Source organism: Harpegnathos saltator, unplaced genomic scaffold, assembly GCF_003227715.2.
Source record: "Harpegnathos saltator strain DR-91 unplaced genomic scaffold, Hsal_v8.6 scaffold93, whole genome shotgun sequence".
Classification (NCBI taxonomy): domain Eukaryota; kingdom Metazoa; phylum Arthropoda; class Insecta; order Hymenoptera; family Formicidae; genus Harpegnathos; species Harpegnathos saltator.
Window position 1 is genome coordinate 6,728 of NW_020230721.1, and position 144,179 is coordinate 150,906.

A 144,179-nucleotide genomic window follows, 5' to 3' on the forward strand; every position below is an offset into this window, starting at 1 on the left:
TCATAATGAAGTAACACAACCGATGCGTCCATTAAAAAGTTCCTCCGCGACTCCGCGAGGCATCGCGAGGAAAATTGAATAAAACGCGCCCGGACGCGGCCCGGGAGAAACGTATCGTGCTCGATCAACGTTGCGTCGCGAGCGCGCGACTTAACGACGAGGAAACAACGGGGGAAACTCAATTTAATGTAATTAAACGTAATTTGCCAGTAACATCTCTCGCGGTGGTCCTCGCGGTGTTATATCGCTTATGCCGCCGCGCATAAATTATATATCGCCAGGCCGCGCGCGTTGCGTTGCGCAGTCGTATAAAATAGCCAAGTGACGTTTAGCCACAATCGGCTATTGTTACCAATTTATTAACAACGGCAAACCTCACGCGCTATTGACGTTGGCGCATGTGCCGCGCCAATGGCCGCGACAATGGCGCGCGCGCGCCGGTCGGTGGCCGCACGAAAAGAAAGAGTGGTCGTTAATAGTAGCCAATTATCAAATGTCAATGATAACGGGGAATATCTCGTAGCTAAAGTGCAACGCCTGGCGGAATTATGCATCGTGCCGCACGTATAAATATGGGGTAACGCGTTCGCGATCGCGTTACCCCTGAGAATCGCGCGACCTCCGCGCGACCTCCGCGCGCTTTGCAAGCGTCGATCGAAGTTCGTCATTTCCGTCACCCGGCCGCTCGATCTCGCGCATTAAATAGTGCTTACAGCGTGACTGTATCAGCCGCGCGTTTATAACCGCTGCATTGTCGCGCTAATCACGGCCGCAGCCATGCCGGTTAATACAAATGAAACAACAGCGGCAGGTTTCTGCGCGCGATATCCGGAGGATTGAAACGAGGTGCGAAGGTGAAGCGAGGGCCGCGCGTGGGTTTTGCAGTTGGCGCGACTTTTGCGTCTTTTGCAAAAAAAACAAAAGAAGGGACTCCGCCGCGGAAATCAGGGCCAAGTGAGACGGACGACGTTGAGAGTGGAAGCGGATCCCGCAACGTCGGGCTCGATGGTGCACGAGCTATTTCTAAGTAAATTACAAGGTTGATCCTTCGTTCGGCGCGAGGAGAAATGTGCGAGTTGGTCGAGTCGAGACACGGCAGCTGATGGAAAAAAAGGTCCGTGCGTAGATCGCAATGGAACGGGGGGGAGGCCAAATAGGGCGCTTCCTCTCGGCGATAACTCCGACCGGTCGAAGTGTCGCGCTCTCGCGTTGTCACGCGAAGTCTATAAATTCGCAGCGAACGAGGCGTATTCGTTCTCGTTGCAGGCCGAGTATTTATTCAGAAAGAATCCCGAGGGAAGAATGTTCGAGCCGGATTACACGGAAACAATGAGCATGCTTCTGGATACCATCAGCCGGCAGCGGAACCATGTCCTGCCGGTGAAAGGACCGGACGTCGACGTGGCGCAATTCACCAGGAGGAGCCAGGACGAATTATCCGCCGCGGGAGAGACGGAAAAAAGCGAGGATGAGCGCAGAGAGACGAGTGCGATCTCGACTGCCGAACAGCCCTTCGAATACAACTGGACTGACGGCTCGGAGAAAGGGGAATTGGATTTCGCCGGGCGAGTAACCGAAGAATTCAGAAACGGAGTTTAATCGATGCGCGTCGCGAGTTAGTTTTCGTTTTTAACCCTCGTCACGCCCGGGATACAGTGCAAGCGGAGGAACGAGAGCGAGTGTTTCGGCGGACGTCCTGCGAAATTTTAAACACGCGAACCTTTATCGTGAAAATTCATCGAAAACTCCGCTATTCCTTTACTCCGCCGAATTAGTGTAACACACGCGTGTTAAACTAACCTTTATAAATCCATCACTGAGAGACTACGATTATTCCTAAAATAACGGACACTCGTTATAAATCTTCTTTGATATTCGATATCGCGTCTTCATACGCGATAACTTTGCCAACTTAACTGTAATGACGTTTTTTATAAGCGAGCACTATTTTTTTAACCCAATAAATCCGATGTCCATCCAGACGTGACATCGTCTTTAGACACGTGCAATGCGGACTAAATATAAGTCGACGTGCTTAAATATACCGACTTTTACTGCATATATTTTTCCTTTTAATTATAAATCACGTAATGGAGTGTTCAAGGGGCAGCATAAACATCGCAATTTCTCATCGATTTCTCGCGCTTGCGACGACAGACGGTATCGTTGAATTTCTTATTTTGACCTGAAACGTTCGTCCGATATGCAACACGTCCGATATGCGTCTCGCGAGCTAAACGATCGACGAGGCGACGCCGACGTCCACGATGAACGCACCCTTCCGGGCGTAAAATGAGATTTTAATAGCCGCGCGAAGCATACCTCGTTCGCAATTGCACATTTGTGGAGACGCGTTTGTCAAACACGTTCCAGCTCGATAAACTTCAACCACCCTTCCGATTCCCTCCTGTCCCCGACACACCGCAGCGAAGTCGCAAAGCGAAAATACGCGAAGAAAGCTTAATTAAGATGAAATCGTCCCTTGCGAGCGCCTATAAATCGTGCACATGCGAATCCCCGAGAGTGCTCAGTTGCAGAGCAAGTTTATAATCCTTGACCAGCAGGTGGGTATCGTGACTACGAAGGACTCCGCAACTTTAGTCGTTCTAAAAGTTGCTGTAAATATCAAGAACGCAACATGGGACGCTAAATTGATCGCCTTATGGAAATTAGATGGCGTAGCGCGGAAGGCTGCTGAGGTCACTCTGTGCGAGCAGAGAGACCTGCTGATGCGGAAAAGGCTTGATCTGATTACTAGGCCTGCTTTTGCAGAAATCACGTATGAAAATCAGGTTTTCTTTTCTCGGCGGAATTCCAGCAATCGGCATATCGGGATATCGCGTTATCGCTGAATCGCGAGAATATGCTGAGAAATCGCTCCGTCGAAATTGTGATCGGCCATCGACTATGCGGCGCTCCGCGAGGGGCCGGCTGAAATGATATCCCAAGCAGATTCGTCGGACCTGTCTGACAAGTCTGTCGCTGTTTGCTCAATTCCATCAGCAACTCCATCGTGACTCTTTCCAGGTCGCAACACCGGCCTGTCGACTTGCCACGGTTGACCGTTGCATTAACGCCAGCGATCCTAAATCGCACGAGTTCTCGCGCGACGGTACGCTCCAACGGCGCGGCGGCGCGCTGTTACCGCGATAAGAGAGAAAGTCCGAAATAACAGTCGGCCGCTTTGTTAAAAAGCACACCGCGCCGCGCCGCGCCGCGCCGATCGCCAGGCGAGTATCACGAACAATCGCGTGATTCGCTCGTTTAGCGTCGCACTTCGGTTTACGGATTAATCGTCGCGAGATCGTATGCGGCCACGCTGGCTAATTTACGGCTTAATCACGCGGCTGATAGGGGGTCGTCTCACGGCGACGACGAATGATGCATCGTATCCTCCGCCCTTTACGAAGAAGACACTCACACAGCGCAGACGAGTCCGCGCGATCCTCGCCCACCGATCCTGCCTGCGGTTCTCCGTGAGAGAGAGAGAGAGAGAGAGAGAGAGAGAGAGAGAGAGAGAGGGAGAGAGAGCGCGTGTTTAAACTTAGCCTCTCCCAAGGAAGATCGCAAGTTTCCTATCGAGCCGCCGTGTCCTCACGAGGCCAAGGGCAAGGATTCCATCCACATTGTGTTCGTATGTAGCAAGCTCAATACACTTCCAGGACGCTCCCGTGTTACTTTAGCACGACCGACAGACGTTTTCTCGCGGCAACGCACGCTTCACCTTGCGACATTAATACAAAAGCCCCGTGGCGCAAGGACGAGGGATTAATGCAACGTAAGGCTGATCCTTCTTGTCGTTATAATTGCCACCGCGCCCCGGAGTACACTGGAAGCCTCTCTGCGGCGATACCGATCTCATGAATAATTCGGACGCGCGAAATAAAGGGCGGTGGCAGAAGGTAGAAGAGCGAAAAGTGCGCGAGGCCCGGCGAAGAGGAGGACCTAGCCGGAAATCTCGTCGGTTAATTAGCCGACGAGCTGCTTATGGCTCTCGCGCGGCTTATAATTCCTGCGGCCTGATCGATTCGATAGCCAGCAGCCAGCCTACCGGCGGGAATTGGGTCAGCTTGTAGCAACCCGGTTTTAATCGACACAATGCGGCATCCCCGTATGGAAAACAGATCCGAGTCACAAAACGTTTCCCCCGGCTGAACGATCGACAGGCGATGTTCCGCCAGTCGCGCGCCAGCTGCCAATTTCCTCCGGCTGTATCAGCGTGCGGCTGCGGCCGGGCATCAAGTCGCCATGTTCTTTGTGAAACTTCATCGTGACCACTTATCGATTGTGACGATGTATAAATAGTGTGAAAAAGTCTCGGCTTTCGCACCGGAGGCGGCGTAGGCCGCGATCACACGCGAGTTGCGGCACCAGGTCGCCGACAAGAACGCGTCGGCGGAGCTTCGCTTCAACTTTTGAAGGCTTGACGCGCCTCGTGAGCGCGAATTGCAATTTATCGAGACGATAACGCGACCGAGACACAGAGACGTGGACTCGTGGACTGAGCCTCGAGAGAGGCTCTCACGTCGCTCGCTGTGAGCGGCTTTTGCTCTCTCCGTGCGAGCTCAGCCGTGCGAGTGTGCCTCGGCGACAACACTGTCGGTAAGCCGAATGCAAATCAAGCCGTTGTTAAGAAGAAGAGAGAAAAATGAAGAAAGACAAGGCGTTCAACGACACTCGCTCCGCGTGACGTCTTCGACTCGGGGCTGACGCCGCTCGAGGCGACGAATTGGCTCGTCGGTCAGTCCTCCGAAGAGTCTTCAAGGAGACAAGAAGCAACGAATAATTAACGCCTCACGACGTTATACATTCTACGAATCGCGAATTCACGGTTGAAATACCACGGCCGGTGTCTGCCGTTCGTTCGTCTCGGCGGGGATATCGCGGTAACCGAGAAGTCGATCGCCAAAGAACGGTGTCGGCGCGTACACGCGCAGCAGCAGCAGCAGCAGCAGCAGCAGCACCAGCAGCAGCACGGAAACACCCCGCGGGCGGTATATCTGTATCTCCAAACACCTGTTAGCAGTCTCGCTCTCGCGTGTGGGCGGCTCACCACATCGCCTTTAAAGCGGCGTCGCGAGTAGTCCGAATTCCTGCGCCGCCGGTTCGAGGTCGAAGGAGCGAGCGAATGAGAAAGAGACGGATACACGCACAGAGAGATAGAGAGACAGATAGATAGAGAGAGAGCGAGAGAGCGAGAGCGAGAGAGAGAGAGAGAGAGAGAGAGAGAGAGAGAGAGAGAGAGAGAGAGGAGAAACCGCGGCGGCCTTGATCACCGCTACCTGACACCGGGGAAAACGTACACTTGTCTTCCGCGAGACTTCGTCCAGGTGCGCGGGCCGCCCCCGCGCTCGCGCGCGCGTCCGACCTTGATTGTAAAAGTAAGAATGAAGCTTCGTGCGCTCTCTTACCGGTGTGGCCCTGCAGCGAGTAATTGGCCTCCTCGCTCGGCACAACGGTCTCCTCGAGGATGCTCTCCGACGCCGGCTTGACGATTCCCATCTCGTCGGCTGCGCGCCGGTCCCGGCTGCTGCTGACGGTCGTCGGCGACGGGGGATGCGTTTATGCGGCTGCGACACGGTCACCACCAGTCAGGTTCGCCGAGCTCTTCCCACGACGATTATCTCGTCTCGATTGTGCCGCGTTGTCTGGCGCTGCCGGAATGCTCGGCGCCGTTTCATCCACCTATTGCGTCTGCGTTCGCGCCTGCGTTCATCCCCCTCGCCGCTCGCCGCCCTTCATGACCGCGTCGTGCAAAACCTTTCTCTCTCTCTCTCTTTCTCTCTCGCTCTCCCTCTCTCCCTCCCACTCTCCTCTCTCTCTCTCTCTCTCTCTCTCTCTCTCTCTCTCTCTTTCTCTCGCTCTCTCGCTCTCTCTCTCTCTCTCTCTCCCTTCACCTTCTCGCCGCACGCTTCTCACCCTCGCAAAGTCGTCACACAGGAGCAAGGCTATTCCTCTAGGCCAGGGTGAGAGCAGTAGGCAGGAGAGAGAGATTGTGGCGTGTGGGGTAGCGGTAGTGACGGCGGTGGTGGCCTCTTTATGGCGTGGTGGGACGGCAGGGGTTGCCACCACCGCCACAGCTAGCTAGCTGTTGCTCGCGACGGCTGCTACGTATGTACGTACCAACCGGTGCTCCTGTGCCTGTGCCGCTACAAAGCGGGGTGCGGCGAGCGTACGGTACAGGGGCAATGTCGACCTACTCGGTCTCGGTGAAGGTCTCCGTTGGTTACTCGTGCCAGATAATGCTTCCCTCTCGCGCCTCGCTCTCATTGCGCCCTTCGGCCCCCATCCCCGCTGCCAGTCAGGTTCTCTCGCACTCACTCTCTCTCTCTCTCTCTTCTCCTATTCCCTTTGTTCCTCCTCAATCCTCTTCCTGCAAACGCTTCGTTCTGCCCGTCGAAACTTGTTCGCGGCCTACGTTTGGCTTCGGTTCGTCAATTCGTTGCTCATCCGGCGACTCTCTGTCTCTCTCCGTCAGTGTTGCTCTGTTCGCGCGATGGAGCAGCCAGAAGAGCGGCGAGAGCTCTTCCTTCTCGAACAGAATTTCCTTCTTGTGCGAGACGCTTATACGCTACCGCTCGCACCCAAAATCGTTCCGGACGGCAAGACGGGAGAAAAGCGGGCGCGCAAATATCTTGACAACGCTTTCGACTCGCGCACGGCTCTTCGAGGCAGCCCGCAGGCTCGTCGCAGCTCCATTTGCCGCCCTTGACATTTTTCTCACGAAGCGCGCGCAGTTAGCCGCGCGTGCATTAATCATCGCTGCAAGTGCGCTGCTCTACGCACGAATGTCCGCTCAAAATCGGGAATATTCGCGGCCGAACATTCGCAACACGTGCCTGCCCTTGAAGCCTCCGACGGTCAGCGCGCGCGAGGGTGCGACAAGCGATCGATCGTTCAATCACACCCTTCGCCGTGCGCTCCCGCCGGAGAGATCTTTGAATCCCGGCCCTTCGCTGATCCGCGTCACGCTGTCTTAAGCAGTCCGACGGAAAACCTTAACCTAACCTCCCCCCTCCCCCGCCCCGCCGCCAACTCTCATTGCCAAGGCAGTCCGGACTGGCCGGGTTGTTTGCGAGTGTGCGACACCTGCGTCATCGGGTGCCTCTTCCGCTTTATTGAGTGCGCCGCCTGATCGAGGCTAAAAGCTCGCCCTTCCGAAGGGAGACCTCGCTATAGGTCTCGTTATGCGACACGGACGGACAAACGGAGTCACGGATGTCTCAAGTTGCGCGGGCACGAGCTTTATCGTGCGCTTTTCGCGAGAGCGAATATGGCGGCTCTCATCCGGATTGAGGATTACAGAGGAAGATCGGAGCCCTCAGCAGCCACGCGCCATTACCTCTCAACGCGGATTAAATATTCGCACGGGCGCATTTCTCGCGCATCGACGTTAAATTACGCTGCTGTTGTGTGCATACGAAACAATGCGAATACAATAATGCGAATAAAATAACATTCGTTACACACGAGCGACGCCAGCGGCGGAAAGAAAACAATTTGTCAATTTTAATTGATTCGCCGCACGCGCGTGCACGCGCAAACGCGCAATAATACGTAAATAATCTGCTCCGTTCCGGCCGCATGACCCACAGCAAAACGACAAATTTAACCTGTCGAGTCATATTAATGCAAAAATTAATTTCCGCACGATAGCAAAGGCAATGATAATTATCTAATAAATATTAAACTGACGGGCGCGTGCGTCAATAAATATAGTACTGATTGTGGTATAACGGGAGTTGCCCCCCCCCCTCCCCCTCCCCGTACGCTCTCGGAAAATAACGCACGCGGAACCGCGTTCTCGAATTTCGCCGGCAAATTAGCGGTGAGTCGCGATCGACTCGCCGCGCCGGATGAAAACTCGCTGATTTGTCATCCCGATGAAGGATCAGGCCCTTTGTTTATTTGTCATTTAGCCGATTGCTTTCGCATCCACGCTCGCGCGCGTACAATCCCTCTTGAAATTCTTCCGCCAAGTATCGCGGCCAAGACTGGCGTGTCGAGCTGGCTGATCCCACAGTTGCGAGACACGCAACGCGCACGTTGCTCGCCGCGGAACTTGTTGCACACGACGCCGCGTCGCAAAGTACCGTTCGCGCTGTCGTCTTTTCGCACGGGGTCCCGCTAGCCTCGCGCAGATCTCTCATCGATTCACCTCTCTCGATTAATCCCGCTCGGCGAATAGGCACACACGTGGATCCGAGAGACTTGCTGGCAAGAGCGGAAACCTTCACGCGCGAACCTTCCCCGCCGAGCATCTTTAGCGGAACAGCCGCTAAAAGTCGGCGAGCGACGTCGCGATAGCGTCGCTCTATTCTTCAGGGAGCTACGCACAGCGAGATGTATCACACATTGCGCGGATAATTTTGTCTTCAATCTCGTTACCGCCGTTAATTAGTTCATTAATTTCAAGAGATACCGCGGTGAAAAGCTGCGGACACATTTTACGAAAATCCGCGATAATGCGCTTTATCTGTCGGACAAAGGGACATTGAAGATATAACACTTAAAGGGAACTGCGCGATTCGAATCGTCCACATTACTGCGCGAAGATCCGCTAAATTATACTCGAAACTTGCGGCTGCAATCGTGCGCGCTGTACAACGATGCGCTTGGCCAATCTTGTTGTCACGGTTGACCTATGAAAATGGCCCGAACTATGACACGCTTGAGATATGAGAGTGCGTCGCGCAATCGAGACAGGTTCTGTCGTCCATTTCGGCGAAGGTGGAAAGACACGCCGCAGGTAAAAAAGCTGCACACCTGGCATGGCGACCTGCGTTTTTCTATCGACTAGTTTCTTCCGAGTGCGTCGGCGCATTGGAAAAACGCAACAGCACAGTGAGAAAAATGTCTGAAATTAACAATCGGATATTTTTCTTCAATCACATGACACATCTCCGTGAGGAAGCTCGCCGAGTTTGGAGCGTGCATGCTTCGTTTCCATTTTTCTACACGCTGAATCGACAATAATAATTCCGAGAATTGAAATTGGTCCAGAAACGAATCGGGATAATTTCGTTCTCGCGTGAGAGATCGCGCCTCCTTCCTGTATCGATCTCCTCGGCATGAATACCGAAGTGTATCTCAGTCGACATTAATCGATTCAGTGTGATCTCCCGACGCGCGTGCGATAACAACAATGCACCAAAGTCCATAGCAAAGGTCGTAGGTCACGTCATGTGAATTATCTCTTTCCTCGTTCGGCCGACTTCAGATCTATAGCAGTCGCTCGCTCAAGCCCAGGGCCTGTGTACACCTCTTGTCACGCCAGTCACAATATCGATTTAACTTGTTGCATACGTAAACAGAGACAATCCGATGTCGCGCATGGCCGCCTCTAATGCAGTGAACGTTAAATTAGCAGGCAGCACGTTATCGAAATTGAAATTGCCGGGGTATCGGCCGGGGCTCGCGCGCCGTCGTTTACCCGCGGGGAGAAAATACAATAAAATGCGAAAATGCCACGTGCATGGTGGTGTAATTGCGTTTCGATGTAGCACGGAATAAGAAACAATTACGCACGTTCGAATTACGCCGGCGATCTCCATTTCGACGTCAGGGCAGGAGGGGGAGGGGGGAAGGCATAAATACACGCGCTCCGCGCAAACGATATTGCGCGCGAGAGCTGTACGAAGGTTGCAGCTAATTGTCGCATTACTGCACCTAAACGTCCAATTGTCGCAGCGATCTGTCTCGGCCTATTTGCCGGCGCGGAGTGTGTCTTGACTCACCTGGCTGTGTAATTGGATTGCGGATAATTAAATGCGACGAAGCATAAAGCGCCCGTCCCGATTGAATACTGCAGACTTGACGCTCGTTCCTTTCCGCTACAAAGCGTGAGAACACCTTTCCCGCGTGCCCCCTGCCGGACGGAGTGCAATGGCACATTATTGTCCCGCGATTGCGCTTTCTCAGATATTAAATCTCTTCTATCTGCGCACTTTCTTGCCGAAGCGAGCGAGACATCGCTCGCTCGTGGATACGGATAATCCCCCGCGAAACGCGCAGCTGCGATACATATTGAGAGACGTTCTCCTTCGTGCTCTATTTAATTATCGCAAAAGTGTCGAACGTGGGAGCATACGGCGCGCCGGTGTGTTTTTAATCGGATCACGGTCAAAGTGAAAGCACATTCGTTGGTGGTCTCTCTCTAGTCTAGGCGGTCTGCTCTGATTGCTGTGACAACGAAATTCAGAAGCTCGCGGCGGGACGGCGACCGTCCGGCGACGTTCGTAAATCTTGTTTTATTCCTTTCCCCTTTTCATCCTCATTTCATGCTCCCGGGAGAAATAGCGGACGCGCGCGTCAAGCTTCCGAACGATCAGAGGGAGTTGAATGAAACACAAGGAGTACAAAACTTTACACAAACTTTTATTATGACCGATATTTTACAACATGCGCCAGCACAGCTACGCGATTAGTTGGTGTTATGCGTGTGTGTGTGTGTGTGCATGTGTGTGTGTGTGTGTGTGTGTGTGTGCATGTGTGTGTGTGTGTGTAGTGTGTACGCATATGGAGGGTGCGATTGTGTGTGTGTTTACATCGTCGCTTAAAACATATACTATAATATATCCTCGTAGCATCTTAAATAGAGATGTAAGTTAGTAGGTGGTCATAGATTAAGTGAAATGAGATTTCAGCAGACGTACGTGGAATTTCCCTCCCGCCGCGTGTGGAGTCCCCTCTCAGCAGTGCGGGCAGCGAATCATACCGAAAACGTCGCACTTGGCGCACTTTAGGGCGACGAATTCCACCGTAAACTCGTTGCGGTGCACGGACCTTTTGCTGCCGTGACAGACGGGACACAAGAGCCGCTGGAATCCGCCGCAGTAGGTACAAACAACGCACGCATCCTTGCACTGAAACGTAAGCGTTTCGCAATGGTGAATTATTTAACTGCGTGTCGCAGAGCGAGGATCAGAGTGAGATGATTAAGCCGCCTCGGGCGTGTGCCACGGACGAAAATCTCCGTGGGACTTTCTCAACGTAGCGTCCGCGAAGCGCGTGAGAGAGAGAGAGAGAGAGAGAGAGAGAGAGAGGAGAGGAGGAGAGAGGAGAGAGAGAGAGAGAGAGAGAGCGTCGAGTCGTAATAAAAGCGAGGACCAGCCGCCGATCTACGTCTAACGACGTTGCGTCATTGCCGTATTCCGCTATTGCGTAAAACTTTTCGAAGCGAATTAAATAAATTCCGCGCGCGCGCGCACGACGACGACGACGACGATGTTCGCGAACGGGCCCGCCGCGCCGTTCAGCCTTATTCGGCGTTACGAAACTATAGTTTTCACTTTCACTTTTACTTGCTACTAACCGCGAGTCTGGTCTACCTGAAATGTAAATCGATTTTGTAGTCGCACGTAACGAGTTACGGGCGGAGGGTAGCTGCTGCTCTCTCTCTCTCTCTCTCTCTCTCTCTCTCTCTCTCTCTCTCTCTCTCTCTCTCTCTCTCTCTCTCTCTCTCTCTCTCTCTCTCTCTCTCTCTCTCTCTTTCTCTTTCTTTCTCCTTCTCTCTCTCTCGTGCCGACTATTTAGGCTCGTTTATTCCGATGTAACGCGAGAGACACGTTGTGCGCATTTGACCGACGTATGCGGAAATAAAAAGAGAAAATCGCGCAAGTCGCGCGCCCAAGTCGACGATGTAACGTACCGCTTCGACTCTTTCACTCGCTCGCTTGACTACGTGAATCCGGAGGTTCGGCAAAAAGTCGAAGGCCGACTCGAAATTCACGCTGTTGATGCACGTCTCGCGATTCAATCGTCGCAGGTGTTGATCACACGAGCATTTCGTATTCCCACGTTTTATCCAACGCAAGGAACGTTGAACGTTTGTGCAAAATATGCGCCGGTGGAATCGCACCGGGGAATGTTGACGTGATCTCAGGGAGCCTGTGTGTATGTGTGTGTGTGTGTGTGTGTGTGTGTAACAGCACCGTTAGCACACGACAAAAGCGACAATACATGGATGTAAACGACCTTTAGTTGCAGCAAGGTAAACCTGAACTGCGCGACACCGAATTTATGATCGCGATGGTGAAGAAGGCGGCGGTTAAAGCGAGAGAGAGAGAAAGAGAGAGAGAGAGAGAGAGAGAGAGAGAGAGAGAAAGAGAGACAGAGAGGGGGAGGTATGTATTTCCAGATAAAAGTGAAAGGACCGTACAACCTTGCGTTCACAACTACTTATATTGTGCGCACAAGCACGTTTTATCACACAGCCCGCCGTTCTATCTACCTTAGATAGTCGATTCCGCGCGAAACAAACGGGTCGCGAGCATGTAGCGCGATTATACGAATTATTCAATTCTTAATAATAGCCGCGGTAGTCTGAAACATCTTGATAATACACTTGCTGGATACGAGTAAACGTGTTAAATCCTGAACTCGAATATTATCGATTTATTCTCTCTTTTTTTTTTCCTTTCCGCGTTTCAAGAGAACCGGCTGCTCTTATTGGTCGCTCGTTAAAAGGTCGCTCGGAAATAAATTAATAACAATGAGCTTGGATATTGGAGTTTTAATTTGCCCGAAATTGGATTTCGCTGCAAGGCGCCTCCTATACAATTACGTAAGAATATTTTTTAATTAATTCGAATCTCACTGGAAAGAAACATCGCGAATAATCAGATTTCGATAATCCCGTCCAGTTTCAATATTAGGAAGTGGAGATTCTACACGATTCCTCTCGTCTCACTTGAGATACAAGTTTCTCAAGATGAATAAAAAATACGGACGGAAGTTATACGTGCGACTTTTCGACTTTGAGAGCGGCCTAAGTGATTATACCGACGTTTACGAAATCTTACGCGAATTTATGAGCTGATGCGTTACGACTTGCGATTATTAATACGTTCGCTACCAACATCACACATATGACGCGAACTCTTATTAGAGGTCAAGTGTCCAATTTAACAACAATATAAATGTTTAAAAGGCAAAAGGTAGAGACCTGCTTGAAACGTTTTCAGGACGTGTCTCTAAGACGTGCCTCAGATATTTGTACCGTGTTTCAGAGTGTTCGACGCTTTGACTATTAAAAATATAAATACAATTGTGACTATAGCGATTTTCAATTGAGGCGCGATAGCAAACGTATCAAGATAGCTATACCTTATCTGCACTATCGAAAAAGTTTAGTCCTATAAGGAGGAAAAGACGCAGACCTGTGTACGATATATAAACTACGCCTCCTTATAAGAGGTTTGAAGACAAGGCGTGAAGGACAGCTATATTCCCCTTCCATTGTCCACACAGGCATGTCTCTATCCTCGTCTAGCTTTCCCCGACAGGATTCAAACTAGACAAAGATCGCACGCCTGTGGCACTGATTATCCTTTCCAGATGAAGTCTTTGTGACTTCTGTGCGCACACATCTAGGGAAAAAATTCTCATGCTCTATCGGTTACCGGCGTAAGCTTTGATTGAAATTGCCTCTACTACGCACAAACGCTTAATGAAATGACGTCCCGATGCGATAATCCTCGTAACACCGCAAATCAGATAGATCCTCTCCCAACTTGTCTCTCTTTCAAACAATTTCTGACTTTTGAGCACTGTTGCTGCATCTTCATCGCTCAAGTTTTCTCACTTGTAATATTACGAGCTTTATAAATTACAAACTTTAGACGCTTACATCTCTATTGATATTTTTATGCATTGTCCGCACGTTAGTTTTTAATATAATATATCGATATTGGAAATAAAAATTGCGCCACCTTTGAGGAACACGTGCAAACATGCCTGCTTTCGTTGCAAATGTTTCAGCCCGCCAATGAGCTTTTTCTAATTACATCACCGTTTCAAAACTCATTACATGATGCAACTACCTAAAAAGTAATGACCGACCGTGGTTTTTGCGTGCGTTAACGGATCGCCCGACGGAATGAATTCTCGGCGCGCCAGTCGTATAACGTCGATGGGCAAACTGCGGCAATAAATTATTAATTACTTGCCGCTACGAAAATGGTACGTCCGTGTTAAGCATGACAGCTCGCGGGGCAAGGAGGATATTGGGGATACGCCACGATCTACGACGGTAAAATGAACTCACCTGGTAAGGTTCCAGTATACGGCGTAGCTCTCCCGACTCGTTAAGCCGCTCGACTGTGTCGACACCCTGTAACGAGTAAGAAAAAAAAAAATTGTGAAACGCAGGCATTTAATAGTACGACATTTAAACCGTTCGAGTTGTTCTCGACGCTTTCTTTCCGCCTCGCTCATTTCATCTATCAGCGCCCGCCCGACATCGGGCACACGCCATAAACGGAACTTCTCCGGTATGTCAGGCGCGTTAAAAAGTCGCAACGTGCTTATTTCTATCGGATAGAAAAAAATCGCGCGACACAACGATGTAACATTCTCGGTCTGTCGTGTCGTGGAATGCGGCTGTACGAAAGAATCTTATCTTGTTTCCTTCTTCTTCTTTGCGAATACACACGCACGCACACACGCACGCACGCGCGCACCGAGAGACTGGGCGCATCCGCCCGCGTAATGGCCGCGTCATGCATTTTCATGTCACCGTTAATGAGGCTCTTAATGAAGCACGCGATATCTCGTTTGTAGCTTTGACGCGTCTCTAATTTATTCAAGAGGGAAATGCGGCTCTTTCGTGCTCTTGAGCGGCTCAAAAGTGGCGTTTAGAGATGATTTAATTGCGCCATGACGTGTTCGATCGCAGAACGTCTCAAAGTCGAAGAGACGCGACTCGCGGGTTTCGTGAACGAGAGGGCTGCAAAACAACAGTCAACCCAAACAGTCGCTCGCTCGCTCGCTCGCTCGCTCGCCGAGACGCGCGCGCGTCAACTTTATACGTGATGTGACGTGATCCAAGTTTTGCTCCGCGATTGTAGTTTCGACCGGTGTACTCCTTTCACCACGCAATTTGTTAAGCTGTCAAACGCGCGACGATGCGCGAGAGCGAAAACAAGGTCGAGCAGGCCGGACGGGAGCCGGCGCGTCGGCAAGCGGCGAGGACACCTCGTCGATTTTCGGCAGCGGCCGGCTATTTTGTAGAAAATAATTGTATGACGCGGTGAGATAGGAATGCAGTTCGGGTAGGTTTGCGTGTGTACACTTGTGTGCTAGACACCAGCGACCGTAAGGCGCTGGTGTAACGCAGGCAATCTCACCTCGCGTTCTCTCCGGCGGCCTTGGATCAAATAGCTTGACATTTCACTTACGCATATATCTACTCTCCCGACTATCGGTCGCTGGAAGTAACTCTCGAGAAACGGATAACGCGACGGAGACGAGAAAATCAAATAGCAGCATGGCCGACTCCTTGAGAAAAAAAAAGTATACCGTTCGATGTACCATGCGCCTTTTTTATTGGGAAGGCTGACATTAGGTCGAGTCCAAGAAAAGAAAAAGAAGCACCCGAAGAAAGTTAATATCAAGGCTGCCCATGAGAAACATGCATATTTGTTAAAAGGGACGGAAGCGGGAGTCTCTAATTTGAAGTATTACCCGGAAACTACTGTAATCGAGCTGTCCTTTCTTGGGTTTTCCGTTGGATAAATCCGTTTCATTTTACGCTTCGTAAAAACTTTTTTCCACATGATAGACACCGCGCACATCTCGTAGCGGGGAATCGCACTGCCTGATTAATTTTTTCATCGCACATGTGTGCGATATTTACGATGCGAGTTTATCACAGTATACCGCTGAAATCGCTCGGAGAGCGTGTAAACACAATCAAAGCACATCATTACGAAGATCTTTACTGCGCTGTGGTAAAAACACGACACTTTACGAAGTATAAATCTCGTATGCGTCGAGTGACGGACGCGTGAGCTTCTATTACTTTTGTTCCAAATATTTCGTCCAATATACTTTCTTCACGCGCTGAATATAAATAATCCGCGTATAATATGTTTATATATATTCGGTATTGTCTGCGACTTAATGTCCGCCACTTGCTTCCACACGTTCCGACGACAATAGCGCAGGGGATGCAACGTGAGGAAAGCCGCGAAAGCCGACACTCTACTCTCGAGAATTGCATGCTGAAACAAAACACTTGGCTATCTTCGCCATCGTATTCCGTCACCGTACGTGAGAATACCGTCCACGAGATATGACAGAGATATTTCTTACGACAGAAATAGAAAATTTCTCATTCGATCGTGTTATTATCGACAGCTGTCGCGCTTCAAATGCTCGATCCAGTTAAATGCGAAAGCAATTTTTCTGTATGATGCAACGAGCAGCATCACACACCCAAGTGAGATATGTGTGCCGTTCTCTTTGATCGACTCGTCCGTTTGCGCCGTGTCACATATGCACGTCTGACACAATCCGACCCCTCAAAATTTCGTCCGTACTTTTATTCGCTCCTCGCTCGTCGTCCATCGACGCTTATCTTTGACATTTCGTGTCATCCATCTTCCCCGACTTTCTCGATGTCGAATATCCTCGATTACGTAACTCTCATGTCATCGGCCTCGTGCAAATTCTCCGCAAGGCGTAAGAGGATGAATTCGAGAGGAGCTGCTGGAGCGCACGTATGTGCTCCGTCACATCTCTCGCTAGAAATTATTACTATCCGCGAAGGAGGGAGATCGATATCGGCGCCAAGAACGAGACAACTTGGCTGACGAGTGTCAAGCGCAGACGTTCGCGGGACGTTTTCAACAGCAGCTGCTCACGTTTTATTATCTAACGTCTCGCATTATAAAGTGTGTGTGTCGACTACTATTGGAACGACGGAATATTCGCCGGGATCTATTCTTGGCCGATATCTTTCTCTTTCTCTCATTCGCCGCGACGTTTAGAAAAACATACCCCTATGTGCTGACCGTCGACGAAAAGCTGCGGTAATGTCACGACTTCCGAGTCGGTGCGATCCCTGAGTTCGGTCTGCAACTCCGTGTCGCGGAATAAGTCCGCTTCCTCATACTTGACCATGTTTGTCCATAGCATTTGCTTCATCTTCATGCAATTGGTAAAGGTCTCCCTAACGATGCCCAACGACGTCGTGTAAAGCACCACTCTACCCTTCTCCCTTTCTACGTAAACCTGAAACAGGACGTGATACGGTCAGCAAGGATCGTAACGAGTTCCGGGTAATCTCGTTCTGTCGAATGAAGCATAAATCCCGCCGCCTGGGACTTACGACGGCGTAATAACGGGACAATCATTTTTATATTCATTTTTATGTCCATGGCGTTTACGATCGTGTTGTCATCGATAAATTAACAGAGTTTCGAAATCGGACGTGATTTTTTTTTTCTTTTTATCGGACGATCGATTCTCGGATAAACACCGGGACGACAATTTCAGCGCGCGCGCGCGCACGAGTCCTCTTTATGGTTCAACGATTCAATCACAGGCCACGCGAACTCCGATTCTTGCTCACCAATGCGTGCATTCTCACCGGCTGTTCCCTTAATACAATCAATTTCATTGGCTCGTACATAAACGCCGAACTATATGCAGAGGATATCGCGTATGCCCGACAGGGGAAGCCGCAATTGCATTAATTTGCTGGCGAATATTCATTACAGGAACATGTAAATTCTCATTACGCTGCACATCTGCGCAATTAAATCTTTGCCGTGTGCAATATTATACGTTAGAATTATTCTCCCGCGCTCGGTCTACATTCTCATTATCCGTCCAGGATAATGCGGCGGCAGGACCGGCAATCAATTCTTCGTCGGAAGCGCTCTTCGGCGCTTTTGCATTATATGGAATATTCACAGTACTCGTCACATTTCGATCATCTCAATGAAAAAAAAAAGAAAAAAAGAAAAAAAAATTATTTCATGGAGGATTGACAGATTCCTGTCTGGCATCGCCTGGTCAACTAATGAGAAACCAGTCGTATTCGAAAGTGTTGTTAAAAATGTACTCCATCTCGCGATAAAACGTTACACGCGAGCGCTCGCGACAATCGCTTCTTCAGCAATCACAATTCGTAATTAACGAGAGATAATTTCCCGTTCGTAATCGTCACGGTACGTCCAAGTGCGTTTCGCCAGATCCTTTGCCTCTCGCGGCATCTAATATATTTTCCGGCTATAGCGCGCGGAGAGTGCGGCAATAAATCTGCAGGCAAGATGGACAAGGAGGAAGAAGAATTTATTATATTAAATTAGCTCTCTCACACACACCGAGCAAAGGTGATCAAATAATTCAATGTGCATGAAGTTCGTTCATAGCGCCATTCGTAACAACTTTTCGCGTATAAAACACTTTGCACGACTGCGGGCCGTTATTTAGAAATGCATGATTTGTAAAGGCGCATAAATATCTCAATGCGGTATACGGCTGAAACATATATCGCGATTATAAATTTCTCTCTTTATAACTGTAACCAATACGGATCTGTCAAACAAATTACACTACGCAAAAACCATCGTTCCTTTATTAACGTCATCGCCCTCGTAAAACTCCAGACTACTATTTACTGCGCCTGAAGCGTAACGCGTGTTGTTCCCTGAACGCTCGTTAAAACTCTTCTGTGGAGAAGAATTTTTAACTCCAAAATACATGGAAGATTTCGTGAAACTCTTCAGAAATTCGAAATGTCGAAAACGACATCACGATATCCCGCAAGAGCGACGTTGGAATTATATGTCTCTTCTTTTCCACAAAATTGTGAATGTATTTCTTATCGAAGCGTTGAAGCCTCTTTATATCGAAGCGTTGAAACCTCTTTTCCGCGATGTTGATTGGCCGTCTCGAAGTCGCGTTGCGGCCGGTTTCGTGTAATTTGCGGCTGTTATCGCGTGGAATGATAGCTAATAGTTTTTGTATCAGGGGATCTCTTTTAAAAAAGGTGCGTGAAACCTCGATCTCGAATATATCGAAGCGGGTGAAGAGAGAGAGAGAGAGAGAGAGAGAAGGAGAGACGGAGAGATAGGGAGAGATAGGGAGAGCCAGGGATAGACAGGGAGAGACAGGGAGAGACAGGGAGAGACAGCGAGAGACAGGGATAGACAGGGAGAGACTGGGAGAGACAGGGAGAGACAAGGAGAGACAGGGAGAGACAGAGAGAGACAGAGAGAGACAGGAAGAGACAGGAAGAGACAGGAAGAGACAGGAAGAGACAGGGAGAGACAGGGAGAGAGAGAGAGAGAGCGAGAGAAAGAGAGAGAGAGAGAGAGAGAGAGAGAGAGAGAGAGAGAGAGAGAGAGAGAGAGAGAGGGAGGGTAAGAGTTAAAGAGAAAGAAAGAGTGAGGGAAAGTGATAGAGTGATGGAGAAAGGGAGGAAGGTAGAGGGGGGAGAGGGGGAAGAAGTGAGGAGGAGGGAAAGAGGAGTCAGTCTATATACAGAAGCGTCTTGAATTCATCTTCAAATGCTTTTTAGCCAATAGAACGATGCATATAACATCTGAAGGTGAACTTGAGATGGTCTGGAATAGAAATGTTAAACGTCGAAATTCATTGGTTATACGGTTACGCGTTACTATGCAGAAAATATGTCATGAAATTTCAAACTGTATGCGCCTAATACATCGCATGTTGGAGGTGGATATTATTAAACTTATATTACACTATAGGGATTATTTTTATGACTTATAATATTTATTCTAAACTTTAATATGAATAAGCTAAAATGGCGCGCGCTTGTAGTGTTCTAGTAGTATTAAAAATATTTATAGAAGTAGCAAATTACAACAAGACAATACAATATCGCGTAATAAAAAAAAAGCAAAACTATATGTAATATTTTACGCGAAATACGTGGTCGTATTTCTGGTCCAAGAGATGACGAGAAGTTTGTTGCAATTTTCGCAACGTGTGTCTGCTCCGTGTTTCGCTCACGGACCAACAAAATTGAAGTCGACGGTATGACGATTCCGCGTTCAACAATCACGTTCGATGGGCATTATGGATCACCACGTGCTCACTCTGCCGCGACGCGACTGCTAATGAATATACTCGAGCGGGGAAACCGGACCCGTTGTACCAGGTGCATGATCCGCACGATAAAAGCACACTATCATTGTGGCGGTATGTACGGTAAGATCTCGGCTAATCGCTTCTAACCATTATCTTTTTGCTAACCCACTTGCTCGTACCGATACCCGTTACCCTACGCAAATGACACGTATAGCGATTGCCCTCGATCATAATTACATGCCATTCTGGAATGGGCAGAGCCGCCTGCCGACACGGCTGCGCAAGCGAACCGGATGACCTAACGAAGTGCCAAGCATCGCGTCATAAACTATAAACTGGCGGCGAGTGAATTTTTCTGTCCACGCGTGTATTATGCGTTCCGCCAGTCCCTCTCGACTCTCGCCTCCCATTAATCGGGGACCTCATCGTTGCCGGGGAATGTCTGTTTGGCAAACTATTAATTCCGCATGATGATATTATTATCGCGCGGGGAAATTGCGCCTTCGCTGGTATCGCGATTCATTGTGCCAATAATTACGTCGTTGAGTAAAATGAGCTACATCGAGCGCTAAGCGCGACACGTGCAAGTCTTGAGCGCAGCTCTCAAGAATCCTTAATGCGAGTTGTTTGAAAAATGAAGGCGGGAATCGCGGCGACACCTCGACTCTCGACGTGTCCTGCCCGGCGACGGCTATTAATTTCGCTGCGCTGGGTTTTGCGGTATGCGTGAAAAAATTTGACAAGGTCGTCCATTTCCATGCTCGCCCGACGTCGAGCGGTCGAGAAGTAGGTCTACGTTATTTGTTTCTTCCACGGCCGTGTGTATCGCGCGGCGCGTATGAGACTTCGACGATTATTGTGGTCGATTTCGTCCGGTAATCCAGAGTTTCACTCCGGTAATAATAAACTTGTTACGGAGACGAGATTAATTGCGTCGACTGTGACAAGTGAGTTATCCGTCCGATGAACGCGAGCGTCGCAGGAGGAGTGCATGGACCTCTCAGGTATGATCGTCGAGAGAGAGAGAGAGAGGGGAGGGGCAAGAGGGAGAGACGCTTGCAAGAAAATAATTTATCCGTCACGCTGTTTCTTATGATGGAACGTGCGTGAAAAGCGGGCGCGGGTCATACGACGTGAATAATTTTTTGTGCGTCGCGACGATTCTACACAATGTTACCCTCCGTGGATCTTACGATCCAATAGGGATCTCCTCCGGCAACGGCGAGACAATAAAGGATACGTTATACAAGCGTGTTTGAAAACCCCGTCGCGTAGAATATCGAAACGCATGTGCGATGAAACGTGTATGAAGATCGAATTGATCACGAGAAAGAATCGTCACGAGAGCGCAATGAAATTTCAGCGGAATGCCTTTCTTATCCGGGTCTTCGCACGACGTTTTTCCCTCTGCGATTGCGACCTCCACGTTGCGACCCTCTTGATTCGACGTACGCTCGCGAGGGCGCTTGCTCTCGCCGATCGAGAACAAACTTGACGGATCTTCCCGGCGATTTAGTAACGTCAGTTTTGTTTCGCCAGGTTAACAAGTCGTCCGAATGCCCGTGACGAATGACCACGCGCTTTCAAGTTTCAATTTGGCCGCGGCAGCAATTCGCGAACTGTGTATCGGAGCCGCCGGTGATAATCGCATGACTAATGAAACGTACAACTTAGCGCTCGTAATAATCACACATATAGCCGGCGCATGAAGTTTAATGGGGTTTCAGTTTCGCGGCGCTATAACGTAGCGTCGCTCGCCTACTGCGTGCTCAAATAGCTAATTTCACAAGCGCTTAATGAAAGCTGCACCTGGCCGTATGTGTTACATGCGAAACGACGGCGCGCTTTGAATCGGCGATTAATTGAGGTGGAATGACTTTGGCTGTGTAACACGCAGACAAATCGAGGCAGCTCGAAGACGATTTCTCCGTAACTGGGATAATGTTACGAGAGATCGGGTCGCCCACTGACCGGAATTTAGTTGAGTGTTGAGATTTCTTGCGATAAACGCAGGCCGCCGCGAGGAATCAACTCCCCCCGACTGCGTCGTTGATACCTGCAAACTTGCGCGTCGCGCGCTCTGGGAGGTGTTTATCGGATATCGGCTGAGTAGTCGAACGAGCATAAAATTCAATTAACGCACTTGCCAGCGGCACGTCGAAGCTGCACGAAGCTGCACGTGCTGCTGAGACGATGCGAAACGTCCGTTTCCCCGCGCGACGGCGCACCTCGCTCGCGTGATTGCCGTGGAAATTTTCCAAGGACAAGATCATCTCTTTCTCTCTCTCTCTCTCTCTCTCTCTCTTCCACACTCTCTTTCTCTCCTCTTCTCGATCGAAACGGTCCGATTCAAGCATCGTATCGATGTATTCGCTCGACTGCACGGCGAGCGACAATGGCCGAATGACGACGGTGAGTGGCGACTAACGACCGCGGCGTAATCGCCGGTAGCGGTCCGATACGATTCGGTCTCTGAAAAGAGTGGGAGCCGCGCGCGCGTCCGTCGTACTCCGTTATTTCTTGAATAATAGTCTCGTGCATCATGCGACTTTCACGACGCACGAGAGCTCGCGCGCGCGCGCGGAGGAGCTCCGATCGGGCCGAGCCGAGCCGAGCGGCGGAGGAGCGGAGGAGAAACCGGAAAGAGCCACACTCGCGCGAGGAAGCGCGCGACGATCGGCCTCGGGTTTTCACACGCGGCGTCAATCCCGCGTGATTGCACAAGACGTCCGGTCCGCGCTTCGACGGAGGCGCATTGCGATCATCGCCGGTTAGAACAGCGTATTGACTCGCGCAAATGCGCAAAAAGGTGAAAGCGCGCGCGAGGCGTATGCACCTGTAACTACTGTAACGAGCGATCGATCTTGCGCGTATGCGATCGACGAGAGACAAATACTTTCACGCGCGCGTTAGCATACGCGGAGTAAACGTATACGTAAACGTGGATCTCCGGCCGGACGCTTCGTTGGACGTCTCCCTAGCGTTTGCTTCGTACGATTGCACAACGGGGAAGATATTGCTGTAAAAATCGCCGAGCGAAATTTCGCACATCTTGGCGAAGATGGTCCGTGGCGAGATGTGAGCGAGATCGCAACAGATTTGCTTAAACATATTATGCACCGTCTCGCGTTATTTACCATGTCCGCTGTAATTTGTATCGGTATTGTTCAGCTTTGCAGAAAATATCGCGCGAGGAGGAGTAGAAGCCGGAGGTAATTTTCGCCTGCAACATTTTCTCCGTGCGGATAATAAAAGTCACGCAGCTCACGCTCGAGTCGGCTCGAGGTATGCCTGACGATGCACCTGACCGATGCGCAGCGAGGAAAGAGACACGGAGAGTCGGTAGGTTCGCATAGGTATGACGCCGGCACGATTTAACCCGTTTCCCGCTTCGCGTCGCATGACACAATCGCCGAAGAAAGAATGGTTTCTCCAGCGTACACACACACACACACACACACACACACACACACGTGTGTCCCATCTGCGTCGCTGCGTGCATGGGATGATGTCAGGCAAGATCTAACCTTTGTCGGGCTAACCGATGCAAATGCGCCGCCGTGTCCGATGAATGCACACGCCGTCGACGCGCGCGGAGCGTCCTCCCGGCGGGCGTGATGTAATTCCCGCGTGCGTTTCTCGCGCGCGCTCGCCGAAGTCGCCGAAGCTCTCGCGCGAAAGTACCGTCGTCGAGTACTACGCTCACGCGATCATTAAGCCGACTTAATCGCGGCCGCGAATCGCGGCTCGCGAAAGGCGCGCACGAGGTGTGTGTGTTTCCTGACTGATCCACTCCGGAAAGGCTACCGCCGCGCGCCGCGCAAATCATGAGAAGAGAGCCGCTGTATGACTCGCTCTATTCTCGCTCCTTATCTCGTCATTTGAAATTACAAGCGCGCGGCAATTATGCAGATAGAAAGTGAACGCGCGCGCGCGCGCGCGCGTTCGAGACAATCGCATGTAGCGAGCAGCAGTCCCGGCCCCGCAAACGTTTTATCTCGCGTGAATGCAAAATGCTGCTCGCCCAGCGCTGCTGTGAGAATCCGAATTGTTTTTCTGCCTCGGCTCACTAAAAGTATGCCTTTCCTTTTCGACGTGCAGCTTGTTACGCTCTTGTATCCTTTCGCACGGTAAATACTATATCCTCCTCCATCCACGCCCTTCGCGCGCGAGACTTTGACTTGCCCTGCCGCGCCAACTGCAAAGCTGCAATTTCGAAAGGGAGTCGCGGCGCAGAGAGTTGCGAAACTGATAGCTGCTTCATGAGCACGCGAGACCGAGAAAGTTTAAATATAAACCGGCGGTCGCATCGCCGAGCGATGCATTTACCGATATTGATCGTTTGACTCGAAACCGTCCAAATGTAGCACAGAGTTGTCGATGTGGGCGATTCCTTTGCATCCCCCTGATCGACAATCGCAAACGCGCGAGTATGCCGGAGCGCGACGAGCGCCGCGTCGACTTGACAGCAGTTTGATTTACCTGAAATTGAAACTAAAAGCTTTCATCGTTGATTATGCAGCCGATATAGCACCGCTCGCGCAATCTCCGCGCTAATTTCCGCATCGATTTCCCATTCGTATCGCTCGCTTAATTTCATTATCGGATGTATCGCTGATTGATAACTTGTAATTTAATCTCCGTCTCTTCTTATTGAAGCCCCGCTAGTGAAATTTCCCGCGAGCGATTACAGAAACGAGCTTGAATGGACGTCAAATTGCGATATCGCTGTCGCTCGATGCGGCGAAACGGAATATTCATTTCCAAGACCGCTTCGAGTAGCCTGAGAGAGTAGCGGTGTCGATCGCAAGATCGGTTTACGCCGAGATATCACTCGTAATCGGCGGTGCACGAACGACATCCGCTTCCCATTTCCCGATCAACTGTTACGGAGACGGCACACCTCGCATCGTGACGTAGTCGACGATGGGAAATCTGCTTGCCGCTCGTCTCTCCGATATAATAGACCGCGCGTTACGCGCATCGAAAGGCGATAATCATTTCGTAAACGTCGCAGACGCGCGCGCGCGCGCGTCCGCCGGAACGAGGTGTGAATCCGAAGAAGAAAGTGCACTTTCATAAGTACGCTCAATTATTTATGCGTGATTGCAACCGCGCGTTCGCCGCAGAAATGTCAACGATCTCGTGATTAGAAAGGAGCGTTGTATTACAGCGCCGACATTCTCGCCGCGGCGTGGCGATATCGTCGCGTTGTTGTCGCATGCGCGTTACGGTAATCCGAGGCAAAATTCTCCCGCCGACTTTTCCCTTTCTTTTTCTCATTTCGCTCTTTGGACGCCGCAAAGAAATTGAGCGCTGCAAAGAAGCGCTCTCGGTTGCACAAAACGGGGGATACACGACACGCCATGCCGCTTTTCTCCTAAGGTTGGCCAATTATATCGCAACCGGCAAAAGTTACGCACGGATTGCGCTTGCGCGCGAGACTTTTAATTAATTAATTAAATGTGGAACCTGCATTCACGGCTCGAAAGTTGCGGTTTAGCCAGCCGGCTGATAGCAAAACGGATCGCCGCCGCCGCCGCCGCGGCTCGCGCATTCCGCGCAAGGTTGAAAGTGCGGGATTAGAAATTTCCCGATGGCGAGCCGGAGAAACGCGGGCGCGTTCCCCCGCCAAATGCGCGGCTCCGTCTCCCTCTTCTTCGTCGCGATATTAATTCGCGACCGACGCCGACGCCGGTCGATGTCGCGGGATGTCACGTCCATCTCTCCTGCAACGCCATACGCGCGACGGCGCGGCGCGGCGCAACGCGGCGCGTCGCGCCAAATTCCCGTTACAACTTTTGGAATATTACGGTTTCCGTTATAGATCTGACAAACCGGTTTCGAGAGACGGAGACTCCCGAAATTTTGGGTTACCCGGATTACATACACGTACGCGCGCGCATATATGTGTCTGTGTTTTTCCAAATTCGTCACTCGATAACGGTACGGCGAGCAAAAATTTTTTAACACATCGACTTTGCGCGAGTAACGTTTGATGATGACGACGATGACGACGACGACGACGACGACGACGACGACGACGACGAGAAGAGCCTCGTTAAGAAACTCTCGGATGAAAACGGCCAAGTGGCTCTCGGAGTCAGATGGTCGATGGAATTAAAATCGCGGCACCGCGTCTCTCTCTCTCTTTCCCGCATCGCTCTCGGGATGGGAATGGCAGTCTCGCTCGGAAACTGCGCCAAACACAGCCTGCCACCGCTCGCTCGTTTTCGCCGGATATAGTTACCGGATTATAGTGGATTGCGATTACCGCTGCGGTAGGACGCGTGCGATTTGCTCACGAACGTAACAGTATCTCTTAATGAGCGTATCGCGCGCGTCTCAGCGACCGAGTTCACTCGTCGCTCTCCTCGCCAGAATTTCCCGTTTCCGACGCGGAATTATTAACCGTGACATACGCGCGCATCCGAGATACACGCTCGACAGCCACGAGACAGCAGCCCGCGCCTGTTTGCCGTCGCCGGCTACAAACTCGCCGCTCGTGCGGCGCACTATATATCGATGCCCCGTCGTCAATTTTAAATCATTCTACACGTTAACTCCTAAACGGAATTACTGCGCGTCCAACCGCACACACACACACACACACACACACACACACACACGCGCGCGCGAGCTGCGTGTGTTTACTTAATAATTCACTCGTAAACTCAATATCCGGATTATACGTCGCTCGCACGGAATAGTTTTTACGCGGCGATATCACGTGTCCTATTATTAGTTAATTAGAAAACAAGCTGCTTACTAAAGGACAAGCTCGCGCGCGCCGTGGCTTCAAATTTCTCGATAAAGGTGCCGTGGCGAGCTTTTGAGAGCGTAGAAAGCGCGAACGCGCACGTGGGAGGTGAGGATGACAGATATAAAGGGAATACGAGACGACGGACGGGCGAGAGGAAGGACGAGACGCGGAAAGAGGAAGAGGGAGAATCAAAAGAAGAAAAATGGGCGAGAAAAATAGAGAAGGAGACGGGGACAAAGCAAGGCTCGGAAAGAATCCAAGAGAAGGCTAAAACTATTCGTCGCTGCGCCCGCTCCGCGCCTGTCACCGCGGTGGCCTCTTTGACCCGCTTTCTCTCTATTCCCACCCGATTTGTCTCGTGGACGCGTGCCTACCAGCGCGTTTTCTTCAACAGGGAAATTCATGAAGCGGGTCCCGTCATCTGCCACCGCGGCACCGGCTAGATACGCGACTCGGCGGGTACATCTCTCTCTCTCTCTCTCTCTCTCTCTCTCTCTCTCTCTCTCTCTCTCTCTCTCTCTCGAGTACGCGGAATCGCAGGGCAGCCTCGCACAGAGGCGGAAGTGAGGAAGACGCTCGGGGGTCGCAAGTAGGTCGCGGTGTCTTCGGCAGCGATTCGTTAGCTTCGGAAAGCTAACACGATTGCTATTGGCAATTCACAGGCCGTGTACTTACATAAGTCATTTACGCGGCCGGCCGTCAATGACGGCGATACGGCGAAAGTGTATTTACATGAGAGAGAGAGAGAGAGAGAGAGAGAGAGAGAGAGAGAGAGAGAGAGAGAGAAAGAAAGGAAGAGAGCGGGGGAGGGTAGGCAGAGGGGGAGAGAGAAGCCAAACAGCCGGGTCGAAATTTCGAAAGGCTGCTGCTGAATCTGAAAGGACGGTTATTACTGGCTGAAAAGGACGCGACCCGCGGCGCGTTTCATTAGCGGCACCGCGGCCTGTCAATTTAATATTTGATCGACGTGTATCGCGCCATAGAAATCTCTCGATTGGCCACGGGGTTCAAGTGACGCCACGCACGTCGTTATGCCGGGAAAACAGGTAGTGCTCTCGCGCTCTACGTCGTCGATACGATCACGAACAGCGAGCAGACCGCGCTTCTGCCGCGCGGAAAAAAGGACGGGAAGAAAGTCGGCTCGAATGATGAAGGTGACACCAAGTAGGTCGTATTCGTGTCGCGTTTATCATCGGTCATTTCACCTTTCTCGTCCGCCGCGCTCCGGGCACCGGCGTCGAATCGGCTCGCGTGAAGAATCGTGCGTCTCGATCGATCGTTTGCGGAAATTTATAATTGCGAGAAAATTGCGCGTTCCGATGCGCGCGTTGCGCGAAACGCAAATCCCCGCAAGTATGTTCCCTCTCCTCCGATTGGCCGGAACGGGATATGCAAGGAAGCTGAACGTGCACGTTGTGCAACGTCGATTCGGCGTCATCTCGTCCGTGATTCGAGCCAGTCGAATGAGTCCGACGCGGAAAAGAGCGGCGCTCCAGGTGGTTATTAGAAAAAGAAATATATATCAGTAGTTCGGAACAATTCATAATCACTCTTCCGTTTCCATGCATCATCGTTAATTTATCGCATTTACCGTTCCACTTTCATCGGTGAGAAAGCATACACACACACACACACACACACACACACACACACACACACACACATACACACGCGTGTATCTCGAGAAAATCGAGAATCCACACTGCTGCGGTGTGGAACGATTTCAACTGCGCGTCTTGTGCGCTATTACATGCAACAAAATGCGCGCATGTAATTATATAACTAGTTACGCGTTTCAACGCGTAAAACGAAAAAAGGTACGAGCAACGCGGAAGTCCCAATTGACTGAGTGAGACTTTTTATTTCACGCTTAAGCCACGCGGCGGTGTGCAGCTTTGATCCGCTCTTGGCGTTCGCGTTCGAGAGATCGCCGCCGTTTTATTGCATTCCGCGTGTAAAGAGAACACTTACAGATTTAATTTGATTAGCGTGCGTCGCGCGGCAGAACGCGGAACAAAGCAGCTCTCGAACTCTCGCAGAAGATTTGTTGAGCATAAAGATTCTTTAATTAAACACGATGTTAAATCAGTCAGAAGCCGGAGTGTTGGTTCAATCCGAGTCGAGTGTGAGCGCGAGTCTCTCTTTCGCTAAGTGGATTATCTCAAAGGTGCAACGTTTTAATTGCAGGCATTTCCGCGCGCGCGTACGTATAATCGCCGGTCGGGAGAACGCGCGAGAAATGCGCGCAATATGTGTTTCCGCGCGCAACTCTGTGTGCATCTCGGCGGATTTACGTACGCCGTAATGAGTGTTAATCATTTATGATGAATGCGGCGCGTTCTGAGGTAAACATGTAGCGATGTTTAATACGTGGGCGGCATATTCAAGCCACTGCACTGCAAGACGGAGAGTAGAAGGCTAGTTGCAAACAGGCTGATCGTGTTCCAGGACGATCGAGAGACGTATACTTAACGATTTTTCCTCATTCGAATCGAGCGTGCTCTTTATCGTGAGGGCTCGCGAGGGCAAGCCGCTTCGATCCGATTCACGAGACGCGTTCTCGATTAACGCGTCAAGCTCGGTGTCGTAGAAGTTTCATCTCGCGGGAAATTACCGCGGCACTTTCAGCCACGTGCTTTGTACGTTGCGCTGTAGTCGAAACGCGCTTTGAACTATATTAATTACGCGAAATTAGACACGTTGTTTCTCCTATTGCTCGTTCCTCTTTAAGAATGCAATGACATCAGGCGTTTCGCGAGCTTATCGAGAGAGCATGATCGAGGCACGAAGATTTTTTTCGAGATTTCAGGAAAGGAAGAATCGCCGCAGCGTACGATAACGAAATAACGCTTAAAGCTCTCCGCGGCTCGGAAGCAATTTTGCATTATATTCCGGCAGTCGCAATTCCCGAGTACTTGCTCCGACCGCAAGAATTTCTTCTATGCACGTATGAATTTCTATTATGTACGTGTTAAGCAACAGGAGAAAATTGTCGCGGAGCGAATATCGTAAACATGGCCATCACGAGACGGAAATTCACACAGTGATTTTGCGAACGCGACGGCCACGCGACGCAAAATATATTTTTGCATAGTGTTTCTCTGGGAATGATCAAACGGCCAGAGCGGACCTTCAACGTATTTCGATGCACGCGCAAATAAACATCAATAATAACAACAAGTCGTAAAACATTTTTGTCGCGAAATACTTTTCCCTCTTTTCAAAAAGACATCGCCACGTCCACGCGAATGTTATAATTTTGTAATCTGACGAAAGCACGGGAAAACGAGCTAGATCGAATTAACGCGGCGGTGAAACGCGCGGTGAAGGGCATTTTGCTCAGAGAAAACAGATTTTCCAGAATTTCTTAGGACCGGCTTTTTAATTCTAGAGAAGCAGAAACTCCTATTCCCTTCAAGCAGGGACGCGCCTTCATTGTCACCCTTCATTGACTGAGCGAAATTTTCTTCCCCGTGCAAATGAACTTACGTCGCTCAAAAGCGCGACCCTGGCCCTTTCCTCTCTCAACACCCGTGTTGAAATGTTCGAACGGTCTCTCGCGACGGAGAAAGACACAAAAATATTGCATATTTGTGCGATACAATGCCGATACAGGCGCGAGATGCACGGAACGTCGAGCGGCCTGCGTGCCTCGGCGAGCAAGGAGCGAGCGAGAAGGGACGAATGTAGGACACGCCGTGCGGTGGTTTTACCCGGAGCGATATTTATGATTTCAGATCGAAACGCTGCGCTGCCCACTTAACTTGTTCTTCCTTTTTCCTCGCGTGAAATCGAGTCTCTCGCACGGTGCGGCCTGCAAAATCACGCGCGACATTTTGATATCGCAGTTTGCGGTCAGCCGACTGCGCGTTTCACGCGTAACCCATTAAAAATGTATCGCAGGCACGCAGTGCGACCGGCGCTCCAGCGAGACGTCGTTCGAGTTTGAAGCCGAGTTCGTACCGCGAAAGCGCAAGTGCGCGAGCACTTTCGGCCACCGCCCGCGAATAACGTGGCTGCGACGCTACGCGGCGAGCAAAGTGTATCAATGGCAAACAGTGGTCGCACAGTGGAGCTCGTTAACCGGCTGAACGATTAAATCTCACGTAATCGTCGCGCTTCTCGGAAAAGTTTCACCGGCGGCGGCGGCGCCGGCAATTAGCGGAGCGTGCGACACGAGCGCGTGTCTCGTTAATATCGTCATCTGCGTCACATCGCGGATGTCGATTTTCAGTCGAGAAACGAAGATAATAATCACGCGTTCGCGGCGGATTGCACGCGAAAAGCGCAGCCGAGGCGTGCCGTAGAAGTAGCTTCAAAGGCAGAGATGCAGCGCGCGCGAGAAAGCGCGCTTACGGCGGGATTACTCCGCGGCTGGCACATTTGCGTGCAGCGGAGGTATCCTCCGGTCTCTGTAATTTCGCGAAATAGGCCGCACACGCGCGGACGGGATGGATAGCGGCGCGGGTACGTGGTAACAAAGGGAGATCCACCGCGAGGACAAAAAAACGAGGCGTGCACACACTCACGAGCGACGATGTCCCTCGGCGCGTTGCATTGCCGTAATATCGTTTTATCGAATTTACCGTTATATCAATCCGTTCCGCATCGACGGTGTACGACCATCTTGTACGCAAGGCGCGCTCGCATAGCAACACCGGAAACTTTGCAAAAAAAGAGACGCGCTTACACACACGCACGCACACAAATCACGTTACACAGCGCGCGGTTGTACCTCGGATCCATACTGGATGAAAGCTCCAGAGCGGATCTCTCTCTCTCTCTCTCTCTCTCTCTCATCGTTAACCGAGACGAATTTCAAGCGATGCACGCGAAATGGCCAGCAGCTGATAAGCTCATGAGCGCCGTAAGCGAGCCAATTATCGCGGCGATTAAGCGCGATATTCGAGCGCGAAGACGATGATAAATATCTGTCAAAGGACTTTGCGATTAGCATTCACGGCGCCGATCACTGCGCCGCGTTGAACAGCCCCGGCTGAACCTGTCGTGCCCATTTGCGTCACTTCCCATTCAACATTTTATGACAAAAGCATGAGACGTGCGAGAGGCTGCCTCAAGCGAGAGCTGGAACTCGTCGTAAAGTCGCAACGCACGAATGAGCTGTCGTGCAGAATAATCAAATAGATCGCTCAGACTCCTTCCTGCGTCGCGACGTATTAGCTTCGCGGGAACCGCGCTGCGCCGCGCTGCGCCGTCGACAAATATCCTCACGAGTGTTCCGTTTGCGTTCGCGTTCGACGAAAGAAACAAGTCCGGTTTGACGTTCGGTCGTGGTCAATATCGATATAGTTACCGATCGACGCCGCGCGCCGTCCGTCCGTCCGTCCGTCCGTGGGTCCGACGGCGATCCAAAGTGGCGATCGATGGAGGTCGACGCGGCTATCTAACTGTAAATCTAACGCTTCACGCCGACCCGCAGACCATGCGAATCAAGTGCATCCAGGCTGCGACGCGCGGATTTGAGTGTTAAATCCAACGGGGACTTGCGCCGAGCGGCTCGATACCGATTCCGGCTCTCTCGTCAATACGCACCTCAGGTACTCGCGGTGCCAGCACCTGATTTGCATAACAAGTCGACCCATCGTTTATCGGGCTCGGCCCTGCCGCTGCCGATTGGTCGATATTTAAAGTGCGCAAGCCGCAAACACGAGCGGAATGTTACACAGCCGGCAAGTGCTACCGAGCGAGGGTATAATTTATTACTTTTTGTCCTCTCCTTGTTATATCGCTCTCTCTCCCCCCCTCCCCCGCCCCCCTCCTCCTTCTCCGCTTTCATTAGTTTATATTTAACAAACGTTGCGATAAGTTTTCATCCGTTATATATATTCCCCATTATCACAGTACAACTTGTTCCCCCATCCAGATGGTGATTCTTTTTAATTTCCTCTTGGAAGAATTTTCGGGGTTCTCAGGCGAAAAAGATTTCCGCGAATTTATCTTGGCATCATTACGAAAAAATTTCGCATTTGATAAGCTTTCAAGTGAGCCAACCGCATCGGAATCTGATGAGGCAAGGAGCCTCATCCGACCCCGGAAGCACCAGAATTTTTTCCGGCTTGTCTCAGCCGCGTATGATTGCGATGGCGAGACGATTACACTGTTGCGATTGGCGAGGGCTGGTCGCTTTTCTTCTCAGCACAGGTACTGATTTTCTAAATTACTCGCAGTAAGTAAAATGACTGAGGATGGCGTGGGTAATAGCAGCTTCTCAGAAGAGAGATGATTCAATGATTATTTCTAGCGGAAATTCTTCATGAATCAACCCAACCAACGCACACACGCGAAGAGTTACGCGGCTCTGTTACACCGTAAACGAACTCGCGCTCTTCGGGTACATAAATCTCGCGCGGGTACATCTCCGCGCATCGCAGGTGCAGTTACTCCTGGTGAGATACGTACCTTGGAGGAGGGCGTTTGCAGGAACGTCGCGATGCCGGCTCGCACTCTGTTCTTCACCCCGCGCACAGTCCCTTTGGCACTTCGTATGGCTTCCTTGTCGTGGATTTTATAGCCGGCGAAGCACTCGTCGTTCTCGGCGACGCCGTGCTCGCCGTTGGAGCTGTTGTTGTTGTTGTTGTTGTTGTTGTTGCCGCGCAGCTCGTTCACGTGGAAATTGTAGTACCTGTCGTCCTCGTACAGGTACTTGTGGCCGGTCGACTGATTCTGATCGCCCTCGCCGTCCGCGCACTCCTGCTCTATCCTCTCTTGCTCGCGCTGCTTCCTCTCCTCGTACGTGCACTCCTTAACGACCGGCGACAACGGCTTGATGTTCTGCTCGACCGCGGGATCGGGACTCCTCACCCGCGGCGTGGACGACGCTTTCGACAGGGACGACGTTCCGGACGGTGACGGCGAGACGCTGGCCGACGACACCGGCGAGCACGGAGCGGAGCCGAGTTCCGTTACCGCGCTGACACGCCGAAGAAAGTCGCTCGATTTCTCGACCTGATGCTCGTCGTCCGCCGATCGGACTCGAACGTCCGATTTCTCGACGACGCCCGTCGCAGCTGCTTCCTCCGCCTCCGCCTCCGCCTCCGCCGTCGCCACCGCCTCCTCCTCGCGATCCTTCGCAGCAGCAGCGAGATCCTTGCTCCTCGACGAGTGCACGCGGTATTCGCTGGCGTCGCCGTTCACCTCGGCGCCGTTCAACGAGTCGCAACTGATGTTGCTCTCGTTGTCGTCGCTGTCGACCTCGGCGCCGCTGCTGGTCAGGCTGCCGGTCCGATTGTGCGTGTTGTTGGTCAAAATCACCGTGCTGGCGTTCTTCTTCTTGGGCAACGGCGGCGGTGTGCCGTCCAGGTCGCTGCAGGTACCGCTGTCCAAAGTGTCGCTGGGCGAGCATTGGCCGCTGGACATAACCATGCCGTTTAACGGGCTCTGGTACGAGTTGTAGTAGAAGCAGGCGTTCGGACGACCGCCGAGGGCGGACGAGTTCAAGGTCTCCGTGGTCTCGCGGTGCACCATGTCTTTGTTGTCGCTCCTCCTGTCGTTGGCCCGCTCGCTGTTCTTGTCGTCGTCGTCGTCGTCGTCGTCGTCGTCGTCGTCGTTATTGTTGTTGTTGTTGTTGTTGTTGTTGTTGTTGTTGTTGTTACTGCGGCTGCTGCTGCTGTTGCGCTGCTCCCGATTGCCGGGTGTCGGCTCGCCACCGAAGACACTGATCCTCACACAGCCCTCACCGGCACCGGCACTCTCACAGTGTCGCTCGTTCACCAGGTTCGTCGCACTCACCACCACCGCACCGTCGCCGCGTCTGCCCGAGCGTTCGCACGCGATCCCGTTTTCGTCCAGGGTCAACCGTACCGTCGATATCACCCTGCCGTTCTTGTCGCCATCCGGGTTGATCTTGATCTTGACTATGTGCGCAGCTTGATGCTGCTGCTGATGGTGATAATGATGCTGCTGCTGCTGCTGCTGCTGCTGCTGTTGCTGCTGCTGCCACCGTTGCTGTCGCGATGACTCGACGACACTGCTCTGCTCCTCGTAGCCGTTCGCCGATCGTACTTCCGGGATTCTTCTCCTGCAGGTTGCCGTGGAATCGGCGGTAGGAGCGCTAACTCCGACGAATACCGTTGCTCCGGGCCCGCCGGCGAGAACCGGCGAGGCGGAAGGGGAAACGGTCCGGATTGACACAGTCTGCCGAGCGGCCTGGCTCGCATCCCGGCCCTGAGTCTTCACTGGTAGCGGCGGAGGCACGGTCATCGTGATGCTCTCGTCCATATGTGCATACGAAATCGCTGCTCTCTGGGCTCACTCGATAGACCTCACCTTGAAGAGGAATTTGGAAAGTCGGAGATTACAATGACCCTCGTCTCTCACGCTTTCCTTTCTCTCTCTCTCTGCCTCTCTCTCTCTCTCTCTCTCTCCCCCTCTTTCTCTCTCTTTCTCTCTCTCTCTCGTCGCGTTGGTCGCATCTGTATGATGAGATGCACTTTGCCCATATGAGATGGGCCAACGGTCGCGATTACCCGCGTTTATTCGCTCACGACGAAAATACGTAGCGATCCGGGGGATGTTAATCGCGCGGGCACAACTACACCCCGCGGGAAGAGCAGGCGCGCATTATTCGTGAGCGATCAGCGCATTAATTCACCGCGGACTGCACGCGCCGAAGAACTGCAATTTGGATCGAAACAACACTCGATCAAAGTCGAGTGCCGTTGGAACGGACCGCTTTTCATCGGCGCGCTCGTAATGTCGATCGGCTCGCGCTTCGCTACGACGCTCAGACGCATCGAGCTAATATTATTCCGTCGATACCGCTAATTGGACTGTTTTTGCCAGCAAAGTTAGTACGCCGCCGTATCTCCTCGCTCCGTCCACCCCGAACCGCCCTGGCCTCGCCCCGAAGCGAACTTTTGCGAATTGTTGTAGTCACACCGTGACGATTCACGCGCTAAGTGACCGTCCGCGGCACATCTTTGGATCTTCTACGAAACGAGGAAGATTATACTGTGCAATTCACGATTGCAAAATTACTCGCGACTCTCAGTGTACAGGACGTGTACGCGAGACACACACTGCGAAATTGGCCGAGTCCAGCGCGATTGCGCTCGAGATTTACCGTACGCAAGGACGATCGAGCTTGACGAATTACGGCGGCGTTCGAATCAGGTCGATCGGCCGAGAGCGTAAGGCCCCGCGGTCCCGCTCGTCGAGAAAACGTTAGCACCTTGCGCACACCTGCGCCCGTGCGAGATCGCGGACTATCTGTCGCGCTCGTGAAGGAGAAAGAGAGAGAGAGAGAGAGAGAGAGAAAAAGAGAGGAGAGAGAGAGAGAGAAAAAAAGAGAGGAGAGAGAGAGAGAGAGAGAGAGAGAGAGAGAGAGAGAGAGGAGAAAGGCCCGCGGCGCGGGACCGATACTCGCATCGAGAGAAAGATGGGACCAACGCGAGATGAAGGAGGAGGAGGAGGAGGAGGAGGAGGAGGAGGAGAAGACGCTCGTCGTTGGGAACCGCGGAACACCACTTACGAACCGCATATGTGTATCAAGAGCGGCGCATAGTAAAACCCGAGTCCACGACTCAGCAGCTGAAGAAGAGGCAGCGACGACGAAGACGACGATGACGACGACGACGACGACGACGACGACGAAGACGATAATCAACAAACGGGCGATCGTACACAGCACGGAACGTCAGTAACAGTACTGAGTGCCCGCTGCTGACACTCACTCATGCAGTTTCACGGCCCGGGTGAGGACTGGAGTCGGGCCCCGGCAGGACCGGGGCACGGCGAAAGGGGGAGTGGGAAATATCGGGCCGTCTACGGGGAAGAACACGCGGAGGTAGTGGGAAGAGAGGGAGAAAGGTAAGTCTGCGGGGGAAGGACGAGAACGGGTTCTCGTCTCTTCGAGCCGGCTACGGCCGTCCCCGACAGGTACCTGCCTGGCCGAGTAGTGGACGTGGCGTCCTCTATTGAGCCACCCAGTATCGACAATCCGGTATCTTATTTAAATGCCTCACTCTTTACCGTTCACCGCCTTTCACGTAGCTGTACGGCGATCTACCTGGCCTGCCCACCTGCCTGCAATGCGCGCGTAGGTGTACTCGTGTCCAGCGTACACGCTCGCGCTCGCGCGCGCGCGCGCGCGCGCGCACGCGTCCACGTCGCTGCGCACCTGCCGAAATTTCACCGGCGTGGTGCGGCACCGCGTGCAATGTCCTCTTCGTCCCTGCTCGTGCGGCATCTCGAGCTACCCGTTGTAATTCGCACACACAGCCGGAGCCCGCGCGAGTGGCCCGCGCAAATGGAAAGCGCAACAACCTCGAGAGCTACCTCGGTATCTGATGTGTACCGAACGTCTCTCCCCGAGGTGATCGCTAACGCTCGAGTTGGAGGACGCTCGTTGAGATGTTGCTCGCTGCGCGCTAATGAAAGACGTCGCGAGTAAGAAATCGCGTAAGCATTATCTGCGACTCGCCGCTCTCGATCATTCCGTCTAATCGATATCGTTTTCTTCTCTCCTCTCTTTCTCTCTCTCTCTCTCTCTCTCACTCTCTCTCTCTCTCTCTCTCTCTCTCTTTTTCTCTCTCGACTTATACGACCAACAATTTAACTGCCTGCTCTTTTATGTCTGATAAACTCGCATACATCGAATACAACTCGATTCTTGTCAACAAGTCTTGTACAAAATTTTCGTCCCCGCGGGATATCGGAAGGAATGCACGCAGGATCCTTTATATTGACCTTGCAACATGTGTGAGAAGCTTAAAGGGGACTAGAACAGGTTCCGTTACACCTCCCAACCGCGTGCACACACATGCACCACCGGTCCTCCATCTGGTTATTCTTGCCGTGAGATTTTTCGCCGTCCGAGGGCAAGACATCTCGCGCGGCTGTGACCTCTGCGCCGCGGAGGCGCTTATCGGTGACCTGTCGGGTCGCGCGGGGGAAGGGAACACTTGCCGCCGTGGTGTCACCAAATAAATAACGACTATATTTGATTGCCTTGTACACTCACGATTGCTAAATAACCTGCCGGCTGGAGAGGAAGCGCCGGCAAACGACCTGACAATTTGCCTAAGAACGATCGTCGGCCATCAGCGACGGCCCGACGCGCACGATAAACTCTTTATAAACTTTTCTGCAGGTGTAATGAAACGTATGTTACATGGTCGTGAAAGTGTTTCAACGCGAAACACACCGATCGCTCGTACTTCATCCGCATTAACGCTCATCGACCTCGAGTGATTGCATGAGACTTTATTGATTCTCTCGGTCCGGCGGTCTTTTTTCTTATTTCCGCCTGTGATTCCCGGTATTATTGCTATAACATCCGTTGTCGCAAGGACGTTTACGATGTCAGCTCTCTCTCTCGGGACAGGAACCACACGTTCATGGGTTCGGATTTTCCCTTCATCGAAACAGGTCCTCTGTATTCCAAAAGGAACTGCGGATCCTGATTCTCCGGCATGCAGAGATACCTGCAACAAATCGCGCGCGGGCGTTCGTTAGAAAGAAAGAAACAAGAGTGTCATCGGAGAATGCGTCGTCCGAAAGGAATTTCGCTCGTTCTCCGCGCGCAAGTAAGAAGCATAAAAAGCTTACGCGGGCCAGCACGGGTGTCGAGTGTCTCGCAGGGAGACACGTCGCAGAAGAAACCCTTGAAATACATCGTGTTTTCTACGTCTAATCGAATTAAACACTCACGCCGCGCGCGAGCGGGACTGTCTTCTCCCGCTGGGCCATCATTAAAACGCGAACGTTCGTGACGGCCGTTAGGCGATGTCTTGAAATTACAAGTCGGCTCTCTCTTTCTTGCTCTCTCTCTCTCTCTCTCTCTCTCTCTCTCTCTCTCTTCTCTCTCTCTTCTCTCTCTCTCTCGCGCTCGGGAGTCCCGTCGAAAATCATGGAGGTGTTGATCGATTGCTATTTCGACAGGCTCTTCTCGGAAATGGAGCGTAGTTGCTTGGCCTCGCGGTACAAGCGGCGCGAGCTGGTCAATTATTTCACGGACGTGATAAACAGTTGTGCAGAAGGTAACACGAAACCCACGCGTCGAGAGCGCAATGCGCGCATTTAATCCTGCGAGTCGCGCGGTTGACAGATGCCGCAGCCGCGGTCGGGAATCGATAATAATCGTTAACGCGACGCTTGTCGTTTTTTTCTACGCGACAGACGCGTCGTGATGCGTTGAACCCTCAAAGGCTACCGTAAGTGAAATTTTATCCCGATTTTTGATCTTATCACACTGACGGTATCAATTTGATAATTATATTCATTCACGCTATCGGTAGTGACAACATTATGGTGAAACATCAATTCTCGCATACGCTTCGCTGTAAACATAAGAAGAAAAGTTTGCTCGGGGTGATACTTGACGGTAGCTTTTAAGGATTTTAAGGAACTGCGATTAAAATGATAGACACGATATCCTTATCCAAATTTCTAGTCGCTGCCCGCGGCGGCGGGATATCGGAGCTCCCCGCCCCCTCCCGCCTATTATGATGTTACCGTTACATCAAACCGTATAGCTAATGCTCTCTATCTATCGGTCTACGTTGTCTCGTCAATGCCGTTGCAGTAACGGTGAAAAATTCCCCGCGTCGCCCAGGCGGTGTGCACGCACCGCCACAAATTCCAGGATAATTTGCATCTCCCGTCTCGCCCGCGTTCCAACACGGAGATACCACCGCGCCTCGTGGCGTCTCGTGGCGCGATACGATCGACGAGGGGAAGGGGTAAGAATGACGGGCGCTTGTTGCTTCCAGCGGAGAACCTGGACAAGCAGGACGTGTGCGAGAGGATCGTCCTCTCGGCTCTGCGGTATCACAATATCACGATGATGGAGAACGGATCGGTCTGCCTGCTCGGCAAGTTCCACAACGTGCTGTACGTGGCGGCGAAGCTCTGCTACGATTGGGAGCTCGCCAACAATGAGATCGTCAGCCGGCTGTTGAACGACATCTTCTACTGCGAGAAGACCTTCGAGCGGCTGATTGTCGGCGCGATCTTCGGCACGCGTGTCACCCACTTCCTGTCGGGCTGGAAATGCGACTTTGACGACCGCGAGGAGAACATCCGGGCGCTGGTGTACTTCTTGGATCACGCGATCGGCGGCCGGCTCGAGTACCGTTGCGAGTCCTCGCCGATCAAGAGACGCTTCATCGACGTGCCGATGGAGTCGTACGGGCAGGTTCTGCCGCTGCGAGTCGTGATACAGCACGGTGCGCCGGACATCCTGTTGATCATGTTGCGCTACGGCGCCTCCATCGAGTCCGACCAGCTGGCACCGTCGCCGATAGAGATGATCCTGACGAAACTGTGCGACTTTGACGAGCAGTCCGACGAGCAGGACAAAGTCGTCTATCCCGAGCACCTGCTCACGTGCCTGAAGCTGCTGCTGCGGACCACGACGGTCACCTACGTGCGGATTCCTCGTCACATCGCCGAGCACAGCGGCATTTACAGCGTGTCCTTGTACGAGCAGTACCCCAAACTGGTCAGTCAGAACTTGATACCGCCGGAACGTAGCGGACTCTGCCCGGCTGAGCTCCGGCATCTGTGCCGTTGCCGGATCCGCGAGTCCCTCCGCGCCAACTGGGCGCTTCCTCACGGAATCAAGAGACTGCAGATCCCGGAGTCGCTGAGGAATTACTTGGACCTCCTGCAGGACTGACAAATATCAAGTCGTCGCCGACAGAGCGTGGGTCTTGCAAATATTTTATCGCACGTCCACAGTGTGCACAGTTATGTCCTAGAATCCCGACGCGATATAGTAGCGCGTTCCCCGCGAAATCCTGCAGACGCGTGTTCCAAAGTTCACGCGTGACCCCGCGAGTCGCGGTGCCGTCGGTAAGTTCGCTAAAGCGGAGCGAAGGAGAAGGCCGAAGGTCTCGGAGGAAAAGTCAAGTTTCCAAAGATCGCTGCGTCTCATCGTCGCGTCTCGCCGGCTTCACGCGTCTTGGGAATTGGAGGAACGCATTGTGAGGGATGCTCGCTCGTCCGCGTTGCGAATACCATAAACGCTCGAGAATGGCGGAAAGTGTGCCGTGAGACGACACGTAAACGCACGCGTTCGGGAAATCGAAGTTGCGGGCCCCGTTAGCGACTTTCATTCATTTCAAGCCGCCGGTAAAAGTCGCCAAGGCGGACTCGTGTCTCTCGCCGGCTACACGCTCCTACGCTCCTGGCTAGATGCGTCATAATTTGTACCTGTAAGCGTCCTCCGAAACGTTGATCTTCCCCGGCTGGCCAGTGGTCTCCGTACGGCTGGTGAGATTTACGGTATTTCCGAACAGACAATAGCGTGGCATACGATGACCGATCACGCCGGTAACGACTTCTCCGCTGTGTATGCCGATTGTAATTTTCTGCGACATAAGCAACATTAGTTTGCAATATAAAGAGAGGGAAATGAATGCTTTGAGAAGAGTCGTAATTTTACACCCTAACCGTCCTGATACTTTTCACACTTCCCGCGCTGTGGACGCAAATTGAAAAGGCCTGCGAGAGCTTTCCTTTCTCGTGTCAATTTCATTTTATCACACAGAGAGAAAAGAAAGTCTCTGATACTTTTTTATTTTAGTCTCTACATCGGGCTGTGCGTGAAATTTATCAGAGATAATCTCTCGTAAAAAGGAATAAGAACGACACAGAAACACGGCTTTCGGCCCCTCGGAAAAAACGCAACGGTCCACCGCTTTGCGTACAAAGCTGGTGAAATACAACTTTCTATAAACTCTCGATAACCTCTTTCGCAGCGTCAGATTCGTCAGAGCTGACTACGCAGACACGCGCGACACTTAAGTCGGCGTTGAATTTAGCATTTTTGCTCGTATCGCTGCACCAGCAGCTTCTTCCCATGGCACGCGAAAATCGCGTGGCACGATATATAGCTGACGAGCGCGCAGCAACAGCTCGCACGTATACGTACCACAGGCTCCCCATCGATCTGCACTTCGTCAGCCGCAAGATCCATCATGTCCAACGCTAGACGAGCGATGCATCGTGCATGACAACGACAGGGTTCCGGCAATCCACTCACCGCCATGTATTTATCGCCGACGGTCTCCACCTAGGCCGAAGCGTCGAGTGTTTTGTATTCGATGCTCCAACATCTTTCTCACGTGCGACATAACGACCCCGCGAGGGAGAGATCCTCCGGGGAATTGCAAAAGTCTCGCCGGTTATTTACCTTATAAACGTTTGGATTCTTTTTCGGGTCGGTCAACACGTCGAACGCCGTGTACAGCTCGTTGAGCATGTTGACGATCTTCATGGCGCCGCTGGAGTCGGTGTTGGCGGCGCAGTACACGCTGAAGCCAACTATCCCGGAGAACAGGAGTGTAACGCAATCGTACTTCCTCGCCGGCACCGGCCTCGAGTGCCTGAGCTCGTTCGCCACCGAAATGGGGAGCACCGAGTAAAGTAACCTGCAGAAGACGGACGATGTTTTATTCAACGTCGCGCGCCGTTGCCGTTGCTGTTGCCGTTGCTGCTTGGCCCGTCTCTCTCTCTTCTTTTTTTTCTCTCTCTCTCTCTCGCGAGCGCGCGCCGGGCTTAATCGGATTAATATTCGCGAGCGGAATTCCCGGCCGAAGTTTCCGCGGCAAGCTGACGCGGACGATTGAGTTTGGATAGTTTCGACGAGGGACTCTCGGCGCTGGAAAAGATTCCGTGTTTCGTTCGGAACTCGAGCGAAAGTCAAGCCCCCCTCCTCCTCCCCTTATCCTCCGCTTCTTTCTTCCGCGCGGAGTCGTGTACCGTCATAAATTCATTTCCGCTCATTTCTAGCGAGTCCGCGCGGAGGAGGAAGGGAATCGCGGATCTCGCGTAATCGTGTTACTGGTAAAACGACGAACAAGACCGCCGCCGCCGCCGCCGAGCTTAATCGGAGGAAATACCGCGGTCGGAGATCCTTACCTGTCAGTTTTCTGCTTCTCGCCGTCGAGCTCGCGATACGTCTGCTGCAGCTTGTCGGTGAGCAGCTCCAAGTTCCGCGTCAGCTTGTAATCCGCCTCAAATTGCTCCGACATCAGGACCAGATCTCGGGTGGCGTCGTGCAAAGGGACGTCGCTCAAGTACAGACCCCGCCTGGAGCCGAAGGAATATAACACACACCGGGTCGACGATATCGCGTCGTGAGATAGAGGCCGCTTGTCACGGCACCTCCGGCCTTTTCTCTTTATCGCGTCTCTTTGTACGACGACGTCGCGTGCGCGAGGTTCTTCGGTCAGCCCGTCCCCTCATCGTCTTAAGCTATTACACCGCTGGAGGCGGGGCGGCAGAAGAACTCGGCAAGTTTACCGAGAGGATTCGAATTGTTGCCGAAAACTAACTCCCCTTCCGGTAACGGAAGAGAGAACAAGTTTAACAAGTCTCGCGCGCGAGCCGACGCGCGAGCGCGACGAAGTTGCGCTCAAGTTCATGCTAACGAGCTACGTGCGCCTCACCGTCCCGTTGTATCTCCTCCGATTAATTGTACGGGGACGCTCGATTAAACAGAGAAGTGACTTGCGTAAGTAAAACTGCGGTGCGCGGTGATTATGCAAATCTCCTCACCTAGTCAGGTCGTCCAGATTCATAACGCTTGGGTAGCATAGAAAGATAACTAAATCGCTTTCAGGTATGTACAGCATTTGACCCTGGAATATTAACATTAATTAGATATTCAAACGAGGCTGAAACAACGGGGGGAGCCTCAATGCGACTGCTGAGCTTTCGCATTCAAGTAGTGCTAACCTTTAAGCGCAAATTTGAATACTCCTCCGCAGCATTCACATGCATGACACCCTTTTTCGTCCGTAGCACGTAAACCGTATTTATGTGAGACAGTATGTTCTCAAACGTCAGCTCCAAATGCGGCCTGACCTACGAAAATTCGGGCAAAATACCGACTGAATCCTTTTCAACTGGGCCGAAATATTTAACTCGATTAAGAACTTCATCACGAGGGATATATCACTACGGGAAGCTAATTGACAGTGTTATGTTATGAACACGCACGGCCAATGTATAATAAATAATGTATAATAAATAATGTGCTGCGGGAAGCGCGTCCCATGTTCGGTTACGATAATTTGCATCCGATACGAATCCACCCATATGCGCACGGATATGTCTGTCGGTCGCGTCGGCAGACGCGCAACTGCGCACTCTGCGCTAATACGATTCCTTTGACTGGAAATAATTCGTCTCATTATGGAAAATTAGCGATCGCCATCAGCGCGGACAATGCTGGGCGCGATGGACGTGCGCAAATATATGCGCTATTCGAGAGCGACGTTGTCCGCAAAAATTCTCCCGTGCATTCTATTCGCGGATTGTTCCGATCCGCGAGCGCGTGTGTTCCCAGTCGTAAATTCGTCACAATTGTACGTCGTATAAACTCAGTATAAAGGAATTGCGACATGAAATTTCCAATAGAGCGCGAAATTGCAGATTTACGGCCGGAGCGGGAAGAGGAAGCGAGGAAAGGAGAGAAGACGGACTCGCGGTAAAAGTATCACGATATTCCGTGCGGGTCAACTTACGGTTATGAGAATGTCGCTTAGCTTGCAGTGACCGCTGGAGACGCGCGGTATGACGCGCGTGATGGTGCATCCGGTCTGGACTATCGTGAGGTCGCGATTGAACATTAGATGAAACGGAAACACCCGACAAAATGTCGTTGGGCTGACCCTTGGCTCTACGACAAAATTCATCAGGCGTTAATTACCTGTCGCACACGTAAGACGTACTACGTAATGCTCGTCGAATATCTCGCGCCTCTTGCGCGCGTTCTCTTGTCGAACACGCCTGTGATCGTATCGGTTCTCTCTATCGGCTACTCACCGACGGACAGCGTTTCCAGCTCAGCGATCATGGGATTCGATACGACTCCCGGGCCCGAAGTGTCAGTTATGAGAAATTGCACATGGTCGCATTCGCTTTTGGTCTTCACTATTTGCATGTCGACGTCCGTGCCGTGCAGTTTCTTCGCGACAGTCTGTTGCGAAAAAAGCGAATGATAGCAAACCCCTCTGTTCTTTCTCTCCTCCTCCTCGAACGAACGAACGAACGAACGAACGAACGAACGAACGAACGAACGAACGAACGAACGAACGAACGAACGAACGAAACAGCCCGATACGCTCAGCGACGAAATCGTCGCTACGCTCTCTTGCGAGACCTACAATTGTAATTTCATCAGGGCGACTACCTTTACGATTCCAATAACGATGTGCTCGAGACCAGGCCGGTCGGAATAATAATGCAAAACAAGCGCGCCATCCTCGGGTCTCTCCGTGCATCTGAAAGACGGCGCCCTCATGCCCGGGTATAGAGTACCCAGATGATCGTGAAGCGCGTCCAAATTCTGCAAGGTGACGCAGTGCTGTACGTATACACGTGTTGCGATTTCAATATCGAAGATGAATTTAAGATGTACGCCGTGCCTCTTCGGTTAATATTAATGCCGCCGCCCGCCCGATCCATACGAATGAGTCCGAATCAGCAGTTTCTTTCAATTGTTGCATGTGTGCGCGGCAGATTGATATTGGCCAAACGGACGGCGAGCAAACAAGTGCAATTAATTTGGAAAAGACCGAGAGAGAGAGAGAGAGAGAGAGAGAGAGAGAGAGAGAGACACGACAGGCAACGTGGAGGAAACGACGTATTAACGACGATATTAACGATGGATTGATGTAACAAGAAAGCCCGCGCGACTCAAGTTAGCGAGTAACACCAGCTGCGAAATTCAACGAGCCATTCGACGGCCGTTAAGGCCGTCCCTAATGCGATTTTAAAGAGCGTGCAATATCGTTTAGCGATTAAGTTGAAGATGCAAATTTAGTCAGTGTTCGAACGTGTCGGAGCATTTTTGATCCGCGAGACGAAATCACAGTAGACGGAGCTCGCCCAAGACTTACCTGCAGAAAATCCCGCGGTGTTGCTCCGAGAACTTGCAGGATCTTATCGTAACCGGAATCTTGGCAAAACTCGAAGAACATTCGACCGAATAGTTCGAGTATTTCATTGGCGGGGATATCTGCAGCACGAAATGTGTCTCTCGTAAATTCTCCTGTCGCGAGCGTGGCGCTCCAACAGTGTTTCGTCGCAAATTGCGAATGCATACGTACTGAGTCGATTGACAGCGGCGGATATCAGATTGTACGTGATCTCGTCGTCGTAGATTTGTCTCACGAGAAACTGCCCTTCCATACTAACCGCCGCATCTTTTCTGAATCGTGACAATGCAGACGTCAAGATGAATAAGTATCAAGGATATATTTGCGCGACTGCGGGCAACTGGACAACGATTCGCAATCGCAAAGAGAGGAAACTACATTGTTATCTTTCAAGTTTCATCTCTCAAAATATGCATAATTATTCTACAGCTCCTCCTTAAAGTTTTACATTTACATGTAAATTTTCAATTAACAGCTGACGCACACTTGAAAGTTCAATGCCTGGGGATTTGATAAGTGTTTTGCGTCTTGTCATCATTTAATTTACGTGTCAAGTGCTCCTAGTGCTTAGTTTCTTTGATATGGATATCAGGAAGCGTCATTTGAAGCTTACCTCAGTGTCTCTCGAGAGTTCCTGAAGTAGCTTTCGCGATGTCACCAAACTTGGAGAAAATTATCTCAGAGTAAATTTTTCCCGGAAAAAAAATTTAAAGAGAGATATATGGAGAAAAAGGCTGTAAGATTCTATTAAAACTAACGGGATGCGCTGTTCTACTTGTTTCTCGAGCGATATCGTCAAATCTCGTATCTTGAATAATATTTCAGTCAAGTGCCACAAGTTACTTCCTAATTGCGTTACGATGTTGCCACGAGAAAGCAGGAGGCATCTCTCTGACGTTGCCTAATATTATTTCGCAACCCAATTTTACCGACCATATCGCTAAACTTTATTTGGGGCAGGCAAATTGACTCTCTTATAGATGCTGTAGATCGGATGATACTCTGTCCGCGCTCGCAAAATAACCTACACGCTGGAGGCAGCAAATATCTCTCGATTATATTTAGCGGGAAGATCAAGAGCATTATTGTCACAACTGTATCAATAATGGTGGAAATTATTACACCGGCGTATTATGTCGGTGTCTCTCTTAAAATAAAACAAGGCAGGAGCAAAAGGAACAACACAAAATATTTGTTCTCCAAACTCCCAGCGTATAATCCACGGTTAAATAATAACATGTGCGAAGCATGCGAGTGGAGGGACCTCTCTGCGGATTCTCGATACGTTAAACGCTCGGAAAGAGGACAAGCGCTCGCGCTCGTGTGTGGCGCAACAATCTCGATGTGCACGTATAGAGATGTAACGCGCGCGCGAATGACTTACAAAGCACGCGTCGTACGCGCGCCGCGGTTCATGGTAAGATTCACGAGACATCATTCGACGTGCAATACATCTTTCGCGACTGACCCGTGTCAACACGTGCTCATTCGACAGTTACCGAACGCCGCGAGGAGACGAGCGCGAGTGTTCGCGCAGGAGCGGGTGCGGAAGAGACAGAGAGAGAGAGAGAGAGAGAGAGAGAGAGAGAGAGAGAGAGAGAGAGAGAGAGAGAGAGAGAGAGAGAGAGAGACAGAGGAAGAGAGAGAGAGAGAGAGACAGAGGAAGAGAGAGAGAGAGACAGAGAGAGAGAGAGAGAGAGAGAGAGAGAGAGAGAGAGAGAAGAAAACGTGCGAGCAAGGCAAGTAGAGAGCGTGTAGGGTAAGAGAGAAAGAGAGAGAGAGAGAGAGAGAGACGGGTCACTTATTTTTACCTACTTTATCGCCTCCCACGTTTCGCTGCCAAAGGTCTTCACGACCAGGAGCTCGAGGGCGTAATTCACAAAACCGTACTGCACATAAGACAGAAAAAGAGCGCGTGTAATTGAACAGGGATGGAACGTAATGGACGGACGGCCGAGCGGACACCACGCCGCTCGCCGTCGACGTCGTGGGTGCTGACAGAATCCCGGGTGCACTCGATGTGATCTCCGCGGATCTCAGAGTCTGCGGGTCACCGTCGAAGCCTTCGTCAGCACCCACGCATCGTCGTGCTCGTCCCGTCGTCGCCGTCGTCGTCTCGTCGTCGTCCCCGTCATCGTCGTCGACTCCTCCGTCCGAACGTACCATACTGCTGCGTGACAATCGGAACTGGACTCGGCTGATCACTCGGCACGCGTCATTCCATTCCGATTGCCGATTAGAGCCGTGTTTACCTCGTGCACACGGGCCGCGTACTGGAAGGCGGCTCACCGTTCGCCGGCACACGATAAGTATCGATTTTCCGGTTGCGGCTGCGCCGCCTAGATACCACCTAGTCGCGCTTCCCTTGCGCGAGCCGCCCTCCAACGAGCTGCACACCCTCGGCTCCCAATCCGCTTTGCTCCGGCCGGCACGGAGCCGGCGACGCTATAACTTCGCGGATGAATACTTATAAGACCTTCGTGAGATTAGCGAACGACAACGACTTCTGTCAGCTCGGCGAGAACTTACTCGCTCGCGATGCGACAGCGACCGCGTTCCCGCGTCTTCATGCGCGAGACTTCTCGTGGCGTCGAGCGCTACGAACGATTTATATATATGTATATACCTCCATGGCCTGGATACTGGCCGACTCGCTCGCTAAAAAGGAAAAAGGAAAAAAAAAAACAGAAAAGAAAAGAGAGAACAGAGCTAAATGTATATAATTGATGCAGCCGCGAGCAATCTGACGACACAATAATGTGCGCTGCGTCTCGAAACATTTGGCTCGAACATTTTTTTTCTTTCATCGCAGCGATTGTCTAACGAGAGGGCTTGATTCTCGCGAATTTTTCAAAAACGAGTTCTCTCGTAGGGACGTCGGTGGTTTTTCGAATCACTTAAAAAAGAAAAAAGAAAGAAATAGTCGAATCATTTTAAACGCCAGTGCCTCAATCTCGAAGTTGCCATGAATGTCGAGCGACGTCATTTGGAAAGTCTCAAACTGCTGCATATAAGGTGTTCTTACGCGCCCTCCATCTTTCCTCTTTAAGGAACGAGCGACTTCTTCGAGCCAATTTCTTTCTCGTCGCGGCACTGCAAGGATCGATGCGTGTTTTATGCACCGTTCTACGATATGATTGTACTTTAGTGATATTATTCCGAATCGTGAATACGCGAACGGCGTATTTAATTCGCTTCATCGTGTTTACAGCGCTACGCACAGCAATTAGACGCGACTGGCTGATTTGGAATAGATCGAATATCGCGCTTGGTTTAAATTTCAATTAATAGCAGAGTAGAGAGAATCAGTTGGATTTTATTCGGAGCATTCGCCAAACACTGCAGGCAAATAATTTTGATGACACGCGGCCGCACTTTTGTTACGCCCTACGCGTGCGCTTCGTCATAACGTAAATACGAGTAAATTCAATTACAACGATATACGTCGCCTTGTGATTCACATTTCCACGATTAAATCTGTTTTAAATGAGACCTGCAAATTCCGTATTATATCACACTGATGGCATTCATTTACGTTATTATGAATAATACGGAAAAATTCATCGCGAAACGGTTGGCAGCGAGAAGAGATTACGAAGCGCTTCGTTAAGCTGGTTAAGATAATGAGCGAGATATATACGACGGCTCTGTGTCATTACGCAAAGTAGTTAGATCGTAATAATCGTGAAGAAATAGTAGATTCACGTAGATCCGCGAGTTAGCATCGAGAGCCCGCATCCTATATCCGCGGTGATATTTTTTAGACGCAGCTTTTGCTACGTCTCTTGGAAATTCTTTGGAGAGATTAAAAAGAAGTAGAGTTTCCAGAATAAAGAGAGTCCCTTTCTCAACTAATCGGGGCTGCAATTTCTCCGATAGCATTACGATTTATTAAATTTTCACCAAATTGCAAATAATGAAAATTTCAGCGCGTCCAACAGGGAGGATTGAAAAAGTTCTCGCTGGAAAATCGTCTCTCTAAAAGAATCGAGCGAGCTCCACGTTAGAACTCTCCAACTTGGTAAATCTTTAAGACGGAAATTTTCCCGAAGAATTATACGCGAGGGTGGTCTCTTCGGCATCAACTATTCAAAGTGACCCCATTTTACGCGCTTTCCGTTGAGCGATGTCATAAAACACATATACAAAGAGGGCATAATGATAATATAAAGGAATCCGGCCATTATTGCATAATGCAATGCCTTCTACGGAAGAAGAAGAAGAAGAAGAAGAAGGAGAAGAAGGAGAAGAAGAAGCAGAAAGGGGAAATGGAAAAGTCTAGTTCGGTTGTGAAAATATCGCGCTGGCAAGACATTACTTTCGCGACACCGATAATTACCTGTCGACGGGCGGAGCGAGAGAAATGGTATCGAACAAGGATCTCGGAAACGTAAACGCCATGGCGCGACTCGCGGTTACACAAAATCGCCTGAAATCTATTATTTTATTATCACTGGTGCAAAGGAGCGAGACACGTTATAGCTATTTCCGTATCTATCGCCGCACTTGCTGGAATGCTTATCGCTACGGCGTACGTGGCATTCCTGAGGGAGTCGCAGCGACCTCGTTCCCATTGTGTAAAACGAAAATGGCCTCGCCTCTCTCTCTCTCTCTCTCTCTCTCTCTCTCTCTCTCTCTCTCTCTCTCTTTCTTCCTCCCCCTCCCTGTATCCCTAGCACCCAATTTTCCAGAAATACGACGAAAATATCGTTCGTCTTCGTTCCTTATTGATCCGCCAGCAATCGTATCATTCTGACACGCGGTCGAATGATATACGAGCCCGATGAAAACGGCGCTGCTAAAAATTTTCACCGGCCAACGCGCGGCCGTCACGATCAAACGCAATCGATGAGAAAAACGCGGGAGAGTGACGTGCAAATTAGCACACAACAGAAATTTGCCATCGGCGCGACTCTGCCGATTTGTCAGGTCCACACCAAAGTTATTCAAGATTTGGTTCCGGCCTCAAAAATGCATGTGCGATCGCGGCGGCCTACAAGGCGGCCAAAGATGCATGGTTCCCAATTTCATGAATTGCGTCGCGTCCGGAGGAGCCAATCTCGTCGGTCGTCAAACGAAAGGCACGGCTATGGACCGTCAGGATTAAATGGTTCGGAGTGATTCACGGACGCCCGGGGAATCCTGCGGATACCGAGAATTGATCGGAAGCCGTTCATTAGGGCTATGAGAATAAAGGGCGGCGTCGCGCCTTGGAAATATGCGAACAACGTCACACGTCAACCTAATTGCGACGAAATTCGAACTTTCATTAATCTCTGATTTTACGCGTAGGTACGCACCGAGCATAATTTGCGTGTGAATGATTATGGACTCGCGTCCGTACATAAATTGTGCCGAACTTCCGCGGACTTCCGCGACAGCAAAGGCGATACCCGATATTTTATCGCTGACTGGTCATTCAGGCGCCTCGTAAATTTATCTACCGCCCTCCTAAACGTATGTTGTACGAATAAATACGACGCATGATAAACGCATATGCAGAGAAAGAGGGAGAGAGGAAGGGGAGTACTTTATATACTCTCGGGTAGCCTATTGAAATAAATGTGCGTCGTTTCATTTCGCCGTCTAGCTTGTAAACGAACATATTAAAAGTTGATGAAAAAAAATGGAGATGTTGAGATTCCTCGGAATAATAACTTGTTACCTTCAATTCGCCCCGCAACAGAGGAACGCTTCAATAATAACATACTACGCGAAAAGATTCATCATCTCGTGCTGCATGCGCGCGTGCTGTACGATAAAAATATATCGTTTGTGTGCTCCAATCCCAGCGGAATAATACTTAATTGGATCATGCGTCTAGTTTTTGCATGGACGGTGTATGATATCCGTCGTTTGCGCGGGATGTTTCAATTTCGTAGATCGTTAGGCGGTGGTTTTACACATACATACACACACACACACACACACGCAAGATTAATTAATCTATCGTTATCAATTTCAGCCATTCTCTTCTCCATATCCGAGAGCAGTTAGTCAATGACTTTCACGTAGATCCTTCAGTCGACCTCGACGATGATAAATAGCAGCCGGGACTTAATTAAAAATACCGTCACGCGCCGAATATCGATGATCGGATCTTCCCTCTGCCGAGGGAGACCGAGAAATGCGTGTACCACAGCCGGAGCACGCGGTAATGGTGGCCATAACGCAGAAATGACTGACGTCACCGGATGCCTTCGGATGACCTGCATTATCGATTTTATATCGCCGACATCCTCTTGGAGGTCGCGGCGGTGGCAGATTCCACTTTATCCCTTGTCGATTTTTATAATGAAACGGCACTTCGAGAAAGGAGCGCGCGCGCTCAGGCATCCCCCATGCGACCATCAATTCCCCTCTTTTCCATGAGCTCGCCAGAGGCCGAAGATTAATGTCGACTTATACAGTTTTTGCGCCCGTGAATCGAAACGATTCACGGGCTGACACACGAAGCATCGCCACACACGAGCTTCACTCCAACTCAAGTGACATCTTCCGACGTACCGAGGAGAGATCGAAGTTGAAAGTACAAGTAAATCGATCGAAGACCGCCTCGAACTTTCGACAAAGTGTGACCCCGTTTCCATCGTTGCGAGGCTAAAATTTCGACAGCGAGAGGGGGAGAGAGAGACAGAGAGAGAGAGAGAGAGAGAGAGAGAGAGAGAGAGAGAGAGAGAGAGAGAGAGAGAAGGAAAGGAAAGGAGAGACTCTGTACGCCCATACGCTCTTCGTACCCACAATGCGACGGTTACCGATGCCAATGCAATGTGGTTGCAGTACTCAACGAGGATCAATGAAATGTCGAGAGACAGAAACAGCTGCTTCCGGATATTTGACGTCGCGTTTGTGTGCGAATTTCATCAGTGCGCTTTGATCGATTCGAGTACGGTTTCAAATGAAATATTATGAGCCACGTGAAATGGCGGAAACGGACAAGTCCGTATTTTCGGCAAATGGACTAGTATGTGAGTGCTACTCGTGATTTATAAAGATCAAATGCCATTCCGCCGCTGTAGACCGGAGTCTACAACCTTTTTTACAACAGGATGCCGTGTAGGTTTTGCCGTTTCTAGAACATCCAGTGGTACACTATTGACCCACCGTTAGTCCTGCAATGATTGCCGTTGCGCTAGGCTGCGGAAGAACCGGTGTGCAGACACGGCCGGGGAGAGTGACAATCGATTTGCCTCGTTGCAAAACTATCATCCGCATTTTTTACGCGGAGCGTCATCGCTGCTGAGTGTGTGGAACGTATTTCTTCGACGCGCGATCGCTAACCGGTTACGACGCGACGGGAATACAAAATATCCTGGCGTTTTCCAGAAAACTGCCCCATGAAATTCTAAACGGGAGGGAAATATATCGGATACTATTATACGCGGCATCTCTTTCGCGAGTTCATCACCCCACTCCCCCCCATCCTTGCGTCCGTCCCCCCCCCCTCCTCCCCTGTCAGCGGGATCGTAACCATTTGCAGTTCACTAGCAGATTGATATTGACAGCGGCTAGATTTTCAGGAAATTGCTCGCATTTTTTAACGCACACGCCGTGTTACGCGCGTACGTATCAATATGTTTCTTTACTCGACGACATTTTTCCCATCACGCCGGGCGGACGGATGGATCACCGCGTGGGTTTCCATGTAAAATAAATTCCGGTGCGTTTGATTAATTCCAGCCGCGGAATTTTTAGATAAAACCGCTGATATTTTGGTTACTAGTATAAATTACATTTTTACCGACATGACAGCAATGTGACTCGGTAATCCCGGCGTCAACGCTCGTAGTTATTGATCACCGGACAGTTATTGATCACACAGGGCTTCATGAGTCTCCCTTTAAAGGTCATTTTTGCGCTCATGTTACCTCCATCTGCCGCGATTGGCCCGCGCATTTCTCTCCTCTCTCTAGCAAACGAAGCAAACATTTGCAGCAAGCGCAATTAATGTGCCTGCAAATCCCTTCGCTGGTCCTTCCTATCCATCGCCTTGAATATGCATCCCGACAGCGAGAGTCGTGGCAGGATAACGCATGGTATCATTGATCGTCGTGTATCACGATCTCGGTTTTGGCGCTTCGCCAGGTATTATCCGGTTGCTTAAACTTCTCCGAAAACACTCAAGTGCAATCAAGTGCTTAGAGCGTTCTGATTCATCGCTACCTGGAATCGTGACGTCTTTTTCACGTGTCGGGTATAACTTACGGAAGTTGTCGGGCAAAAAGAATAAGGCGCCGCGCGAGCGCGTGAAGAAAATGGGATAAATCTTCTTTCTTTCGCAAAAGACAGATACAAAACGAGACAAAAGGTAGCCAGCGCGCTCGTTTAAGTATTGCCAGCTCACGGAAAAAGTACGCGGTGCATTTCGGCTGCTATTTAGAATTCCTGACGTTCGCTGGGAGCAAAAGAACAGTATAGAAACTTTGCGAGCCTCGACCGCGTCAACGTCGTACGCACGCGGGTGTATTTCTGTGTCAAATTAATTTTTACACGCGTATCTTCCTTAAATTTTATATTATTAAGGTATCATCATCTATTACGAATTGTGAGTATCATTTCAATAAGTCACGCTAAAAAACCATAACGATCGAGCACATCAATGAAAAAGATGCAATTACTAAAATAATATTCACGAAATATTAATTTGATTTTTGTACGTAATGTCATCTTTTGTACGATAAATAGGTTTTTTAATGCGACGTGTTTTACCTTCGAGCGAACGGTGACGTATCATTTGCAGAACTGTGTGAGCGTAATATACGTAAGTCGTTTTAAAATTGTATGCAAGAGAAGAAATCTCAATGTCGGCAAAATATCACGAGAGCAAACTCGGCAGGCAGAAACGTAGTATTTACGGTGAATAAACTTACTGTTCATATATCGCGCAGTAAATAAGGAGAGAGACAAAAAAATGGGGAGTAAGGGATGAAGGAGCCGGATGAGGAGAGAAATTACATATTGCGAGAGAGAAATCACGGGAATGTAGTTAAATTTCATAGCTGACGAATGGAGTTAATTCGGCAAATGGGAAATGCCTTCCGCAAATCGCGTTTTCGCGTCCGCGTTTCGACGTGTTGCCAAAAATGCGGCTCTGATCGCTAATGGTTATATGACGTAATTCTATTTCGAATGGCGGAGCGTTGTACGACGTTCCTTTGACCGCACACAGACTAGTTCCCCGTGGACGTTAATGAAATGCTATACTCGTACGTGTAATCTATACGTTAATATTGTGCGCGTGTTTACAGACTCATATAGTAATTTTCATGTCCATTTAATTAATTAGATGTGTAATATGTGAGTGATGTGTGTGCGTGCGCGCGTCTGTGTATCGCTGCACCGGGAATTTGTAGGTTACGCTTGTATTATTGACCAGCGCAGGCGGCGGTATATTTCGCATTATAATTTTGTCTAAATTGGGCTAATCTCTAACTCGACGCAAACCGCAACAACGTGCGTTATCAGGTATCAGGCAACGGTTCAGCAATTGAACCAGCAACAAATGATACAAACAAATAACACAGAGAGAGAGAGAGAGCGAGAGAGAGAGAGAGAGAGAGATGGAGATGCAGACATAACTCCATGCGTTCGCGCGAGCAAAATTGAAACGTGAAATTTGAAACGAAGAACGAATCGTTTCCACCGCGTTAATTCCACCGCGCCCGAAACACCGTTTTCTAAGCGATATTTACAATCTCGTTGCCCGAGCGTTTCGTCACAGCTTGGCAATTATTTTTGCTCGAGGACATGTTTAGAAGCGACACTGTCAAAAGGAGGGAAGCGGAAGCCGTGTTAAATGTCTAGTTTGCTTTTCCAATTTCCCCAAGATGCACTCGCGCACGCCAGCAGCACGACAAAAGCGCTCGCTCGTGTAAGGCTTTTTTATCCCTCTCGTGGTCCACTCTGATATTTTCGCATCCCTCCAGGAGATGATTTTAATCTACAACGCGCATTTTCATCGGGACTCTCGTGGACAATGGTCCAACCGACCGATTTCCTCTTCGACGCACTGCTTCGACGCTCATCCGAGGCACAAAGCAACGTTCCTCATCATAATGGTACATATCGATCGCTCCAAATTGTCGAACGAGTCAAGACGGTTATCCGATTCTGCCATCCGCGGGGCATAGAGACGAGGCAGAAAAGCCCCGGACAAATTCCGTTACCAAACTCGTCCATTCTCTCCTTTATACTTCCTGCTTGTTTCGCCCATAATTTCCAGCAACCCTTTTAGCGCTTTACCGCGGCTTGTGACAGAGGCAACATTTCGGGATCAGTTCAATGGGTCGAAGCAAATTACAAGAGTAAATTACGTTAATGGTCACCAGCTGACGATGTCACTTTGGCTTAACGGGTCAACCGAGTCAACATTTGTAACAGTATGACGTTTTAGCGATTGTGTTGATAGTTGCCGAACATTAATGTCGATAATTGATGTTTAAACAGAACGGGATAGAAAAGACCGGAAAGAAGGGCCGCGGGCCGTAGATAGCGTGTTGACAACAATGTGGCAAGTTTAAGTCATTACGCTCGAGGCTTACGTGGAACAGAGCTGGTATACTTTGCGCATAGCAGCGCAAAAGTATACACCGATAATAGAATCCATGGCAAATGTCCCGAAATTTTTTCTCGGAAGAAATATGCTATTAGCTTGACGGTTATTAGAGTGCCCGTCCAAATGATATTAATAACGTCCTAAAGACATCTCGAAATTCCAAAGACGAATTTACGAAATTATCAGAGAAAATAATCTTTAAGATATCTCGTGTCCCGATTCGAGATTATTACGATTGCTATAAAAAGAAAAAAAATATTTAAAATATAAGCAACGCAAACGCGTTCTTCTGACAAAACATTTAGTCATCATTGTGTGGGAATATTAAAGATCTCGATATTGTAACTTTTTGATGCATAATAATTATCCACGATAAAGTCGTCGTAACTTTCGCGATATAAACGCTGCCTGGCACGAACTCGCAATATCAACTTATCACTCAAGCTCAAGAGGTGAGATAACGTCACCAAGATCTTGACTGTGGAAGAGACTGAAAAGTTACGAAGTCGTAAGATAAAGTAGTTAAAAATTATTTAAATAACGTAAACGTTACAAACAAAACTTGGAGATGTACCTATCGGTCGTATCATCAAGCGTGTTTGCGACGATGATAATAATAAACTCGCTCATGTGTGCGGCAAATGAATTTTCCCCCAATATATTCAATTGAATCAACGCTAACTGCACTCACCTGATTTTCTCTCGCCGTTTTAATCTCACCGAGTAAAAATCACCACTGCCCCGTGTTACAAATCACAAATAACCGAGAATACGAGTCGCCCGGGCAAAGTCGCTCTAGCCGAGCACACTTTTGTGGCGAAATCACAAGTGATTTTCATAATGGGTAATAACAATTTTCTGAAAATCCCCTCGAGCCAAGAGATGGAGTGGAAAAACGGTGATGTACGACGCAAGGCAGGTCAACCAGGTAAAGTAGTCGAACTGCAGGTAGACAGGCAGATTTTCTTCCCTATGAACTGCGACGGAAAGTGTGGTGATTCAAGAGAAAGAGAGAGAGAGAGAGGGAAAGAAAGAGAGAGAGAGAGAGAGAGAGAGAGAGAGAGAGAGAGAGAGAGAGAGAGAGAGAGAGAGGGAGAGAGAGAGAGAGAGAGAGAAAGAGGTTGGAAAACACGCGCAGGCGTCTCCGCTACCCTCCATCGTGGCGCCTCCACCCTCCTCCCTCCTCCCTTATACCGTCGACTCACCCTCAGTTTCCTACCAATCCAGTATGGCGCCACGCGCTCAGGCACGGCAACGTACGTAGCTCGTCTCGTCAAAACGTGCAGCGTTCATTCTTTGTCGTGTCGCGCGAGCCCCGGGCAGTGAATTCGCGCGCGAACTACAGTTTGCCGACGTCGCGCTACCGCGGCGCGAACGTAATGTAAGCGAGGGAAAAAAGCCAGTGCCCGCAGGAAGAAAGAAGAATAGGGACGTCTCTCGACAGTCGAGAACCGAGACCGCCCGCGAAACGTGCTGAGGCAAGAGGAACGATCTTTAACGGGAAACGATCCGCAGCGGGCCACGAGTGTCGGGCGTCCGTGTTAATATGCGACCGCGTGCACCACGTCCGACCCGACGGCGGTGGTAGAGGACGCCGGATAGCGTGCACGTCAGCAACGTCGCGGCGACGAAGAGGCTTCCTCGGTGGCAAGCGATAACCGGACGATCGAGAATGACGGACCCCTCGGCAGTCATCAGCAGCATCGACAACGCCATCAGTAACGCCACAAAGACAATCTCGAAGAAGACGAGGACGACGACGACCATCACCAGCACCAGCACCAGCACCAGCACCAGCACGACGAAGACAGCCACGAAGGCGGCGATATCGACGAATTCTCGAAAGATCACGTGTCCGGCCGTCGTTTAGGACAGCGATGTGAGAGAGTTGCTGCAGAGCAGAGTCACGTTCTCACCAGGACCCATCAAGGATCGCCGAGAGGGTACACAGCCGGGGGAGGAAGCCGTGGTTGCCACCAGCTGATCGCCAATAAACACACCTGGGCGCGCGCGCGCGCGCACGCGATATGTCTCTTGTTAATTAACAACGGCTGCTCTCTCGTCCCTTGTTGACACTCTGGAAGAAGCACTCAACGAACTACAGTACAGCGGCTTGTATAGCAGATCTGCAAGATGGCATGTCCATTCTCCGGTGAACGTTTCAAGTCGACCCACAAAGACGAGAGGAGCAGAGAAGGGGACCACCGCAGGCTCGCGAGGATCAGACAGGATGAGAGAGGCAAGCCGCCGCGGCAATCGTCGATCCAAATAACGTCGTCGCTCCTGGGAGAGGACAACGACGACCTCGAAGACACGCAGACGCTCAATCTCAAGCACCTGAGGGCTGCGGTGATCGTCCTGACTAACCCCTCGGTATCGAATAAGCAGCCATCTCTTTTTCGTTTCTCTCTCTCTCTCTCTCTCTCTCTCTCTCTCTCGCTTCAGATTAGTTTTCTCCACATGTCGTGTGCATAAAACACTCACGTAGCACACAACACGCGCGCGCGCGCGCGCGAGTGCTCTCGCCGCAGCGCGGTTTACCGTCGTCCAAGTACATAGCACGTAAAGCAAGTTCCCGAGACATATATTCGCACATGTATCAGAAAAAGCCCTAAGCCGCGAATGAGCTGCGCGTTGCACGCCGCCTCGTCGTGACAGCACTTTCAAATGGGAGCAGAAAGGCTGCAGCCCCGTCTAGGAGAAGGGAACGCCTTTGACGCTTGAAAAAGCAGCGTCGGGTGGTCTTGTACGGCTTTTCTCTCGATGAGTTGAGAGTCGGATTAGCGCAGGCGGTGACACGCAATTGGTTTAGTTCGGCCGAGGTTTTATTTCACTTTGTCGTCTCCGCGTACGCTCCTCCTTGCGCGAATTTCGCTCCTTACTTTCGCTTCGCCAAAGCCGGTATAACCGCGGATACGAGTGCGACCGAGTTCTGTTTTCAAAGAGGGGCACAATCTCGTGATAAACGAGACGCCGTATTGGGGTCGTTTTGACGGCCAGTATCTACACACACCGTCGGATGGTCGAATGTATATTTATCACGACGACCTGAATGTCGGAGGGATAAATCGGGGGCGAGACATTCGCCTTAATTTGGCCGGCTGCGTTTCCGAGAGCGCCGCCTGAACGGGTGCGGGTCGACAACATTTTTCGCATATTCTTCGCCGCTATTCCCCGCTCAACGTCTACGCCGTCCTACTGCGAAACTGCCCTTCGCGTTTGTCCCCCAATTGCAGTTTATCACACTGTGTCTGTTCTAAATGTCTCCGGAAGGGGATAAATCGGGACGATATTTTCGCCTCGCCTCGCCTCGCCTCGCCTCGCCTCGACCGCGTCCGCGTCCGTGAGAACGAGAAGTAAATACCGCGAGTCGGCTACGTTTGCCGAGCACATTTCGAGCTGTTTCGTCCTGTTTCGAACAATCCGGAGGGAGGAATGACTCACGTCGTTCCGCTGCGGGTGTACGGACGATAACGATTACGCCAATTGCTGCTTAACACGATCCGGCCCGGTCCGCTCCTTTTTCACCTCGGACAGAAATCGCTGTCAAGCTTGCCGTATGTTAAACACGCGCAAACACCGCCACCGTGAGGTCACCGTGAGAGAATCGGGGGCTGTTTTTCATTGGGAACTGGGTCGGAAATATGTAATAAATCCCGAGAAAAGTTTCCTGCGCGCCGTCCCCGTTAGAGAAAGCCCGGAGTTTTCAAGTTCTCTCCTGCCGAGCGCGGAGGGAAACCGCGTTAGCGGCTCACGCGAACGGCCAATGTTTTCAAACCTTGTCCTGGAAGGACTACAGAGCTTCTTGCCAAGGCGCTCCACGTTCAACTTGGCACGGAAGTCTTTACTCGTCTGCTAATCTGAGCTTCTTTCACGGCGCCCACGCAGCCTCGCCGAATTCGCAACGCGATCGAATACACGCGCGACAACAGACGCAACTCGCGTCTCCGTCTCACCGAAATGTAACCCCGGCCCGTGCTCGTCCAATTATCCACGATAATCGCGAATAACAGCTCGTAAATGGGGGGAGCAGGCTGGCATTAACCCGCGTGTTACTCCCTAAAGAGATGAAATAGCCCGGCGATCTACCCATCTCTTCGTCGGAGGACGTGCGTTTATTCCGAATCGCGCGCGTATACATCGCCGAGATAGCGCGTCGTGGCATTTGTGTTTATTGAATTGCGATAATTCGGCGAGTTTTGCATAGCAATCCAATCATGTCGGATTGATTCCCTTCGCGCGATCGTATCTGTAGTCGGCAAATGTCATTGGTATTTCAGAGGGTTAACGCGGCGTTTGATGGCAGATTAGGGAAGGACGAGAACGCGGCACTTAAAGCGATAACGTGTCGAGTGCCAAATCCAAGAGCCGTTAAGCCACGTACAGAGCCCACTATCAGCTTCGAATCCCACGTGTGCGGGACGAAGCGACTGGAAATGAGAAGTTTCTCGCGAGAATAGGCAAAGGCCTGTGAAGGATGCGACGCAAAGGCCGCGCGAATTTGCGCAAACCGAAGGAGTGAAATCGAAGGCACCTCGCGATACTCGATAGTCGGGGCAGGTATTGTTAACGTCGTAGTTTCGCACGAGGGATTTGTCATTTTACGACGGGCTTTCCTCGGCAGGCCTCTGTCGACGGCACGAAACAAACGCGCGGATCGAGCAGTCATGTATGCTTCTTCGAGAAGCTGATGAAGCGGAGAAAGTCGGAAAACGGGCGCAGTTAAATGCACCGTCGACCGTGAGCCTCTGCTCTCGCCGTATCGTTTCGATTGACATCTCTCGCCCTGCAGAACAAAATCGCAGAGAAAACTCTCAGGCGAGCGACAACGAAACGTTTTGAAGCCTCGGGTGTCGGGGATTTAAAGCTACTCTGGATGGATATTAACGACACGAAGGAGTGACTCGACGCGACAAATCAGGCCCGGGGTTTCATTATCGATTGAACTTTCGCGCGAGACTTTCAAGCGAGACAATAGACCGTGAAGGATGCGCCATTTAATTCCGCGCGCTGCGAGATGGAAGACGATTCCGAATAGCGGATCGGCTTCCGATCGGCAAGTGCGTGTCTCGGAGGAGCTTTCCCGAGTACGATATTTCCGGCTCTACTTTCGAGCTCGATTATTCGATTATGCGTAGATTCTGAAGGACTTTCTGAGGAACGGAGACTTTCATTTGTGCGGAAATAAAAATTCTACTCGGCGCCTGCGAGTGGCGGTAAACGCACAATTTGCCACTTGTAGGTTCTCAAGAGCAGCTCTTTCTCGGCAAAGCTGTAGGTTAAGTGGAATCAAAGTCGATTGATATAGGCTTCGGGGGTTCTATGAAATGAGCGGCTCGATGGAATATTCACGACGACAGCAGGACTCAAATTTCGACTCGGATTATGGCGCGAGCGACGAGCGAATACTTTCGCGCTCGTGCCTGTGTGAGATCACTCGCTCGATAATGAGCCCTTCCTTTCGCGCGCTGACGTAACGCCGCAAACTGCAGTCCATTAAGTATGGTTATTCGCGAATTATCACCGCAATAATACAGTTACTGGAGTAGAATCTCAGCGCTCTCGCGGCCGTGCGCGATGCGCCGCGCCGCGCTGAGTAATGTTATGGAAATCGATAAATACGCGCAAAACGGTCCCGAACAAAATTGCGAAATTTCCTGGTACACGCGTATCAACACAGCACGCACACACACACACACACACACACGCGCTTGCGTGTTGGCGTGAAGATAATTCCGCTGCTCCACTTTGCGCGCCAGCTACTATAAACGCTCCCCCATCTCGCTCCGTAACGATAAACAGCCGGAGCTCGGCGTATCGCGGTCTTCCTGAAAAAAACAGAGGAAAAGAGAGGAAAAAAATTCGACGGGCTCCGTGTCTCGAGAGGAAGCGGAAACGAGGATTCGGCAGAGCCTCCCCGGGCTAAAAGGGTCAAGAGCAATTAGTCCGGCAGTCGGACGGAGAACACAAGACTCGGCTCGGCGACTCGTGTGCGCGCACTCGCAAATATTCGCCAATGTTCGTCGCAAACAGTGCGTGGAAGCTGCTCGCAAACTGCTCGCTCCTCCTAAAGCGACGGATGAATAAGTGACCGCGAAGGGCGGATGTAACGAAATGTTAATGCGCCATGGAGAGCATGCTTCTTCTGAAAACGAGATCTCTACGGGAAGTAAGGGCTCTGCAAGCGCCCCGGCGCGAGGCGCAGCTATTAACCCCGGCGAAATGCAGTCCCGCGACGCGCGACGCCTTTCTATCGACTTCCGTTTTAATCTTTCCGAATGAAGAGACGGGGACAGGGAGGGAGGGAGGGAGGGAGGGAGGCACGGAGAGAAAAAAAGGAAGAGGAGAGAGAGAGAGAGAGAGAGAGAGAGAGAGAGCGCGCGAGTACTTTCCGAGGGCAGCCTCGAGATATTCCCTTCGTATAATGAATGTCATCGCTCGCTCGTTCTCGGAGAATACGAGGAGAACCGATACAGCTCGCGACAGCTTTTCACCAATTGAACGCCACGCGAGCATTAAACATTAAAGCCGACATGGCTGCACATCATATCGGCACACGGAGGAATATCAACATCAGCGATAGACAGCCACGTAGTCTCGCGCCCCGTAAAAAGGTGAGCGTATCGAATACAGAGAGACGTCGAAATTGGATTCCGCGAGCACAATAGACGCGGCGCGGTCTGGCGGATCGCAAGTTCCAAATGCGATTAATCTAACGAACGTCGGTGCGTCGTTTCCGCGTGTTTGCCCTCCGGCTATCGCGCCTCCCTGGTGGAGGAGAGAGGGAGAGAGAGAGGGGGAGAGAGAGAGAGAGAGAGAGAGAGAGAGAGAGAGAGAGACAGAGAGGGACGCCCCGACGGCGACCGGGACCGGGACGAAGGAGAAGAGGCCGTGAGAAACAGAGGAAGAAGATGACGACGCTGTGTGTGTGGTATAAAAACGCGCAGCGCAAACTCCACGGACTCCACTCCTCACTCGCTGGGGTATTGAATTTTTTACGGAGGAACCTCGAGAAATTCCTTTGTGCGTCTAAAAGCGCGCCTCGTAAACGAGCATTAAGCGGATTATCCCGCCTAATCCCGAGAGCGCGGGTGTTAAACGAGCCATTTCTTACGGGCGGCTTCTTAAATGCTGTGTCGTGAGAGACGCCCATTCGCGAGAAACTCCGCGAGTAACACGTAACTTACTTACTGTGCCTGACCCAATAATGGTGTACCTCGATCGTCAGCCAGGAGTTAGAAGCACTATGATGCGCCGTGCGTCTTGCGTTAATCGGGGGAGCTTTAATCGCAGTTGATACCGAGCCAAACAACGTTTTGTCCCCCTCTCACGGGAGAGATTTAAAATAATTACGCAATATCGACGAGGACGCGCGGGCGTTAATTATGATTTAATAAACATCGTATCTCCGCGCTCAACGCCGTCCGGAATAGATACATTTCGAATTTGACGACCCGTGTTCTGTTTAATTTCGCTCGATGCCGGGGCCGGGTATTTTCAACGCGCGGTATTCCTACGCCGAGGAGAGATCGCATGTCGTGCGTAATATTAATATTTCGAGCTTCCTGCGAAAAGCGCATTCGATGCTCGGGCGCAAATATTGCGTATAAATTCACGAGGGGTCGTGAATGCAGTTGCCACGATCACCGCGTCGCTATATCGCGGCACTTGAGAACTTGGAGAGCACGGCTGAGAGCCCATGCCGTTCGCTACCTGTCGCACGTCAAGTTGAAATTTCACGTCACACGCGGAAAAGGACGAGGCGCCGAGAAATTTTAATTACACACGCGCAAGCTTGACGTATTAGCCTGGATTATCGGATATTACTTAGACCGGTGGGGGGGAGGCAGGGGGGATGATTGACGCGCGACTCTTCGTGCTCAGCGGCCGGAGCGGCTCGATTTTCGAGAATTATACATACGTATTGCACGCATATCAGCGCGGTCGCGCCGAAGAAAAGCCCGGGAATTATTATTAATTGAAAGAGCGTACTCACGAGATGTAATATTACCCGGGGAATTACTGTCGGTGACATCCGAGAGAATTACCGCGGTATTAGCGCGACGATCCTGCCGCGGCTTATCTCCCGAAAAGAAAGGAACGTAATAACCCGCGACGTTGTAGCAGCCGTAACCCGCCGCTGCGCGGAGATCCGTGGCTCACAGAAACTCAATCACGCGCTCGTTGCGATGCAAAATACACTCTTGAGAGGCGATCGATATATCCGTCGTTTCTAACAGCAGCGCCCACCAACATCGGCGGAGTAATCGTAAAGGCCGTAAATGCACTTCCGTCGGATACCACGCGCTACTCCCCTGGCCACGCTATCGCAATGTTATGGAAATACCGCGCGATCGATTCGGCGCGCATTTGCATAACACGCGTTTTTACGACGCGACGGGCCGACCGCGTGATGGATGATCTTCATTGCGCGACGCTCCTTCAGTGCGAAACGAATGATCTCGCGAATGAACGCGCGATTCTCCCTCTGGGATGAGCCGGATGCTTCCGGTGCGCCATTACGGCAAGAAATATGCCGAGGGTCGATAAATGGTCGCAGATATTCTTCCGCATCGAGTAGCGCCAAGAAGAGGAAACGCGAGCGAAAACGTGAGGATGAATAAAATTCCCAGTGGCGCGCTGAAAATTGCGCTCAAGAAAGATGTTGGCGAAAAATTTAATAAGGCCTCTTTATCCCTATAAATTTCATCTGCCCTCTTTCTCTGTCTCGCCGACTCGGTTCCTCCGGTCTCATTGAGAAACGAGATTTCATTGAATTTGTACTTTTCTCTGGTTCCGTCCATCTTCGCTGTGAAAAGAGTAGACGTTCGCGTTTCCTCCGTGCTAACCCAAGTGCCAGCGTAAACATTTACGTAGCTTGGGTAAGAAGAAGTACGATTTTCAAGTGATTCTGAATTCGCGTTTATCCATATCGCAACGTAAATAGTGCGTTTACGCAAGGGACCGATTCAACTTTTACGACATCGATGTTGCGCGCAACGCGCGCTCCGTGCTGTGTAAATCCCGACGGGCTGACCGTATACATCCATCACTTTCATGTCCAATTATTTCATATTGTTTGCGCGTTAATGCGCGCAGAAATATCGCGCGGAAAATTCGGCACATCGATATAATCCGACACGCCGCTATAAGACTTTGCTTATCAGCGAGATAATTAGATCTACCGAACGAGTAAGTAAATTTCGCTTCGAAATTTCTCTGCTCTTTCACGCAACACGGCTTTCCTTTCGCAAGATGTTCCGCGCGTTGTCTTATCGCGCGATCGCACGCACGTAGCAGAGAGCGATTTGCAAATTCAACACGAGAACTCGCTGTACAAATTCGAGGCTTCAGCTCGACGTCGTGCGAAAAGCAGAGAAATGAGCTGGGTATTACAGTCTCACATTGGAAAGTTACGCGTCACGCGTTTTCTTTGACGCGAAGAAAGATGCGCCAAGAAGCAATAGAAATACCGTAATCTAGTAACGCCTCCCGAACAAGTTGCCCCGGTGAATCGCGAACGAGATAGCGAGTCGGTGAAATAATGCCCGACAAGTTTGGTGCTGTGTGTCTTTTGTAAACTCGAACGGAACACTACGTGTGCGGAATACACCGTGCGAGAAGGAACTCGCGATTTGTTGTTTGTCCGGGTAATTCATTTCAACGGAAATACACGTATACACGCTCGAAACGCCCATCAAGAAGCGCGCTTTCGCCTCTTGTGAGTCATGAGTGTCTTTATGGCGGCATCTTCTTCGGGTATCGGCTCTCGGCCGTGTGCAAGTTCAGCGATGCGTACGAGAATTTCTCCCTTGACGAAAAACGGCCGCTGAAAATAGAGCCCGATACGGTCTCGAGTCTGGGAAGGCGAGAGCTTCGTGAAACTACGCAGTCCTTTCCTCCCCACGAGACGCGACAACACACGTTCAGCGTATCTTTGGTGAACTACACGGCGCTTATTGTCACCGAGATGTCGGTTCTTCATTAAAGCAACATTAAGCTCCTACGTCACGAACGCGCGCGCGCGCGGGCGAGATTAATCTTTTTTTTTCTCTCCTTACGTTTCTATTTCCCCAAGCGTGTGTAGCGTGGTCCCTTTGCGTTCTCCCTTTGCGTAATACATACCCGAGCGCTTTATGAAAATCCAGCTTTCTTTCACCAGCGGTGTTTGCGAAGTAGCCTAAGACAAATGTTCAACGACGTAACAAATATAATGAAGCATCTCTCGATACGCTCGCATTTCGCAAACAGAAGTAATGCGAAAATATTATGCCGCGCGAGTGGGTCGCCGTGTTTACTACTGAACGTTTAGGATTATTGCTGCAAACAGCGGCGTGACGCAGACATTTTGTCTCTCGCAACACGGAGAAATTATTATCATCTCTACAGTGCAACGTGCAGGTGAGGATTGACTGAGGGAAATATACATATAACCAGGTTATACAAGCAATTTGGAGCGGCATGAGCATCCATTGCGCCCCCAAAAGTAATTAAACCACGCCAGTCAACGGCAGGATTGCGTGTCTATTACATGGTTCAACATTTAGCGGCTTTACGATATGGTGGTGGATTATGCGTGCATGATGCACCGCAGCCTTTGCAAGGCCCCCGCTATACGCAAGGACGCGTGTACGAAATGCAAAAGCCGGTCGCATTTGTCGTGCGCCGCGAGATACGCCTGGCGCTCGTAGCTAATCATTGTTAACGTGAGCGACACATCGACAGAGACAAGCTTTATGGTGATGGGCAAAGCGGATCGACACGGAGCTCCGTTCCACTCTGCGAATTGGATGGACGCGATGGAAACTTCGTTACTTAGTTAAATTGACAGAAATCAAGTTTTCCTCCTACTTGCGGAATGGCATCGATGTGCATCCTGACGAAAACGCGGCTACGGGTATGACCGCGTCGAAGCGGCTGCGGACTCAGCGTCGATGGCTTTCGCAGGCAATTGCCTGTAATGCGCACGAAGCGCGGCAATTGTAAAATTCCGCGGAGCACAGAAGCGACTTCAGCTTAAGGGCATCTGTGCGCCCTTGTATATGCGTATATGTGTGTATGTCCTGTATATATATATATATATATATATATATAATCGTTCAAGGATCGTCAAGACTACGCATAAATTGCGATAAAACGTTTGCGCACGACATGGTAATTTATACGACGTGTTAAGGGGTGAAAAAGCGCACGCAGTGCGATTTTATAGCGCCGTAAAATGAATTTCGCCATTTGCTCGATATATTTTCCGCCGCTGGGATGTCGTGTTCTATAAGGATTATATTACATATTAATTCGAGTGCGAGCTGATATGTATATATGTACTTCCACACGACTCCATTGCCGCGTCAGTAATTCGCTTTCTGTCATTTATTTCCTTCCTTTCCAGGACGACGAAGCTTTATGAATATTCGCTCTGTGTGTGTGTGTGTGTGTGTGTGCGCGCGAGAAAAGTACTCAATAAAACAAAAATATCGGCCGATGTGTCCAAAGCAGTTACTCGCGCGCGAGTCTCGTTGCAACGTAACCAACGCAAGTTGCGTTTTGTGAGCCATTTATCAGGTGCAAAAATAAAAGGAAGTTCTCTCGAGCCTATCAAGCCGCTCAAGTATCAACGGCTCTCCTAACAATCGGGCCGACGCACTTACTTTGACTTGTCGAAGCCGGCGCGGAATAATGGACAGCCGACTTTCAATGCGATGAAAACATTTGCCGACGGTGTCGAGCGCAACGCTCGTTCGAGTAAAATACTGTTATCGGAAATCACTCAAATTATCATCACGCTGGTGACACATATAATATCGATCCTAATTTATTCTCCCTCTTTGTAACGCAGCCTCGTGTCGCGATAAAATTATAATGGAGATCTCTCTGTGCGCGAAAAGACGCGCGTGCGCGCGAACGTGTTATTACTTTCATATATAATGGCGAGCTGATAAAGATGGATATTAATTGATGTGATTAAAATTAAGTGCCGAACACCGCGCGATCCGGTATCGTTCGTTCGGAATCCTTTGGCATCTCGCGAGGCCGCATAAATTGACGGCCCTGTCATTTCGTACGAGTGCCCGTATTTCCCACAAGTAGTTCGAGTGACCTTCCTCTGCCATTCTAGAGCGACTTCTATCGATTTTGGCCCCAATTGAAATGCGACTATCAAAGCGCCGCAGGTCGAACAACATTTCTCGTGTTGTCCCGGCTCTTCCCTCCCTTTTCTCGTTATTCTCGTGCGCGCAAAAAATATTCGGAAATAATTTTACGTCAAGGAACGCCCTCACACGGAAGAGAAAAATGTCAGTTCGTGTGACACAGAATGGGGATGAAAACGGACGAAAAATATGGTGACGCGATATTTCCGTTATCGCGAACGAGAATATTCGTCGCGTTAAAACTCGCGGCCGAGATAACTGGGAATAATTGAGCGAATAGAATAGAAATCTCCTGCAGGAACCTTTCCGTTCCCGCAAGCGTATTTCATCTGCTCCACGGACAACAGAAAATCAATCAATTACACGAGCCGAGTTTTTTCTCCGTGGGATACACGCACTTAGACTTAGAAGGAACGTTTTTGAAAGCCACATCTCCTCGTTCCTCAGCATATCGAGATATAATCAGGTCAATCGATGTATGATTGAATTAAAATGTCCATTAAAGTTCCTTTTCCTCCTTTTTTTTTTTTTTTCTTTTAACTTTGCCTCGTCATATCCATTGCTCAAGTAATACTCTATAAAATCTCACATTCTCTATCAAGAGTATAACTGTCGCTAGAAAGTTAGAAAGTAATTTAACTACTTGGGCGCGAAACACTAATTAAACCGCTTTTCCCCGTTTTATTTCTTTTTACACACATAATTTCATTATATCAGTTGGCCCGCGTAACATTATTAGATGAATTAATGATTAAGATGCGGTGAATTCAATGGCGGCTGGAAACAATGCAACGAAAATTGACGACGCGATCGTACCTCGCGCAGTTTATCGCGCGAACGTCAGAGCGCGCCCGCGAGAAACACAATTATCCTAATCCACTGTAAAATTGTTCTTTGCGAACTTAAGCATTTAGCACGAGTTACTCCGACTTCTGATAACGCGCGTGGCAAGAAACGTTAACGCGCAGGCGGTATTAACTCTCCGCTCTGATTTTACGCCCGATCATTTCTGATACACAGTTATACACAGTTATGCTGAATTATTGACAGACGATGGTGTAATTAATTCGTGCAGTCTCGCTGAACTAAACAACGGTTAATGCTTCGCTAATCTCGTGTAGTCTCAATAGATGGTGTTAAAACTTTGCAACAATAGCATTTCAAATTACGCAATTTTCATTCGTGACGTCGAATTAAAATTCCTGTGTCGTCACAAATATTGCACCCATGTGAGTTTCATTTTGCAAATCGAAAAAGTTTCTAGGGGTTCTCCTGGGAGGAAGGACGAGAGAGAGAGAGAGAGAGAGAGAGAGAGGGGGGAGATAATAAATAAATTAATAAATGAGAGCAATTGGGCGAAGCAATGTCCCACGCTCTATTCGCGTGTAAACTATTGATCAGTTCGGTCGTTATCTTCGGTATTCAGCATTATACGGATACAAATGGCTACCTCAGCTGTCAGTCTTCGCGGATAACATCATTTGTCGGACATCGTTGTGACAAATTATTATCTAACAAGAGAATACGCGAATCAACGGGCCTTCCCCACTGCGCGAAAATATCGGGTTGTGCGGGAAAACTATTTACAGACGCGCATATATACATACATACGGCGATATGTAAATTTTTCTTGTTTTTTGATATGCAAACATTCAAGCCGCGGCTGTTGAGAGTGCGTTGTTCCGTTGCCATTTTTTGCGTCGGTTTCTTTTTTATATACAACATAAGAATCACGCTGGATTCAATTCCCGTCCGTGCCAATGGGAAAAAGAGACAGCGAAAAAATACATCTTAACACGGACCATCTCTCGCGTCCCTTGCAATTTATTCTGCCTCACGTCGCGTAATAAAAATACTCAAGTCGCCGCGTCGTTCGATAATTACACGATAAAGTGTTGGAATTTCCAACACGCTCGATATTTCGCGCGGCTACGTGGAAGATATTGAAAAGGCTTCGCGGAAAATGCCGCTTGACAATTTCCTTCTTGTACGCACACAAACCCCGTGAAAGAAACGCATACGTTATACATTAATCGTAACCTAAGATGATTCCGAGCGATAGCCAAGCCGGAGGAGGACAATTCCGCCTCCAATACCGTTAAGCAGTGAAGGTCATGCGTCTAAAATAATGCTCCATATGAGTGCTCCGAGCGCTATTCTGCTGAGAAGAATCGCCTATACGAGCGTACCGAATGGAGCTATAACTCTTCTTGTGAAACGCAGGCCGCAATTTACGGCGGATAGCTAGGCGTCGTATAATAACTATCGAATTGTCACTACACAATTACCATAGCGAATGCGCACGTGCGCGTCGTTAAATCGAACTTTGTGCAACTCGCTTCCGTCATGTTGACGCGTAGCACGCGTGCCCGTATCAATCTTCCAAATGCTTTTTTTCCCCATTTCTCCTCGTTTTTTATAGTCGTGCACATTCCAGTAGAATTACTCGATGAAAGTTCGAAAGTTCGAAAGTTTGCGATACAGCGGTATTGGATCATGCATGTGTGAGACCTTTCGCGTTTACCCACGCATTGGATTATTTTTAAATGCAAACGTTACCTACGAGTGCATATTGATCGACAACTGTTGCATTTTATGAACCATAACTACAATGTATTATTAACTGTCGCATTTTCCGAATCATAGCGGTGATATTTTATTAATTCCATTATTTCATCAGCGTTCCATTGATTTCCATTGCAGAACGAAGTGGTGGCTGTGGCGTTAGAAGCTCTGTTAAGTAAACCTGAAGCACCTCTTCCAATATCGATGCCATTGTGAGTATATTTGTTAAAAAAAAATTCTCTTTCCTCGAGTGAAGAAAACAGAATCGATCTAATAAATCAGCAATGTATGTGACTTTTTGAACAAAAAAATTTAATTTCTCTTATAAGTGATTAATTTAATTTGTATTTAATTAAACACGCATAAACATTACATTACATGTATTACTTTACATTCCAGAGAGAAACTTCTACGTAATGTTGAAGAGGAGGAGAACTATAACTTACTGGAGGACATTTACGAGACACTAAATTACGATTGCGGTAAGATAATACCTTCGACTTTTATAGTTAAATAATAATAGTTGAATAAAAATAGTTTACGACGTGAAAAGCAAAAAGATGCACTCTAAAATTCTTTCAAAATTAAAGTGAATTAAAGTGAAAAGGTATATTTGCACAAAAGAACTCTTGCAATCGGTCAAACAGACTTGTAAGATAGTTCAAAACATATGTTTATTTTGTTCCAATGATCGACAAACGTAACCAACGTTAAATCAACGTGACAGAATTATGAGAAAGGATGGATTAAAAGGTAAGTTGCGTTAATTTCATGGTTATTTATCGTTTGTTGGAGCAAAAGGAGCATGTTTGGACCGCTCCAGATTCGCTCGATCAACTGCAAATGTCATTTTATAGACATACCTTTTTATTTCAACGTACTTTCTCGCTTCTAATGTAATTAATCAAAAGTTCCGCGGCGCCAGGGACCAGGAGCCTTAATACATTTTGTTTGCCTTCGCGATGCAACACAAACTGTGGTGACCGACAGAACGCCTTCTATCATCATGGGAAGAATTTTTTAATTGTGTAATGCATCAGAGGTGTGCGAGGACTCTACCGCGGAGACTAACTCCCCATGCCAATAAAGCGGCAAATTTTAGATAAAAAAGCAGCACGTACGACAAAGTGGCTCCAAGCGGTTTATTGTCGCGCTAAAACGGTTGCCAATAAGCCCCAGAGTGTATGTTGCGGTATTCCTACGAGCGCGTCGTAGCCGTCTATCGCTGTCGCAAGGAAGATCGATGTACATATCGATTTCAAATAAGTTTAACCACGCCTGACGTTTAACACGTCGATCGCGCGTTCTGGACATTAAGACAATCGTGAAATACATCGAACAATCCAATTTCTCGAAGGTTTGTCGAGCCGGCACGTTGTTTGCTTAGGGAAGAACTCGGAGTGCTTCAAAATTCGCTATTTAATTCGCTATTTCAAGAAATAGCGTATTTGCGGGAGGAAAATACGTGAAACTCTACACGGGACTGAGGATACCAATTGTTCGCAGCGATCGCGCTTTTCCACCAAATGGAGGTTAATTTAATATCTACTTTTTTGTCTGTGTCAATAGTAAACTTCATCTTAATGTGATTTCTGTACTTTTGCTTTGTTTGCTTTCTTTGCACTCGACTACACGTCGAGCATTGTTGTCCGTTTTGGTTTTACCACACGGTGTACCCAATAACGTGAAAATCCGTTAATACAGGCTTGACCGACTTTCTAATTGAACGAAATCGTATATCGCGTAGAATAACGCGAATATCAATCGATATTTACCGCGTCTCGGTTGAAATATTTAGTGACCGAGGCGATAACAACGTAATCCATCGATTATCCAACTGGTAAAGCACCTTTTTCACCAGCCCACGCTTTTACTCCCATCGGAAGAATTAATGGATCTCCGGCAGGGGTGAGCAAGGCGCTGGGAGAAATAAGGATTGAGGACGTTAACGTTACAAACGCGCTCCCGAAACTTTTGGCACGACCACTTTGTGCACATTGCTGCAAGTCGCATGGTTGCGGCGAGATAATTAAAACATGGAACCACCCGTGTTATCGTCGCAAACAAAACTCCGGGAACGGGGAGGGGGGGGGGGCGTAGACGAGGTAGACGACACAGCGTGTGTTCTTCGTATCCGAATTATTCTAGCTCCGCTAAACGCGCTCACCCCGAATCCCTGGTTACGCGTTCTCCTCTCCCTAGCAACTGCATAGCGACGCGCAATTCGGCGCCGTATGATAATGTTTCAATTTTGTTTCGCGGTTTAATACGTCCGTCGCGTGAACTTTTGGCCCCGGCTCAGGATGCAACAGCGAGGACAACAACTCCGGCGAAAAGGAATAACGCTGGAGTAGTAACGCCTTCACTTCGTGAAAACGCGCGTAGCACACACGCCAAATAATTAATAACGGCACCCCAAATGGGCCGTTTATCCTTCGCAAGCAGATAAATATGCATAGATATTAGAGGCACGCTGCCACGTATTCTACACTTACCCTCCGTTTCGCGCATCCGTCTTCTTGAACTTTGTAAACTCGCGCGTCTCAAAGTTCCGCGACGCTTATCTGACGTCGGAAATTAGGAACTACCGTATAACGAAATATCTTTATCGATACTTTGATCGCGAGATTTGATACGACTTTAACGAGGATACCGTTGCGCCAGGCGCCACGGTAAACGGCATAAATAGACGGGTGTGTGTGAGGGTTTCCTGGCGTTAACGAAGGAACCTACGGATAGGTAACATACGCTCCGAGAGATTAATGAACTAGATGAGCCCGGTCTCGGAAAATCATGTTTGCGATGTTATACCGTTCGACGTTACACAGGCCGGGCCATGTGTTATGCACGCGAGCTGCAGCTTATTGATTCAATCTCGCGCGCGCGATGGTAGACGCGCTTTACTAACCGTCGATCGCAATTTCGAAAATGAAAACTGGCTTTCTTGCCGACTTTGATACGCGCTTCTGCGTGCGTCTCCTCGTCGTTCCGTGAAAATAATCCTCTATTATAAATGACACGTAAGTTCTCTTTCTCTTTCTGTCTCGCGACTTGGGCGACCGGGACTGTCAATCCATCGCGGGAAAAGTGGAGCGAAAGAGGCGCGAGGCGCAGCTGAATATTTTATCCGTACTACGTAGTGAGGGAGGGAAAAGCTGGCCGCAGGAGAAACGAAAAATTATTCCGCCTTATAACTCATTCTCTGCTTTCCGCGTCGTGAAAGCGCTTCCTGTGACGTTTAGTTCAGACCTCGAACAATAACATAAGCATTATGCCTCGGGCTTATTGTATATATATTGCATTGCAACACAATTTCGCACAGGTATCAAGTGGTACTCAGCGATCAATTTTTATCACCTTCCATCTTCCAAAGTTGCGCATCAACGTTCCTTCTCTAACGATACGTGTTTCGTGTATTTAACTTTCAATTTTCATTCCAGTAACGATCTTACCAATACTGGACGGTGGAAGCGTGCCTCGCAGCGCGCTATCGACCCGTAAATCTTTTTTAACGTAATCTCCGACTTTTCTCGTCGGCAATCGATGCTATTTACGTCTACGTACTACATGCACTACATAATATGACGCTTAATGAGCGTTCAAATTGGACACTCACCATTTCGCCTTGATATCCAGTCATTCACAGCCTTCCCAGCTTTCAGCCTCTGTAGCGTTCAGTCGGCCCACGCCCATCGCTCTTCACTCATTTCATTTTACCATCACCGCTACTCCTTGCTGTACTCGCGGACGGGCGTGAACACCTTCATCCATCTGTGTTAATTCAAAATGTTCAATATTTTATACATCTTAATATTAAAACATTACGCATCATTTCATAGTATCCATAGTACCCCCTGACATTCCAATTGTCAAGATGAGACGCAACACGCTTTTTTCCAAGTAGGAAACTGTATTAGCAGGCACACACTTGACAATTTGAATGAACGACTTCAAATTAACAGCAACGCTCACGTGAAACTGGTGATACTAATTCAGGATGCTAATTGAAACGAGCCAACCACACTTGGCGAGAAGAAGTAAGACTGTTAAAGTCTCGCACGCGGAAAGTTGTTACAGCTGTCACCAGGAACGTTTGTCTGTAACTGAATATTTATACCGGTGGCGCAAGAGATTCTAAGATATTTGCGAGCGATACACGTACGCGCATAAAATACTCTTCTTCTCACGAAAATGTGTTAAAGATAAAGACATACGAGGACCCCGTAATGGAAAATACATCAAGGTGCACACAGGTATGAGGGACTAATTACCGATTAATTGCCTCTCTACGAGTATTATATACCGCATGCGCAACACGCATCCTCCCTCTCTTCGTTTAATAAGCATTAATTTGAAGCAAGAAGAATTAGTCCCATGAGCTTCTCATTTTTTTAGTTTCATCTTTAGTCGGCGTGGGGAAAAGTCTCGATCTTACTCCGAGTAACGAAAGCCTTTATTATCACGCCAGTCCGCTCACACCACACATACACACACCTCTCGACTAACGAACGATCGTATAACTGCGACGAATCAAAGGATCAAGGATAATCGGGAATGCATGTTTGACAGCGTTGTTCGCTGTCAGATGGTTTTGCACGGATCCTTCATCTTCGAGCGCATGTTAACCCAATTTGCGTTCGGCCGTCGAGTACTGTAGTTACAGTGGAGCACGCTTCAGAAACGTCCCATTAATCATCACGGACAATCGATATGCGCATGCAATGTATTCGGATCCGACTTCCTCTCATCGGAACTTGTGAATGGGTCGGCCAGAGACGCCGAAACGAAGACAACACAGTTGTCGTGCGACTAACGCGCCCTTTGTAGCTAATAGCCCGTGCGCTTGCAGAACGCATCGCGAACGGAATTTAACGCTCGCAACTTAGAAATACGGTGCTCAAACGCAATAAAGCCCGGGCGTTACGTAACCGCATCAGAGGGAATGCCGCAGCATGCCCGCAGCGAGCGATTATGTGAGGCGCTTGTTTACTCGCCGTAAAACACGTAACGCACCGTGGTTTCCTGTTAAATATATCGTTTACTTACCTGCTGCGTCAAGACGTTCCTTTGACGACGGCAGCGGCACATGTATTCTCGGTTGAAGTGGTCTCCGTATCCAAGCATGTAATCCCCCTGGAAAAAGGACAAGGGTAGTGTAGCGCGTACTTTCCAAGTTCAAACAAAATCACCCTATCTCTCTTTCTCTCTCCCTCCCTCTCTTTCTTTCTCTCTCTCCCTCTCCCTCATCCTTTCTTCCTCTCAACCCCATCTCTCTCTCTCTCTCTCTCTCTCTCTCTCTCTCTCTCTCTCTCTCTCTCTCCTTCTTTTCCTTCTTTTCCTAGAATATAAAAGGGTGCACCGTAAAGAAATTATCATTCTGGTGGAACCTCCTCCCCCACGTTAACGACAACACCAGCCCTTGAATATCGAAGTTCACTGCTAAAAGCGCAGGCTACGTATTTTAATGCAATTAATGCGTTTCGATACGTTGCGTGTAAACAAGGAGATATTTCGTGGCGTGTACAATTAATAAGAGAAATCACGCTAATGAATCAATTACCAAGCCGTCTACGACTCGTGACGCGTACGCGTAACTCGCAAGCGAATGGAGCGTTAAACACACTCTCTCTCTTTCTCTCCCTCTCTCTCTCTCTCTCTCTCTCTCTCTCTCTCTCTCTCTCTCTCTCTCTCTCTCGTGAATTCGCACTCTATTAGCAACAACGAGCGATGACTGCATAAATCGCGTTGATCGCTAACAAATACGTATCGTCATTTATCACGAAAGCGAAAAACACGTATTTTTGCCGGTAAGGACCCGCGACAAGAGACAAATCGCGAGTACACAAGCCGCACATTATTTTCTTCCTCGTGACTCACAATTCGCTCCACGTCTGTCCCACTCGCTCGCGGCCGCTTCGCATTCGTATACACGGCAGGAAGTGGTTGTTGGCGCAGTTGGCGGAGCATAGAAGGGACTTTCCGTTTCAATGTAATGCAATCTCGGCAGAGACTCCGAGATCTCCGCCGTCATCACCGAAGACGTACAGGGCCGCGTATAGAGCCATTTGCAAGATTGACTTACGATCCGCCCGGCAACTTGCGCCCGGCGTCTTACGACATTAAACGACGAAATTCGCCCGTCGTCGGATCTCACGACGTCGCGGAAACATATGATAAAAAGGAGGATTCGCGTACGGGAGAGCACAACATGGAGCCGTCGTATATCCTGGCGTGTATCGCGGTGACCCAGATAGCCAGCGACCGAAATTTTCTTTCGTCCGCGGATAATCACGGTGCAAACATCAAGGACATATATCAGGACTAAGCAGAATCCACTTCCGAGCGCGTCATTTTATATCGCTGACCGCGCGCAAATATTCGCGACGTTCCATCGCGTGATCCAACACACTTGGCGGATAATTACCGCTCGCGATGTTTCATACGCTTAATACGCGATACACGACAGCGAGATTTTCGCGTATGTTTACGGCAAAGCTCGATTAATATCGTCAGGACTTATCTGGATCTATCCGGATCTATCTCGTCGCTGGAGTGTCGATTAAAGAGAGCATCATGCGAAAACCCATCGGTTTTGCTGTAGGCCGCTGCGATGCGGCGCGATGTATCACTCCGTCGCGCAATGAAACGCTATTATAATTGTAATGTTAATACAGCGACATTCGACGTGAAATAATATGGGAGCAATAGAGCGGCCCTTGCTCACCGCTTCTATTTTCGGATTTGCAAGGGAGCCAACCGCCCGCGCCGACCGGCCTCGATGGAGCTGAAACGCGGCGTGTATTATCGACCCCACGAGATTGCAATTCTCCAACGCGTTGATTTAGTATTCAATGTCGTGTTAAGCATTCATAGGTACTTTCAGTGCGATTCCAGGGCGGATGAACCCTTTGCAGCCCCGCGAAGACGGGAGGGAAAAGTTCAAGTAGATGTGCCTCGAGCTGCTATTAGCTCAAAGTAAATACCAAGCTTCTCCCTCAGCGAAAAGATTAAAGCTCGTAACGTGAAACTTGTAAAAATATTCTTGTATTTCTACGTGACGTTTCGTCGGTTTTGATACAGAGTCACGTCCCGTCCTCGGGATATAGATGTGAACGTGTCAATGGGAAAAGCGAAGGGTATAACGTATAGCCACGCGCGTGTGCTTTATACACACATACAGGAAAAAATATAAGATGATGCGTGAAACAAATATCATGCGTCGAAATATTGAAATATTGAAATTGAATATGCGAAATATTCAAATACACGGCGCACAGCGCATTTGCATCCTACTGACGGATGCGTCCTCTGAATTACTATACCAAATTTGCACGTGATTAATTCCCGCTCCTCTCGTAAAGGAGCTACAAAACGACACGACGCAGGCGTATCGTATCGTTCACGTCCTATCGTGCTCGTTGTTTACAGAGCTTAATCCCGCGAATGCTGTCGAGAGAAAAATGAACGATCACCGCGTGACTCGGCGTAATTCCCGCGCGCGACGAATTAATGTTTGCGGAACTTTTGCAGACGTCGACGTGAACGCGTTTCTCGATCACCTCGGCCAAGAGCTGATCTCCACCGCTTGCGTGGGTCTCTTAGAACGGGCCTTTCGTTGCCTTGGGAACGATCTGACCGCCTTCCTGACCACACTCGACGGCGTAAACGACGTTGTCCAGCATCAGTCCGGATCGGAGTCCGCCGAGGCCGAGTTCGTGTGTATCGCCACGCCGGAAGCATTGGAACTACACTTCACTACCGACCACCCTTCCATAGCTTATCTGCTGGTTGGCAGTCTCAAGGGCATCGCCAGGCAGTTTTATAACGACAAAGCCGATGTGTATATACTGCCGGATCCCTACAATACTAAATTTTTTAGGTAAATCGTCACAACGGGCAGGTGGGAAACGCGTACGACTCTTGCCCTTTCTCTCTCTCTCTCTCTCTCTCTGTCTCTTGAGCAACGGGCGGTGATTTCATTTTTTGCGCTATCTTAGCGTGTCATCCAGCATTTTCCTCCGTGTACACTGCTTTTGCCGATTGTCGGCGGATTTTAATTTCCGTATCTGTCTGATTTTGTGAAATGCTCGGCACTGAGAAGCGGCGCCATCCGAGCGCAGAGGATGAAAAGGAATAGGGAGATTTTCTAGGACGATTATCTATACGTCGAGCAAGGAATACGAAAAATTGTTATCAAATGTCACGCGCGAGCGAATCTTCCATGGCGACGGGCATAGCACGTTACCTCATTTTGGAGTGACACAATTTTGGTTCGTCGACAGTCGGCAGTTGTTCGCAAATCGAAAAGAGGGGGCGAAAAAGAGAGAAAAAGAGAGGGAGAGAGGGAGAGGGAGAGAGAGAGAGAGAGAGAGAGAGAGAGAGAGAAAAAGAGAAAGAGAGAGTGAGTGAGTGAGATTGGGGAAGAGGGAAGGTAGGAAGGAGGCGGGGAAAATATAAAATCAAAACAGTGAAAATGTTGGAAATAAGATTTCTAGAGATACACGGTGAAAATTGGTGACACAACATTAACCGTGCAACACAGTTATGATCTTTTCGATATCCGCTGAAATTTGTCGACCCAATCGCGTGATTGAATTTTTCGCATCGACGAGCAGAAACGTTAGTTGCAAAAATAAATGCATCCAATTCCGCCTAGATAAATACATCGCGATGAGAACTTCGGTAAACGCGAGCGGCTCTTGCGACCTCGCAAATGTCATTCCTTACTCAGTTAATTTACACGCATTCGATCGTACATGTCGTTCGTTATTCGCTCAAACAGATCTTGTTTGCGCAAAATTTACGCTACATTTCGATCGTTACGAAACGATATATATATATATCATATATTCGCTCGCCTCGGCCTTTCATGTGTGCACGAAATGCGAGCTGAAAAATACCGGGCCGTCGCGCTGTCGTCTACGTTACACGTTTGCACGTCTCTCCACGGCTACGACGTTTCGCGTTTGCCCGTGTTGGCGCGAATCGCGTGTACCGAAATAATGTCGCGTGAGTATAATATAATTCATATGTGTGGCTAGGGGAGGGGGAGGGGGCAAAGGCAGCACGTGAGAATACAAACCTTTCGTTTGAACAAATATTGATTCCCCGGCAGTGGCAAATATTTGATGATAGGTGCGGCAGACCGCAGCGAGTCGCGTTAATTCTAAAAGGACGAGGCCGGATGCGCGAACATGTGAATGACGTGAAAAATACCGCATTACCGCACATATCACACTTACATTTCCTAGTCTAATTAAACGTTGCACGGGACACGTACCGGTTCCATACTTCCACTTGCGCGGCACGACGTCCCGCGGTGCGAGTCGTCGCTGTAATTCTCGAGCCAAATTTTTAACTTCGCGTCAACGAGGGTAACGTTAACCGTACGTAATGTACCGTCCGCACATTTGCATGACAAATGCGCAAACGGAACATACATACATATGTACATACGTAGAGACGTCTCCGACACACACACACACACACACACACACGTGCGCGCGTGCTTATCGATGTCCACCGAGGGGGGCGGCGGGCGGCGGGCCTCCCTTATGCTATTGCTCGTTGAATATTTCGCCTGTAGTACGTAGGACGAATGACAAGCGCAAGCGATTGCTCGAATGTCGCAGATACCGTATTACTCCGGAGCGCTACAGCGAGCAGCCGCATACCGACGTAGACGACGATTTCGACGTGGTGTCGCCCACTTTCCGTCCACTCTCCACCGAAGCAACGGACCTCCGTATGGGGGTAGCGAGCTTCTGCAAGGCATTCCCGTGGCACTTTGTCGTCGATCGTCAGCTGGAGCTCGTGCAGCTGGGCGTCGGTTTCATGAAGATTTTCGGACACCATCTAAATCGGCTCGGCAGAGAGATATCGACGTATTTCGTCTTCACACGACCCCACGGTGTCACTTTGACCTTTCACGAGATCCTAAAGCGCGCGAACACACCGTTCATCCTGACCCTTCAGAGGCCGCATGGCGTCGATAAATATCCCGCGGAGGTATGCTCATGATGTGGTTGCCAACGCAAGATGATCAACTTACTCACGAACCCCGATAACACAAACACGTAAATACAAGCAAACTAAACGAAGAGAACGTTTAAGTTGAAGACGCCCTCTCCGAGAGGCGGCGAATCATTACTGTAAATTATTACCTCCGTAAGCTCGATCACGCGGATTTATCGAGAGAGAGAAGAGGGAGAAAAATATAAGTATTTTCTGTCACATTACAGGGTTTGGAAATGAAAGGTCAAATGGTACACTGTCCGGAGTCAGACTCAATTTTGTTCGTGAGCTCGCCGTTCTTAAATGGTTTGGAGGGCTTAACGGGTCGAGGACTCTTCATTTCTGATATTCCTCTTCACGATGCTACAAGGGACGTTATACTCGTTGGCGAGCAAGCAAGGGCACAGGTGACTAAATTCATAACCGATGTCGGCCACTCTGCGCGTTACCTCGCGCGAAATCTGCCCGGATCTGCATTTGTCATTTTATCATTAACAGTTTTCTCACGCGGTATTATTATTTCAAGAAATACACGCAGATGCGACTGATGCATTGTTTTTTGGATTGTTTTTTGGATCGAGTAATTAAGGTCGACATCTTTTGTACGACCATTATAATTCCCACGAGAAATACAACGATAGCAATCCCCTTTTTCAGGATGGCTTAAGAAGACGGATGGATAAATTGAAGAGCTCCATAGAAGAAGCCAACCTGGCGGTCGATGCGGAGAGGGAGAAGAATGTCAGTCTTCTGCATCTCATATTTCCACCGGATATCGCCAAGCGTCTGTGGCTGGGTGAGTTACGATTCTGGTATCTGGTCGCGAAGTATGGTGATATCGATTTTCAAGTTGCTCAAACGCGAGCTTATCCGACGATGCCATTTGAATATGCCATCTTGCGGGAGAAATACACACGATTCAGCAAATACTGATATTTCAATCATGCAGGAGAAACAATCGAGGCGAAGACATATCCGGACGTCACGATGCTGTTCAGCGACATAGTCGGTTTCACGGCTATCTGCGCTACGGCAACTCCGATGATGGTCATCAACATGCTGCAAAATCTCTACGAGCAATTTGACCTGTACTGTGGTCAGTTGGATGTGTATAAGGTGCGCATACTGCAAGTAGATTGCCGATCGCCGGGCACCCTCGCGAGGAGATCGGCTTGGACTGATAAGACATAATTATCCAATATATATAATATCGTTGAATTATATCGTGGTCGACCGTCGCAGAACCGTCATTTATTCCTCGAAATTGACGGAAATCGAGATAAATTTTGTCGAAACGTTACAATCCACGTGGTGTTAAAATGGCTTCCTTGGCTTATCACACGAAGGATACGGCGCTTTTAATGATTGTCAGTGAGGTGCGTGCCTTTATAAAGCCGGTCGATATCCTATAAATATTCTTCCTTTTTAGCTGATACTTATCTCGCGCACTGGACTGAAATGTATGATGCCGCCATCTGTGAGATATCAAAGAAAGCCGAGCTGTAGAGCTCGATGAATGCTTTACCTGTGAGCAATCTCTCTCTCTCTCGTCTGTTGCACAGTTGCAAGTTATCAATCAGACCAAGTGGAATGTAGCTTTTCAAATATAAATTTCTCTAATCGATAACTTTTCTCTAACGTCATGCGAGTGCCATACATCGTCGTCACCGTTGTGTGTAAGACAAATGGAAACAGTATCGATTTGATCTTTTATCGATTTTATTCTTGTGTAAACAGGTAGAAACAATCGGCGATGCCTATTGCGTTGCATGCGGCCTTCATCGAAATACCAATACACACGCGCAACAAATTGCTTGGATGGGCCTAAAGATGATACAAACGTGCTCTCATCACTTGACTCACGAAGGCAAGCCAATAAAGGTATTGCACGATGATGATGCATCGTGATTACAAATATGATCGTGATTACGCGCGATGACTATGATGCAATTTTCTCTCAGCGGAGCATCGACGTCAATAACATAGCGAAAACATGCGCTTGAATAATTTTACCGTAATTTTGCGCAATTTAGCGTATTCGAAAACCGACCTTAATTCCATTTCGTTGCGCGCCGAACGAACGAAAAGGTTCAACAGCAGAATGCAACGGATATTCGCATTGATATTCAAGCGGCTAAATGATATTCTCCACGTAGCGCTCCATATTATAATACATACGAACGTACAAAATATCTGCTCTGCGGAGAATGTAAAATAATTTTCAATGTCGTATCGCGAAACGTCGTCTCGTGACATTTCCCAGGCTCCCTTGAATATAATTTTTAATTTACATATCAATCTCTCTTCCCCATGCGCGTGTGTATCTGTGTCCGTGTGCGCCTCTCTCTCTCTCTCTCTCTCTCTCTCTCTCTCTCTCTCTCTCTCTCTCTCTTTCGTGCGCTCTTAAACTTCGACGGTCGGTACAGCAGAGACTAGTGCTCGCTCGGCGAAGTACCATCCTTCAAAGTTTTTCAATTGAGAGATATTTCTGATTATTACGTATCCACTCGAGTAGATACTCCATTGTTTATTATTCCCGCCTTGAGTGCTATTAAAACTTTTCCCATTTAAAATATTTCTTGACTAACGGCGATAACAGGTCAGCTGCAGAATACGACGAACGCCCACATTATCGCATTAACATTTAGAGCAAGTTACACGCGGTACTCCCCTCTCTCGCTTTTTTCTTCCTTTTTCGTCCTTTTTCCTTCCCTTTTCCAATTGCGACTGTCGTGTAACCTTGTCACACCCGCTGGCGTATACCACGAAATATGGAGCAGATCTTTCATCGCTTCTCACTCTTGGTCCTTCCATTTAATGTTCCATCAGATGCGCATCGGTATTCACACTGGGATGGTGCTGGCGGGCGTCGTGGGCAAGAAAATGCCAAGATATTGTCTCTTCGGACACAACGTCACATTGGCAAACAAGTTTGAGTCGACGAGCGAGCCGCTTCGTGTCAACGTCAGTCCAACTACGTACCTGTACGTGATGGTTCGATACGTTGGTCACACAACAAATTGCTACATTTTACTTTTCATTTCCTCGCTCTTCGTACACGCGTACGTGTGGCTGACGTTTGCCGCGAATGTTTGCAGGTGTTTAATCCAAAAATCGGGATTCATATTGGAACCGCGGACCAAGGACAATCTACCCAAGGAGATGCCAGCCAGTGTATCGGGCACGTGTTACTTTTTGAACGGGTATCAACATAGCGATGTCAGCGCGAGCGAACCTCTCGATATGCATATTCAAGCTGCGATTAAAGAACTCGGAATCAGTAGCAACATGTAGACACCTTTCGACGTGGGGTCGCGTACCGCTGATCAGTGTGTTACTTTAACGATATTACCGTCGATAATAGCGACGACACCCGACATTATCAGATCGATGTGTATATGAGCTCTCAAGCTGGCACTAAGAAAAAAAAAAGAAACAAGAAAGTACGGCAAAAGCATGGCGCTAAATGTACGAAACGTATTGAAAGATCTTTGCGCGAATACTATTTATACGCAGAGTCTTAGGGGGGTTGTAATCATTATATACTTATTAAATATATACGAGTAAGATCCTACTCATGGACCCCATGCTTGTGTGTCATTTCGCAAACCCTGTCCCGAGGCCGCACCCTCAAAGAGAGCGAACCGAGCGAAGCCCCATCGTGTCGGAATCGTGTAATAATTCCCGTTGCATGAAATTTCGTCCGTGTGTCTCGATTGTAAAGAGAACCGGGATATCTATCGGGGAAGATCGTGTATAGAATATACATCTATCTGCGATAACCTCGATATCAGATCGATAACAAAATGCTTTTTGCATCACTGTACAAAGAGCTATTTTCAACTTGTTCATTTTAAATGGAAACACAAAGCTCTTGCGCATTGCTTTTCCCTCTGTGCTTCATTCTTGTGAAATAAGTATTTGTGTTTCAATAGATTTTCATTCCTTTTCCTTTTATTCTCGTGTAATAAGCATCCGCGTTTCGAGAGAAATCGCGCCGTATTGGAATATCATAGCCGGCGGATTATTTCAGCGCACAAAAGGGTCGTTCGTTGTCACGTTGCCGTGATTAGACAATTCCAACGTCGTACGCGATCTGTTCTCTCTCCTCCCGGCGAGGCTGTGAATTAAAATCGATACACACCGCCGGAGTGTCTAATCCTTCCGCTAAGAAATAACGCAAAGTTTACGGTAATGCAGCATATCTCTACTTTATTAATAACGGCCGCGTTATTTTTCGTGGAAGAAAGCGGGAGAATGTACGAAGCGCGCGATTTACGGAACCACTAATATTTCAACTTTCGCGAAAGCGTTCTTCCCCGGGCAGCAAAACTTCCGGCCGTTGTAGCCGGAGTAGCGGCTTATAAGATAATAACGCCGGTTTGTGGATCGCGGTAATAACTAATTGTGCCGTTCTCGCGGCGGGATCGGCGGTAGTGGTCCCGCTTATTGAAAAGCACGGCCTCTTTCCACTTTAACGTAACCAACGTGCTCGCATCGTTTTACCGGCAACACAAAAGGACGCGGAGGCGTGTATTGTAAAACTGAAAACTAGGAGGTGCTTTTACAAAGCCACTGTCACCAACGGCCCGCCGTTCACTCATGTACGTGCGTTTATTACACGTGTATACATGTGCGCGCGCTCGCTCGCGATTCGCTTGTAGATGTGTTCTTAATGTTCCTTACAGTGGCATTTATACACGGAGAGAACGAAGAAATTAAACACTGTCGCTGCCGGCTACGTCGTGTAATCAAACGCTCGAGATTGGAGAAAAGTATTCGCTATAAAGCTCGATCTCGAGGGAGGATCGCACTGTGGACATCAAAATGTGCAAAAAGGTGAGCGAGAAATCGGAACAGGCAGTCGGATTAATGACACGAGAGTCGGACGATACTTTGAGCTTGAAAGCTGCAAGCTGCGTCAGAGACCTCCCACAAAGCAAGAACTCGTTATGTGCTGTCGCGGTGCAAGCGAGATAAATACGTAATGACAGGGAATGACCGAGAATTGGAAAATTAAAGAGCATTTATTGAAACGAAATAGATGAGCAAACGACATGGAATTATCGAGAACCCAAGTTTTGCGAGAGGAAAACTGCTCCGATTGTATTGAGAGGGAGTGACGGCATTAAAATGTAACGAAGCTTTGGCCTTTTTCATCGCGAACTTGCGCGAACCTAAGGCGCTTAACGTTGTAATAAGATAAACTCACATTCGCGCAATCGTGCAAACGAAGCAAAACACGTAGAATTCGTACTCCGTCGCTTAACATTAAGTTATTTCATGCTATAGCGTTTACTTTTAGGAATTTAGCAAATAAGTAGAACGGTACGATTGTTAAATTGCTAAATTAAATAAGAAAAGATTTTGCTTCCTGCTACATTCAGTAGCTCTATTTCGTTTTCTTGCTTTACCAGTGTTTCCATTATATATTTCTATTTGCGTTATTAAGATTTTGACGTCATCAAAATGATTACATGATAAAAAGGACCCCCAATATGCGTCACTAATTTCAGATAAGCCCCTAACAGCGCTCTGTCTGTCGTACCGTTGTGTACTGAAGAAACTAAGTCAAAGGCTCTCGTGAGTTTCACAAGCCTAGTCAAGTTAGTTCAGTTAATATTTCTTTGGTAAAAGGAGTGTAATGTTTATTAAAGCAACTTAATTATCCTGCAAAATTTCACGAGCCACACTGACGTTTATGTTGCGTTAGAGAGCGAACCATGTTACAAGAATATAAAATATTTATGCAGATCCCAGGTATTAATCTGTAAATTGAGTTGTTATATCGTATTCGTATAATCCGTATTCAACAATGATTTTCTTTTAATATCTTCATTTTTATTCATTATTCTAATTAGCCGTTAATTAGCCGTGTATATTCATGCAACTAATTCAGATATGTTTTCCTACATGTGAAATCACGCCTTAAAATTTTAGGTCACGTGTCGTGGGTAAACAATGCATTCTCGTAAATTGCTTATTCAAAAGCCGTTAAAATATCGCAATTGAATAGAATATAATTGCGTTTAATCGCGTAAATATTTTACTAAGATATGCGCGTCGTTAAACATCCTCGTGGTAGGTATTTCGAGTGCCTCGAGTTTAATACGCGTGACATAATCCACATTCTCCGCTTAATTACATTCTCTTGATAGTTTCAAGCAGTGTGAAGTAACTGGCATATTAGCTCAATAAATTTAAGAAATCGCTCAACTAGAGATTCGAGATTTTTACTATTTTTGATGTTATCGACAACGCGTTCGAGTCGCGATATTTAACGAGACATTGTCCCCTTTTGTGTTAACTTAAAATTTTTTTGCTATCAGTAAACGGTTTTTGCTCGATGTACGATGCTCGATGTTTGATTTTTCGATAATAACTTTACAGATTGTAGATTACTAGATTATATCAATATGTCGCGTCCGACATTTCGCACGTGATTATTGCCCCTGATCATAAAAGTGTCCCTAACTTTGCACGCTTCATCTTGCCCATTGTCACCACTTTTCACACAGAAGGACAACTATGAGACAAGTCTGAAAAATTACTGTAGCTCTTTCCGCTACAAAGGTTTCATTACGGAGCTCCTCGTTATTTACTTCCCCATCTGTTTCCCGTTTCCATTTCCACCGCAACGCGTCGAATCATTCTTAACGGAAACGAAAAATAATTGATATTAATATTAAATGGTGCGAGTGAATAGAGATGGTTTTCATAACGAAATGTATGTTGTTGTAGTTAATGTTAAAATATTCTGAAATATATGAATATTTTTCAACCGTTGCTTTATCAATCTTTTCTTCGTGCCATTTCAAACTTTCTTTACACGTTTCTGGTCATCTTTAATCACGTCATTTAATTTGCGTTTAAACATCATTTAACAGCGTTTAAATGACGTATTAAATGACGTGATTCAAGACGACAAGAAACATGCAAAGAAAGCTTCAGCCAATCACACGCTTGTGCGTGTCTAAATAACACTCGGATTTGCTGGGCGCACGTTCAACGAAAACCGTCCTGAATTGCAGGACGTGTCGCAACGTTTACGGCTCTCTCTTCATCATATTTCTGGTGTCGATATAAATTTATTATTAACTCACTCGCGTATGGAATACGAGTATGCGCGTATTCTTTATGCCGCAGCGCTCGATCGTCTCGCTATTTCGATTAAACTGCAATGACGCGTATCGGTTTTACCTGACTGTTGAAGGGAACGGAACAAATATTATATTATAGATACTTGGAGCACGCGTTGTCATGTAAGCGCGTGTGTATTGGCGGGCTCTACGCATATTTTCTACTCAAAAAAATTGGCAGGAGAAACAAAGTTGATCCGGTGCTGTGACGATATAAACGTACCAAATATTACATAGACGTATGACGTATATTGTCATGTCTAAATAATAATCGACAATGTATATTCGCTTATTGAGAACGTGATTTATTGGCAGAAAAGTCGACGAAATTATATAAAGATTGCGATTTGAGAGAATGCAGTACACACGAGATAAGGGATCTGTACTGTAACAAAAGTAATAATCCGAATCCGTTATTTACGGTAATCGTCAATGGAACTAATACCGAAAAGTGGAAATGGAGAAACTTTCCGGCGAGAAATAAAGATATTGCTTTAGCATCGCAGCCTTATTCCCATGCCGATCTTCGTGGGAATTGGCGGTATTTTTGCTTGGTACACCCTTGCGCTTCGATTCCTCTTAAAACTCGATGTAAAAGAACAAATATAACCTTTCCCGCAATAGGAAATCCGATAAAACAAAATTCTTCAGAGTAATAAATTTCACGTTTAACACAGTGTCCGTCGTCATCCACGTGACAACATTAAACTTAATAATACCTCATTCACAATGTTTGAAATAATACGATTTATATTAATTAAACTAAACCGATGGTGCGCGAATTTAATGCGTTTATTGATTTATCACGTATACGTCGTTGCGCATTATTCCATTTTGACATCGGCCTCTGTTTATGTTATAATATATAAGTAAATAATGATATAATTAATTACCTTTCTATAATTAGGGATGACGATGTACGTACGTACATGCAAGATTATTGTTTATCTTTTCGTTATGCATTTCCCAAGAATAATATGTAAAAATTTTCTCTGTCTAATACGGATGCACGCCTGAGTTTGCACGGCACGTTTGCGTGTACGTGCAACGATTTATACATGTATTTATATATATAACAAAAGCAAAAATTAAATATTTCTGATAGCGTGCCGAAAAACTTGGCGCGCAACAGCTGAGTGAAAATAATCCAATAAATTACTATTGAAATATCAATATTCTTCCTTCCATATATACCATGCACGTACACACAAATTCAGATGTAAAATTTAATTTTTTATTTAAATTGAAACACGCTTCAATAGTTTATTATCCATCGCGACAAATTACTGCGTGCTAAAAGAGAGAACGAAATCAAATGGTTGGAAAGGATTGAAAGAGGGCGAGTGAGGGGGGCCGGGGAGAAAACGGTGGAAATGCGAGCAAACGGAGGGTGTGATGAATGAAACATAATTTATTCAATTGGTACTAATAAATGGTATTTATCACTACTCGTTAGTTACACAGGAATAAAATTTGTACATTGCTCTTGAAGCTTTGTGCTAGAAAGAGCCCTATGCGGCCTCACGTAGAATGTTACAACCAATATGTGACGTAGCTTTAGATTTAATTTAATTAGCTATCTAAACAAGAAATTTTGAATCTGGTTAATTAAAAAAATTGGAAATTACGGAGGAACACACTGCCCATTCAAACTTTTGTAAAATCTATACACCAAGTTGATCACAGAATTCGTGGATGAAATAAAAACAAAGAGAGAGAGGGGGGAGGAAGAGAGAGAGAGAGAGAGAGAGAGAGAGAGAGAGAGAGAGAGAGAGAGAGAGAGAGAGAGAGAGAGAGAGAGAGATGGAGAAACTCGGACTATTCCTATATATACTGAAAATCAATTGCTACGGTTTCGTTTCGCTCGCCTTTCCATTATTCAGTTTTCATATCACGTTACATAGAATCGACTGCACTACATTTTCTGCAAATTGACAGAAAGATTTTACTGAAGGGAGAATATTTACCATTTTTATTCGTGTCTGTTCTGATTACTATAAAATTACTCTTATCCTGGATCGAACTTTTTTTCACAAAGTAAAACGGTATGACTATGTGAAAATTTACGCCAATTTTGCGAAAAAGCAGCACAAAATAAAACGTGTAAATAGAACTTTGGAATTTGCAAGATTTGCGATTATAACATTTTTTAATGACAATAATGCAAAGACGAGAGAGAATTAATATTTTATTTATCGTGTCGTCTAATGAGATAGATTCGGCGTTGCGATAAAATATTTAATTAGTTTTCACAGACATCGTAGTCATGTTGCGCATTGCATTATTCGTTCGCGGGAGATTCAAAGTTTAATTAATTGCTGGTGCATTCGCAATAAATGGAATTACGCCTACATACGAAACTTAACTGTGCTGTGATACGTAGAGTCTGACAATACCGTTTACATCACATATGCTACGTTTATGCAAAAACATGACCAACAGTTCTGATGCTGTACAAGTTTGCTAATTAATAATTGTATTCCTCGAAAATGAAAATATATATTTATGAGCAGATGGTTTCGTGTTGGATAAGAGATGTTTACGCAGTAGGGCTATGTGGGGTGGGCCAAGAGTTTTTGCAACTATACTCACTAAATTCGTAAATGATTGTAAATAAATACGGATAAAGAGGACAAAAAGGGGGCGAGGTCTTTCTCAGTTTCAGTATTTATATGCATGATAAATCAGTAAACATATCGGTTTTATGAAAATTAGTGGGTATAAATTATTCGCTGTGCATTTGACATTACGAGCTTTATCATGCACAAGTATTCGTAATAACCTTCGTAAACAATCGAGCGTCATTAATAAAAATTTCACGTAGTTAATCGATTTCGCACGGCACTATTGACCACTGCCGTGGCATCAAAGACCCGTTGATATTACTTTATCAGTAGGTTCGTTCTATATTATACACAGATTCTTCCGACACTCTCGTCGGACAGTGAATTTCAAATCTGTCTGTGGAAAAGAAATCCCCGTTATACGCGGGATAAACGGGCGCACGAATCCATTATGAATTATTTAGAGATTCAGTAGGTTTCTTCTCCGTTCTACACCATAGCGTAGCACCATAGCTGCGCATGCGCAGCTACGTAGGAAAGAGTAACGAAATTTTCCGACTAACCTGAATTGTCGTAGGCGTTCGTTAACAGGTAGTGGCCCAATTCCGTTCGAATCGCTCGAAAGGCCGTGCAGCAGCTTGAAAGGACATCCGACATTGGGAGAGAGATGCGCGTAGTCACGTTGTGCCTCTTCGATCCTACCGGATCGTCAAATCCACGATACGTATCGCGTACTCCTGCTCTCGATACGAATCGGAGCGAAAAGACCGGCCAAAGGAGCGCTGCTTCGGATATCGTCCGCTAGGTGCGCACCGGTCGCGAGCGCGCGCCTCGGTCGCGTCTAGCGTTCAGTCTGCCGTAGTTAGCGGTGCGTGGTGTTGCGTCGTTGCGCGACGCCTGTGGTCACGTCGATCCGTTCGTATCCGTGACCGTTAAATACGATCGTATAAATGTCGTGTCGTCGCTCGGGGCACGTCAGTCCCCGGAGTTAGCTGTTTCGCGAAGCAAGGTTTGATTCTGGACGAGCAGCACGTCGCGTCTCTCGTCGGATCGTCGCGCCGACGAGCCGAGTCGTCTTTCGGTCTTTGTACAAGTCATTGTTCGTAGAACACCATCGCGTGACAACGTTCCGGGAAGGATTACTCGTATACCTGTGGAACACGTTGTACTCTGTGATCTCATATCGTTAGCGCACATCGCCGTATTTGTTCGAGTATATTTGTTCGAGTATCGTTTCGCATCGTCGTGCCTCGCATACTCGGGCATATAGTTGGTGCGTAAAATCTTTTGCGTCTCTCTCTCCCCCATTAGTGCGTCGCGCGTAAATGTGTGTATGTGTGTGTCGGTTTCGCGGAATAACGTGAAGTTCGCCGCGTTCGAAAGACGCGATCCGGGACGCGTGCAGGTCGCAACAAGTTCGGGAGTGTGCCGGCTTTCGGAGCGAAGTTTCGAGAATATCGCCGTGTATCTCAGCTGTGCGTGCAGCAGCGTCCTTTGTGGTGGCGCCGGAGCCTAAAGGGAAGGTTCGTTCGAGAAGGGGGAGATCGAGAGAGAAGGACAAAAGTGTCGAAGAGAAGTAAGGACACGCGAGCTGTGATCATCGCCGCTGCCTCGATTAACGGATACCAGAGTACAGCCGGCCACGACGCTGACCTTGTACGGAGGTGAGTGTTTGATCCTTTTTTTCGTCTCGCTTAGTTCGTGTCCGTTCTTGCTGCTGCGTCATGCTGTCCTACCACAAGCATACGTGTGCACGCGTTACCGCGAAGGTATGCGTGTGAATACACTCTCCTCCTCGGATTCACACAGCGAGAGAGTGCTTACCTTAGCTTTGTCCATGGCACACGCCGCGGCGGCATCGCCGCATATTTCCCGAGCGTGTCTCTTTCGTTCGGGTAACGTGGTCTCGCCCGGAATGGAATCTCGTCCAGAACGGCGAACCTCGTGCGCGCGCGATCTCTCGGGGTCTCGTTGTCTTCGACTCTTCCAGAGTCGGCGTCGTTTCAACTCTGTTCGCTCGCCCGTGCTGGCCGACAATGCACCGTTCGTATTCGCGTGTGCGCTTCGTATTCTCGCAGAATCGCGTACAACGTTAAATAGCGCTTGCGGATCGAATTTTGAAATTCGTCACTTACACACATGGGATTGTATGTGATAAATGAGAAAATTTGCGAAACGCGTTGCAACGCAGATATCTGACCGCTGTGCCGTGACGCGATTTTATATTTTCAATAAAATGCCGGAATTTAATGATGATATTTAAACACATATACGGCGAGAATATCGATTTATGCTAACAATGAGACCGCGTTAGAGATATTTAATGTTGTATGTGTGGCGAAAATACGGATATTCATATACACGCGATACACACAACCGTGCACCCCTGGTGGTTATCTGGGTGGTATGAATAACAATGGTCATTGAATATCTATAAACTTTGTAGCGTATCTAGAGCGAATATCCACATTTTATTTTAACAATATCGATCATATAAGTGGCCATGCGCTTGACATTGGTATTGTGAATTCGCTAATCAATAATTATTCTCCGCGTAACTAAAAATACATTTATCAGCGGCGGACAGCTTTGTTTTGGATAAGAGATATTTATATGGTAAATCTGCGTAATTAGGAGTTTCTTTCTTCATTATCTCGCATGTGCTTGATATTTTGTGTCATTGAGCATTGGTATTCTTTTAGAATTTTACTCCAGCACAGTTTGTAAACACAGTGGTTGCTTCATGCCGCCACATAATCGGTGACGTATATCCTTGTATATTTAAACATATACATGTATATTTTTTTTAGTACGAGATACAATGTCTGAAATTTATCGCGCATTTATTTATCTTCGATATGTACGATCTTACAGGCAATTTTATATTCAATTACGGTTCGCAAACAATATGGTAGACTCGACGCGTGTAATTGCAGACGATTTAAAATTATTTATATCCTAGAGTATACACTCTTTTTTCCAACGACAGGAAACAGATCAGAAATAAAAGTGCAGAGAATAATGTATTTTGAGATACATTGGGGGGAAGGGGAGATTGATTCGTGATTCAAAATAGGGGGGATTGGGATCAGTAAAATAAATATTCCTCGCGGGAAAGAGTTTGGGCGAAACACGTTTTCAATATTTATTTCACGTATATCAATCTTCGTGCAAGTCACCATTTTCCGGTGCAACAGTCTCGATGTCAGATATCAATTCTTTTGTAAAAGCAATCAATCTATCACACAGCTAGTATAGAATAAGATATAAAACTCTTCCAAGGATAGAAGATCGGATAGATAGGTTTGCATTTCTTGTTTCGTTGCTTCATTATTTATTTATCGAGTGTATTTCGCGTTTTCTCTTCCGAAATAAAACTTTTTTAATTGATAAATTCTTGTTTTTTCCAAAATTATTGTTTCTCCGCGGTCTCTCGCGCTTCTTGTTATTAATTCGGATATTTTTAATTCGAATTTCTCCATCCACAATTCGTAGAAAGTTTACCGCGTATTTTATAAATATAAACGTCATTCCACCGTCGCTCCTGAAAATTACAAGAGCTGCGAGCTAGTTTGCCAGCATAATTGGTGCGCGTTGTCAATTCCGAGTGTGCGTTATTATCAAGTTCGAGGAACTTTGCCTCTCCGAGACGAGGATCCGCTTTGCAATATTATAAACGCAGTTATTTGTACAAGCCCTTCTTCCTCCCTTCATTGCAAGTCGAGACAACCGAAGCGTTCTATTAAAACGACAATCGAGCCGCTGGGTAGCGAGCAAGAGTCGACAATTTCGTAGAGCATTTAATTATAAGATCTCATCTCGCAGTTTAGAGGAGCTCTGAATGCACGGAGAAAAGTCAATTTCTCTCCGGCGTAACGTTGTCGTTGGTCAAACACGACAAAAATAATGTCCAACGTGAGTGAGGTGTACCATTGACCTTTAAAACGCGTAGACAAACTCGTGGATCGAGGATGACTCGTGTGTCGGATTACAATGTTTACCAACAATGTGCGATAATACGGCGAAGTACGGTACACATTCGATACTTTTAATCGAAATTGAAAAAAAAAAGATTATCGTTTCGGTACAACTTGGTATATTCGTTCAGTAACGTTCAATTATTATTATTTTTTTTTTTTAACAATATTTCGGTCTCTTTCATTGCATGCGAAATGATAGCTTGTTTCTTGACGTGCCAGATTTGTAACGTTTGTTTCCATTTCAACAACATTTCGGCGGACGTATCATTCCGATGTTCGAAAATTTAAAATCACAATTTAATATTTTTATCACGGCCCGCCGTGTCCCGAGCGAAAGTATGCGGAAGTTTTTTGTTTATTGACTTCACATTGATATGGAAATATAAAGTTACACTACATTAATAGGAATGCTGTTCGTATTACTGTTCTGTGTACACACTTTCGTATTTTTTCAAATTTAAATTTTACCGATCAAATGTATCTCTTTTTTTCGTACTTTCGCGGCGTGTAACCGAAGATGTTGAAGTTTAAAAATATAATGCAAATACACGCAGCGATATATAATTTTTTTTATATCCTCCTTTTATTTTAAAAAAATCTCTATTTCTAATACGCGTGGCGTGTCAGCTCGGCATATCTGCATGTTATAGTTCATTCAGTTATCTCTTGAATAATCACTTGAAACAAAGTAGAGCGGATATCGATCAATCCAGCCGCGTGTAGTCACTCATTCATACGTTCGAGCTTTTCGGTCGTAAATCAACTAGGTTGTTAAAACTCTCAAGCCTTCCTTCGCGTTGCTTCCTTCTCGACCGTCGCGACGGATTTTTGACGCGTCACGAGACACGTCTCTGATAAAAGTTATTCACGCAGCGTATGAATCACGCGAACGTACGAATCGCGTTCACGCTGCGTTGCTTTAGGAGTCGTGCGTGTCATACGATCGTACGTATCATCGCGGTAAAGATTCCAGTGATACCGCGTCTATTACGTTATTTCGGAAAAATGTGTTCCGCGAAAGGAAGTGTGTGGAAGGGAATGGTGGGGGCTCAAAAATAGAACGGAAAACAACCTGCATGAAGAGTCTTGCGGGAGGAAGACTTAAGTAACTCTGTATTATGAAGCTTTAAGTTTGTGCTATGAAACTTCACACACGCACATAAAACTCACCCGGAAAGTTAAGTCTCGCAGAATGTCCATAAAAGATCCGCAATTCTACATATACACAGTACTTGCTATTATTTCTTTCGATACTCTATTATTTTTCAATACTCGACTGTCAAATGAAATAAAAAATAACATATAATGTGGGAGCTGTTTTATCTTCGGTTTTAAACGTCTGACGCATATTCCAACCTTAGTATGGATCTCAATTCATAAGTTAATACGACTTTAAAATTTATAACGTGATTAGTACAATATAGACGTATCGAGACGTCTAGACGCTTCGCTTTTACATGGTAAACAGATTACCATTGATCGTAACAAAATTATAGGATATCGCTGAAAAAATGTCGCAAGGCTATTAACAAACTATAATATTATTTGTAATATTAGTAAAACGCGAAGAGTCGCGTAGTTAGGATTTAACTTTGTATGACATTGACCTTAAAAGTACTCTTGCAATCATGAGACCAAAACCATTTTATTTTATTTTATTTTGTTTCATCTCTTCGACTTATAACCGCACGTATATTACGATACATTTACGCTCGGCTCATTTATATTACCGTATTACACGCTTGTGATGTTTGCGATGACATCGCCAAGCTTTCGATGCGCGTATGTGTGCAAATCCCAACCGCCATCGTTAGTCATATTTTATCTCACGTCAGTCCGTAATACATACTAAAATAGTATCGAACTTCCGGGAATGGACGTGTGACTCACGCACGCTTTTGAAATTCATTCACGAGATCGGATAACTCGCGCGCGACTTTACGACGTCTCGTGTGTGCGCATCGGTTGTGCATCGATAAAATGTCTCTTCGTGTCAGCTGGTTCTTGTTGCTCGTCGTGACATTATCTCTCGCCAGATCGGTAGCGGTGCTCTCCGTTTGTCGCGTCGAACCGCGTGCCGACGATGTCGGCGACGGCGACGGCGACGGCGACGGCGACGACGGCGATGACACTCGTTACCTCGCGCTCGGTGAAGCGCGCGCACCGCCCTGGAAATTGCTACGTGCGCAAGTAGAATCGTCAGATAAACGCAACATTTTCGTGGAGCTCTGGAAACTGTCGTTTTTACCTCGGTTGGAGTGTCGCGGGCATGCTAAGTTGGACGAGTTGGGATGCGTGCGTACGCTCGATCTGCCTCGGTGGATCTGTGACGAGCAAAGATTCGCGAGTTATTCGAAAGTGTCGGCGAGGATGCGCGGATAATTCTCGACTCGCCATTGTTCACGATCGGCCGAGTCGCCGCCATTGACACGCGACGGCATACGATCAGATTGCGGAAATGATATCCTTTCGATGGAAATTGCAAGCGAATTCTACGGTACATTCGTGCGCGGATCGTTCCGATTAATGTCTACTTGAAGTCGCGCGAGGGGCTTTAAAAAGTTTGCGCGGCTGAGGAGATCGCGGTCACGATATTAACGGCAGAAAGATATTTCGGTTAAGTAACACCCCCATTCGCGGGAAATAAGTGTATTTCCCTAATCCCTACACGTACTTCGATTTAATACACTCAAATTTACCAGCGCTTTCCCCGTTGTAACAAACATAACGACGTGAAATTGATAGCGTAACAAATTCCGAGCGAACGAAAATCCGAAAATTGCGGAAGTGATCATGCTCAAAGACTGGCAATTAAATTAAACTACCCTAACGAAAATTTTCCCTAACGAAAGTGCTATATAGCAGAAAATATGACAGATTTATTCGTGTGAAATCGAGTTGTTTTAAATAGAATCGATTTAGGACAAATGCTTTGCGCAAAATAAGAATAAGCGACGTGAGAAATTGACAATATCGGATTGTCGAATGCTTCGACATTAAATTTTAATACAACGTGGAATGCATCAGTTTGTTGATTGGACTAGCAGTGTTGTTAAATCGAAAAGAAATAATGGAAAGTAGAATCATTTGATCGTATTGTTTTCCGAGAAGCTTCGCGAGGCGCGTCGAGACTATTTACAGTACGAGTCAGCGCAAGTTTAGCACAATTCAACGCGATTTAAAAAGCGCCGCGATTTTAAAAGTGCTGCGTCGGCCGGAAGAACATTTTATCTTCCAAAGAATAGCGCCGGTTAGGCACGTAATGTCCAGGGCGCGGGAACTGACGCGAGTTTAGGATCAGCACGCCTGCTGTAGATTGTTTTCTCGCAGTTGTTTATAAGTGATAACGTAAGGTAATAGCGTTAGTGGTCTCGAGACCTCGAATGTAGTTAGGAAAATATCGCGCGCGATATTCTATATCGGGAATAGATTCGACTGTTGCCGGTCGAATAACAGCCGGTAAAACGTGAGAGAGCGCTTTCGCGTCATAAACATCTGCGTGCCACGTTGACAGACAGCGTTGCATTATGCACATTCCGTAAAGGGCACTTACCCTGATTAAGTTTCTAGGCTTATTATGCAGCGCTGTATAGACGCAGATGTGGGAGTAACGCGTCGAACGTATCACGCGCGGCAACGAACAGACACGGGAACGATGGATGGCGCGTGGTATTTTACACTCGTTACTTTCGCCGCGAGATCGATATTGTTTCGCAAGAAATTAATTATACGGCACGTACGTACGGTTGTTTGTCCGCGGAGCAATTTTGCCGGGTTCGGTCGCGCGGGCTCTCTCGCGCGACTCAAGGGGCGCAAAACGTTGGTCGTTTCGACGCAGCTTGTTTCTCCACTTGCCATCCCCTCGTACACGTATTACGTCGTATATACCTGCGTGTTTTCACTTCTGTTGGCGGGAAAGTGCACACTGTAATCTGATTCGAAGTCCGCTCCGAGTGTGGCACCGTTGACTCGAGCCGTAGAATATAGGAGTAGCACGCAATGGAGATCTACGTGACCGATAATGGGCCAGCGGGTTCGCGGGGACTGTTTTTTTCCTTCCTACATAAGGGATGTTTTATTTCGTGCATAACGCTCTTTATACATTCGGATCATTAGTGACGTAGCTTCGAGGACTTATCGAGCGGCGGCCGAAGCGCGCGACCGACACCGCTGCCGCTGCCGCAGCCGCAGTCGTCAATCACGACGATAAGACGTTTTAGCCGGTGCGCTTATTTTAACTCGCCCGTATTTATCCCCGTGCACAACTCGCCGTCGTTCTGTTACGGCTCTATTTACCTTTGTCGACGGATGAAAAGATATCGCGCATTTGTCGGTACAAAGAATGGACAACCGAGGCGGAAGTCGTCTCGGCTTTTCAAATCCGCGGTGCACGCTACGTCGGCCAATATCTTCCTATGTGTTTCCCTTCGTTACTCCCCCCCTCCCCCCACCCTCCCACCCGATACGTCTCGAACGCGAAAAGAAGAAATCTATGGCTCCCGCTTTTTCAGTCTCGCGTTCTCCACGCCCGCTTGCCTCTTACCTTTCTCTTCTTTTGTCTTTTTTGCTAGCGCGCCCGCGCGCGCTCACGCGAGAGAGAGAGAGAGAGAGAGAGAGAGAGAGAGAGAGAGAGAGAGAAAGAGAGAGAGAGAGAGGCGCTAGTCGTCGAACCCGAGCAGGGACCGATTGAGTCGGAGCTTTCTAAATGCACATTGATCGTTGGTAATGGACGAGACGACATGGCGAGATGACTATGAATTTTTAATACGATCACGTCGAAATCATTATGCCTTGTCAGCGCGATTTACAATCCTCGTCGTGCGCGCGTAATGTAAGACTTATGAGACCTCATCGTGCCTCGAATAATAATTCTTCCGGCACTAGCAGCGAGCTACTTCGGATTCTCCGGCTGACGTTTCTCAAATAAGGGCGCGACGATTCGTCGCGTGTCGTCGTCGTAGAAAAAACATCGCGCTGGAAATTAACTTACGGCGAAAGAACAACGCGTAATGTGTTTTTCGTCACGCTCACCCTTTTGCCGTGAGGCAATGGCAAATCTGCGGATACCCGACATCGTAACGCTTCTTAAACCTGCGATTTGGTCTCGCGAAATTTGCCTTTCGCGTCAGAATATTTCAGCGACGGAAAGAGAGAGAAAGAGAGAGAGAGAGAGAGAGAGAGAGAGAGAGAGAGAGAGAGAGAGAGGAGAGAGAGAGAGAGAGAGGAGAGAGAGAGAGGTGTTTTGCGCCAAAGCTACAAATATTTCATATTCCTATTCGCGTCTCCTGCCCGCGTCACACTCTGTGTACAACGCGGCCTTTGAAAGGGAATCGATATTGTGGACGTGCGCGTTCTTTCTTTGACAGGCTTAGAAAATAAATGTAATAACGGAATGCAATAACGCGAAAATCCAATCTTAATCGGAGCTTCGAGTCTGTGTGCCTGCAAAACTAACAGAATCTTACTTTTAACTCGACTGAACTGGATTTTACTTAATCAAAAGCTTGATTTAACGGTTAATTACTGATGCATTCAATGTCGAATACGCGCAGGTTTCGATAAATGAACGATCCTCGCTATGAAATTCGCGCTAAGGAAAACCAGCTCGTCAAGTTAATCAAACGTCTTTGCGCCAAGTTTACACAACCGTTACCTCTCGACTATTTAATGCCCTTTTGTGTTTGCGCGTGTTATTCATCAACGTTTCCGCAACTCTTTTAATGAACGGTACATCATCGCTCATTTTCGGGATTCCGTGGGTTACTTCGAGGCGAAAAGCGCGTTTGAAATATTAGCCTGGCTTCATTGCGGCCGGATAATAAGGGTTTCCTCTAGCGACTGCGCGACAAAGCCGGTAATTATTGTTGGATTTAGTGTAATCGTGATCTTCCTGATATTTATCACGGTGCATCTCTCCGTCGCCCGCGTTGTCCCGTAATAAAAACGTCCAAGAAAATTCGCGCGGAGTAACGAATGGAAAAAATTATTTCTCTTGTCCGCGTGCAGATATTACAGCGCGGGGGAGTACGTTTTATATAATGGATGTACTCACGAGTCTCGTGCTATTACCGTAATTACCTCGATTATCATAATTGTTATTGTAATTATACGCTGGTGGCACGCGCGTGTTATTACATAAATACATTGAGTAAATTAACCTTCTTAATCATGTCGCGCTGTATCGGTTTAATGGAATTGCTCGACGGCAAATATATGCGAGACGGACAAACGTCACAGTTTGGCTGTGATCGGTTAAATAATCCTGCGTCTCTGCGCATCTCGGAAAGACACGCGGAAACAATTTTTTATCACACTACGTCATCCCATTACATCGCCTGACGAATTTCACGCGTGTGTAGGTCTCGCGTTCGAGATATCGGGAGGGGTGAAAAGATTTGAAACACCACTGGTAAGACTGGCGTCGATACCCCGCGGTGAGAAGTTGTGTTCGCAAGTGTTGTTCGTATCGCGCTCACGTGCCGAGTACACGACGGACGATAATGGGTCGCGTTTAACACTTACGTATCCTTAAACAGATCCCGCGCGACGCATCGCGACGGTTGCTCTAGTTTCGAAGATTGCCGTGTTCGGCACCTTCGCCCGCCCGTAAAGCCCGTTCTCGCGAACGGGTGCAAACGTGAGAATGTTAACACATCGTCACTGAACGCGCGTTCATTAACCCGCGTGGTCTGTGCGCGACGACCCATCCGCTGAGTACGTAACACAGTGCTAAGAGTCACGCTTTACATTGGGTTTTAGTCCTTGGCTTATCCGCGTGTAATGTTTTGCATAGTCCCTCTCTAAAATGGAAACACCGCCGGATATCGTTACGTCAAAATTGCTAAGAGGAAAAACAAAACGTAGGCGGGAGAGGACATAACAGCGTACTTGCGTCGCAAGAAGTGTAATTTAAATATTGTAGACAAATGCGTCGGATACACTGCACCTGGAGACGCGATCCACCATTCCACCACGGTAAGATAATATTAAAATAAATGGGGTTCCCTTACGCGTATCACTTTGCGTACCAGCAGGAGTCCGTAAAGCTGCAGTTAACGTAGACATGTTGCTTGTTTATGCACCGCAGCGGTGTGTTCTTCGCTGGTACCGTTCTCACCGGAGGAGGTGAAGATGACATAAACGAAACGGTCCCAGCGTCTGATTAAGTCGCGTACTGTTTGTTAGCGTTACGAGAAAAAAGGTAGTTTCCATTTCGGTGATATGTGAAATAACGCGCATCTCGCGTTACTCGTCAGTTAGTTGTTGTTGGCGTTCCTCTCCACGCGCGTTGCTTTAACCTTTCCTATTTCTAACGTGGCTCTCTTCAAGAAACACTGATGTAGTTTTTAACATAAAGCCGAGTCACGATGTTATGCGCAATCTATAAGAAAGAAGCTGCTATATGTAAGTGGAGCATCTTGTAATTCTCTGATTTCTTCCCAGATTACGCAACGCAAGTCGATGATGTATTTCTATGCACGTCGTCCTTGTGTAATACGATGCATAATTATTTTTTTGCATTGACCGCGACGGTCTGATGACGTAAGATGCTCTCACGTTCTCGATCCAGTGTCCAAGATCTAATTACAATTTACCTCGTCTCGTAAAACGCACGAATGTGTCATTTGTCTACAATATTTCTTTCTGCAGCGTTATAGATTTGCAACGCGCGTCATTGTTTATATTACACGTGAGAAATTGTATAACCGTACAAAGATTTCACAATTTTATCGGCTATTTGTAAAAGTGATTGCGTTAAAAAAGTTGCGTTGTAAAAGTTATTGAAATATTCATCGGTAAGATTTTCTCGTTCAGTTAAACGAATTAACGAGGATTTTGTAGCCATGAATGAAGCTACACCCGCTTACAAGTTAGCTAAATGATTGCGTCTTAACGCATACCTGACGCGAATCCGACAATGCGGTATGAAAATAGGATTCCGTAGAAACGTGATTGATGGAGATTAATGGCGATTGAACAATTCGAGTTATATCGACATTTCATCGCGCAATATACCGACTATTACGTTCGTGACAGCAATGTATTCATCGTAGATCCGTTGGAAACGGTCTCGCGATTCTCTCTTGTTTTCTCTCTCTTTTTTTTTTATTAGGAACGATCCGCGATTTAAATTTTGTAAGGGTATATTTTATCGACATATTTCTTGTACATTGCGAAACTTGGGATAAGACGTTCTTCAGTAACCGGCACTTTGTTAGTTTTTGACACATAGCGATAGAGAGTGAGAGAGAGAGAGAGAGAGAGAGAGAGAGAGAGAGAGAGAGAGAGAGAGAGAGAGAGAGAGAGAGAGAGAGAGAGAAGAATATTGCTACACTAAAAATTTGTTGTAATGACCAATTTTTATTGGCTGCATAAAAGTTTCCTGCTACAACGATTTAATTATTGAAACAGCAAATCGCAATATCAGTCTATGATTTCGGATAGGCTAACGCAACCAACTTTCAAAGGTAGTAAATGGTCACATTAGGCAACTTCTTAGCTGAGATAGCTTTACCGACTGGGTTAATGAGACAGTTGGCTGACCTAGCCAACTTAAATTTGTCGTTCGACCGGCGATGGTATTTTATTTTTGCGATACGATTTTATTGACGCTTGTCGAACGAACGTCTAGCTAACTTAGTGTGTGCACGTTTTTCGCTTCGCTCCAGATTTATCTTTACAAAGATAGATTTCATATTCTGTTTTCTTTGGTGAGAGAATCTGTTGGTGAAACGAAATAAAGACAAGACATTGTAAAATATACAGACATAAACCAAATAAACCATTTCCTTCATTTTTAGTTTCTTTATAAACCACTTCAATCATTGTCACACAGAAGAAAAGAGTTATTTACGGTAGCTAAAATTTGTGTGCGGTAGCTAAAATAGTTGTAATATATGGACACCTGAAAATATTGTTGCGTTAGTCACTGTTTTTTACTGCAGGAGCAAATTTTCTTGCTATGGAATCGATATAATAACATGTTAATTTTATAGTAAAAGAATTTGCTTCTATAATAAAAATATAGCTAACGTAGCAATATTTTGAGGTGTCCATATATTATAATAATTTTTTTGCCTATGTAAATGGTTTGAGTAATCAGTTAAAATGGTCGTAACAATATGCACAATATAGCCGCCACGCAGAAGTTTGTTAGATAGACCAAACAAATAACAGATCGTAACGTCTCGCGAAAATTATTTAGCTGCAGTAACCAATTAACAAATCGCTGCAAAATAGGCCGTTGGTTGAAGCAGCAAAGTCACGTATTTACTCCAATCAAATTTATAGCAGCTTTGAAAATTGGTTGCTGCAGCCAACTAAAATGCTATGCCATATTTTACTATCTAAATTAGCTGCAGCAGCCAATTTTAGGCTGTAGCAGTCAATTTTTTCTTTCAATGTAGAATACAGGAGTAGAAATGTGCGAGAAAAACAAAGAGAGCGAGAGAGAGAGAGAGAGAGAGAGAGAGAAACAAAGATTTTTTGCATTAAATATTTTTTATTGCATTGTTATAATAACTAATTTATTATAATAACAAGTAAAATAACCATAAAACTCAGTGTTCTAGTAAATAATGAAGACATTGTTTTTGAAGTACCGGACTGTGTATCATTGGGAGTTTTCGATATATTTATCTTCAGATTGCAAATCGCTTTCATTTGCAGAATTGATATTGAGTAGAATTTTTCAGTTGATGCTATTGTTTTGTTATATCATTTATTTGTAGAACAATTTTGTAGAGTTTTATTTATAGTATTTATAGTATCAATAGAAGAATTTATTGTTAGAGAGAGTTTTACTTGTACAAACTTATTACTTGTATAACGAAAATAATAAATTACATTGCCCAGAAATACACGCTCAGGTGCGATACGATGCATAGTATTAAAAGCGTAAACATTGCCGTTTATATATCATTTCTTTTCTAAAGTAGTGTTGTAGAGTTTTATTATAGTTATAAATTTTACTTGTAAAATTTTATGTTACATATATAACTTCAAAAAAAATTTCTAAAAATAACACAAGACGTGTTGCGCGTGTACTTGACGCTTCTTTTTACCTTTTTGTTTAAAAAGGTAAATTTTATATAACGTTACGGGCTCTCTGAGATGCGTCTCTGAGACTCGGCGGGACAAGGTCACGACTTTGAAAACATGTTCATAAGTACGCAACTGCCGCGACCGCTTCCATTATTGTTTACGCCGCGGCGGCGGACGGATCGGCGGATCGCCGCGCGTAATCATTTCCGAATTTTCACGCTCGATCACAGTATACGCGCGCGTGTAACGTGTAATATTCATGTATGTGTGTGTGTGTGTGTGTGCACGTGACGATCCGGAGCATCTTAAGCAATAGCAGTGTTTTATGGTCTTTAAAGGTAAACTTTTATTAGTTAACTTGGTTAAGTTGAAGTTAATTTGTAGTCTCGAGTCTTATCTTGATGCGGGGCGCATTTGTCGCTGTAATACTAATGAGGTATAAGAGGTCGCTTTTTATTACAGATCTGCTGAAGTTTGCGGCCACGCGATAGCTGCGGTTACCAGGACGCAGTTTCGACGGACGCCGATGCCGCACCGGAGGATCCGGTTCGGGCCGAGCAGAGTCGGCTTGAAGGTGAGGTTCACCGATCGTTTATACATTTCTTCTTGATTCATTGCGATCGAAAACCGAGCGATTGAAATAAAAGCCGTTGAATTACGATGGCAAAGGGTCAATGTTTGTATCTGCGCGCGCGCGCTTCCGCGAATTGAACTCAACCTTAACCTAACTTTTAACCTAATGGTTTAACTAACGAAACTATATTTTTTGTTATAGATCTGCAGCAGAACGCGGCTGACTCTGTCTGCTGTGTATCGGTGAGTCAAAGAAGAAAAGACATTTTTATGGTGATGGATGTTTACAATATCTCGAGAAAATCAATGCGATTTAATTATACTTTTTTTCACACACTGCTCGAAATAATCAGGAGATCGTGTCTTTCAATGACCGTATTACACAACAGAATCTTTAAGATATAATATATATTTCTCTCTTTTATATTTACTCTGAATCATCAGAAGATACAGATATAAATGCTTTAGTTTGTTATTATTATTAAATTGAAATCAAGATATGGAATTATTTGCTGCTGTTCAATCAATATAACTCCTGTTCCGAGTAGTGTGTAATGTTAAAATTTGATCAGAATTGCGCCGTCGCACGTGAAATTCACCATTACTTATCTTGTTCGGTTTGATAAATTTTATGTCTGTTGAGTTTATCAATTTTCTAAATTTTTCACGCGTGTCAGAAGCAATAATATTTCAATTCGGTACGTGCGTTTATTTACATTATAACTTAGTCCTTACGAAATAAGACGTGCGTTTCTTTCGAATTACCGTTCGCGAAACAAAACATTTTCGTTTTTTCGCTCTTGTTTAAACGTCGTAATTTTCATTCGCGATTTATTCTACGCGAATCGCGTCTCACATATACATTCTCGGAACGTTGCAATTTATCGTGTTTACTTCTTTTTGGGATAAATATCTCATCTGTTGAACGCGACCATATACGCGCTTCTTTGTCTCGCCATTTCTTTTCCTTAAATCCTATCGAAATTAATGAAAGAGAAAAGATAAACAAAGAGAAAGAAAAAACGACAAAATATTGTGGAAAAATTAACTCGTCCTGTATGCTGAGGAGACTGGACATTGGACGGATGCAGAGTCACAGGAGTCAACGAATGTCGGTGAGTGTGCAAATCAAACGCTCAGAAAGCGTCATGTTATATAATACATGCTCATATAGAAATCGCATTGATTTTCAGCCAGAGATAATAAAAAATAGTGCGCGATAATATGCGTTCGTATGTAATTTAATAAAAATATGAATTGCGAGGAGCACTGTTTGCTTCCTCTCTGATCATTGCGGAAATATTTATTCTGCGAAATTTATACGCGGAACCTTGGGAATGATAATCGATAAGATATATATTTGACGAATAAAAAATCATACTGATACTAAGCACTGAAGCTGACTTTCTTTTGCAATGATTTATACGAATATTAATCTGATATTTTGTGCATAATATTTATGCGCAGTGTCAATTTAAAAAAAATTAACGGATCACTGCTACGGCAGTCTCTTCCTCGATATACACCGACATATTTTTTCTCATGCTCGTGCTTTGGCTTAGAGTTAGCAAAAATACTAGCGACCGCGTTCCTCGTCAATGACCTCGGTGATGTTTACACCTCGGCAGGCACGATCCCATGCTCGTTGTTTACGTCCGATAATTTTCAACACATTCGTTTCTTTCCGCGAAGGCGCGTTTGATTAACCGGGCTAGACGGTATCCCAATAAAGAAAAGTGCCTGACAGTTCTTATCTTTATCCCGTACCATCTGGTTTTACGTTAGCGCGAATGATTATAATTACATCGCGCGGTAAACGAAAACAAGCGAGACGGTGTTTTACACGGGCGCCGCCGTACTTTTACGACAACTCTCGCGACTTCGCCGATTCTACCCGCGCGTGTATAAGAATTAAGTGTCAAGAGGACTCTCCGCGATGAAATTAAAGTTTACGACGAGAAAATAGCCGTTTGTTGTATCTTATTAAGATACGCGGGACTTATTAAATGTTATTTTTGTAAATTGCCATATATTTTAATATCTGATAAAATCCGTGCAAGAGTTTTGGAGATTGACAGAGAAAACGCAAAAAGTGTTGACTATTGCTTGTTTTATCTGTGTCATATCGTTCTAGTAACTTATTCTAATATCGCGCAGAACGTAACATCTTTCCTTTTTGTTTTCTTTTCTTCAAAGTCACTACACATCCACATGTACACGAGAGAGCGATCCTCGATTGATCATACTTATCTCAAATCGACCTTTCCACATACCCCGACATATTGTTGGTAGCTATTTCATTATACGCCCCCGGGAAATGGTGTCGATTTGTACGACGTTGATTAATGCCTGTATGAAAAATGCAGCTCGCGCACTTGAATCGATTTAAACTGGAGCTCGGCAAACATCGGCCGGACCGATCTCACTTGAACTTTGGCTTTAATCTAACTTTCTTACTCGGGACTTCTCCCAGCGTTTTAATCATTTTCATATTAGAAGCTGTCGAACTAACGGCCGATATATTTCCGATATTCAGACTCGGGCCTGAAGCACAATCTGAGTGGTTGGTGGCCAGTGGTAAAGTTTCCAGATTTGTTTGCCCGGGGAGGAGGAGGGAAGCGGCCAATTCGTCGGCCGAATGGAATATTTAATTGATCAAGCATTTTTTCGGCCGTATGGTGAAACATAGGATGGTAGAATACTATAGATAGAAATAGATTACTAAAAGCGTTACAAATACGTCGCAAGGAAAATGTCCTTGCTGTGAATTTTCTTATTGGACGAAGTAGAACAAGAAGCACATTTTTGGATGCTTCGAGGATAGATCGAAAGTTCATATCAAACTCGCGTGAATATGTTGGGCATAAATAACTCTGTCGATATTTACCCCTGTTTTATGCTTCGACCTGCGACTGAGAAGTTTGACACTCGTGAGATTATTTTCATCGACATTCCGCAGCAAAATTTTTACTGCAATGTGTACGAAGCTGACATCTCATTTTGTGGAAACTCATAAACTATTGAGAGTTTTGGCTTCCTTTTTTAACAACTGTAGGATTCTCGATCGGTTAAACAAATAGTTTCATAAAAGCAGAAAAAGTGGGTTTGAACAAATTGAGCGCAAGTATATGCTACATATTTAATTCGTCTCGAATGAAAAACTTTGTGTATTTTTTTTTATCACAGAAAACTGAATATTTCTATCCTCAATTGATATTTCAATTGCAATTTGTCAGTAGCGTCACATTTGCATACTGTTTTATTAATTAATCTTCAATGACAAGAAGACAGATACAGATGCGTTAAAGTAGCTTTCCAATAAATCTTCTCCAAGATCTTTATGATGCTTACATCGAAAATGTCGACTATAGTATCGAACGTAAGATCCTTTATCGCATTCTTGATCTAGGTCAGGGCCTTCTGCTCGCTTACAGTCCTGAAAACGGCAGCAACAAGGCACAACACGTTTGTCGCTTGGATCACACGATTGCTCACATTCGCCTTCTGAATATCCCAACCCGTATAACTCGGCTATGCATAAAGCCATGTTGATGCTTGACGTTTGTAGGAAAATTAATTATATTATTTCTTCATTAATCCTGAATATTTCTCGTAAATGTTCTAGTTTATACTCGGTGATTCGTCAGTTCTGCATCGATCGGTTTTAATTTTTCGTAACTTATGTCTCCATAACGCGGGATACTATACGTTTACGCGGTTTGTTATCTTTGGTTATTTCGAGACTAGATTATTACCTTATCACTTGTGTCGCGTTTCTTTACATTTTATGACCCACCGGTGATATACCTGTCATATGTTGATATTTTGTAACTTCTATCTCCATAACGCGAAACGGTAGCTTGATGCTATTTGCGAGGATCTCATTTATTTCGACTTCAGATTAATACTTTGTCACTTATATTTCGTTGTCCTATACTTGGTAACTCACTTCTGCGGCGCGTGCTCTTCGTTCTGTATCGATGCCGCGAGAGAAAAAAATAATGGGTGGGAAGATACAGAGGGGAAAGTGAGAGTGAAAAAAGGAAAGAGAGAGCGCTATATTTTTCTTAAAAATTTATCGCGAGTTATACAGAGCGTTACATAACATAAATAAATAATCGTAAGTATCTCTTATATAGACTGACAAAGAATTCGTTCTTTCCAGTGAATTGATAAATGATCCAAACGAATTTAATTAACATTTTAACCAGACGCATAGTCGTACGTGCACAAAGGATCGTTTCTTCGTTCGCATCGTTCGTTATCGGTTTGTGTACGTATTACGCGTGAGTCACGTTCTCTCTCGGCTTGATCTTTAATATCCTATAAAATGCTGGTGATATAGGACGTGCTTTATATCGACGCATGACACACATTCGCAATGCGAAGGTAAATTAAAATCGAGGTCGCCGATAATAGCATCTTTGCACACGCCATTCTCTCTGTTGCCGAAAGCGGAGACAAATAATTTTTCCCATCTTTCAGCGCGAAGACAATCGATTTCGCGGAATATCTTAGGTACACTTTCCATTTAAAGACGCCATTAAATCGAATTTGTCGCACGAGTTACGATCTGCGAGTCGCGAGTTGTCCGGATAATTCTGACGTCGACATATTGCGATAAACATGTAACGCGCGGAATTGTACGAGCGTGGTGACGATCGTCGTACCCGCTTGAAATTCAAGGAGATACGCAAACACGATTTAACATGACATGTAAGATAGTCTTGCGGGCCTATTTACGATCGAATGTACGGGTTAATGGGTTAAAAGGGTACGTATGCCCGCGCTGACGCACCCTTCCGGCTATAAATTTCTCGCCCACCTCGTATCCTGTATCCCGTTTTATTTTTTCCCTTTTCCCTTTTTTTATTTTTTCCCTTTTCCCTTTTTTCTCATTCTGATTGAATGCGGATCGAAATACGAAGTAGATTGATTTATCACGCGAGGCGACAAAAGATCGTGATTAAGCCTTTGCTCCAATTTCGCACGTCTGACCGCGAGCGAAACGCCCGAAGTTTGTGCGTGAAATTTGCATTTGAAGTCCTGCCGACATTCAGCGATCCATGCGTAACCGGGAAAATGTTTATCGGCGGAGGAATGCATCAACAAAAAGAATTTATCGCGTCATTAGCTCTTCCGACGCGCTTTCTTCGCTAAACTTGTTCGCTTTTTGTCAAAGCTACAGCACTCATCGGTACACCTACCGGAATAACAGCAAGAAGACTTAACGCGTGAAATTTACGTTTCAATTATTAAATCAATAATTATTTTCCGAGTCGGCGCTTCATTGTCGCGCCGCGCCGCGCCGATATTTTTTTCGCTTCGTCGAAGAGACGCGACCAGCGAAGCGGAAGTAGGGAAAGGCCGGAAAAGATGAACGCGCGCCGGCTGCGCGCTCGTTTGCTTTCTTTTATTACTGACTGGCGGAATGCGCACGGTGCCGCCCGTGCCCGGATTTATCCGATTTGGCTTACGCCGAGTGGGGCCGAGCATCGGGAATTCATTAACATACGTACGCGACGCGGTTGTTTCTTTTTTTCTTTTTTTTTTCCTGTCCTTTTTTGCCCTGTTTTCTTTATTTCACGCCGTTCTGTATGCTTTTCCCTGCCCGCAGTCGGAGCTCGCGACCGAATGTGAAAATATACGAAATTCGGCCGCTTTTAATATTGAGAACTCTTGTCATTGTTGTATTCCGATAATCCATTGCGCGTCTAGCGCCCACAAATCCTTTTCATGAATTTAACACAACTGTTCGATAAACGCCATTTTACAAGCGATGTGCGTGTCTAGCCGAAATTTGGCTCCATAATAAAGAGCGCGTTCACCGCTCGGAATATCCGATGTATTATTGTATCGTTATTGTTGATTAATCACCCCGCTGCACACTGCTTTATTACTGACGCGATACACGCAAGTGGAATAAAATTATTTGATGGCAATCTTAAGATTAAAAATCAAAAACAGTTTCTTTCTCTCGAAGCAGGAGCTGCGTATCCACTGGCTCTCGTTTACTACAAACGCTTTTATAATTATACGTGCCTACGGCACGTTCGTGTGTTTTTTTTTCTTATCAGCGACTTTTATACCGTATTTATTATTGTCGTATATTTTTTCGATCACGGGGATCCGACAGTCAGCAGCGACGAAGAAGAGTCGCTTGGAGAGTCCAACATTGATACACGATGCAAAATTTCATAAACAAACTTGCGTCTCGCGTTACACGTCGGTAGTAGAAAAGCGTGCGTGCGTGCGCGCGTGGATTTTCCCGCGCGTGTGCGAGTTGTGTATTTATTCTCTCTCGCCGACTGGTTTACTTTTTTCGGCGTGCTATTTGCTCCATTCTCCCACGACTGTGCTCAGCTCGTTAAGCGTATGTAACGCGTATAGGCAAACATACGGTCCAATTAACGGAGTTTGTACATAATGATCTAATTGCGGTATCGAGAAGTAAATTGGCTATGTTTCACGATCTATTCGCGCAAGTCGGCCGACATCGGTTGCCTCCCGCTGTGTGTTCTACGCGCGTGTACTCGTGCGGGCTGCCGAGCGTAGTCGGCGCTAAAGACGCTCACACTAAAATATTCATGCTTCATAAGAGCAAGCCTCGTGCTCCGACCGTTTCCCGAGAGCGACGTAAAATCGCGAGAGCACCCTGCGCGAGAGAAAGAAAGAGAGAGAGAGAGAGAGAGAGCCTCTTGCAAATTTACGGGAGAGCCGTGCGAGAAGACCTTAAGCGAATCTGCTATCAACACGGTAACGATCTCGTCTACGACGACGAGAAATTCGCTCGGAAATTCGCTCGACTGCTCGCCGAAAGTCGAAACCGAGGGATAAACCGCCGGGAATTCTGGTTGCGCGCAAGATCGGGATATTAGTAGGAATTAACGGGTATTAGTTGAATGGGGTATTACTCAATTAGCGTACTAATGACCATTTAACCCTTAAACCGCTGAGACCGCCGAATTGCATTCCATTGTGCGACGGCTATCACAATTTGATCACTCAAGGTTACCTGCCCTTTCTCCCCTCTCCTTCTTGGTCGCCCTCGGGCAACACCAGAGAATTTAACGGGAGAGATAGTACATCGGCGAGTGTAATAACTAATATATGTCACCGTGCCACGTGATGGTGAGTCGAGATTGTTATCGCATAACTCTGTTGTTAGCTGGATTAGCGTGTATAAACGCGCGCGCGCGCGCGCGAGTTATCGGTGGTTTACTTCTCCGATTGAAACCCCTTTGTAAACTCGAGTGGTAATCGCATCGCTGAATTGTTACTCGACTTGACGTCGGAGACGCGATAACAGTTTCACGACGTAATTGTGATAAATTCATTTAAGGGCATCGTCATCCTCCGCGGCCACTCTCTCTCTTCGTCCTTCACCCCGAGGGCGCGGAGGGAGGAGAGGGTTATTTTATCGTCGAAGACAACGCCGCGCGCAATTTGTTCCGGACGCCGGAATTCTCTTGACGAGACAACGCGTTCGCGCAGGCATAGTGTATCGATAACTCACCGGTGTCCCGTATTTACACAGCGCACGGCCGGATAACTATATCACCATTGCGCCACGGATAATCTTTCATTCAGCGTACGCGAGCTTGCAGAAGTCATATGTGCAACGAATCGCTGACGGTTATCCCGCCGCGCACAATCGATTTGCACACCGAAGCGTGCAGTCGTTTGCAGCTCGGGAATTTTCCGAAGCGCGCGTTTACGTTGCCTCCGTAATTTCCTTATCCAATATTCAAAGAAAATATTCGCTCGCGCAATATATAGTATGTGTGTGTGTGTGTGTGTGTGTGTGTGTGTGTGTGTGTGTGTGTGTGTGTGTGTGTGTGTATAGTTTAGCCATTGGTGGTGGGGGCAAAACGGCTGCGAAATACTCATTTATTTGCGCGATGATTGCACGTTCGTGCGACCGGTTAAGTTTGACCTCGAGCTTTAAACTTTACAGTTAAACGCGAGCGGTATCATTCTGTTATCGCGTATCGTTTATCTTACGACGCTTTAAACACACCGCGCCACTTCGGTAAATAGGGGTATCTTTTACAGCGCTCACTAGACACACGTTCGCACAATGCGTTAGCCGAATGCCAATATGACGGATTTCCCCGGGGATCCCAAAGTGCTTGCGGAGTGAGGCCACATGTGAACCGACGGTGGCGATCCGAGTTGGTCTCTATCGGTTCATGTTAATACGCACGCGTGTTGGAATTGCTTGCTCTTGGGAGGAGCACAACAGCCGCTGCCGCCGGCTCCTGTCCCCGAAGCTCCAATGTAAGACGCTGCGAATGACCGTGGAATTTCCATATGCAGATATATAAGCACATTGCGCCGTCGTGGTACGATCGTCCCGTTGTTCCGCGTCGATCCCGTGCGATCTCGTTGCTCGAACAATATCGCGTCGCGCCGCGCCGCGCGATGTTGGCTGCTTCGTCCAGGAGGAGGAAAAGGCGTGGTTGCCCCCGCCGCGAGTGATCTCGTCTCTCCGGGTATTTGCGCAATAGGAAAATTGGTCCACGAGCGTGCGAGCGCGCGTGCAAACGTACGTCCCGACGTATCGGAGATACGTTCGCCTCTTATTGGCCTCGCGCATCGGACTCTCACCCGCGAGGATCTTTTTACGCCGGGGAATACAGACAAACGATTTTGCGACGCGATCGTGTTAGATTGGTAAATACGCCGCTGGAAATGACACAACGTACATTTCTGTCTCGCGGGAGACTTTGGTCTGTCGATTAAACGCCATTGTATCTCCACTTCGCGCTAATTCGCCGTAATAAAACCGCATCGAAGACGCATTGTTCGCGCGTGTACATATTTTGCGCGCCGAGTGTATCAATCATCAAAATAAAGTAGAGTCCGGCTATTATTCAGCAGTCTCTCGCGCGCAATTGCCGTTTGCTCGGACGCAAATATATCGTCTATATGTACAATTAGTCTGACATTTACGCGAATACGGCAGAAATCACCTTTAAATAGCTGCACGTGAAGTTCCACAGTGACTATTTCAAAGATGATACATTATTACGGAAACCTCCTACCGTTCTCTCGCGATTACGCGATTAGCCGAATAGGGGTTAGATTTATTCTATGGAAAATCCCTCTAATTCATTCGGTTCATTAATACTTAATCATTAATTCATTAATACTCGGTCTTTTATATCGTTGTCTATGTATAAACGTTACTTGCTCTTCCACAATAATATTTCCAAACCTTTGGTTCATCAAGCATGTTATTTTATTGATGCTTCTGCGGTGCATTCTTTGGTTACAACCGTGCTTCACTACGTAAGTTGAGCACAAACTTCATTACATTACATAAGTGATGTATGAAAAGGAGAAGCGCGCGCACGCGCTGCGTTTACGTTTAAACGCAGAAAGTTATGTTAATTAAATGGGTTAATTAAATTCACGAGTATGTCATTAAATGACATACTCGTGAATTTAAAATGATACATGATAATTGAATAAACATTGAATGAGCTTTATTTCGTGCGTTTAATTGATACAGTTACAACAAGCCGGCAATTTATCATAAGAGAGTAACCAAGATAAAACAGTTAATTCACGCATGCAAATTAGTTTACATTACAGTAGCCGCACCTTTGGGCTCTAGAGATAAAATTGGTTTTTACATTAATTGACGAAGAGTAATGAGAGAAGGAGACGCGGGGAATAGAGATTTCCAGTTTGTATAACAACGTAATAATTAGAAGATAAGCCGTAAGATAAACGATTCTAAACCTACCTGGATTTGTAGTCGAAGATTTATTGCCGTTACATTTACAGTCTAAGCTGCGGAATAACTGCGCGACTTTAAGCGAATGCCACCTCGTCCTCGTGAAACCACCAAAGCGCTCGAGGTCCTAAAAATGGCATGGAAACTTACACTGTTCCCGGCATCCTTCTTTCGTCTTTACGGCTTAACGATGGTAACGTGCACTCGTGTAGAGCGGATTTGCGCGCCAGCCGCGTTTTCGAGGGATCGTTATGCGTTGTAAAAGGAAGACGAGAGTCTGTTCGCAGAGAACTATAAAGATACTCGGGATACATATGCACGAAGTGCTCTTGATATTTTTACGTTTTCTCGGGTAATTTCCCGAGCAGCTAAGTCAGCTTAGCGCCTACTACACGAGTGGAGCTGCACTCGTGTCCGCTACATGTCCTCTCGTCGATTCCGGTTCAATTTGAGTCCTCGTCGGCGCGATGTTTGTGTCTCGGGCCCCCGAAGGTCGGCACGTGCAATGGCCAATTCCTCGGGAACTTTACAATCCCCGGCTCGACTCGACACGGAAACTACTCGAGCGCGAGATGAGGCGCAGGGTCGCGCTTCCTCCTTTTCGTCCGTGTTATCGTACGCGCGCGTTTCATTGCGGGCTTCAGTGCAAAGATCGCAACGCTAATCGATACCCTTGTTATTCCACATATGGTTTTACGATCGACCCCGAGCGTCGAGTCATTACGAGATGCTGGATTTTCGATATCGGCCCGTCACTAGCAGCGAGCCAGTATCGGCTCAGCATTGAATTACAATCGGACGTTAGCTCGGCTTCGACACCGGCAAAACAGATCCTTGGCCGAACTTCAGCGATCGTAGATTGGAAAGCGTGGAAAAGCGAATTTCTCGCCTAGCGCCTCCGTGCAATATTGACCCCTCTGATCACTTGTGCGATCGCGCTCGCGTGTTATTTTTTTCTCTCTGCAAAAATTCTCTACACTATTTCCGTATTTCTGAGTATATTCCGCTGTATCCGTAAAATGATATATCGCCGCGTGTGCTACGTGTCATAATTGCACGCATGAATACGTTTTATGACGCAAGAGCATATGCGACGAGTGCAAACGTGTGTCGCGCAAAATGTCGAGAAGAATGGCGCTTGTTTCACGTTCGTACGTTGATTTTCCGCCGAGATACGAATGTTCGAAGCGTTGGAAGTTTTTATAAGCGGCGTGCGGTACTTGCCGTCAACAAACGGCGTACGCGTAGTACATTGTAGTGTGTTCGCGCCGCTGACTTCACAGCTCCTTCATGAACGACGGTTCGCTCCGGGAAAAAAAAAAAAGAAAAAAACGAGCGACGCACTACATTGTGGACCGGGTCTCGGTCCTCATCAAACGATTCTCGATATCTCCACACCGAAAGTCACAGTGACTTGGGACAAATTGCACTCGAAAGCTGAAACTTCTTCTCACCGTCTCTGATTGAGTAGTGGGCGTTTTTAGGTCATCGATCGAAATTTTTGGTTTGGAGCAAAAAATGAATCTACCGTGGAAAGCGTGATTTCAATTTTGACTCGCGAGAATCGGAAAGAAACGAATCGCATTGCAGACAGTCCAATTTCCCGTCTGTTGCGCTGTGAGATCAAATCATAAGCAAAAAGTTACTCTTAAAATTTTCCAACCGCGCTGCGTGCGTGACGGTCCGATCATTTTCCGATAATGTAGGACGGGGATGTCCTGTACTGAGTGACGGATTTTCGGCCAATGATTGACGGTCATAAATCGATTAAACGTTGAATTCTGGCTATAACGCGCGGCGATTCTGTGCGGAGAGGCACTTGTTTCGATAGATCGCTTTTGCGTCGCACACGTCCGCGAAATTTCGTCCGCGTTAATCCGGTTATTAAATGGCGTCCGGTGAAGATTCAAAATGATTTCGATGAATGCCAGATTTTTCGCTGCCGTGTGTTAGATCAAACATACGCGATATTGCATTGTCTCTGATGGTTATATTTATTATTCGCACAAACGCGGATTGTGTGTGCTGGCAAGCTGGAAATGTATTCTGACGCGTAATACACGTGACTTAATACCAGCAACCAGCGGATTTAGCGGCAACATGCATTGGTCTCCCTACACATTAAGCGAGCTTAGCGTTGTCAAAAGCGCATAATAAAATAACACGAGCATTACGGACTGAAGTAGTAATTTTTTGTTACATTACCAAGTGTTTACGGAGTCATTAAGCTTTTCTATCAATTTGCGAGACATTTTTGTGAGAGACAATAGGGAGGCAACGTCAACGGCCGCTGCGGGATGTAACGTTTGTTTGCGACCGGATGATCTGCACTAACGACTAAAAAGCGGAATAAAATAATTAATTCGCCGCAATTTTTCAGAGTTGCTGCACTGTTACGCAGGTTATTCGCTATGCAACGCTTGTTAATAATTAGAAGTGAAGCGCGTACCTCCAAATTTTTATTCTCCGACAAAGCTGTCAGTGACAATGTTTGCTCCCTCATGCTGCGCTATAATAATACATCCCGTCGCGCTTATCTGTGAACTCCGCGAGCTTTTTTCGCGTTTTTATTACCACCACCATTACTGCAGTGCTTTTCCGGAATTTAGAGTATCTCGTGGTCCGCCATCTATCTACAGTCTATCAATCACTATATTATTATCTTTTGCATGCACACGCGGCGTGTGGCTTAAGTTAAAAGTGTCGTAAGGGGCATAAAAATAGTAATCGCGTAATATATATCGCGCGGTAATTTTATGACCGGACGTATTACTAAGTTCTGGCGGCGGTATTAATATGTGCTATCTAATGTGCATATTAAGATAATTAACAGCCGCGTTTAATGCAATTTCGCGCGGTTGCAGTTTTATTCGGTCAGATCGGTTACGCGCGAGCGTGTTTCCGACAAAGTATACGGGATCTCTTTCTCTCTCTCTCTCTCTCTTTCTCTCTCTCTCTCTCTCTCTCTCTCTCTCTCTCTCTCTCTCGTTCTCTCTCTCTCTCTCTCTCTCTCTCTCTCTCTCTTCCCCGCCCTCTCCCTTTTCCTCCGTCTATGGAAACTTCTTCGAGTGGCGTAAATCATGGGCGAAGGTTAAAGGTTTCCGATAATCCTCCATATATCACGCGAAGCGCGAGGTACAAATTAACGTAAATGCGGTTTTCGCCCTCTGAATCCAGTAATTGTTGCTTCTATCCTGGAACGGCGGTTTCGCCACTCGCTGCACTACTTGAAACTTGTTCTCTCGTTATGTTACTCTTAAACCATCGAGACTGAAATTTCTTACCTGCTGCTGTGCGCGATGAACTTGAGTTTTAGACTCGCACGCGCGCGCAGAACTGTCAACGGTTGCGTCTATAATTGAAAACAATGGCGATGGGTTGATGGCTGAAATTTACGCCGGCTAAAAGCATAGGTCGGTGGTATCGGGATATCTCGGGGAATAATTTTTTGTATTTTATTTCAATGTTGCCCATACGATACTGATTTCACGAGACAGATTGTCCGAACTCGGGTGCGTTTATACCCGCGTTATAACCGCGAACGTGCGAGTCGAGAGTAAACGACCGTTAAGTGACGTCTCTTAAAAATTAACAGACGATGATCGAGCTCGGATTTCTAATAGTGATACTCTAATCGGAGAATGGTGTCTTTTGTATGCAAAAGAAAGTGAAGACGTTGAGAGCGCAAGAGTTTGCGGCTCTGAATATTCATACGAATATTTGCATATCTCGCTGAGACGTATTGATTTGTTTTGTTTTGTTCAACATCATGGTCTTGCGTTCGATTTATCGATTCTCGCTCTCTCAAGGTTTTCTTGTTGCTTCACGAACAATTAGCTGATTTCTTGCTCGTAGATTGATGCGCCAGGTGTAGACCTTTCCACCTCCGCTTTACTTGCGCGAACGCGTCTTAGCGATAAGCGATATGATTGCCTTGTTGTCGCTCTATCTCGCTCTATTTTTATCGCAATGAATGCGAATAGCTATTTTCGTACGAGAGGTGCGAGTACCGCGGAGGCGGCGGCGGCGGCGGCGGCGGCGAGCACGTTTTTCTTGTTCCGCGTTATTGAATGGATTCATCTGCGGAATTGGCAATATAGGTCAAAAACGTCAAAAACGAAGCATCTATTGTGCGTTGAGCGGTGGAAAAGGCGACGCGGGACAACAATGCATTATTGCAGTGCGTCGTGATCGATATCGGGTGTACGTATGCAAAGTACGCATTCTAACACACTGCGCGCGCGTACGTCGTTTTCGAGTCGTTTCCGAGAGCGAGCGGATGCGCGTGTCGTGGCCTTTTTTATCATTCCCGAGCATGCGGAATCGCGTGCGAGTGTCTCGCGACGTCCGGAATGTCGAGTTCCCCGCAAGGAGAGGGTTCGATGTCGAAAATTGTATCGTTTTAACTCGCCCCTCGATTAAGCTCACGATCGATCGGCGAGGAGACGATATTTCACGTATTAAGCGACGTTTTTTATGAGACATTGAGCACCAGGATGACGATCCTGATTCGATGTTAGCGCGACGATATTAGTCTCGAGTGACAATGTCGATTCGCGACTTGTGTGTTGTCGCGTAATAGGAATATTTAAATGTTTCGGCGGGATATATCGACGTACGCGCGAATATATCCCGGCAGAGCTGAACGACGAAACCGGAGACGGGAGTGCTGGCTCACCGGCGTATCAATCGTTTAATTGCGGTCGTGCAGGAAGAGTTAACCGTTCTGTGTTAATAAGCGTGTCTCACAGCGCCAGGAGATTGCGGAGCTCGCGAATTTATCGCGATATCGTCGAGCTTCAGCTGCACGCGCACGCGCGGATTATTCGTCTCGTAAGTGACTTCCCCTTGGAGTTTCCGCCCTGAAACATACCATTGCCGGAATAACATATCACGCACTTACACCTTGGTCTACCAGATTCGACTGCTGTGCATAATAATACGCATATTATGCGCCGTAAGGCTGTCCGAGTTCGTGCACGCGTAAAATTCGCCCCACGCCGGGCTAATTTCAATCTTCTCTCGAACGTTATTAAACTTTCCGCGAAAGTTACGTGCCGCTTGATATACATACACGCGGCCGACGGAATAGAGAAATCACAACCGTGCCGCTTCTACCGCTTCAGGGAATTTTCGAAAAACCTTTGAATCCAGGGAGAACGGATAACGAGGGACGGGAATTTCCGCCAGAGCAAACGCTCGGAGAGAGTGAGAGAGAGTGAGAGAGAGAGAGAGAGAGAGAGAGAGAGAGAGAGAGAGAAAGAGAAGTTACGTTTCCCCTTATAAAATATAAGCGATCGAGAGCAGGGATGTTTTTTTTTATTTTTTTCGCTGACCTATAACCACATCTATATCCTGAGTTGCATTTGAATTCTGCATTAATCGCGCAAATTCCATCGAACTTTTTTACAGACCTGTGGAAAATTTTTGGTATAACAAGCTATTGTCTTTGCGTGCTACATATAGTTGATTCGCGTCGATCGTTTTATTGAAACTTTATTGAAAATTTCTTGATACAAGTTATGTACTTGATTTCATATTCCTGTAATTTCGGAAATATTGCTTTAGTTGTATCACGTTCGAGGTGTATTCTGAGGATATTTGAAGATTCTGAGACGAAGTACCGTGTCGTAGAATATATTTTAGGAGAGAGAGGGTATGAATTCTAGAGGTGAAATTGAAATTCTGAAGACAGGGTGGAGTTTCAGAAGAGAGAAGAGTGATGCTCGAAAATTCAGCATTTCATTATGGATTTTGATTCGAGGAGGAGGATAAGAGTGAGATTGTAGCCATTAAGATGCTGGAGGAAGAGGAGGAGGAGGAGGAGGAGGATAGAGAAGGATCAGTGCGTGAGAAGAGTGCTAGTGAAAGAGATTGGTATAGGTTTCCGAGATGTAGTTTCTCTTCATAGCTAAAATAGTGGGAAGAGGATGGTCGTGTCCTCTCCTCATTGGAGGAGATTTTTTCTAGAGTTGCAAGGGGAACTCTGGAAAGGATAGTATTATATATGACGCAAGTTTAAAAGTAAATGTGAGGGTTGCGTTTGGCGGACTCCGACGCTTGGAAAATCCGGATGTTATGAACGCCTGTCTTTATTACACCGCGCGATCTTTTATGACGATGCTGCGCAGCGCAGCGCAGCGGTCAGTATCGTCGAAAGAATATTCCTAAGCCGCACTTGCTTCGCAGCTATATTTTCTTATGATCTGTTTGTATCTACTATTCTCTGTGTGTGGATTTGCTTGTCTATTGGCTATTTCCTTCGCACAGTTGGTGGATGGGTCTTGAGATTCGAAAGTCTCCCGTAGGTACTCTGTCGCGCTGTCTTGCCTAGGCTTTTTCGTGTCGAGTCACCAATTTTACGATCACTAAGTTTGGAGGATACATGTGGCGCAACCACGAATCCCAAAGATCTATCTCGGGTATTTGCAACAGGGACTCGTGATTCGTAGAATTGTGCAGAGAACGCAGAATAGAATTTTGACTCGGGCTGAGAGAGAAAACAACATGCATCCACTCGTCTTTATATCGACCGCGGTGGGAACGAAGCCGAGGAAGCAAATGGAATATGCTAATATGTACAAACGATTGAGATTAAACGCGAGAAGCACCATGCCCACTTCCGCCCATTGTGTTTTGTATTTTCAATTAAATATGGGAATTGATACTGAATTCTACTTTGATACTATTCAACGGACGCCGCAACGGCGCAGCTCTGACCGTTTACCGAAATGCAATTATTGTCCATCCCACGGAGGCATCATCTGTAAATAATGCGCGCCAGAGCTCATTCTCTACAAAAGTACACGCACGCCACGACAAAGCGGATCGATATTTCATTCGGCGACTACCTACCTATAAAGCTCGGACGTGTCACGCGTGTCCGCTAGCTCGCCGCGAGACCGGATTGCTTCGGACCACCGCGCGCCGTGCCGAGTCGTATATCGCGGCCCGCCGGCAGAAGCTTCGTTAGAATCTCCACGTGCAATTCTGCCGAAAGATTGCGTGCCAAGCGTCGTTTTTTAAAGTCGTTTTTAGCGTCGTTTTAAATACACGTTACGCACACAAGGCACACTCGTTCCTCTCTCTCTCTCTCTCTCTCTCTCTCTCTCTCTCTCTCTCTCTCTCTCTCTCTGTAATTGCATTTAACGTCTGCCAAAATATTTATTAACGGATAATCAGGATTAAGGGGATGAGTCGGATTATTAATGAGATAAGCCGCTCGTTTCACTTTTACTCGTTTAAATCCAGCATGAATTTCAAGCGCGAGCCGAAATTTCTGACGCGCGATTCTTTAACGTTAATTACACTCGGCGCTCCTATCAACCGCTGTTATCAGATGCTATCAGATTTACGTACATCGCGTTACACCATGATTTTATACATTTTCGATGTACATGTACGTACGCAGTACTTTGGGATGTACTTCGCGCACCCACACCCTCCGATTCTCTCTCACTCGGTGAAACTTTTGCGAAACTAGTTTCTTCGAGATCCTGATGCAACTTCGAGGGGTGATATCAAGCAGTTGTTAACCTCCCTCCCGTCTCCTCGTCCTGCTGCTGCCCCACGTACCAAACGAAGGTCTAGAATGCATCGTGCCGCGCGATGCAACCAGAAAGAAAGTAACTTCCCGGAACGTAAGACGGTGGCAAGCAACTTTATGTGTAGTTTACATAAAAATAAAAAGATCACGGCGAAAGAGTCGAGTCTCGAGCGCGAGTCTCTTTACGGAGAAAGTTTATTACAAATTCGAGCGACTCTAGACATCGGTGCGGCTTGTCGCTGACAGATGTGGAGATGAGCTCGATAAACAAACTCGTAAACAAAAAAAGACGCGACTCTGAGAGAGATAAGCAAACTTTCGGACAAGTGCTTCATAAAATCCAACCGTTCGCTAAGTCATCAACGGCATCGATTGCATCTAGTCCCGTCTCTCTCGCGCGTACATTAATTTTTTCACGCGTTCTGGGTAATATCCACATATCACGTGGAAGTGAACATGACGCATTTTTAAGAGGAAAGTACACGCCCGTGGGTGATAAGATAATTTGGAAAATAACTTGGAAAAGCCGTTTTACACAGATCGATAGATAAGCGAAGAGAAATATATTCCAAGATACACGGTGACGCCATAAAAATTCTTTACCCTCCGTATCTCGCGTTTTTTGGCGATTACTCGGTCCATTTAATTCCTTCCTCGATCCATTTAATTAAATTACGTTGGGATAAAAAGTGTCATTTTAACACGCGTCCTTTTGCTAAACTGTGATAACGTAGCCGACTATAATAATCTCGATATAAAATGTCGCACGCGATAGCACGAGAGTAGGAGGATAGGATGAGTCGATACACTAATAAATCATTCGTATCTACGCGCACATGATGGTCAATGACGTTGTCGTCGTATCGTAGGGAATCGTGTACATTCGGTCAGTACTGGAAACTGGCGAGATACCGATACGCTACCGGAAAAAGGCTTGCATGTTTCGGCAGTGGGCCAATACTTTACTATGCGAATCTCTACTATGCTTTAATATTGCTTTTCCAATTAAAATGATGAAGGAAATAGAGACGTGAACTCAATAGAGATTATCTTTATAATAATAAACACTAATATATATACGCGCGCGTGTGTTGTAACATTGATAATAATTGGTACACATTAATATCCCTGACATGTGTGTGTGTGTGTGTGTGTATATATATTTTTGATGAAAACATTATTTGCCAATTATTGCTATCGAGACGATGATTAATAACACAACTACAGCGTGACGATTTGTTGCATAGCAACAAGTCTTTCATCACACGGTACTTTTATCACACATACATTAAGGATATTAATATGCGATATTGATCATTTAATAATGCACTGAAAATTGGTACCTGGACCGGTATCTCGTCAGTAAATTATCTCCCACTTGAATGAAACCTTCACGCAGTGTTATTCAGTGGATTTCAGACATTTTGAGAATGGCCATTTATAAAATCAATAATAAAATTTTCTCGCATCATATCGCGCACGATCGTTGAAAATATCGCGAGCGTTCAAAATCGATGACATCATTAAAATGGAAATCGGCAAGAATATGGAAGATAAATGGAAAGGTGCGTTTGTGCGATACAACGCGCGCGACGAAGAGATTCTAGGGATGTCTAAAGATATTCATGGATATTTATGAGAATTCTATCTAAAAATACAGCTTTCAGCGAATCGCAAATTTAGCATTTCAATACGTGCCATCTCGCTTTCGAATGCGTCTGCATCTCTTTCCGTGAATAAACGTTATTTTAACAACGACTGGCGAGCAGTGCGATTTGCTTGCCTCTCGTCCGACGCACGACGGCACTCATTTAATTATTCAAACTACGCGTAATACGGTTCTTTAGAAATAGCTCTTATATCTAATAGGGGCAGCGTGCTGCTGCGCGCCCCTCGCGTCGAATTTCTCAAGAAAAAAGACGCTTGAAAAACTGAACCGCAGAAACCTTGCCCGGCTTGAGAACAAGACAATGCACTTCCCACAGCTCGTCCCTCACATTATCAGCTCACGTATCGTACGGTCCCTTACTATTATAGCCTTTACTAAATCGGTTTTGCATAATCCCGCTTGAAATCTCTCTTACCCGGCGAATTCAGAGAGCGTGAATTGTACGTGCCGAATTTTTTGCGCACTTTGTTTCTGGTAGCCGCCGCCGCCGCCGCGCCGCCTTTATGTCTGTAAGATCCATTATATTTATGTTTAATTTGCGCTCGCGCTGCTTTCTCATTAAATTCGCGCTGTTACAGTGCATTATCTGAAACAATTAATTTCGCGAGAAATTATTAACAATTCAATCAATCAGCCACGTCCGCGTTCTTTTATAGTCTTTAAGTGCCGTTATCCGATTATCCCGTCGTCGATTATAAATGATTTTGTACGACGTTTGAATCTCAATATCTCCTTCCGATGCAGGCGCATTTGTGTTCACACGACTGTGCCAGAAATATGTATGTGGAGGAATTGTGTTTGTATGCATCGCGATTGGCATGTACGTACATACCGTACGGAACGTTCTCTGTTGTCTGATCGAATCAAACGCGAGAGCGAGCAGTCGTCCGCTCGGGATTCTCCGAGACTCTGGTATGAATTTCCAACTATCGGCTGGCGCGCGCGGAAGAAAATCAGATTAAGGAGCGCCGAACGATTACCAATAACGCGTCGTGGAATTTTTTGCTGCGTTGTCGCGGACGAGCGGGGCGGCGAAAGGGAAATGAAATCGATAGCATTAGTGAGGATCGCGATAAGGGTGGTTCTCTCTCTCTCTCTCTCTCTCTCTCTCTCTCTCTCTCTCTCTCTCTCTCTCTCTCTCTCTCGTTCTCTTCTCCACATCCGTCTCTCTTTACTTCTCTTTTTCCCGGCATGGCGGGAAAATTTGCAAAGCGCGCGGTAAAGCAGAATACATTCCGTACCGTGCCGTGCCGGTTGCATCCGTGCGCAACCGCAGCTGAAATTACGCAACAAACGCACGTCCATCTTGCACGTCGGTTCGGGTCCGCGCTTGAATGCACATTGCCACAATAATCCATAAACAGCAGCGTCATCGGTGACGTTTGGTATTATCGGATTTGTAAACTGGCCAAACGTTTGTGACGTGGTACGGTAAACTCATTGACGTTCAAATATTCCCCTCCGGCCCCTTGCCCGCCCACCTCTTCAATTTCCAACCCTCCGTCCCTACTCCCTCCACCGCTGTGTCGTACTGTAATCGCAGCCGTGCGGCATACATGCATACTGATGCACGTGGATCGACATAGTTGTCCTGCCCCCCCCCCATTCGGCGGAGCAATTCGTAGACTATCCACGTGAAATTGAGGGAAGAGGGGTGGCTGGAGGCGGACCTTACGCGACGATCGGAATCCAACGATACGCTGACCTTAATGTCGTCTAACCCAGTTTCAGGAACGATAATATCGGTCGACGAAGTCATAAATAATTAGTGTCGGAGGGGGGGGGGCCAATTTGCGCAAAGAGATTCTCGAGGTTATAAATTGCCGTTGGACGTTGGAGTTTAACGTGGCCGGCGTTAATAACGATATCGATACTCGCGATAAATCCACGCTGAACGAAGGGTGCTTCATAATCGAGATGGTATCGTCCGCGCTATTGTTGCCCGCGTCGCAGTTGCGTGCGTCGAAATTCGTGCGTTTTCTTTAGTCTTTGTCTCGGTTCGCTCGCGTATTGAGACGACACGAAGAACGAAACACATTTGCATTGACGCGACACGTCGATAATAGCGCACGTAATTTTAACGCGTAATTTACGGACGTCGAGCCACCCTTCGTGACTGGTTCCTAATTAGCGATGCGTATGAAATTTCAGCGGAGAGCGAGTAGCGAACCGCCTGGGCTGAAATTACATAGGTGCTCTTACGTATAAGTTGACCGCTTATCGATTAAGATTAGATCCACGGCCACGGCATATATATGGTATATTGAATTACCTCTGCGAGTTATTTTTGGAACAAAGAGCGTACTATTTTATCTGTGTGCGTCAGTGCGTTTGTGTGCGTTACACACACACACACACACACATACAGCGTAGTGCAGAGTTTTCCGGTTTCACCGGATGGAATAGCACGAGAAGGCGCGTAATTATTTCCGGATAAACCAAGTTTCACATTCTAATACGGCAAGATTCGGCCATAAACAGGCAGTCGCGCAGCGATGTAGCTCTCACGACCGATAATTCGTCGGATTTATCACAGAACTTTTAGATTCGGCAACCACGCCCGCATATGTACCGCCGTTCGTATCGCATCCGTTTACGAGATGATTCGACCAGCTTGCAATTTCCTACCCCACGGCGGGGCGTTAAAGTTCCGATGTTATCCAAGTTCGTACGATTTCCTTCGCGCGGCTAGCGCGTTGCCCCGCTCCGGAATTACGATCGAATTCCGGCCAAGTATCGATATGCGCGCGCGCGCGCGCGCGCGCGCACGCGCAACGTAACTTCTTGAATTATGGTTCGGAATATTTTTCAGTCCGGCGTATTTCCCCGCCTCTCCCCTCCGTCTCGCGGTTTCCTCGCAAGTGGCATTTGCGAATGACGGCCACGGCACGACTCCGAGTCACGGCTAAAAAATGCTACCTACGTGTTATGTGACACCTCGGCGGGGCGCGCGGGACGTCGTTCAAACGCGTATCCTAATGTGACAGCGCGCGGTCGCGCGTTTATTTCTGTCGGAGGAAAAGTGTACCCTCTCGCGGAGGACCTCGAGTTTCCGAACGTGATCCAGCTCGCGCGGTGAGATACGAGGCTGGAGGCTCGTAATGTCGCCGATGGAAAGAGCTAAGAGCACGTACGCGTTTTAAGCGCAGCCAAGTTAGAACCGCGATGGTGGAAGCCGTGATTTCGGGGCCCCGCGGGGGAAAAGCGGAGACCCTCGAGGAAGACGCGAATCACGTACGCGTATGTAAGATCTCGCACGGGTAACGAGGGAGAAGGAGTGAGAGTGAGAGACGGACAGAGAGAGAGAGAGAAAAAGAGAGTGCTAGGGTTTGAGAGATAGAGAAAGAGAGAGAGGGTTGGGAACAAGAGGGAAAGAGAGAGAGAGAGGGGAGGTATATATCCTGGCAAAGTGGAGATACGAAAAGTGTGTGTGCTCAGCGAACGATCGCAGCCGCTGCGAAATTATGAAGCAGCCGGCGGTCGACCGCTTGTATGCATAGCAAACGTATCGAGCTGGGTACCCTGGACTGAAGCGAAGTACCAGCCGGAGTAACAAAATAATTTAGAAGCTTCGTCCTGAATCGCGAGCGATGCGCGCCGACGCGCCGAATCAATTACTGCCTGTAATAATTTCGTCGCGTAGTTTGACCGTGAGAGAGAGAGAGAGTGAGAGAGAGAGAGAGAGAGAGAGAGAGAGAGAGAGAGAGAGAGAGGTGGGTGGGGGGGGCGGGATAAAGAGAGAGACAGAAGGATGTTGCGCGTCGCGGTGACGTGGACGACGGCGACGTACTCGTCGCGCTCGCGTTGATCGCGCACCTGATAATGGGCCGGTATGCCGACTGACAAGTTGACGTTATCGATACAGGCAACTCGCAAGTGCATTTCGATCACTATTCTGCGCGTTTGTACACGCACAAGCGGTTAAGCAGGCTTAGTCGGTGGATCCGCAACCGACCTTCATTTGCCGCGTAAATCCTGCTGCTACTGCGAAATTGGCAATTAGTCGACCACCGTGTCTTTGCCGCGGCCCTACGCCGGAAGGATAAATAATTGCCAATTCCGCCGCGTCGCTTCTGCGAAAGGATTGGAGTTCGCATGGCAGGTCATTTTCTTTCATCTGTAGGGAATGGCTCGCGGTCGCACGTGAGACGGCAGTACCGTGCGTTAAGATTCCGCCAACATTCCTGCAAATGCACCGCCCCGTTGTCTCGTACACACGTGCGAGAAAAAACAAGGAACAAACAGTTTCTTCATCTTCGCAAATCGAGACACGTCCCCCCGCTGTGTCATTCGCTGCAGCTATGTTCGCGTCGCATGTTCCCGTTAAATCGCCAGTCGCCAGGTCAAATCTCGGTACGGTCGCGTCGTAATTCTTTAATTCTAGTCTCTCGCAACTAGCGAGAGATATCTTTCCATCTGCTTGTTAATATTATCTTGTTTTTTTACCTTTTTATGTCGTTACCTATCTTAGCTGCTATTTCCGTTATGCTGAAAGGGCAAAATTGATGCGAACGCAACTCACACGGTGAGTTAGCGGAGATAGAAAGAGAGAAGAAGGATCTTCTTTAAGGATATATTCTTTAATCTTTGTAAAACTCCTATCGCGGTGCGATTTTCCACTTTCGAATTTCCACTTATACCAGCGTCGGTATGTTTTCGTGAAAAGCGTTCCTTTCTGCCAATATCCCGCGCGAATATCTGCGCGGCAAGCAAGTGGGAAATGTATTTTCCGGTGCATCCAGCGCGATCCTCTCACTTCGCGTCTACTCTGCTTTTATTTCTTGATTCCGCGGCTGGTCTTTAGTCTTGAAAAAGCGCGGCTTTTCTCTCGCTGCAGCTAGAAAATCGACAATTACTTCCCGTAATCGGGTATTCGCGGTGTATTCGGGAAAGGCGCGCGACGGAGCAAAGCCCTTACGTGCGTATTTTACATGAATCTCTCAACGTCTAGAGGCCGGGAGCTTTTTTACGATTTTAACTGTGTTTTCAATGTGGAAGTTGCAACTGTATGAATCTGTTTTTAATGTATGATACATTGGAAAAACATGAGACGTTAATGTAGAGTTCGTAAACAGGCTTCTCTCTCGCCTGCTACGATAAAAGTAACAAAAATTTTTTTACGTGGTACTTCTTTTAGTAAAGTATTTCACTGTTGCATAATTTTTGATTAAACTCACATGTATGATAATAATTGTTTAAACTTATAAATCAAGTTGCAGTATAATAGGGCAAACATGCAAACTCGTATTCTTTGAAGTGAACAGTCTTCGTTTGAACTACAAACGAATCAGCAATTCTCCGTGTAACCATGTAACAACTTTGAAAACTCGGCGAAGCTCTTTGATATTTAACTATATAGATATAGACTAGTCGTATTTTTAACACAAGAAATTAAATTGTCCCTAACGATACGTCAATGCGTATTCGGCGCGCGGCGCGGTACGATCGGTCGCAAGAAGACGCTGAAAAGAGTGTTGCGCCTGAGGGTTAAGTTCTTCCACGGAGAGTATTTGAATGCTTCATTTATTCGGCTCTCCGTTACGATCTCATTAAAAGTCAGCGAGATATTCTCGTCGGACACGCGCGGATATACGCCGTTCTCACAGCTGTGCACGCGCGCGCGCGCGCGCAAGGGGGTATAAAAATTCGCAATCTTCTTAATTTCAACGGAAGCTTCGCGACGTAACACCTAGCTCGAATGCGACCGTCCGATGAATGGGCCGTTAACATACGCTTCGCGAAGCTATAAAAATCCGGTGTAATCCATTTCCACGACGGAGGAGTATTTCTCCAATCTGTGATGACGGTCGAGAGGAGATAACGATATTCAAGGGAGATCTCTTAAAAATTCATGAACTTTCTCGTTCTCGTCAAGTTATATAATTTCGACATCACGCCCGTACTTTTGAGTTGTACTTATTCGCCGGGCGTCCCACGCGACAAGGATTTCATTACCGGAGCGCGCGCGCGCGCGCGCGGAGTGGCACTATATTATTCGCGTTCGGCTCGCGATTGAAATTCAAGCGCAATTTGGATCTCGACTAGTCGAGTTTGTCGAAATTAATGAAATTGATGTGAAGTCGGTCAGATTAGCGATAATACTTTCTCGCGGTGGGATCCCTCGCGAGACTCGCCAGAACTTTCGTCCGTAATACACGAGCGCGCTCGCCTTTTATCTCCTCTTAGACGAGGCGTCCGCGCTCGCGCTCGCCCGCTCGTCGTCGAATAGAATTTTTGATGCGCCACGCGATGCATTCATGAGGCATGAGCGCCTTGCAGGATGACACGCTTGCTCCGTCGACGGCAGCGAATATTAACGATAAGTCTTAGTACCGGGATAGGCCGTGGTAGCCCACTTCGAAAGCGGATCGATATAGCCGCCATGTTCTTCCGTTTGCACGGTGAGTCTTGTTTTGATGTAATATATAAGCGGGAACCGCTGCCGCCGCTGCACGTTGCACGCGCATCGATCGATTCGCTCGATCGAGAACCGCTGAAGAAACATCACGCGTTATTTGGACACCGCATGCATGTAGCGCTTCGCTTGGCGCGTAATCGAGTTCTAAGCAGCCGCACCTGGAAATTTCAATTTAGTTCGCCGCCCCTCGTGATCGTGCGAACCCAATCGCCCGGCGATAGATCGAACTTCTGCATATGAGACCGCCGCCTTCGCCGCTGCCTGCCCCCGCTTGCTTGATAGACCTCGGGGTCTCGCGCGCGTTTACCTGCGCGCCGCGCCGCGCTCGGCCCGACGTTGGGTCTTTCAGGTGAGGCCCATTCTCGACGTTGCCACGTGTACCCACCGCTGGAACTCTCAAAGCGATCTGCCTTCGGTTCTATTTGTGCACCGGACAGGTACGTCCAAAGATACAACGCCTACGAGTGCGGCAGCCATTGTAAGTCCGCTACGTAATACCGTAGAATCGCCTTGTGGCGATACACACAGACACACACACACACACACACTCTCTCTCTCTCTCTCTCTCTCTCTCTCTCTCTCTCTCTCGTTGTCTTTCTACGTCTGCCCTTTACTCTGCGCCGCTCTCTCCCTCGATTTCTCGTTCCCCGGGAAGACGGGCAAGCTGATCCATCTGTACGAACTGCTACGGCGCATTGTTCTCGAATGGTACAGCTGGCTCCCATACTCTCGCATCAATAGCGGTGCGCGTATTCGCTTCGTGCGCGAGCGCTTTGTGTTCGGCCGACTTGCATCTCGTTCGACGATGACACGACAGCGGCGGAGTCGTAGGAACGTATAATTATTTGAGATGACGATTAACGTTGCGAGTGAGCCAACGCACTCGTGGAATCCGCTGTTCGAGTTATTACCTTTCGGATGGAGGGAGCGGAGAAAAATCTGTGCTGGCACGTACTTGCGCTTGTATGTACGAACGTACGCCCGCACGCACGCATGCAAGCGAGCAGCGAGCACTCCCGCAGGCGCGAGCACTGCTTGGCTCCCGTCACAAATTGGGTTTAGCCCGCCGGTTCCCTTCCTGCTAATCTGTTATGTTCATTGTCTCTCGAGAAATCTTCGGCAAATGGAATTAGATGACAATGCGCGCGGAGTCGATTAGGAAACTGCTCCCGGACATTTCGAAGCTAGACGAAATCTGACGTAGTGTTGGAAATAATCGGTAGCACTCAATTTTATTGGAAAGTAGATTGCTGCGCGCGGACAAGTCCGTAAGAAGCATTGTCCGATGGAAACACTTTGAACGCGGTTGTTCACGTTGTGTACGTTGGTCCGGCTTGCCTTTTCGCGAAATTTACGATTCGCCTCGGTAGATAGGGAATTTATCTGTCTTGTACATCATAGCGTCGCGGCGGTATAGTCAATGGCGGAATTATCGTAAGTACGTTGGAAGTACGTTGTACTTCTCCTCGAGCAGTTGCAGAAATATATAAAACACGATCGTTTTATTCTGCGCGCCGATACTTTCGCGCCCGCGTTTATCTTAAAAATATGGTTACGAAATTGCACGGCGTTTTAAATCGCCGAATATTCGCAGCCCATTTCACACAGATATAATTGTAGATAGAGCCATTGGCAATATTTGATATACGAAACCTGTTATTTGCACGCATCGTTATATTGCCGCGGCGGCCGATGAAATTAATTGTCCGCAAGCACATTTAATTTCGCGTTGCGCGCACATCTATCACGTGAAATATGGCCGCTGAAAGGTTTCCGACACGTTGTTATTACAACACTGCGTTGTTATAGTGTTTCTTTCAGAAAATTGACATCTTAATTTCAGTCACACATGGCCGTTTCTGCCAATATCATTGATTGCTTCGTGCCTCGCACGAAAGAATCGTTTTGATTATTTCAACTCTGACGATGGCGATATTTCAAGCTGAATAGTATACCTTGAAAATTAATCATTGAAGCGTATATCTCGACAATTAATTTTTTTAGCTATATCGCACTCAACCATCTCTTGATGAAATTTCAGTTTTTTGTGCTTTTTACGTGCCGTTTTCAATATTCGCTTCGATACGAAAAAGAAAGGCGTTCGCTCACTGCAACGGTCCTTTATTTGTCACCTCGAAATAAATATTGAAACTGCCGAAACCGATTTATCTCAATAACAAAATGCATCTGTAAAAGCGACCCGTACAAAACTATGCGCACAAAATTCCGCCGCAATTTATTGCTCCCCCCGAAAATGTGCATAGGTGCGCACATATTAGATCAGGAGTCGAGAATTATGCGAAAACGCGGCCTAAGATGTAGGCCGTTGTATTTCATCGTCGACAGGAATGAATTTACGGCTGAGCGGCAAAGAAACATTCATTATTGTTTACGGCAGCGAGGTTTTCCGTCGCGTTGCTTACCCTCTCTTCCTCCCTCCCCGCTTGCCCTCCCGCCCACTCCCTCTCTTTTTTTCTTTCCCCCTTTCGCACACATTTATGCATTCGCGAGATCCGCGCAAACAGCCACGGGACTCTCATAAAAAACGTACCATTGTTCATCGAGTTTACCATTTTCCACGTTTCTTCGCGACGCGACTTTTATCCCCCGCGGGAGTCGATTCGTTTTCCGAAGTTACGACTCACCCGGTACGTACCACGCCTTGCCCGTATACCTTACGGGGCGCGCCGAAGGGAGGAAAAGCACTCTGCATTACAATTACAGTGTAAAAAAGTTAAGTCACTTAACGCGCACCGTGCAACTATCTCGACCGTATTAAAACTGAAAGCTACGCGAACGCGTTTATGCAAACGTGGCGAAATGTCATGCACGATGGTACGGCAACAGTACGAAAACCGGCGTGCTACCGAAATGCACTATTTTGTTCCGTACCGTTTCGTTTTTGCACCGCGACTACGAGCACTGAATATCGACGAAGGCATTTTTTTTATTTTTTATTTTCTTTTTTAATTAGCCCTCGGATCAATTACTTGTCAACTCGACTATCGTCATTACGATGTTGCGCTTTTTGATGATCGATTTTTATTTCTATGGGGGGTTCATGACTGACATCGCGGTTAGAATCTAGAATACCGTTAGATTTGAAACGGGACGTAAATACGAGAAGACGCGAAGCGATGCGATGTATCTCTATAAGTATTATAATAATTTTCTTATACTTTGAACGTTTATTTTACACATCATTCTCAGAATATGAGAATTGGGGAATTGTTTGCCGACCGAATTGCATTCGAGAGAGCTTATATTCAATAAGTTACAAAAAGTACAAAAGATTATACATGAATTTTGTCTATTCATGTACAATCATAATTTAAATGAAGAGGAGAAAAGATGGTTTCGTTCAAATAATACGTCTCGATACGTTACAAGCTGTCATAAAAATCAAGCAGTTGTTTCAATCGTACTTGTACAGAACAGAATTTCTTCATTTTCATACGACACGTATAATTACGCGATTACATGCCGATATAGAGACAGTATAGAGACAAAATTTCGACGTAATCGCATCTAATTATCTTTTTCGTCGGGACGTTACGTCAGGCGCTATCGCAACAGCGCTAAATGTCTTTGGATGAAATTATAGGTATTCGTAAGTGCTTAGAGCTCGTCTACGGGGGAGCTCAAATCGGGCCTTCCACCATCACGTGTCGGAAGGTATTTGCAATGATTTATTTCGCAGACGAGTCTGCTAGACCCGTAACGCCCCACAGGAACCCGGCATTATGCGAGGGCGTATATGACTCTGAAGTTTCACGAGGATTCCGATATTTACTGCCTCGCGTGCCGGATAGAGTTCTTTATACCGATTTTACGTACCAGCTGTTGTGTTCCTATCCGTAACTCAGACTTTTCCGGAGGAAATGTAGGCCGCGCGCAGCGACGAGAGAACGCGGCTCTGCGCATGACTGCGTTTACGGAGGATCGTCGTCATCGTGACAAGCCCTTCGTCATGTTGTCGCGTGTTACACCTCTGTCGATTACACATTTTGATTACGTACACACACGCACACAACTGACCGAATTAAAAACGCACTCCAACCAGAGTCGCGAGAAGTAGCGTCAAAGTGTCGAGTACTCGGCGTCCGCGCTTCTCGAGTTAATCTCATTTCGCATCGCCGATATCAGAATTAGATTGCGCGGGATGACGAGCCGCGGACTTGGGACGAAGCGCGCGGTCGCATCTTAATTTTACGTCCGCTGCGGAGTTACCTGGCCGTTTGCGGGGATGGGGCATATCCGATGGCATTCGCCGTAGCGAAAGGATCGAGTGAAATGCTATGGATTTTACGGCAAGGTGGCCAGGTGGCGAGACACTGGAAATCTGTAGGAGGGCGCGCAGAATAGTCGGGGAGGGACGCAAGGGGAGGGGGGCACGTTCTCTCTATAACGATCTTATCCGTTTTCATGCTCGGACCCGCCGACGCGGTCATGCGAAATTTAGCGAGTCGACGGTGAGACGAGCGGCGGAACGACGTCTCGGGATCGCGACCGTGACGGCGACGGCAGCGTTGTTGGCCCTAAAACAGGATCACGCTATCATTTCATTCATTCATCATGCGTGTCGGTGCCGTGCGACAGAGATTAACAGCAATAGTTCGCTCTGGCGTGACGAGATGTGTTGGTAAAAAGCGGTATCGGCCGCTCGACAAGATCGATTAGGATGCGGCTCGTTTGTTCCATTAAAAAATACGTCCGGCCGGCCGGCCGTCGCCCGGTGCATTCGGAAACAAGCGGCTTTCGCGGCAAATCGATAGATAGATGTTGCATTTTAACGCGGATGCGCGCGCGATAGTTGCGAATATACGCGCGATGGCGTGGCGCGATGCGCCGCGAGGAGGTAGTCGCGCGGAAGTAAAACGCAATTGCGCCCATCGAGACTTCACCGACTCTCGACTTCACATCGTTCGCTCTCGCCCGCTAAGACTGTTGGTCCCTCGTCGCGGAATTTTTTTTTTCTCGATGACCTCGGAGGAACGAGAAAATATCGTTAAAAATTCTTGCGGAATACTTGGAAGATAAGTAGAAAAAAACGTGTCCATAAAATAATTTAAATCGATTGAGTTATTTTAAAAAATAGCCCGTGCATTTTTATTTTATGTATTAACATGTAGATCGAACGAATAATAGATAACTCTAAATTAACGTGACACACAACTCTTTCGAACCCTTGTGACGCTTTCCGTGATTCTATCGCGTTCATTGTGTAATTATTGATTGCATTAAAGCAAGAAGAGACCATATTCGGAAAATTTTATAAATCTGCTGGATTTGGTTGCAAGTGTTGCCTCATTTAAGCGACTGCAGGAATTTGAAGCGTGTATTTTCTCTCGTGTTTCTGACGTCGTGAATCAAAATGGTCGCCAGGACGAATAACCAGAAGCGTGTCAGGAGAGATGTAAAGTCGGCGTGCGGAGGTTGTCGTATATACTGAATACGATGTTCTTCTAACGTGCATTCATTGCTGAAAATTTAGTAATTCTGCGGGCGAGCGTATATTCGACCTCCGTCGGTTGGAAATCATTTCGGGGTAAATTGTAATAAGCTCTTCGCCGCGTGAGCGCGCGCGCATTTAACGTTTGGCGCTCTGGCGAAGCTGGATATTACTCTCGCTCTCTCTCTCTCTCTCTCAAAATGAAGATTTTAATTAATGTGCGGTACTACGCTAATCTCTTTGAGTGAGTCTTAACGAAAGAACATTTGTTAGAAAATGGCGCGCGCGTCTCGACAACGACATGCCTTTATCGGCTACTAAGCCGGCGTTTCATCGTCAGAGAGAGGCAGACGTGGGCCGCGGGTGTAAAAATGCGAAGCAGGCGCTAACTTGATCGCACGTAAGTGCCGCCGCGGCGCACTTTACGGCCGTCGCAAGAACTTGGAATATCTTGGCAGGGAGAATGGGGGGCCATTCCTGATGAGAATTACAGTCCTTTTGCTGTCTGCGACGACCATTCGTTCGGCACCCCGGCCGGAGAAAGTCATTGTTCTAACGTGAATTTTCGTCAATTAATCGTCGCGGCGCCGCAGCGCCCCCCTCACGCCGCGCGCGCGCGCGCGCTGTCCCATTCATTCAAATTAAATCGAGACGGAATGGAATTCCATTTAGCGTACGGCCGAATGCATCGTTCCAGCGACTAGGTTCCGCTGTTGCGTGCTGCCGCCGCCGCCGCCGCCGCCGCTACTCCGACCGTGCGCGCTCGCCTTCCGTTATTAACGGAGTTATTTTTACCTAGCTCGCGATCAGCCCGGGAAGTCACTCGCGGGAGTCGTTGAACCTCGCTCGGTACTCGAAATCACTATTCGAACGTGAGACACGTGGGTAAGGCCGCTCTCGGTGCCGTTTACCGTAACGATCGGCGAATAACGACGAAATGGCCGGAGCGTTGACGGGCTGCGCGCGCGAGAGAGAGAGAGAGCGAGAGAGAGAGAGAGAGAGAGAGAGAGAGAGAGAGAGAGAGAGAGAGAGAGAGCGAGAGAGAGAGAGAGAGAGAGCTCCTCGCTCTCTCGCGTTATATCGTGACGAGGAGGTTATATCGCCTCGAGGCGCCGCGACGATACCACCCTAAGATTCCTCACAATTCCTCGCGCGCTGCTCATTCGTCGCGGTGCTGCGCTGCTGTACTGTACGTTGGTGCATCGAGAATCGATCGTTCGCAGTCATTACGCGCGCATGCCGCGAATAGGAAGCGATCCGAAACGTCCAAAGGGGATGAAAGGCTGGAAGGGGAGGAGCGGGCAGCAGGGGTGAATGGCGTTTTGAAAGTTTCAAGAGGGAACAGCGCCGCACACGACAGCGCACGTACCTACCGACCGACCGACCGACCGACCGACCTGTACCGCCGCCGTTGACCTCCGTAATATCGGTTACGAAATTATAATTGCTAATCGACGCCTCGCGATCGTTGTTTGCCGCGCCGAATTCAATTCGACCGTATGGGAAATTGATCCATAATACCAATTCATTCGCCTTTTCCTTTCCGCCGTGCGGTCGGGTCGGCGGATTGAATTAATAATTAATTTCTACAATTTGCCGACGCTCTCGCTGACTCGTTAACCGTTGATCAGAGAAACGACATAATTAATTTCAGCGGCCACCTCGGACGGTGATGAAACGGCCGCCAGTCCGCGATCTGATCGCTATTTCTTTTCGGCACTTTCGGTCACACACACGACGCGTTGCATATTTACGAGTACGGTCTTTTAAAGCCCGGCGCTCTATTGACGCGCTCCGCCGACACGCTCCAAACGTAACGTGCACCGGAACTGAAATGCATATTCATTTGTATATTATCGCGTGCGAAACTTCCTTCCATTGTCCAGCTCCATTTCTCCCTCTGGTCGCATTTCTGTGTTGTTTGAGCCCAACGACCGCGCCAATCTCAAAGGATAATCTCGACGTAGGAGGGGAGAAATATCCTTGTAAAATCTATTAACTCGCCCTCTTCCGTCTGGATTATCCTCGGCCTCTGCGTCTCATCGTGCCGTTACAACGCCATCATTGTAACGATAATGCGACCCCGTAGCGATCGTTTCCTAACGTAATCCGGAATGTCTGTGCAACGTCTGTGCAACGTCTGTGCTTTGGCCGGCAGCCCGCAATCCCAAGGGCGTTTCAGGCCGTATACCGGACGAAATTTGTTTCGATCGCCCGGTATCGATCTCCCTTCTCCTGTCGCTCCTTCTCGCCCGCGAGGGAGAGGAGAGACAGACAGACAGAGAGAGAGAGAGAGAGAGAGAGAGAGAGAGAGAGAGAGAGAGAGAGAGAGAGGGAGAGAGAGAGAGAGAGAGAGAGAGAGCGCGCGCGCGCGCAAACTATTCCTTTGACGTGCGCATTTTCCCCGGCAGATTTCATCGTCGCTACCTCGAGAGCTCCCTGGCATGTCCACGCCGAAAGCAAATGTAGTTCGCGTACGGAAGCGCCGAGTGCGGTCACGGCATCGCGGTATACTTGAGTGGAAACTAAACTAGGGCTGGTCTCGCGAAACACGAAACAGCGACGCGCATATTCGACGCCAGTCCTCTCTCGCGATCGAAGATAATGTCGCGTCGCGTCGCTTCCAAATCGCCGACATTGTCGTCTTCGTCGTCGTCGTCGTCGTTCCACGGATCGTCGTGTCGGTGAACGCGTGATCGGAGCGCGGCTGTTGTGTCGCGACAGTGTTGTGTTTCATTGTTTTTGCGTGTCAAATTTCACATCGCGATTCCGTTTGATCATGCGACGCAAATTAGCGGTGCTCTCTCTGTCTCTCTCTTCCTTTCTCTCTGCTGTTTTTAGCGTATCTTAACATCATTAATGCCGTGTACGGCGCGCCTTTCTGCGCGGGATACAAGAGCGTATCGTTGGCGCCGTAATTCGCTCGCTGTGATTATGCCCTAAAAACAAGCGCGCCTCCGCCGCTTTATCCCGGCGCCGCTCCGCGACCCGACGAAGCTGCTCTGCGTGTTACATTACCGGACGACAGGCGTGATTACCTTTGTTCAACAATGTTGTAGTCACTCGCCCCGACGCGACGGAAGAGCCGCCGTCTCAATTCCGCGGACTTAAAATTTCATACTGAAGGGTGCCGCGGTGGCGGCGGTGGGCGTTGCGTTTAGGTCGCGCATACGCGCGCTCGCCCGCTGTTCTTCGTACGATAAATTCGTACACGCGCGCGGGCGTGCCAGGACTACGTCATCATACATAGTACTCGCGGTGGCGAATAATTGACGACCGGTCTCTGTCTCTGCCGCGTTCGCGTCCTACAAGTTGATGCTTTAATTATTCTATTAAGTCCGCGTGGCCGATCGACGCCGCGCCGCGATGCAGCTTATCATGCCCCCTCGCTGCGCGGGCAGAAGGCAGAAACGTAATCTGGATCCGCGCACGCGGACACGCGTGATGACCGGCTCGATACATACAAATCTCAATGATAATTTATTCCACCAGTGCGCGAATTATCAATGCCAGGTTTCGATTTGCGTGAGATATCGTTGTTGTTGCAGCTAATATGCATACGTATCAAACATACGAATCCCAAATATGCGATTTATCTTTAATTAAACATTTCCACAGAGGGAGGGGGGGGGGAGTAATTTTACACCGAATTCACCGCGACCGAAACGTGTATCCGCCGTTGCGGGCTTCTAATCAAATACGAAATGTTTTGCTGGCTCATTGCTCGCCAATGTTTCGTGTTATAATTTCGTGCACTTCGCGTTAGGGTTTCCATACGATTTCCGCCGACAAACAAATGGACGCGGATCGCACGTGTGCGTGCGCTACGCGCTAGTCGCCATTTCGAGATTGCGGCGGGATTGAGCGACGAGTCCCTCTGCGGGGAATTCAGATACGGTCATTATTTCGCAAAGTGTGGCAAAGGACCTTCTTCGTGTGTCGATGTTTTAATCTCCGATGGGGGACAATAGCGGGGAAAACTTTAGCAGTTTTACGCGGATGGCCACTCGATCTGTGAGAGGCTGTTGCCCATTCAGTAGTCGACTTTATCGTCGAAAATACCTTGAAAGAAGAAAAGCCTCGGTGCAACCACTCTTTGTACGGTTAGCACGTGGTATTGAAAGATGAACGTTTTACACAAGGGAGCAAAGATCAGAGTTAGGAGGGAACATCTCAGCTGTAAAGAGGGCTCCTTACAGGCAATCATTGGAAGACCTTTGAAAGTACGTCTATTTATTTGAAAGTACACACCTATTTAGGAGAAACTCTCTAAACCCCCGCGGATAATGGCTCGCGATCCCGTTGTCGATCGATTTTTACAAATGCGCGAGCTCTCGCGCATTTTCGACGCACGAAGTAACTTCGTGTCGTGAGAATTAATCGACTCGTAAAGGCAAAGGCACTTGATTCTTCTTATGAGCCGCCGCCGATGTAGATGTAGATACGTCGAGCCGTAATTTCGGAAAAGTCTCGTAATACAATCGAGAATAATATCTCGCGTCTCATATTTGAATTTATCGGTCGGTCGTGCAAAGTTTCGGGCAAAGGATCGGGTCTAATTGAGAATTCGATTTTACAAAGACGACAAGTGGAAGTGAGGGAGGCGAGAGAAGCCAGACGGCGGCGGGGCTCTTTTGTCGCGAGTATTGCTATTAAGACTCGCGCGACAATCCGCAAAACCATGTATCGATTTTATGATCCCACTTGTGCCCAACTGCTACCGACTTTACGCTCGCTTTGTGCGCCGCGCGCGAGCCTTTTCCATGTGATTTCGCCGCCGTGCAATCTGGCGATACACACACGTCTTATGCACGTTTCAAAGAGAGAACCTGTCATTCCTCCGGTCCTTGTCGCGCGCAGAGGAAACGCGTTGTTTATTAAAGCTAGACAGGCAAGACCGTCACGAGTAATTTTGGTCACGAAGGCCCCGAGGTTTAAGCAATCCCGCGCGCGTGTTAATCGAAATGACACGTTAACGAGAGAGAACCGTCGAGACACGGCAATTAGGCTCTCCGATTAAACAATAGCTCGCTCGGTTAATGCGAGACCGCGCCGAAACACTCCGGGAGAGGCATAATTTTTACACCCTTAATTCACCAGAGTGACGACACCCGTTGAATAAGAGCACGTCCGAATGAATGCCGTTCGGCATCTGCGCGGCGCTTCTTAATAACGGCGTGTCGCCCGGATATAACGCCGGTTTGCACGAAATAAAGTATCGCCGTGATACTTGTCTCGCGATAACGAATCGCTATCGCCGGCAAAAAGCGTCGGTTCGCGATGCGGGAAACCGGCGGGGAAGCTTTATACTTCCAATATTATCTCGCCCGCAATTTCTCACTGGAAGTCTGCCGGCCCGGCCCGGCCGGCGGCGCGCCCGTAATGTTCCTCGGGCTTAATTCTTCGTCGGACTTATGATCTTTCGACCTACATACGTAGGTCGGCCCCGAACGACGCGCGCCATTATTCGCTGGATCTGGCGTTATCGTAAGCGTGGCGCGTCGGTTACAACAGGCGGTTACAGGCTACTCTCGGCTAACGGTCCGTCGTTACGACGCAATCTTGTTTATTTACCTTTAACCCGACCTTCCATCAGTAAATTACTTTCAAACTCCACCCCGTCTCTTACTACCCCCTCGTGACAGTCGCTTCCTTCGCCAGGTGTACGCGACACGACGACGGAGAAGCTCAGAGTCAATCGCTCGAGAGAGCACTACGCTCTTGTAACTTCTCGCTTCCCGGCGAAGAAAGTTACAGAGCGGACATAGATCCCTTAAGCTCTACCCTTCCGTCTACGCTACCACACTCCGGAGACCCCGGATACACGTAATGTAGCCTACGCACCGAAAAGCCCGAGGTCCGTGATCCGCTCGCCGTGAAAATAATTCTCTCGAAACAGCGAGCGGGGCGGGCTGTCGCGCTTCAGCCGAGGCTTCCCGTCGCGGGAAGCGTCCGGAGACGCACAAACTTCTACTTGACGGTCCAGCTGTCGTCGAGAGAGAGAGAGAGAGAGAGAGAGAGAGAGAGAGAGACGAGGCGTCTCCGAAACGAAGCACGTTGGCGGCCAAAAATAGCGCCGGCGACGACAGCCGTCGCGCAACCACCAGCGAGGCGCTAAATTGGGACGGTTGCGCCTTAATGAGCGGGAACGCATGGGATCGTCGGAATCTGGCCGTGCATTCCGCGAGGGAGAGAACGTACAAGACGATGATGACGATGAGGAGGAGAATGATGGAGAGGTTAGGGGGAGGAGAAGGAGACGACGCCAATTCCCGGCGACGTTTACGCGAGAGGAGGGGGAGTCACAGCGAGAAAGACAGACGGGAAGAGAGAGAGAGAGAGAGAGAGAGAGAGAGGGAGAGAGAGAGAGAGAGAGAGAGAGAGAGGAGAATCCCTTTCGTCCTCACATGACGAATGATCTGTCAGGTGGTTGCCATCTCACTCAACTGCCGCGCGGGGTAGCAGCGCTGAACTACGCGAACTGCCGACCCTGCGTGTTACCCTTTGAAAGCGTGCCAAAATACGTTTCGCACGCGGGTGGGGCCATGAATGACCGCGAAATCTGCTGTAAACAGCGTCCGCGTGCTCTCGCTCGCAGCTCTAATCGCAGCTGTATCCTCGCGGCGAACGGGACGACCGCCGGCAATTACGCGCGAATGTGGGATTGTCGCAGAGACGCGACGCGCGGCGGGGAGGGGGAGGGGGGAAATAACGCGTTGGGGTCTCGTGAGATTTTCGCTCGCGAGTCGCGATGTCGGCTAATGGAGTGCAAAGCCCGCGGCGCGCACGGAAGCGCACAAAGAAGCAACGAGTGAACAAATTGACCAACCACGGTCGATTGTTCTCCTTGTGGTCCGCGGCTAATCAAGTGCGGTCGATCGATTTACCCGCTGCTTATGTTTTCGCGCGTGTATGTCACGGACTGCCAACTCGCGCGTTTCCGCGCGAGTCTGACGATCAACGTCTCAGCGGGGACGTACTTGTTCAGCTGTTAGCCTCATAAAGCTCGCGAGTAATACAATACGCTCTCGCAATCTCTCGCTCGTGCTCGCTCACGCCGCGATTAGAAATCACTCACTCTTACGTCTCTGCTCACCCGCTTCTGTGCACCAAAGCGGATATTTGCGCGTCGTGGGTGATGCGTTCCAACGTCTCAATATATATTGTGCGTTGAGATTACTCGCTACTGTACGATAGAGAGTTTCTCCTCGCGGTCAGAGCGTCACGTCGCTCCCAACGTGTGTCGATATACACACGTCGCTTCTTCTTCGTCCGAGCGGCTTATTGAGTCTGCAATCGTGTGTATGACAGGGACCCATTGACGTTTTGCGTCCGGATTGGATGTCAGAATTGAAGATGAGGACAAACGAACGAAGCTCGAACACACCGACTCCCCGCTGGGCAGTCGATAGACACACTGTATATACGTTCGTACGCTACACGAGAGACGTAGGTGATATTATTAGAACCGTATGAATTGTTAGACCGGGGTAACTCGTCCTCCCTCAGCCCCACGGGCTTTTGACACACCCGACTTTTTTGTCGAGCACGAGCTTAATAATAGGAGGGATCCGTGTGTAGCGAGGATTGTCATTTCCGTATTCCTATTTTCTTTCGTATTTATACTTCTTTTCGAGCCTGCATCGCCTGCATCAGCGAGGGGAGCGAGTCGTATCGCGATAACTGTTGGTGTATTCGCGCAAAAAAATTTGCCTCTCTGCGATCGTCGCGACTAATTGGACGGCGTCAAGCTCGTCGAATTTATCGCGTTTTGGGAGGGCGCGAATAAATATCGGTCGTTCGTTCCGGAAACGGTAAGCTCTGGAAGCAGGACAGCAAATGCAGTTATCGAAAATTATGAAATATTCATGTTACTTAATTATCTCAAATTCTAGCGCAATGATTTTATCGGGGCAACTCCGATCGGAACGTCTATTATTCGTTGCTTTAATTAATTTAATCTCTTTTCTCTCTGTTAATTCTTTACATCTATATCGCGCTAATAAAGCTCAGATGTATAAATGGCTGCAAAAGTAGGTTAAATGCCTGCACGTACGAAACCATGTTACCGGGCGGAGGGGGGAGGGGGGAAATAACCACATATATGTTATACATTAACTCCACTTCATCGTATTATCGGCCATTGTATCGAGCGAAGTCGACGGCAGTCGACTACCGAGCGGTTTCTCATGCCACGCAATCGACTTTAAACGTGAGGACCAATTTTTCTGTCTTACGCTCAAA

General features: G+C 47.8%; 5 protein-coding genes across 7 annotated transcripts in view; 3 read left to right on the plus strand and 2 right to left on the minus strand.

Moving 5' to 3' along the window:
- LOC112590608 (uncharacterized) overlaps positions 1-1,599 on the plus strand; it is a gene marked incomplete at its 5' end in the record, with an annotated part of 5,499 nt that extends 3,900 nt beyond the window's left edge. The window contains one exon of the mRNA XM_025307633.1: positions 1,267-1,599. Within this exon, the coding sequence (XP_025163418.1) occupies positions 1,267-1,599 (333 nt within the window). The remainder of the gene's footprint in view (positions 1-1,266) is intronic.
- An 8,867-nt stretch (positions 1,600-10,466) lies between these two features.
- LOC105180847 (myosin-G heavy chain) lies at positions 10,467-37,118 on the minus strand. 3 transcript variants are annotated; one of them, XM_011137158.2, is made up of 5 exons: positions 36,106-37,118; positions 33,032-34,897; positions 16,783-17,016; positions 14,048-14,113; positions 10,467-10,865 (listed from the first exon to the last, which is right to left on the minus strand). In XM_011137158.2, the coding sequence occupies exons 2-5, from the start codon at positions 34,847-34,849 to the stop codon at positions 10,692-10,694; spliced, it is 2,292 nt and encodes a 763-aa protein (XP_011135460.2). In that variant the 5' UTR covers positions 34,850-34,897; positions 36,106-37,118; the 3' UTR covers positions 10,467-10,691. The 3 variants fall into 3 exon arrangements, with proteins under 3 accessions (XP_011135460.2, XP_011135461.2, XP_025163424.1); XM_011137159.2 differs by having other exon boundaries at positions 36,102-37,118; XM_025307639.1 differs by lacking the exon at positions 36,106-37,118 and having other exon boundaries at positions 33,032-35,880.
- A 429-nt stretch (positions 37,119-37,547) lies between these two features.
- Gycbeta100B (guanylate cyclase soluble subunit beta-1-like) lies at positions 37,548-47,808 on the minus strand. Its single transcript, XM_011137161.3, has 14 exons — positions 47,686-47,808; positions 47,338-47,411; positions 45,694-45,794; positions 45,484-45,602; positions 44,775-44,930; positions 44,408-44,561; positions 44,107-44,261; positions 43,316-43,444; positions 43,136-43,218; positions 42,497-42,667; positions 41,769-42,006; positions 41,508-41,648; positions 40,787-40,944; positions 37,548-38,055 (listed from the first exon to the last, which is right to left on the minus strand). Exons 1-14 carry the CDS (start codon positions 47,686-47,688, stop codon positions 37,926-37,928), a joined length of 1,812 nt encoding a protein of 603 aa, XP_011135463.1. The 5' UTR covers positions 47,689-47,808; the 3' UTR covers positions 37,548-37,925.
- On the plus strand, positions 38,264-40,585 carry stops (SOCS domain-containing protein stops). Its single transcript, XM_011137160.3, has 2 exons — positions 38,264-38,610; positions 39,343-40,585. The coding sequence occupies exons 1-2, from the start codon at positions 38,481-38,483 to the stop codon at positions 40,248-40,250; spliced, it is 1,038 nt and encodes a 345-aa protein (XP_011135462.1). The 5' UTR covers positions 38,264-38,480; the 3' UTR covers positions 40,251-40,585.
- A 10,402-nt stretch (positions 47,809-58,210) lies between the features above and the next one.
- On the plus strand, positions 58,211-84,379 carry Gycalpha99B (guanylate cyclase 1 soluble subunit alpha 2). The gene is made up of 11 exons (XM_011137163.3): positions 58,211-58,450; positions 70,930-71,003; positions 71,191-71,273; positions 78,322-78,670; positions 80,424-80,799; positions 81,033-81,212; positions 81,463-81,601; positions 81,755-81,921; positions 82,543-82,686; positions 83,635-83,789; positions 83,904-84,379. The coding sequence occupies exons 1-11, from the start codon at positions 58,211-58,213 to the stop codon at positions 84,097-84,099; spliced, it is 2,103 nt and encodes a 700-aa protein (XP_011135465.1). The 3' UTR covers positions 84,100-84,379.
- The last annotated feature ends 59,800 nt before the right edge of the window (positions 84,380-144,179 follow it).

What these genes read in the sequence shown, in the direction of transcription:
- LOC105180847 (XM_011137158.2), bottom strand. Translation starts at nt 34,849, where the DNA reads ATGGACGAGAGCATCACGATGACCGTGCCTCCGCCGCTACCAGTGAAG. An exon ending in TGCAAACGCCCTCCTCCAAG is followed by an intron (nt 17,017 to 33,031) that starts GTACGTATCTCA and finishes GTCCTGTTTCAG; the next exon opens with GTTTACGTAGAAAGGGAGAA. An exon ending in TCGACGGTCAGCACATAGGG is followed by an intron (nt 14,114 to 16,782) that starts GTATGTTTTTCT and finishes TACTCGTTACAG; the next exon opens with GGTGTCGACACAGTCGAGCG.
- stops (XM_011137160.3), top strand. Translation starts at nt 38,481, where the DNA reads ATGGAGGTGTTGATCGATTGCTATTTCGACAGGCTCTTCTCGGAAATG. An exon ending in GATAAACAGTTGTGCAGAAG is followed by an intron (nt 38,611 to 39,342) that starts GTAACACGAAAC and finishes TGTTGCTTCCAG; the next exon opens with CGGAGAACCTGGACAAGCAG.
- Gycbeta100B (XM_011137161.3), bottom strand. An exon ending in CACCGCGGGATTTTCTGCAG is followed by an intron (nt 44,931 to 45,483) that starts GTAAGTCTTGGG and finishes GTCACCTTGCAG; the next exon opens with AATTTGGACGCGCTTCACGA. An exon ending in AGAATCCAAACGTTTATAAG is followed by an intron (nt 41,649 to 41,768) that starts GTAAATAACCGG and finishes GCTTCGGCCTAG; the next exon opens with GTGGAGACCGTCGGCGATAA.
- Gycalpha99B (XM_011137163.3), top strand. Translation starts at nt 58,211, where the DNA reads ATGGCATGTCCATTCTCCGGTGAACGTTTCAAGTCGACCCACAAAGAC. An exon ending in CTTCCAATATCGATGCCATT is followed by an intron (nt 71,004 to 71,190) that starts GTGAGTATATTT and finishes TTTACATTCCAG; the next exon opens with AGAGAAACTTCTACGTAATG. An exon ending in TCGATAAATATCCCGCGGAG is followed by an intron (nt 80,800 to 81,032) that starts GTATGCTCATGA and finishes GTCACATTACAG; the next exon opens with GGTTTGGAAATGAAAGGTCA.